General features: G+C 40.5%; 1 protein-coding gene across 1 annotated transcript; it reads left to right on the top strand.

The window, feature by feature from the left end:
• The first annotated feature begins 62,229 nt into the window (after positions 1-62,229).
• Gnai1 (G protein subunit alpha i1) lies at positions 62,230-138,808 on the top strand. Its single transcript, XM_050139818.1, has 8 exons — positions 62,230-62,620; positions 108,906-108,948; positions 109,037-109,178; positions 121,154-121,311; positions 122,708-122,836; positions 131,473-131,602; positions 134,229-134,382; positions 136,753-138,808. The coding sequence occupies exons 1-8, from the start codon at positions 62,503-62,505 to the stop codon at positions 136,941-136,943; spliced, it is 1,065 nt and encodes a 354-aa protein (XP_049995775.1). The 5' UTR covers positions 62,230-62,502; the 3' UTR covers positions 136,944-138,808.
• Positions 138,809-144,179: the final 5,371 nt, after the last annotated feature.

Below are 144,179 nucleotides of genomic sequence, written 5' to 3'. Positions count from 1 at the left end.
AAACCATCAGAGGAAACAGAAGAGAAGGAAACTTTCCTGCTCGGGACTAAAAAGTACTGTTGCCAGTGAGAGTGGCCAGTTTCCAAGACACCATTGTGGAGGAAAACACTCTTGGGGTGAAAGACCAGGAGACCGTAGTGTGGGCCACAGTCTTGAAGAAGGTGAACGTTTACAGTGGCCAGGGGGACAACTCTGCCAGCCTTCATTTCTAGGGGGATTTTATGAAACTGTTTCTTAAAGTCTCTAGAACAGATAGCTTTCTTGATGGTTATTTTCTTTCTGCCCAGGTGGTATTCAGGGCCATTTATACTGACTTGATGTGGAATTTCCCTCTGTATGCTGTTATTGCCATGAATCAATAAGGAAACTGCTTAGGACCTGTAGCGGGGCAGAACTTATCTAGGCTGGAAAACTAAACTGAATGCTGGGTGGAAGAAGGCAGAATCAGAGAGAAGCCATGGAGCCTGGCTGGAGACAGACATGCTGAAACCTTGCTGGTAAGGCCATGACCTCTTGGTGAGCACAGATGAATGGAGAGGGTTAAATTAATGTGTAAGAGCTAGCCAATAAGAAGCTAGAGCTAATGGGCCAAACCGTGAAATAATTAATACAGTTTCTGTGTTATTATTTTGGTTCTGGGTGGCTGGGAATCAACAAGCGGCCTCCTTACTGCACTGTCTCAAAACAACAACAAAAAAAAAAAGTGAAAAAAAGTAACATTATGAGTGTGCACTGCAACACAAGAAAGTATGAGAGCAGAAAAATTGACTCTAGGTTCCATTCAGAAGCAGAAGTTGGAGATGGCATGTCTTACATGTGAACAGTAAATGATTCTCTTTTCAAGTATCTCATCAAATAATAAGGCATGCAACACATCCCTGTATGTGGAGGAACCTGCAAGGGCTATCAGAATTTGTTTAGCATGCAGAGAAGAATTGTCTATAGCTCTCACTTATGAGGACCCTCTGCCTTACACTTCTGCACATGGTAGCTGGCTTAGAGCACCACACCGTGATTCCTAACCAGAGGTGTGCAAAGTGTGTTAAAGGAAGTTCCATTGAGCTCCTTCCTCTCTGATATAAAATGCCAACTTTGTCTCCATTTGCCCATTTATATATCTGCTTTTCCTATTTTATTAAGCCAGTTTTGATGTGTCCTTAGTAGTGTCATTCATAAATTAATAGAATAAGCAGATGTTCATCTTTATATGTCACCAGTTTGACATTAATAAAAGGACTATTATATATAACAATAAATAGCATAAACTTCATGATTTCCCATATTATTTCATTCTAAATATTAATATATCTAGTAGATTGTAGTACAGGTAATATTTATTTTATATTTTACCTATAAATGCTTTTATACTTTACCAAGGAGAACTAAAGAAGAGGTGGTTTCCAAGAAAATATCTTGATAACCACTAGGTGGCAAAAACAGCATTTGCAATATCAAATTTCAAGCAAGACCTAAGTTCTGCTGAAGGCTGCTGGGACAGAATTGTTCGGCGGATTGTAATCTAATAGCATTTCCCAAATGTCCCTTCAGTTAATGAACTCGTCTGCATTTGTTTTCCAAATGCTAGTACATCTCCACAGAAACATTTTAAAGCAGAGAAGCTATGCCTACTAAATTAGACTCACCTCTTGTGAAGCCAAAACAGAGCTTCAATTTCAATCTGTTCTACCTGATATAGCACAGTAGTTAAACATGAAGATCACATGACTTTGGTCAAGCTCCTGCTAATCCATGAGAGAAACAGGTCCTCAGAAGTCAACGTTGTCATACTGCTTCCTCCTTTAAAATTAGATAAAGAGGAAACAAGAACCTATTTGACCTCTATTTCCATGATCCAGAATTCTGTAAATATTAACCTTTGACCCATCTTTGAACAGCTCTATTTTGTACTAGAAAAAAAAATGCTTTCTTTGGAATGGAGATCTGGTTCATAAATGTGAGAAAAATGGGCCCATGAAGTTCCAGGGGAAGCAGTGTGATGGATGATTGTTGTAGACAGAGAGAAGAGCTTTACCAGACAAGAGGATACAGTCGCAAAGACTGACATAGTGCCAGTTCTCAGCTAAAAACAAACTAGAAAAAGAAAAAGTCCATAAACTATATTTTCAGTGGAATTATGTAATGTACAACTATAAAGACATTTAAAAGCAGGAGAAAAAGACAGGAATGATATCAAAAAAAGGACAGTAGTGATAGATCAAATAATTGCATCTAATTCTGCATAAGTATCTATCTTTTTTTTTTTTTTTTTTTTGATTTTTCGAGACAGGGTTTCTCCGTAGCTTTTTGGTTCCTGTTTTGGAACTAGCTCTTGTAGACCAGGCTGGCCTCAAACTCACAGTGATCCGCCTGCCTCTGCCTCCTGAGTGCTGGGATTAAAGGCGTGAGCCACCACCGCCCGGCCATAAGTATCTATCTTTATTTCTTTATTTGATACTATATCTTATATTTAATTATCATTATTATTCATTTTATTTTAATCCTGGAAAATATTTTTGTTTGTATTTCATTCATTTAACCTGACTCAATCTCAATCCAAATCCATTTTTCTCTTCCTTCCTTCCTTCCTTCATTTGTTTTTCATTTTCTGTTCTAGTTTAGTTTTATTTTTTGGTTATATTGAGTAAAGGATGAATACAGAGAATTAGAGATATTGGAAATTTAACAGGAGATTTCACAAAATCAGACTCTGTCCTGCCCCAAGTGTCTGTCTAACCTTTATGTTTTAGGTGCTGAGAGAAAAAGCAGGGCCTCATAAATCCCAGTCAGGAACCCCACCACAGTGCCAGGTCCTCAACCCAGTGCCCTGGTGCTGCATGCCTTCAGCCTCCCAAATACATCACTCTTTTTTTTAAAAAAAAAAAAAATTTTATTTTTGACTCACTGAATGTGTGTGCAGCACTGGCATTCCTGCTGCTGACGGAGGCCAGAAGAGGGCATCCCATCTCTTGGCTACAAACAGTTGTGAGTCACCATGTAGACAAAGGAAATCATAGCCCTGGTCCTCTGGAAGAACAGCCAGTGCTCTTGGTTGCTAAGCCATCTCCTCAGCTCGACGTGCATCATTCTTACTAGAGGAATCCTAGAACATTTCATTACATTCAGGAACAAATGGTACTCAATACCTGTCATAAAGAAGTAATACCCTTCTAGAACTTCGCAGCTTCAGACAAGCTGTGCTTCCATACAGCTTCGGAACCAGGAAGCCAGGTATGGCTGCATTAGATAGTGGGAGTCGGTTGAGGGGCTCACAGAGCTGCAATCAAGCTATCTTTCTATCAGGGCTTTTTATCTATGAAAGACTGACTTCTCAGAGGAAATCTGGCTCTTGTAGCTTTAGCATCTAGGACCTATACCTGCATATCTTTTCCTTTTGGTCACCCTGTTTCATCCCAGCCTCTCTAGCCATGAGTTTTTTTTTTTTTTTCTTTCTCCGAAGTCTCCAGTATAGACAAACTGCAATGCGACAGCTTCTATAAAGATAGTAGGGGACAGAGTGGTGCAGACCGTTCTGCAAGACCAGCGCTACACTGTTATGTGCCTGGTCGCTAACATTTCACATCTCTGCTGATTTTTTTTTTTGTTAGCCATAAGCAAACGTAATCAATTCCTGTGAGACATGAAAATGTCTGAGGCTCAAGAAGAAGGCCTCCTGGGGAGACAGCCTGAGGTCTCTTCCCACTACTTACATGATGTTAGATTTCAAACCTGGGAAAAATGACCAAGGTGCCTGTTTAACTGACATCAAAGTGCATGCTAGCTGCCAAGGATGCTTTTCTTCCATCTCTCAGTCCCTACCTGTTACAGGGCCCTCCTGCATGGCATGCCCTGCCCCTCGGCCTCCGTGCCCCCTGCCTCCCAGCACTCCTGCCCCCTTGCCCTTAACTTCTCAGGCTCGGTGCTGCTCTTCCATATGTAAACCAACAATTTTGGTTAACTGCCCTTTTTGTACTTTTGACCTCTGACTGCTGTACCTGGTCACCCTCTCATCCATCTCCTTTTCCCATCCTTCTCCCCTCATGGCACAGGGGTGTCCCTGTATCTGGTTCTGGCTATGCTCTCTCATATATCTGCAAGAAACTTCTTCCTCTACCATACCTAAGAGAAGTCATGTTCTTTTCTTCTTCTTCTTCTTCTTCTTCTTCTTCTTATTATTATTATTATTATTATTATTATTATTATTATTATTATTATTTAATTTGCTTGGTGCCCAATCCTAGGAATGGCATAAATGAGCTCCCTTCTGGAGAACTTGGCCATTTCAAACCAAGGTGGTGATCTCTCCTAAAATATTGTTCATTTGTTTATGCCGGCTTCTGCCACTCACAGAATGTGAGCCCACACCCTAGAGTCCAATCCTTTAGTTACAGCTTCTCTCCACCTGCTTTCGCTTGTCTCTCTGGTCTCTGGGCTGCTGCATCTCCCATAGTGACCCAAGAATATGTCAACACACCATAGCATCATGGATCATGTCTGGCCAGCTGCCTGGAATTGAAGGGTTTTTACAACAAAGACAGCCTTGCTCATTGACTTATGTCTTGATGTAGATATTTTTCGCTAACAATAGTATGATTCTGTAGTTGTTTAAAAAAGTCACATGCTTTTACTTATCCTTTGCTATTTAGTTATTATCTGCATTATAGAAACAGATTTCCTGTGCTTGCTACAGAACAGTATTTCTCTACCTGTGGGTCACCACCCGGATGGGTGTCAAGTGACTCTTTCATGAGGGATGTCTAAGACCACCAGAAAACACAGATATTTACATTATAATTATTAACAGTACCAAAAGTACAGTTATGAGGTAGCAACAAAAACAATTTTATGGTTGTGGGTCACAACAACATGAGGAAGTATATTCTAGGGTTCCAGAATCCAGGGGTAGAGAAGAATAACCAGGAAGCCGTGTATGCCTCCACGTGACAGAGTCACCCTGAGGGGTTGCAGCTTCTGCAACCGGCAACCGCATGCTCTGGTTCACACCACTTAAGAGCTGTACTTGCAAGGGAGATTTAAAAACGACTCAAAAAAGAGTAAACGACACAGGCAGAGACTACGCGGGCCTGTGGAGTTTAAATCCACGTGGGGAAGCAGATGATAGGGTGCGTGGGGTCAATCTGAGGTGTCTAAAAAAATATAAAGAACTGCAGCAAGAAAAGCCAGTGCGTGATAATTTATATTAAACTGCTGGCTCCACGCACAAGGCACAGGCTACAAGGCTGCCACAAGGCACAGGCCGCGGCTAAGGAAGGGAGGGCTCGTGCCAAGCCTAACTCGAGCGGGGGAAGGAGAGGTCCTAAAAGCCAAATGTTCGGGCGCCAGATGAAGGTGTAAGTCACAAACAAGGCCACACCAGTTTGGAGTTATGATTAATAGGGTGTTATTTATTTAAAGGGGAAAACTTACAGATCACCGTCCCAGACAACAGCCATCTGCACAACCAGGAAGGGAGTCTAGTCTCTGGCGGAGCAGGAAGTGAAGAGAGTGAACAGAGGAAATAGCCGCTTTTTTAAAGGGAGAGAGAGACCACGCCCCAATGGGCTGGTATCACAGCAGCTATTGGTTGGAGGGGCGGTAGGACCTCCCGCAACAACAAACATTAATTTTACACGTAAAACAATATTACAGAAAAGTAATGATTATTTTCAAAGGGAAAGTCTACTAAGTCTGTATTATTACTTAGCTGAGTAGTTTTGTCTAGAAGCAATAGAAGTAAAATCTAAATAGATGAATTATGGAAGCAGTCTCACCCTTGCAATGAATAAGGCTGTGCAGCTTCTCGAAGCTGTCTATGCATAGGAGCATCTAAGCAAGTGTTACCTCTTTCATCAGTGAAGATCAAGCCAATCATGACATTGAAAATTAACTTCACACACTTATTAGAAGTGATGAGCCACTTCAGATCTCATATTCCTGTGATCTCAATGAGCTTTTCAGCTTTTGATTATTTCTCTTGTTCTTGAGTGATTTTCTTGTTGTTCTTAAACTAGACATGCTGATTTTCATGACTCTTGACTCTTGTTCTCTCCAAACAGAACTGCCACCTGCAGCCCCATGGTTCTGAGCTGGTGACACTACCTCAGGCAGTAATGGGTGTGGTAAAGTCCTATGACTTTTTCTCAAGATGGACACTTAAGATTCATATCTATTGCTGTGAAAAAAAAATATTCGGACAAGAGCTACTGAGGAGAGAAAGGAATTAGCTCACTGACCTGTCCATAAGAACTCCGGTAGAGAGAAGGAAGAAATAAATGCATGCATCCTTCGTGTTCTGCTGACTTTCTCTACTCTCATACAATCAGGACCTCAAAACCAAAAATGGCACTGCCAATTTTCAGGTTGGGTCTTCCCACTGCAATGCTGTGGAATAATCCTTCTGGATACTGTGAATATTTTTTACTCACGTTGGTTAATAAAGACGCTGATTGGCCTATAGCAAGGCAGGATGAAGTTGGGCAGGACAATCAAACTGAGGATACTGAGATGAAGAGGGGAGGAGTTAAAGGAGTTTCCAGGAGATGCAGGGAAAAACAAGATGAGCATGCCATACTAAGAAAAGGTACCAACTCATGGCAAAACTTAGATAGCAAATATAGGTTAATTTAAGAGTAAGAGTTAGCTAGTAACAAGCCTGAGCTATCAGCATAGTATGTATAAATAATATTAAGCCTCTGAGTGATGATTAGGGAACTGGTGGGTGAGAGAGAAGTGTTCCACTACACATCGGTTAAGGTAGTCAGGATGTACCCCCACAGACATGCTCGCAGGTTGTTATTATTTCGAACCCCCTCCATTGAGACTCATCCCAGGTGATTGCAGGTTGTGTCAAGATGACAGTTAAAGCTCATCACTAGAGTAGCCAGCCTTACTCTTTCACAGAAGTGCACATGGGGCACAAGACAGGAGTAAAGGAAGAACTGAAGGCAAAGGGCTTCACTGTGTGGAAGGTAAATAGAGATTATGATTAGGAAAAAAAATTAAATAGAAAAGGTAGAAAAGGTAACTGAGATAAACAAGAGCTACAAGGTAGAGAAATGCAGACAGAATTCTCTTACAGTTATTTCTTTGAACATGCTTGAGGCTTACATTTAAATGTCAATAGTTAGTACAAAAGACCTTTAGGAAGGGATTGTAAAATGAGCTATAGATTGTGCATTTCTTTGTAACTTATATACTTAAAATTTTTCTCAACCAGGTGTAGTGGATCAATGCTGGGAGCCGATTTGAGTGGTCGCCATTACAAGATGGCATTTGGCCCCAGCCTCGCTTGATAAATAACTCCATATTAGGCAATGCAGTGGAACCGTGCCTCTCGCATATGTGCTTAGGGCCAATTCCGTGGCCAGGAGCATCGGCAGGTGCACATCGGCCAATCCATTTCCATAATAAAGGTTACAGTTCTTCCACCAGAAAACAGGGTGAGTTGTTGTGATCTAGCTGCCCACGCTCCCCCTGACTGGCAGGGAAACTTCCTTGTGGTCTGTAATTGCCAAGGATGTTTGTTTTCTTTCCGGCCGCTGGGTCTCCAGAGAAGCAGTTGAAGTATCAAAGGTTGCTAGGTAGACTCCCTATATAAGCAGCTGCAGCTCAGAGCTCGGGGCCCCTTGCTTTCTGCTCTCCCTTCAACCGAGAGGCTCCAATAAAGCGTGATTTGAGAAGAATCCTCGTCTGGTAGCTGTTCTTTCCTGCTGGTCAGGGAGTTCGTCGCAGATCAAGCCTTTGATCCCAACACTTGGGAGGCAGAAGTGGTTCTGAACTCACACCCAGACTGCCCTGTGTAGTGAGTTTCATGGCAGTCAGAGCTACATGCTGAGATCCTTTCAAAAAAAAAAAAAGTCTTTCTGAAGATTATTTTGACATTTGGTGTCTTTTTAACCATAATTAACATTTTATTTATTTCTATAAATGTGACAGCATTTTTAGATGTTATGTTTTTTAAGTAAAAAGAGCCTTCCCTTATAAAGCTGATATTTTTAAATGTCATTTGCAATCCCTGTTGCTGCCAACTCACTAGATAGTATTTATAAAGATCTTACTGTATGCCAGGCACATTATTACCTGTAGCTATATGGGGTGAAAACTGAAAACACCCACAGGAATACACTAATTGAAGGGAAAGTTTTCAAAGAATGAAGTCATTTATAATTAATTTAAGGCATCCACATACCAAAAGCAGAACGCATATAAAGGAAATCCCTATTTAAATGGCAATTCTTCAGGAAATTAAGGCCAACCATAAAAAAAACAATTTTTACATATAACTGAAGGAGAAGAATCTGAAAGCACGAAATCTCTGATAAGAAAAGTGTGAGGCCCTGGAGATGGAAGACCACCATGTGGTAAATCTGTGACCCACAGCCCAACTTCTTCCTCAACTTCTAGTCTCCTCCTAAAGCAATGAGGCAGGCAGTATGGTTCGTATGACTGCATAACCAACATAAGCTCCAGTGAACCTAGTTGAATTCCCCCAGTTACTTCCAGTATGGAAGAAAAAAATTTCCATTAAGAAAAGCACTAAAGGGAAGTACCCTACAACAGATGGGCACAGGCGATCGCTTCCTATGTATAACCCCAGCAGCACAGACATTAAGGGCAACATTGAATAAATGGGACCTACTGAAACTGAGAAGCTTCTGCAAAGCAAAGGACACTGTCACTAAGACAAAAAGGCAACCCACTGACTGGGAGAAGATCTTCACCACCCCCGCAACAGACAAAGGTCTGATCTCCAAAATATATAAAGAACTCAAGAAACTAGACGTTAAAATGCTAATTAACCCAATTAAAAAATGGGGCACTGAACTGAACAGAGAATTCTCAACAGATGAAATTCAAATGGCTAAAAGACACTTAAGGATATGCTCAACCTCCTTAGCGATCAGGGAAATGCAAATCAAAACAACTTTGAGATATCATCTTACACCTGTCAGAATGTCTAAAATCAAAAACACCAATGATATCCTTTGCTGGAGAGGTTGTGGAGAAAGGGGTACCCTCATCCATTGCTGGTGGGAATGCAAACTTGTGCAACCACTTTGGAAAGCAGTGTGGCGGTTTCTCAGGAAATTCGGGATCAACCTACCCCTGGACCCAGCAATGCCACTCTTGGGAATATACCCAAGAGAGGCCCGATCATATGACAGGGGCATTTGTTCAACTATGTTCATAGCAGCATTATTTGTAATAGCCAGAACCTGGAAACAACCTCGATGTCCTTCAATGGAAGAATGGATGAAGAAAGTGTGGAATATATACACATTAGAATACTACTCAGCGGTAAAAAACAATGACTTCTCGAATTTTGCATGCAAATGGATGGAAATAGAACACACTATCCTGAGTGAGGTAACCCAGACCCAAAAAGATGAACTTGGGATGTACTCACTCATAATTGGTTTCTAGAGATAAATAAAGAACCTTCATCTGGAGATGGATGGAGATAGAGACAGAGACCCACACTGGAGCACCGGACTGAGCTCCCAATGTCCCAAGGAGGAGCAGAAGGAGGGAAAATATGAGCAAAGAAGTCAGGACCACGAGGGGTGCACCCACACACGGAGACAGTGGGGCTGATCTATTGGGAGCTCACCAAGGCCAGCTGGACTACGACTGAAAAACCATGGGATAAAACCGGACTCTCTGAATATGGCGGACAATGAGGGCTGCTGAGAAGCCAAGGACAATGCCACTGGGTTTTGATCCTACTTCATGTTCTGGCTTTGTGGGAGCCTAGCCAGTTTGGATGTCCACCTTCCTAGACCAAGATGGAGCGGGGAGGACTTTGGACTTTCCACAGGGCAGGGAACCCTGACTGCCCCTCAGACTGGAGAGGGAGGGGGAGAGGAGTGGGGGGGAGGGGGAGAGGAGAGGGAGGTGGGGGGAAAAGGGAGACGGGGAGGGAAATGGGAGGCGGGGAGGAGGCGGAAATCTTTTTTTTTCAATAAAAAAATTATATTAAAAAAAAAGAAAAGCACTAAAAATTATTTATTATCAGTCATGAGGTAGAAGGCCATGTAATGACATGGAAAATGTTAATGGTACATTATAATAGTACAAAAATGAGAGTCTGCAGAATAAAAGTTTGTCTTTTTCTCTACAGTTCTGTCTAAAAGTTATGAGTTGAGTTTGGGCACTGCAGACTTCAGTTGTGGGGAGAGATTGTAGAACAACAGGGGAAGTGGTTCAGTATGAAAGATGATAAAACCTAAACACTGAGGAGGGCATCTAAGGAATTTTGTCAGAAAGTAGTTGATTTGTGGTAGAAGATTTGAAGAGAAGTCAAAAGAATTCCACGTGGAAATCAACTTAGCAAAATGAGAGTAGAGAAATGTCAAGTGTGCAAGGAACAATGGCAAGAGATAAAATGAGTGAACATTCATATCTATGATGAAGACTCATTGTCAGAGGAAGCAATTATGACAAGGAAGACAATAAAAACGAAACCGCTGGTGTTGGATGGCAATTTGAAAGTCATTGGAATGACTCAACCATCAAAAGCACTTACTATACAATTCAACTCACCTGAGTGTGATCCCCAGGAAACCTGTGAAAAGAAAGAACAGACTCTCAAAAGTTGACCTCGGACAACTGCACATGTGCTGTGCTTGCATTCTCTCACACACAACACACAGTGACACACAATAACAGATAGTTGATAGACAGACAATTAGATAGATTATATATAGATGGATGGATAGATGGATAGATAGATAGGAAATAAAAATGTGTTTGAAATATATTAATATTAACTCATGCCTGAGATATCAGATAATATATATATATATATACACACACACATATGGAAAGTGTCCCTACAGGGCTCTCGGCTCTCTCTCTCTCTCTCTCTTTCTCTCTCACTCGCCCTCTTGCTTGCTCTTGTTCTCACTCTTTTTCTCTCTCTCCAACGCCTCCTCATAGGTATAAAATGTATAACACTTTGCACTGTCCATCTCTCACAGTTCTCCTGCGGTCAGGGTCAGAACAGAGGTGCCTTATCTGCAGAGGAAGAGGTGGGTGTGGACGTGGAACTCTGCAGGTTTCCACTCCATGCTCAGCTCCAGCCCCTTCTGTGGACCAGCTGTTCAGAGCACAGTCAGACCACAGATACACACACATACACACACACACATACACACACACACATACACACCTTAATCAGTTTGGCATACTGTAACAAAACATTATTTAAAGGCTGGATTAAATGATGGAGGTCAACTTCTCATAGTTCAGTGAGCTCAATGAGACTGAAATGATCACACACTAAATGTCTGCCTAGGCTACAAACGGAGTTAAGGTCCAAACTAAAAAAAAACCTAGCAAGAACTTGTCACTGTAGAAATCTTAATTTTATATGGCTAGAGAAATAGCTCAGTTGTAAGGTGTTTTCTTAGCACAGGAAAAATTTAGTTGACTTTTAAGTTCATTGTGATGGAGCATATTAAAACCATAAAATTAAGAGAAGATATAATCAACCTATAATATCTAACTTCGGGCTGTAGTCAATGATCAGTGAATAAATCCATTGCTTTACAAAGTACAGATTACTGGAGTCCATATAAAAGGCATTGCATGCCAGCATATATCTGTAATCCCAGAGATGGCAAGAGAGTAAGCAGAGCCCTGGAAGCATGAAAGCCAGTAAACCTTCCTATTTGACTAAGTTCAAGACAAATAAAACAACATGTCTCTAACACAAAATAGAATGTTGATAAATATGAACAATTGTGGTTATTCTCGGAGCTCTACAATACCACAGCACCTGTGAATATGGAATCACACGCAGGAGTGCATCAAAGGCACAGGTGCGCACGCGCGCGCGCGCGCGCGCGCACACACACACACACACACACACACACACACACACACCAAACCCACAACACAGACCTACAGATGCATATTCACACATGAACACATACCTATATAAACTCATACCAACATCCAATTTAAAGGGGCCTCAGGTGATCTCTACTCAGATGCTTAATATATGATATACATATGTATTTTCCCCATCAAAAACCCTTGACTTTAAAAGACCAGGGCTATATTTTATTCATCTTTGATTCCACAATAATTTGGACACAGGAAGTAAATATTCATTTGGGTCTTTTTTTATTTCCTATTATGTGTGAGTGGCTGTTCAATGGATCAGTCTGGTGTCTTTGATGGAGTTGAAGACAGGTAGTTAAAGTTTTTCTTAGTTATGACAAAGATAAATTAGATACAAACCTTTAAACTCACAAAGATAGGATAGAAGACAGTTTTTTTTCTTTAACTTTGCCAAATACAAACACAAATATTATAACTGAAATCCTTGCTGGATAACTGCTTTGTTATATGCAATTTACAATGTTAAAGTTAAAACCTTCTGTTTTAATTAGACAGAAAGGTAGAGATGATGTGGGATGCCCTTCTATATGCAGTGACTATGTTTTATTACCATTGATTAATTAAAAACTACTTTGGCCTATGGCAGGACAGAATATAGCTAGGCAGGAAATCCAAGCAAAGTAAAGGGGAAAAAGAAGGTGGAATCTGCGAGATGCAGGCAGCAGCCAAGCCAGGTGTGAAATAACAAGCCTCAGCCCTTGTGGTAAAATATAAAATAATAGAAATGGGTTAATTAAAAGTAAGAGCTAATTAGTAATAACTCTGAGCCATCAGCCAAAATTTTTAATTAATTTATGCCTCTAAGGGTTTATTCAGAAGCTGGCTGTTAAAAGAGAAATCCCAGTTACTAGAAATGGCTTCAAAGGCAGCAACAGATTGGAAAAAATTGTCAAAATTTTAATGTATGCACATTGCTGCTAATAATATAGAATATATAAAAGATTGCAATTTCTGATGCAAGCTTACTTCTACTGATTAAACAACATGAAAAAGCACAATTTAAAACTTACTCTTCTCTTGTCCTTGCTAATACGCCACTTTCACAAAAGAGTAGAATCATGAGTCTCATGCCTGCTTAAAAATGAAGAGGTATTAAGAATGCTGTTTAGCTCAAAATCAATGAAAGAACTGGAGAGATGTTAAAAAAATGACTCAAACTAAGAATTCAAAATGCAGACCACGCATAAGTCAGGAATATTTATGCAAATGTGGAAATGAACACAGAGTTGCTTTTCTGCAAGTGGAGGAGGGGAGAGTGGAACGAAGAAAGAATTTCTCCATGTAGAAAACGAGTCTTGAAGAGATAATTTTTTGAGACTTACTATTAGTTATTAATAATTTATATGATTTTAAAATAGCTTCCATTGAACTTGGAGTTGTAGAACCCAAAGAGTTTGATTTAGTTTTTCTACTATGGCTCAAATTTTATTATATTAAAAAGAAGTGCGACTTGGTGGGTGAGAGCAGAAGGAACTGAATTCCGATCCCCAGCATCTGTATAGAGAGACAGGAAAGTGGAGACATTCATATCACCTGTGAAACACCTGCACACGTTGTGGGGGAACTAAGATCGGGAATCATTGAAACTTGCTGGCTGACATAAACTCAGTGAGAGACTCTGTCCTCGAGGGAATATACTGCAATGTATTAGAGCAGGATATTTAGTGGTTTCATTTGTCCTCTGTGCATGCAAATGATAATTAGGGTGTTTGGAGTGAAATGGCTCCCATAGGCTCACAGGGACTGGCACTATTGGGAGCTGTATCTTGTTGGAGTATGTGTGGCCTTGTTATAGGAAGCATATACTCAGAGCAGGCTTTAGTGTTACAGAAAACCCAATCAGACCCAGTGACACTCTGTCTTCCTACTGCCTCTGAGCTACATCTCCAGCACCATGTCTGCTGGTGTGCCACCAGGCTTCCCATCATGACAATAATAGACTAAACCTCTGAATCTGCAAGCCATCTCCAATTAAATTGTTTCCTTTATAAGAGTTGCTGTGGTCATAGTGTCTCTTCACAGCAGTAGAATATTAAGATAGGCATGTGCACCTGCACAACATGTTTAAATCACACACACACACACACACACACACACACACACATACACACACCAGTTGTTATGAGCGAGAATGCCAGCATTTAAGTCTGCTTTGGTTGTTTGAGTCTGTGTCAACAAAACATTATACAGAACTTTGGGGTATCTTTTAAAGACTGACTCCTCTAGTCCAGATAAGCATAGGCGGTTCCTAAGGTCCCTGGCTTAGCTCTAAAATAAAAAGGCTAAAATCCTGAGCTTTGTAAGGTTGGATTCAGTGGAGCACATGCTGAGAGCTGTGCTTGGAGCAAAGGACACAGTGGGTAGAACTCAGTTCTCTCTCTCTTCCTCTTCTACCTCACAACCCCCCCCCCCCAGTATCGAAGCCGTCAAAATAAGTGTGAGTCCACTACCTAACACAGTTGTGCTTTCAGTACAGTATTCCTTTAGCATCCAGCGATATGCTTTTTAATTTGTTTATAATACTTAGGACAAAATGTTTTGGTTCAGTCATTTTAGGTGTACAATCCAGTAGATCATTTGACAACCATTTTCTGTTTAAATCCCAGATATCTCTGATATGACAGATAAAGAGAAAGAAAATATTTTATAGACTGCATAAAGAAAGCTTCTTCTCAATAGATGTATTTTTTTAAAATTTTCACATATTACTAATATATTAGCCTTGAGATGTTTCAAATATTACTAAATTCAGTCCTGAAAACTTAATCTGAAATATTGTAAGTTTACCAAGGCTCAAAGACTTGCTTGCAACTTTTTAAAAAAATTAATTGTATATGACTTCCCTTCAGAGTATTCTCAACATCTCTTTGCTGAATAATACTGAAGAATGAATATATTATTAGACAGCAACATAAAATAAAAAGCCAACACTCTTAAGGAGAGTATCTGTGAGTATCTTCTTAATAACGGCAGCTCCAGCTCACCTTGGCTGAGTCATATTCAGAACTTGCCATCATTCTGTGAAGTTCTCTGCTCACCATTTCCTCAATATGATTGAGTCATTTTACTCACTCCCCAAAACGTTTTACACCATCACTGTCTTTTCCTATTGGCTGCTGTCATTTCTGAATACACTTCTACTCAGCCCCATCATTTTTATTAAAAATAACGTCGGCAACAACAGAGCCCGTATTTTGGACAAGAATTGATACTCACATCAACCCCCCAAAAAAGGGAGCTGATAATCCAGCCTATCTGCATCTTGGACTTGAAAGCCATCTACAGCAAAGATAAACTTGATTCATTTCTTTTTATGATTAAACCCATTTCTCAAGAATTGAGCTATAACCCCACCTGTAACCCTAACTACAAATGATTCTGTAGGTCCTTATCCAGGAAAAGACAACCGTGCCTTTGTTTCAAAGAGTTGTTATGACTACCTACCTATGACTACCTTTTTGTGACTACTTTGCAACTATGTCTTTGTTTTAGGAGGGTTTTTTTTTCCAATTTTAAATTGATTTATTCATCAGAAAATGTTATTAAGAGCCAGTTACTTATTCATACACATCGGCCTCCTTTTGCATAAATACTTCAACATTACCATAATTAATTCAGAGTCTATGTATGTTCTGCTTCTGTAACCCCACCTACTTCCCTGTCAAATTCCCTCTTTGGAAAGCCCCTACTCCTGAGCTATAAAATCCCCTTTCTTCCCCATGTCCAATGCTGATCTCATGAACCATACCTTAGGGAGAGATGGCTCATGTCAATGAATCAACAAGCTTGCTTTACTTAATTTGGCCATGGATTGAGCCGGTGGTCTTTCTCCTCAAAGATGTGGGGTCAACAGAGCAGCATATTACAAATTTATAATTGTGAGGGACTCTGTCATCTTTCCTTAAAGACAGGCTTCATGGCTGCCTATCTGTTTTATCTCATTCCCCCCTACTCATGAAGAGCCGTGTGTGTGTGTGTGTGTGTGTGTGTGTGTGTGTGTGTGTGTGAATGCTTTGCTAGTTAAACTTGTTTGACCAAGTGTAATCAGCTTCCTGGAATTCCTGAAATACTTAAACATCTCAATGTTGCTAATTCGTGTTGTTCTCTTTGTCCCCTTTTCTTATTGCTTTCTAAATTAGCCTGTGAGGTAGATGCCGAACATTAGCCATGGAATAACAACCAATCTTCCCCTTGTACTTTGGTAAAATACAGAGGCCACCTAGGAATTGCAGGCTGCCACTCACTAGCCTCATCTGGGGCATGTCCATTCTTCTTTTACAAAAAGAAACTGCCTTGCCAAGCCATTGCCCCATTGCCACAAGCCATTTGACACTTGGTTCCTGCATTCCTGTGAGTAACATTAAGACTTCTCTTTTGCAATATAAATGACAAAATTGAGCTTTCAAAGCTATTATGTGGATGAACTTTATCTTATAGACATTGGGTTTATTCCTTCATTCAGACCCTGTTGAAAAAATATTTATTTTTCAGTGTGTGTTTGTGTGTGTGTGTGTTGTGCAGGTGTGCTCCATGTCTCTGGATAGGTTAGAGAATCTTCATTCCTGCCACCTCATGGTATCTAGGGATCAATTTCATCAGGACCTTATGACACAGCCTCTACCCACTAAGACATTTGACCATCAAGTTCTTTACTAAAACTTGTATTATATACAGCAGCTAGGGACTACTAAGAAGGAACAAAGTGAATAAATTCAGGCCTCAAGTTTTGTAAACATGGCTAAGTCACTATCTTGGCAGATCTTGACTGGAAAAGTTCTATTTGAGGACTTAGAAGTGTTTTTTTTTTTCCTTTGAAGAAATGTCTGGGACAGTTTCTTACAGTATTCTTTAAACCGACCTTGATATACCATAGTCAGGAATGATAAAGAGAACCAGTCCAAATTACTTTTTATTAAAAGCTCTGATCATTGACAAGATGATCTAAAATCTGGTTCTTCAAGTCCAGGAATGCATGCTGGTCACCTGTGCCCTGGAATGCTCACTAAGATATGGATTTGGGTCAGCCTGCATCTGATGAATAATACTTGTCATTGAAATTGTTAGAACATAGACTGGAAAGTCACGCAGCTCTGTATTTATGATAACTGAATTTCCGCAAAAATCACAGTCTGACAGACTCCTTTGTACCAGGAAATAATGATAACAAATTACATTTGTGACAGTCCATTGAGGGCTCTACATTCCTGCCATGAGCCCCATGATGAGGACATCTGTCAGGGTGCAGTATCGACGGGTTTGTACATTCCAAGGTAGGGGAAAGTGTTGGGCAGAAAGAAAAAAGAGAGAGAGACACACACACAGAAGAAATAGACAGAAACACAGGATAGAGTTGGGAGGACAACCCTGTGAATATTGAATCTGCCTGTGTTTCTTTCTCATGAACATTAAATACCTGAATTCAAAAGGGAGGAAGAAGGCAAGACTTTTTTTTACCATGGTAGAAACAAGGAACAAAGTAATTACTATCTTAACACCCAAAGCACCAAGTAAGCACACCCTAGCTCAAGACATTCTGTTGGTAGCCAAATCTTAAGTCAAACCTCCCATCAATAACCTTGAAGGAGCTAGAATAGGCCTGAACTCTCTGACCTTTAATCAAGGTGGAACAGACCCACTTCTGTGGGCTCAAACACACTGATTTGTGACAGTGCATTAGGGGACTTCTCTACCCATTTCCAAAGACCCACATTGCTTCCTTAGAGGGTAAGACCCCTCCCTTCTTCTTATAACCCAGGAATCAGAGTTTTCCCACAGCACTCTTCAATCACTGCAGGGAGCAGATGAGGTCCTGAGTGAATGTGTACTGTAGACACATTCTACATATGTGCATGGCCATACCAAGGACCCCCATGCCTCAGACCCATGGGAGTTACAGTAAAGCCTTCCCCTGTCCATGGGCACATGTTAACAGTGTACGCAGAAGTTATGAACCACAGGATTCTCCATTCTGGTGACTACAAGCAGAAAGGGCTACATAAGAGACCTCCTATTAAGACTGGCTAAATCTGCTTCATGCATGTGCAATAAACCTCCTCCTTATTCACCTATATGCAAGAAATCTGCCTTTTCACTCAGGAGTGTATGATGAATGTACTGAGCTTTTGGGCTGCACTTGGCATCTCTTTACCAGAGTGCATAGCCTGCCCAATCAAAGCTTTTATATGACTGTGTCTGCATGCTTGTCATTTCTTTATTCTTTCGCTGCCCAGTGAGGTCAACCACAATGTAGTGCAGGCCACAGCAAAACATTTGTTGAGGAATCGTTCAGCCCTTCTTTTGAAGCTTATTTGGGACTCTCTCAGTCATTTGGGCATCAGCTCTCCTCAGGGCACTTTCCTCTATAGGTATATCAAAGTGTCTTTGAGAATAATGGATGCTTTCTCAATCTTGTTGAAGTGGATCAGGAGTGGGTGGGTGGGGGGCTGGGAAAGTTTAATGGGAGCAAAACTTCACCTAGCCAGTGGCTTCTTTTCTCATGAAGTCCACAGACAATATACGATAACTTTTAGAGAGAAATTTATCTTCATAGATTGATTGACTCTTCAAGTTTGAGAGAAAAGGGGTGGAGGGAAGGTTGGAGAGAGACGAAGCCATAGCTCCTATATGGCAGGGAGTTTTTAGGAATGTATGTTCATAAAGGAAATTGGTCAGTAATTCTATTTATTTGTAGAGTCTTTATGTGGTTTGTGTTCAGGGTAACTGTTACCTCATAAAATGAATCATATAATATTTCTTCTGTTTTTAAATTGAGGAGAACTGATGTTAGCTATTCTTTGAAAATCTGATAGAATTCTGTGCTAAAACCACCTGAACCCAGTATTCTTTTAATTGTTCATTTGTGAGGATTTTAATGACTATGTCTATTTCATTAGGGTTGTAGGTATGATTAAATTGCTTGTCTGATCTTGCTTTAGTATCTGTAACTGGTACCTTCTGAGAAAAATTTCCACTTCTTTTAGATTTTCCAATTTGGTGGAGTGCAGGTTTTTGAAATATGTCCTATTGATTCTTTGGATTTCCTCAGTGTCTATTATTTTGTTTCCATTTTCATTTATGATTTTGTTAACTTGAATATTCTTTTTGTGTTTCTTTTAGTTTGGATAAGGGTTTTCCTATCTTTTTGATTTTTTCAAACAACCGAATCTTTGTTTCATTGATTCTTTGTATGGTTCTATGCTTCAATTTTATTGATTTCAGCCCTGAGTTTTATTATTCCTTGCTGTCTTCTCCTCTTGTGTGTGATTAGACTTCTCAGATTGGGTTCATTATAGGTCTAGCTGTTAATTTCTGGATTTTTCTTTTTGGGTGGGTGGTTATTTCTTGTTTTTATGTGTTTGTTTGTTTGTTCTTGGTTTCTGTTTTCTCATTTGGAGAGTGTGATTGCTATGTGTTTGTTGCCTGCTAGGAAAGTTTTTTGGACCTGATAGTTGTGGCCACTGGGAGTTCCAGGTAGAACATGTTTCTGGGTATTGGGAGCTGGCAATTAGGAATGGAGCAAGACTAGGAGTTCTATGGGGTTCACAGAAGGGAAGAGAGCAGGGTTTAGCCATCATCTACTTATTTCATCTCCTTGGAATGGGGCAGACAATGAAGAGATTCGTCTGCTATAGCACTGGAGATGAGACTGGAGAGTTTCGATCTAGAGGAACAGGAGGAAAGGGAAATATCTACAAACAGTATACCTTCTTCCCTCGATCTATGGGTTAGCATGAAGTGTCTTCTGGAGTTGGGGACTGGGTTCAGCAACAAGTTGGGACATGGAGGCTATGAGGAGAAGGTCTGTGGGCTCCACAGGAGATGTAGGCAGAAGGAGAGGAAGGCAGCAACTGGTGTTGAGACTGGGGGTTGGTTTTGGAGGAGAGCAGAGGATAGTGAAAGTCTTCATTCGCTCAGCAGTTCCTCTGGCCTGCTCAGCTGCTGTGTTCCCAGGGAATGCCTGATGATCCTGGTGGCTGGGAACCTGGGATGAGCTGGGGAAAGGAAGGTTGGAAATGATCTCTGTAATCTGTCGTGGGTGGGGTCAGGGAGGAAAGAGAGACTGAAGCAGATGTTCTGCTACCAAGATGGGGATGACCCTGGGGTGACGGTTGAAATTGCAATAATAAAAATTTAAAAACTGGGTCCAGTGGGAAGCTTTGAACCAATTTTATTAGAGTTTGAGAAACTACAACAGGACAGGAAGTGTGAATATCAGCAGTCACCAGGACAGAACAGAAAGTGATTCTCAGCAGTCACCAGGAAGCAGGAGCATGCAGAAAAGGCAGAGGGGAGATTGAGGTGGGACTCAGAAAAGCAGACACAGTCAAAAGAGTTGCAGTGTAGCAGCTTCACAAAGGGTTTGGGGAAAGAAAATATGCTTAGTTTTTCCTTCCCATTACGTTATCCTTCCTGAGGGAGCATCCCTCAGCTGGCTCAGCGACTGACAAAATAAAGTGGAGTAACTCTGAAGGGAGAGACATGTTATATAATGTTCTGATCTTTAAAGCAGATCAGAATATCATGGTTCTGCCTGGAACCAGAGGAAGGTTCTACTAAGGAGAAGTCCTTCCTCTGTGGCCATTAGAGCTCCTGTAATACAAGGGAGAGTATGATTCTACTCAGTTAATGTATCATGGTGTTGGGAGGTCCAACAATAAACTTGTTTATAATTTCACTCAATGAAATGAGATAGCTCACTATGTTGGTGGAAAATGTATATATTCCCAAACCCAATATTTTTTTTAAATCCTCACCTATTAGTAGCACATCTCTTATTCCTCTTATTATATAATAATAATGGTAATTATTAAATAACATAAACTAGATGGCTTAAGATAATGGATATATTATTATTCTTAAAGAAAAATGTTGACTTCTCGGTAGGTCTTCTATCATGAGTATTAAATAAGAAATAAAATTCATTATCCCACTGATCTCAAGAAAGGATAGTAGCACAGTGGATCACTAGTTTAAAATAAATCATGAATACCTTAATCTTGAAAAAAATAGAAGGTTGTGAAGGTAAAATTCATTAGGTAAATTTAAATTAGCAATATTTCAGAATTCAGGGGTGACCTCCCCTGTTTTCTCTACTAAATATTAACAAAAATCTGACATTTAAAGCCAGAGCAAGAACGTGCCATAAGGCCCAAGTCATGGTCTCTCTAGAGCTGTGAATATAAATTCTAATATTGTTATTTAGCCATTGAAATTACTAATTAAAAGGATGCTAGCTTAATTCATATTGAGGATAATAATTGGTTTTGCCATATTTCTTTTATGTTTAATATTTCACAGTTTTTTTCTTTTGTCAGATTTCTTTTAAAATGCAACATTCTGGGTGTTTAACTTACAGACTCATCAGTATCTGAAAAATAGCAGAGAAAATTTCATTTTAAAATTACTAAAGCATGCTTATGAAGACCGTCTCTAACCTGTCTATCTTCAGGCAGTTTGAGAGAGAGCAGGTGTGACGGAGACAGAAAGAACAGGAAGGAAATTTGTTTCCTGAGTTTTTAATTCATCAGACTGGGAGGAGGTTGCCTTGTAAATTAGATTGAATAACTGGGTTTCTACTTATTCAAATCCTGACATGTTAAAGCACTTCTACAAATAGCATCGTATTAGCTTCATCTCCGCTGTTTTCTCCCTCCCTCCTCTCTCTCTCTCTCTCTCTCTCTCTCTCTCTCTCTCTCTCTCTCTCTCTCTCTTTCTGTCTCTGTCATTTCTGTCTCTCTCCCTTGCTCTCTCTCATTCTTTCTCCATCTCTGTCTTTCTCTCGTTCGCTCGCTCGCTCTCTCTCCCCCACTTTTTGCCGTGTGTTTGTTATCTCTCTGACAACTGGCTCTGCCTCCCTGTCCCATACACAAATTCATGAAATAAAATTTGGAGGATGACACAGAGGGATTGTTGTCTGTGGAGTGGGGGACAAGTTTGCCACCATCAACCCTCCAGTCTCTTACTAGACTGTTCAGAAAAAGCATCCACAGAAAAGCATTTCTCTCCCTTGGTTTAGTCTTAGAGTCCTGTGGAGATTCTTAGTAATAATTATCATATTCTGCTACAGGAGTTTGATTGCCTTTTGTACTCTGAGAAGAACAATGCGGCCTGTTTTCTCCCAGTGTTTGCTGAGAGCAATTCTCTATCTTTAGAAAAGGCTTCCAAATATCTCCATGAATACAAAGGGCTCTATTCTTCCATTCAATGTGAAAGAATTGCACAAATAACTGCCCATACACATCACTTGGTTGTGAGGAATAAATAATTCCCTGAAAATATCAAACACATCATTGAAAATTATACACATCAGTCTTTCAAATCTATTATCACAGCTCAGACATTTGAACTGGAAGGCCTTAAGCATTGGCATTACAAAATATGAATACAAAATTTGACATGAAAGATTATTTTCCACCTTTAAATTATTAATTTTAACCCAAGTCTGTGGCATATGCCTATAATGCCAGCATAGGGTCACATATTTGATGCCATATAAAGCTCCAGTCCAGAGATGCAAAGTGTCATTTTCTCAAATACACCAAAAATAAAATAAATAAAATTAATATTGTTTTTAAATTCAACTTTTGGTTTTAAGGTTTACAATTTTCCAGAAGGTCTTACATATTTCTTTTGTATATTAATTATGGCATACTTTATATTTTTGATAGCATTGCTTTTGCAGATTCGCAATGTTGTTAGCAGAAACAAGCTATGCCCTGGTAGATATCCAGTAGAATGTCTTGCTGGATCACTAACACATTGACCATATTATTGTATATTACCATATGTCTATCCATATTCTAAAATGCAGTTCAGCATAAATTTAAAATATACTGTATTCGATATAATATGACTCCCAATTAATAGCTTTAGTTTCAGGTGACTGTGAAGTATAGTCTACAATCCTATGGTCACTGTGACCCTTTGGCTATACCCAGAAATGTCCAGGCAAGTGTAAATTAGGAAGAGTGGGTAAAAGGGGGAGAACTTAACCACCTGCCAATGCCAGTTTCACGGAAACATGTTAACATGTGAAGAGCAGCATGTGTCCTTTGTGCAGTGTGAGAAGCAGTTACTTCACAGTGGCTCTAGGTCATACAAAACCACATATGCACATGGGCCAGGCCTTGGCTCATGGACTCTACCAATTCTATGCTCAAAATAGTTGGGAAAAGGGCACCGCTATCAAATAAACTCCTAATTCTTATTAAATTCCTATTAGTATTTCCTAAACAATGCAGTACAGCCACCATACATTACATATATACTATTGCATATCATACATGTATACATGCATAATTAACATTGTATTAGGTATTGTGAACAATCTAGACATAATCTAAGGAATATAAGAGAATTGTGCAGATCACAAGAAAATACTGCAATTTTATACAGGGGCTTTGTCTGCCCACAGTTTTGGTATCTGTAGGTGTTCAGGAATGATTCCACTGGTGTACTCAGGGACAGTGTACATGTCTGTTTGCAGTGTCCCTGGAGAGCAAGGAACAGTGTACATGTCTGTTTGCAGTGTCCCTAGAGAGCAAGGAACAGTGTGCATGTCTGTTTGCAGTGTCCCGAGAGAGCAAGGGACAGTGAGCATGTCTGTTTGCAGTGTCCATGGAGAGCAAGGGACAGTGTACATGTCTGTTTGCAGTGTCCCTAGAGAGCAAGGGACAGTGTACATGTCTGTTTGCAGTGTCCCTGGAGAGTAGACAAAGCAGGCTGACTGTTCTGGCTATAGGGATAAGAGAAGATGTATCAGCAACACAATGTTTCCTTTTTTTATTTTTAAAATAGACAATGGGGAGATTGGCCTAGTGGGGTGTTGTAAGGAGGCTTCTTGTTCTCCTATCTAAGTTCTGCCTTATCAACAGAACAAGGAAGTTTCTTTATTCATTAATGGTAATTACAGCAACAGAGGGGACTCCCCCATCAGTAGGGTGAGGTGGCTGACCAGTCTAAAAAGCAAAGAGAAGGTAATAGGTACAGAAAAAATATCAGAGTAAAATGTCTAGAGGGAGATGATCCTAGTCTTATTGTAACTTGATATGCCCTCCTGTTCCGCTGATATCCCTGGAAGGCCTCCCTTTTCTGATGAGAAAAGGAGGAGAAGTGGATCTGGAGGAGAGGGAAGGTGGGGAAGTTACTGGGAGGAAAGGAGGGATAAGAAACTGCAGTCGGGATGTAATAGGTATGAGAAAATAATAAATGATAAATAAAAAACCCTAGACGAGGCACTTATAATGACTGTAGCTTTCAAAAGTTTGGTTAGGTTAAACATGCTAACTTTGAATATTTATCTAATCTTAGCTATTTTCTGAGAAACAACTGTTTAGAAGGCAGGAGTGTAAATGTCTGAGAATAGACTCTATTCGATAGCTGCTTCCTCCACAATGTCTTCCTGAAGAACACTTGCTTTGCTTCCCAGCAGGACTGAAGCAAGCATTTGGGCTAGATCTTTATAAAGAAGACATGACTGGGTATCAGGAAGTTGCTTGAGAGCTGGCTTTAACATGCAGTGTATTTTTAATCCCTTTCCTAGGTGATCATTCTTTTTTATTCTTGCGTCTGCACTTTATCCCTTCACTCAGTCCTTCTGTTTGATACAACAAGTAAACATGCTGACTTCTGTTTTATACCCTCTGGACATTTTTGTGATGAAGAATTTTCTCTATGTCCATTCTATTTCCTGATGCAGCTTTGCCTTAGTCAAGATCCACTTATTATTCCTATTAAAAAATAACTATTTCAAGTATAAGAGAGAGAGAGAGAGAGAGAGAGAGAGAGAGAGAGAGAGAGGAGGGAAGGAATGAAAGAAGGAAAAAGGGAAGAAGAAGGAAGAGGAGGAGGAGGAGAAGGAGAAGGAGAAAAGGGAAGGGAAGGGAAGGGAAGGGAAGGGAAGGGAAGGGAAGGGAAGGGAAGGGAAGGGAAGGGCCAGCCCAAAGAGGATATTTTGATTTAATCCCTAAACCTAGGGTGGACATAGACCATATTATCTGATCTGGAAAACTTCAATGACATAATTAGAAACTTCATTATAGTATCAGGATCAGAGGCAGAAATTTGTCTGACATTCCCTTGTGCTGGGAATACAGCTTCCACTATTACTCCTGGTTTATGCAGGATTCAAGTCCAGGGCTTCCAGAATTCAGGCAAACAGCCTGTCAATTGAAAGACATCAGCAGTCACCTTCCTTTCAAGATATTGTTTCACTGTGATCTGAAAATTCACAATGCAGACAACTGCATTGACAGTCTAGAAGACTGGCTAACAACCTACACTGTTACTGTACAAAATGATTTTTACCAAAAGACAGCTATGGCTCTTCATTTATATATAAACTTGCTGCTCTTATTCTCAATTTTAAAATGGAGTGATTTTTAACAGAGAAAAACAGCTCTCAAGTCTGAAGAACTTACTACTATTTGAGTACATACAGAGAAATTTGCTAAGCTTAGTGCAGTTTTAAGGCTTGGGTTATGTAGACTTCATTTAATGGATGAACCAAAAGGCTAACCCCAACCATAGTCACTAACAGGGCATGTGATATCATAAATAGCCTGCTTAAGGAGAAAGAATCTTCCTAATAGTTTTCAGACTTTAGTATATATGAATACATTTTCAACACAACACAAAACCAAAAAAAAAAAAAAGTAGCCTTAAAACACATTAGGTCTGGGATGGTGACCCAGTGGGTAAACTGATTGCTGCACAGAGTGAGGACTGGAGTTCGGATCTCTAATATTCTCATAAAAATGTATGATCATTAGGAATTGTGGTCCACCTGAATTCAAGCTCTTGGGAGCAGAGACAGGAATATCCTAGGCAAGCTATACAGTAGACTAGCTAAGTAGATAAACTCTGGGTACTGTGAGAGACCCAGGCTCAGTAAATAAAGTGGGTGAAGTGGCTAAGGTACCAAATGCCAACAAAGGTCCTCCACACAATGCTCACACACAAAGTGCACCCCATGCATGTATGTCCTCACTCATGAAACCATGCATGCCCATATGTACAAATATGATGCATGCATACTCATGCAAAGTCATATGATTTAGGGAAGTTAATTGTTTAATTGGAGCTGGAGAGATGACACATAAATTAAAAGCACTTTTTATTCTTACAGAGAACCTCAGTTCTGTTCCCAGCACTCATATCTATATTATAACTGCATGTAATGCCAGTCAAGAGGAGCCAAGTCATTCTCAATCATCCTGAACCTTGTCTTGCAAATACACAGGTCATTAATTCATTTATTCACCTACATGTTTCTTCTCTACTATAATCTCAGCCCCTCTTCTGCAATTTATTTTCTATCTTTATGACCAGCTAATTCTTTTATTTTCTATTCAGTATCTTGAGCAAGGGGGATTACTGTGTCCTGGACTAGCCTGGACTTACAATTTAAGATTTTGCTTCCAAAAGAAAATAAAGAAGAGGAGGCAGAGGTTGGTGGGTCATGACTTTGATCCCAGCACTCAGGAAGCTGAGGCAGGGAGATCTCTGAGTTTGAGGCCAGCTGGTCTACAGAGTGAGCTCCAGGACAGCCAAAACTGTTACACCGAAGAACCTTGTCCAAAAGGAAGACAGAAAATAAAAGAAAAAGAAGTATTTCATTTCTAATTCTTAAGAAAACATCAGTCAGAAAATATTGGAAAGGGATTACAAAGTGTACGACCATCTGCATCTTTGTGTTCTCTCCTCTTGGGCGGCAGGCTGCCCGTTACACTACACAAGGAGCCTACTAAATGAACCCTAAAGAATATTTTTTCTGAAAATCATTGATGGAAATCCTCTCTATCACCTCATTGCTTCCTCCTGTTCCCAGTTTCATTCTTCTTCTCTCCACAAAATTCCGTGAATGATGTGTCTCTACACCCACTTTCCCTGCGCCTATTCTCCTCTGAACATTCTAATCCACTCTTCACCCTCTCCACTTCCCCAAATATATTCCTATTGAAGTAACGGCATTTCAGTGTTCATTCTGTACCCTGTATTCTAAGTCCTTTTGTCACTGCTTTCCTTTCCTCTCAAAGTCGGTGCACATACCAGTTGACACTTTTCCTGTAAAAAAGCAACTCTTTCATGCTTAAATATTTTTGGATACCAATTTGTCAGTCTCTTAACCTTGAAACTCAGAAATTGAGTGATTTGTCTTTTAGGAACATATCCTTATACCAACATCCCATTTTGGCAATGTTTTCTAACTTCCTGGCTTGGTATGTCTTCTTGATGCTGTGTCTCCATCTTGAAACCCCCTTGCAACATCTATACCAACTGCTCTCTTGATGTGGAATCCAAAAGTCACCTCAAGTTTAAATGTCCAAAACTGAACTCATGCTGTGTCCTCCGTTCTCAACAAGACAAAGTTCTTCTCACAGTTTTTCTCAGGCAGCACTAACTATATCAAGTCGTATTTTAAAAAGTAGTACCTGTGACAGATGTTGTTAAAAACTGAAGTTTTTATGGTGATCCCAGCGCTTAGGATGATGAGACAGGGGAATTATTGAGTCTTAGTCTAGCCTGTACGATATACATATCAAGACTCTGTCTCAAATTAAAAGCACTAAAACTTCTATTTTAAAATAAAAGATTTTGTGTTTTTAAATTACCGTGGTAATATAAAGTTTCCCATACACAAGTTGAGCTAAAAAAAAAAAATCCCTATCTTGTACTCTTTTGGGAGGTAAGAAAGGCCTTTTTGTCCATGTACTAAGTAAGAGACGGCACATGCTCATGGCACTAGTGAGAGAATGAGTACGGCAAAGAAGTTAGAAAGAAATTCAAAATGGTATCATTAGGTGGGGTGTCATTATTTTATCCTTAAAAACTGATGAAATAAAACAGTACCAAAGGAGGAAGAACACAGAGAAAACTGTCTGCTGGTCAATTTTGTCTTTCTTATCAGCTACTGGCAAAGTCTGCTCCATGAGAAGAGTTTCTGTGTGTCCCTGTTCTCTATGGGACCAATGGATGCCATCAACAATGGATGCAAGGCCAGGAGGCTCTGAGGACATAGATCCAGTGTTTGAGAAACTCTTGTGTTCTCTCCCCCAGATTTGATGGAGAATATCTTCTAGATATGGGTAGACATCATTTCTTCTTGAAGCTGCACTCCAGGAGTCTGGAAGCATATTTTAATTATAAAAAGAAAATAATCATCCAGAAATTCTTTTGTTCATTTGTAAATAAGTAGTATCTCAATGATATGCCTTATAATTTTGGAATAATCTGAAAGTATACAAGCATTCTGATCCACCAGATAATCATCTCATGAATATTTACAACTAGAGTTTCTGAGTCATTTTCTAAATTATTTCTGAAACTAGAAACTACATGATACGATTTTACTCCAATTGTACCTTTTAATTTGCTTGATGCTTGTAATGTTCACTAAACTAAATTATATGACTTTTAAATGTCTAATCACAAAGCAATATTTTTTCATATTTCCTATTTGAATTCTAGCATGAATCTTAACCTTTCCATTTCTATTTCTACTATTTTAGTAGCCATGAAATAAAATAATCTTTTGTTAATTAGTTTTGAGAGCTAAACAAATTTTAAAAATACTTTGACATTAAATTTTATTTCAGACTGAGGCTGTGTTATGATACTCCCTGCCTTAAAAGTACCTCAAGAATGAATTACTCTCACTGTGTTGGGGGTCAGTTTGCATATTTACAGCAACAGTGATTGTTTCTGTGAAATTGTATGCACCTGGATTTGGTAGGTGCATGTTTAGGATTATAATACCCAGTTGGTAGTTTTTTTTTTTCTTTTTTCCTGTAATGAGTAGTCAGTGTCCCTGCTCATCTCTTCTGATTAGTTTTGGTAGAAAGTCTTTTTTGTCAGATATTAAAATAGCTGACTCTGCATCTTAGTTCCATTTACTTATGTAGTGGCTTTAATGTGATATCCTCCATAAGTCTCTGGTATTTGCTCTCTGTTGGAAGCTACTAGGTGAGGATTGGCTAACACAGTCTTTCTGGAGGAAGTATATTACTGGGGCTGAGCTTTGAAGTTTCAAATAATTTATCTCACTTCAAGTTAGCTTTCTTCCACATGCGTGTTGTTTGAGATGTGAGTTCTCACCTATTCCTGCCTCTATGTCCTTGCTTCACCATCATGGGCTCTAACCCTATGAAACCATATGCTCCATTAAATGTTTTCTTGCTTAAGCTGCCTTGTTCATGGAGTTTCATCACAGCAATATAAAAGCAGCTAGTTGTAACAATAATTAATTTGTAGAGTTATTTTTGAATAATGTGTATAATTCCTGTCATTTTGTTGATTTTGTTGTGTTGTCTTGGCTTGTCCTAGTGTTGTTTCTTGAGACCTTTTGCGTGTATTTATCTTTCTCTAAGATTAAAGCATTTCTTTCAAAATTCTCTGTAGAAGTGACTTAATAGCCATAAGCTCCTTTAGTCTGAATTTATCACAGATGTCTTCATTTCACCTTTAATCTAAATAAATAGTTTTGATGAATATAATAGTTGGTGTTGAGAGTTCTGGTCTTTCAAGACTTGGAAAGCATCTTTCTAGGCCCTTCTGGGTTTAAAGTTTTCTGTCAGGTAATTTGATTTATTATCATTGTCCTGCATTTGTAAGTGATTTGATATTTCTCTCTTGCATTTTGCTATACTTTACTTTATTCTGTGTTTTTAATGTTTTTAAGTTTGGTATGTCATGGAGAATTTGTTTTCTGGTTTTGTCTGTTTGGTGTCTTAGAGGCCTCTTGTATCTGGATATAAATCTTTTTCTCAAGGTTTAAGAATTATTCCTCTGTGCTTTCACTGAAGATACCTTTTATGCTCTTACTATGGTGTTCTGTTCCTTCTAGGCCAATACTTTAGAGGACATGTGCTTTCATGATGTCCTAAAACTCCTCCATTCACTTTCATGTTTCTAAAACTTCTCTTTGACCTTCACTGGGTGATCGAATTATTTAAATGTGTCTCCAGTCCCCAACTTTGCTTTTAGCATGGTCCAGCCTGTTGCTGAGACTTTCCACTGAGAATTTAATTTGATTTATTAGGTTTTTCTTTTCCAGCATTGTTTCAGTTGAGGTTTCCTTACTGAATTAAAACTCTGCTTTTGTATCTTATTTCATTCATCTCTTTTTCTTACAGAGCAAGATGGAAGACCGGAGTTTGATTCTGAGAAATGCCAAAAAGGTTTAGGGGAAAAATTGTCTCCACAAATTGTCCTCTTACATCCCACATGTGTGCAATGGTACAATCACCCCTATATACATATATCATACACATGCACACATACTTATATACAAAAACACTCAAAATAAAAACATGTAAAGTTTCTTATTAAGGCTTGAATTTTTCCATTATTGGTTATAAAACCAAAACTTCTACAAAATTCTCAATTTTTGCATTCTCTAGTTGTTAATATAAATTTTAATTGCATATATCTGTTATATATAATATTCAGAGAGTAGGTGATTCAGAAGAGTATCAAATCCAGTGATATAAACTCATTCAAGATATAATCAGCCTCCAAATCATGTGACTATTACGAAATTTCCTTGTTTTGTGTAGCAAATGTGAAAGTAGGTGTGACTATGAATTTGTTTAAATTAATATTTTCTCTTCAACTCATTTCTGAGCAAACTTACATTATAATTATTTTAAATCACTTCTAGAAAATAATGATAATTAGATCTAAATTTCACTTTTAATACGTATGAGAGTGAACTTATTCTAAAACACAATTATATTCTGGTATTTGAAATCATTATCACTTTGTCTTTTGTTGATTACATCAGGTAGATAAATTAGGCAGATAAAAGTGTCCGTTTTGAAAGAAGGTTGTGTTTGATCATTGCATTCATTTCTTTCTATATAAAAATGTTTTATTCGTCTTTCTTGAACCTAGCTACTGATAATATATGAAACGGAAGATAATGTTAACCTTTTCTACAGACGATCAATGTTTAAGAAAGCTCAGAACTGGACGTATAGGTCATGTTTGTAATTCCAGCATTGTGGAGGCTGAAGCAGGGTGATCACTGCATGACTGAAGCCAGGCTAGGCTACAAGTGAGGCCCAGGCCATCACAGGCCACAGAGTAACACCCTATCACAAAGAAACAAAAAAAAAGTTCAAAACATGAATGCCCTGTGGTCATATTTACAGACTTTTAGTAAATATGTCTAAAGAACACTCAACTATATACTAATAAAGAATAATAACACAGCACATGACTTCCTGTTAGACAAGGACAAATTTTATTTTACCTATAAGTGAATTTCTTTTTCTTCTTTTTTTCGAGACAGGGTTTCTCTGTAGCTTTGGAGCCTGTCCTGGAACTAGCTCTTACAGACCAGGCTGGCCTTGAACTCACAGAGATCCGCCTGCCCCTCTGCCTCTCGAGTGCTGGGATTAAAGGTATATGCCCACCACCACCCAGCACACAGTTCTTTCTATAACCCTTTGTTCTAAGGCAGTCTCTTGTTTGGTGCTGTAAAAGTAATCTGTCTTCTTCCTAGTATACCTCATTAACACTAGCCATGAATGAGGCTCAACATTACCAACTGTGCACCAATAGTAAGTCATTACTCAAGGCACACAACTAAAAAATAGATCAGCTTCATATTACAAAAGCAACAGCAGAAATTTTACTGAAAGTAAAAGTAAATCTGCTTAAATCCAGTAATTGCCATAGATGCTAAATCGGCTGTAAGTGTGTCCAATCAACACTGAAGAGAATGAAATTACATTCAGAAGTGACCAATCTACGATAAACATATAGGCCAGAGCTTTTTATATAAATATGGTACCACATAAGGACATATTTTATATTTTATTTGCTCCCTAAAATAAACCTAAATAAATCAGCAAGAATACAATCACTCGGTGTCAAAAGGAACTGATGGCCATTTGGTCTAGCATAATGCCTCCCACAACTTCCTCCTCTACACATGGTCACTTATGGAAAACTATAAGGCATTCCTTTGAATAGAACAAAGGGTTTTCCAGTTCTAACTCAGATAACTAAAATAGTTAAACTACCATCTAATTAGACAAAGATACCTAACAAGCCTCCATCTGATTTCTTTTTTACATATTCAAGTTGATACGTTATTATATACAGGATCTTATGTTAGTTCTCTATTGCCACATAAATTTTTTTCTCAAAATTATCAGCAGAAAATTTTCAGAATTTTAAAAGATTTGACTTTAATATTTTTGTTTCTGCCTGTCTGTGTGCATGTACACACGTGTACATGTGACAACAGAGGCCAGAGGTGCTAACTGAAATGGTGCTGGCATTTCATCTGACCTGGGTCCTGGGAACTAGATTCAAGTCTTTGGCAAGAACAGTAACAGACAATGCTCTAAACCACTGAGCCAAACTTCCAACCCATTCACTTAATTTTAGACGACAGTTTCTGAAAGCCAGAACAGTTGACCTGTTCTGGTGCGAGATTTCTCACAGGGTTCTGGATAAGCTGTCAGCCCAGGACCTGCCTTTTCCAGTCCCGTCTGGAAGTGAAGGATCTGCCTCCAAGTTCTTCCACACATGGTTGGCAAGCTTCCCTTTCTCTTTGTTACAGGGTTCGCCTTCTCATTGGACAGGCTTCTCTACAGCTATTGCAATATGTATAAACATGTGTGATGAGAAACAGTGAGCACCCGAAGAAGCTGCAGACTTTATAACCTAATCAAAGACTACACAACATCAGGATTTCCTTTTCTCACTCCAGGTGTTTAGCGCAGCCAGGGGAAGGTGAGGGCACAGTTGCAGAAGTATCAGATGTGTGAATCACAGGAAAGTGCTTACCACAAGATCACCACAGTCTCTTATCTTTTGCATATCACGTAAAGCGACAAAAACAAAAGTTTCTAAAATGAAGTTGCCTCTGTCAGCTTTCGTCTGATTACTAGATAAGCAGTCTATTTTAAAATATTCCTGCCATCTTGGGAAAGCACAGGAACACTGGTGTGGCTGAGTAAAGAGGTGGGGAAGAGATTCTGCCCCTGAATCTCCGCATCAGCCAGGCAGTTTATCGGGCTAACAGAAGTCAGTGCTGTAATCAGGACACAGCAGCTTCCAGACATTGTTTCCTAAAATTATTCCCATTTCTAAATTATGGATTAGGACACAAAACATATGAACAGCATGACCCTCTATTGCAGATCTGTCTTTCATCTGAAACATTCCTACATTCCCTGATGAGTCTTCCGAAGACGTCTTCACTTTGTTTGTAGTGCAAACATGAAGGAGGTGGCTGCAATGTTTTTGCCCGTGATTAGTTCCACTGATTGAACTGGGTTGTTCCTTCTCTGTGCCAAGTATCTACCTCCTCAAGCTGTGACCTGAATGGTAGACGATGGTATTTGCAGACAGTGCCAATGAAAACTTTCATATTTTATTAGTCTCTAATGACTCAAGAGAACTAATTAATCCCCCAAGATCCTTGTAATTTTTGAATAACCTGGAAAGTGGCTTTGGCATGTAATACAAATAATAGATACATAAAAATGCATGAATGCGTAACCGTAAAACCTGACGGAAGGACGAATTTGAGCACATTTACTCCTTTATCTCCTTTGATTTACATGTCTGAGCAGGTATTTGCTTATTCTAACAGGCTCTGCCATGCATAGTAGTAGTATAGTTTCTGTGGCCTCCTGGGGGAAAATATGGGCATGAAAAGCTGGGCCACAACCTCTCTGGATGCTGTATGTACTGTGTGGTGGTTATAAATGTTCTAGAAACAATACTGGGCAAGCATGGGGAAAAACTAGTACTATTGCCTATTTCTCGCCTTCTGTACCTATGCTTGTCGTACTAAATTTGCATCCAAAGTCGGCAAAATTCAACCAGGTCCACTTTAGTACTGTGGTACAGTGGTTCTCAACCTCCCCAATGCTATGACCCTTTAAGACAGTTCCTCATGCTGTTGTGACCCCCAGCCATAGAATTAATCTGTTGCTACTTCATGACTGTAATGTTGCTACTCTTCTGATTGCAAATATCTGTGTTTTCTGATGATCTCAGGCAACCCCTCTGAAAGGGTCACTTAATCTTAAAGGAATCGTGACCCACAGATTGGGAATCACTTGCCTAGAGTTCAGGTAGCAGAAAGGAACTAGAGATGCGGGGCACAGAAGAGGAGAGAGAGGAAAGGGGAAGAGAGAAGCCTCTGTGGAGCTGTGCAGATTGTACGATATGGAAAAACACATAGATGGTGTCTTCCTGTGCTTCTGTGGCAAATTCCAGTCTGTGTCTTCTTTACAGTCACTTGGAGGCTTAAAAATCTCTACTTTAAAGGTGAAAATGCCAGAAAACAAAATCCTTCTGCTTATGCGCAATCTTCAGGTGGTAAACTGGCAATATAGTCTCCAACGGGGAAAATACAATCGAACCTGTTAACAGCTCTTGAGGCTACAAGAAAAAGTCATTTTTATTTCTAATCTACAAGTTATATAGGTAGGTATAAACAATTCTCAACCTTCAGTTTCATCTATGAAGGGCAAACACATAGAGTGAACTAAAGTGTGTTAGTATTTTCTGGGAAACTTCAACAACAGAGCCTGCTGGGCCATCAGAAGATAACCCTGATTTCTGTGGGCTAGTTCCTAAGTTTTAGAGCCTTGTAGGAAACTATTGGTAAGTCACTGTGCTGTGCCTGGCTATGACCGGCTTATATTCTTTTCTGTAGACAATTAGCTCTGTCTGCGTTTGAAGTTCCTATCAGTATTTCCTCATCCTGTGATGGTTTATGATTTCCTTATGGCTCCTTTGTACCAGTCATCCATCTCATATGTTCCTATGGTATCAGTAAATAAGCTCTTGATGTATGTATATTTGTATGTCTGTAGAAGTCATTTTTCATCTTTCTGAAAAATTGTCTTTTCACAGTGGATGTTGATGCTGAGCACAGAGTATGAAACTGTTGGGGAACAGAAACAGCTGGTCTCCACTCCTGCTTCAGTACACAGTTATAATACTTTGAGTCTTAAAGTTTTATCTAAGTCCGCAAAGATCGTCCATGGACATTGTGCAGACAGTAGCAGGTGTGCAGTTCATGCTGCCGATCGACGTCAACATTAGATCCTCATCCGGCTGGCCGTGACCCACATACGCAGCTCCTCCTCAATTTCCTGTCTTAGAAATAAATATACCTCCATTCCTACTTTACAACCTAAACATTTTCAAAGCTTGTTACACTGTGACCAGTTAGAATTTAGTACTTGCATAGCACGAGTGTTCATTTTTCTCAGCCTTCCCGACGTGTAGAGGTACCCTGACAATTAGTTAAATGATGCCAGTGTGTAGTCATATTATATGATTTGAAAGGCGCCCCCGAGGCTCTGCAGAGGAAGGCAGAAGATAAATAATTACGCTCATGTAAATATTCTGTCTTCCCTAACAAGTAGCGTACTGTGACCTGTACACCTTTCCTAATGCTGTGGTATTTGCCGTCTATTGCTGCTTAGCCAGTGACTCTCATACTTCCCTGCTCAGGCACATCAGCAAAGTCTCATTCTTTTACATTGTCTTTCATCATCTTGCACAATGTTCTGAAGAGGTAGTTGTGATGCTGGCCATGGGGGCAAACACGTAAGGTCTTCTGAGGGGCAACCAGATGAACTTCAGCCAGCCTTAGCCTAGAATACATGCCTGCTCGGAACCTGAAATCTAAGTCTTTGTAAATGCAGTTATCCTGGAATCCAGCATGCCCTAACCCCAAAGTGACTATTGCCTAAGAAAATAGTGGCATTTTTACCAGGAAGACACCCATGTAGCACAAAGGTATTTGAATACAGAGTCAGAACAGCAAATCCATATGCTGAGGAAGCAAAGTTTGGCAGAGACCACTTGCAGTGTATGGGAGAACAGCAAATTCCCCTCCCCCCCACCAGACTCCTTGACTACTCCTTGATTTCAGCTCCTATCCCCCAGAGCTGTAAGAGTATAAATGTGTGGGACAAGTCACAGCTATCTGACTCCTTGTCTAGACAGTTCTGAGACAGAGATTCACCATTCTGTCACGCTGAATGCAGAATGTTGCAAGAACAAACAGAGTTACTTGCTTCTTTAGAAAACTTATCTCATATTGGTATGTTGTAAGCCCAGCCCCATCTTTTTAGGAAACAAATACTGGACGCAGTTCCCAGTCTAGTACTTTTTCCTGGTGATCATGGGAGCATGGAGGCAGTTGCTGCACCTGCTCCCTGAAGGGCCACTTCTCCCAGCCAGGTCAGTTCAGGCAGGACACACATTGTCTTCTGCCCCATGATATGAGGGTAGAAGAAGACAGTTCTTCCTATCGTGACAACTGAAGATAAAATCATAGCTTTATGTATTTAAGCCAATTAGACATATAGGTGCACTTCTTATATATAATTTTAGGACCGGGGCAGTTTGTTGCCCCCTTTTCCTACAATAAAAAGGATATTAATTTTTCATTTATGCTTAGAGATTTGTTTCATCCACTAATAACCCACTAAAATATTTTTGTTTTAAGATGGGTGAGAGATAAAAAGGGATGTAGAAAACAAGACAATCCAGAGAGGGATGAGTTCTGGAAAGAATCTGTCAGTTCTGTCAAAACATTGTCCCCAAGGCAGTATAAGTGGGGTGAGCTCCTGATGCCTTCGCTTCCTTAAAAGGGACGCGAGAGGCCAAATTGCTACCGGCTCCTCACTGAACTAGACTTGAGCAAATGGGTAGGTGTGCCGAGTTCCGCTCTCTCAAGTCGTCTGGCTTTGAAGGGAAGGAAACACGAGGCCACTTATACTACAATATTTTTAGAACTGAAGACACGAGGATGTTTACATTCAGAAAGGAAAGAAAGATGCCTGGTAAAAAACCGGGCTTGGGTGCACAAGCTGTAAGAACAGGAGACAAGGAAAGAAATGGAAGGAGAGAGAAGGGGAGGGTGAAGGGAGAGAGAAAAAGCAACCGAGAGAGGAGGGAGGGAGGGAGGGAGGGAGGGAGGGAGGGAGGGAGGGAGGGGAGGAAGGGAGGGAGGGAGGGAAAGGTGGCGATACAGACTCTTTCTGAGTAGGCAGGAGACTTTGAGTCAGAGAGCAGCTTGTGTCATTGTGATTATCTTGGACACAGGCATAGCCTTAGAGCAGACAGAGGAATAGGAGCAGAAGTGACGTTGCTCTCCAGGACTCCAGGAAGAGAGAAAGGAATAAGCACCTTGGTTTTTTTGTAGCTGTAAAGTTTGAAATTATGTGTTGAGCATTTTCATACATCCATGCTAAACTTGCTAACCTTTTATTATTATTTTACTTCAACTTCAAAATAAGAAAACAAAAATGAGAATAAAATTGGCAAGCTTACTAAGAGCACCCTTTTAAACCACACGAATAACATGAAGTGAGTTCCGGTCCTAAGACATGATCGGATCCAATTACAGAAATTACGGTTTCCACACAACCCATCCAATTTGTATTCTTAGTTAGTTCACTTACAAAAGAATAAACGGCAGGTGCAGATGTGGAAGGAGACCTGCAGAACAGGTTCTGTTTTATCTGTTCAGGCTCTAAATCTCTTACCATGTTTCGATTGGGGGAAGAAAGGCTTCCTCTGAAAGATCTCTATTGAGGATGTGGCTTATGAGATATGGTTTCACTTTACATGCCTAAGTGCTTGCTGTTTAGAGTGTAATAAAAAGTTCCGGGGGAATTATATTTAACTCCTTGTAGTAACACTGTACTTATTTCGGGGGTGGGGGGGAGGGTGGGATGGTTAAAAAAAATGTAGTTCCTTGACAAAAATTTTAAATATCAATACAATAAAGAAATGTTACTTACCGAAGTGTTTTATATCAAACTCTCAACCCCCCTTTTTTTAAACAAGAAAAAGGTGCTTTCCTCAGTTAAGCATGTAGTTAATCAAATCCCTTTAATAAACTGAACACACACACAGAATAAGCCTGCTGTTCATAAACGAATAAAAACAGCCATAGAGACAAGGGTGAAACCCAGGGTTCTAGAAAGTGCCACGGAAGTGTTGTAACATTTCTGTTTTCCTTGTGAAATTTCTCATCTAACATTCATAGCAGGGTGTTGCAGTCAGAGAAGAATGCAGCTCCCACGTACACTTCGTGCTCAGGGCAGGCACCTGCGGACTTCCACACCCAGGTGAAATCCCATGGTGCTAAGTATCAGCCAATCAACCCCAGAGGAAGCTGCCCCTTCACAGCCAGGGGCTGCAAGCTGCCCTTGGGTTTGGGATGCTCTGCTTTCCCACAGCCGGTTAACAGAGACCGAGAAACGTTGCAAAGAAGGCTCTACCTGCCTTCCTAGTTAATCCCTTTGCTACCAAGAATTATTTCTGAATGGAGTTCAGCTTTGCAAATTCTAGTGCCATGTCAGGTTCTAGAATTCTAAGGAAAAACTGAAAATATAGAATTATGGAAATGATCCTAGCCACATTTAAAAAACCTTCTTTGTATTCATGCAAATGACGCTATTTTTAATTCAAAGTTCAGAGAGAAATTGAGGGTTCTGATTTCCACTGAAATAGAACTTTTTTTGTTTTGTTTTAAATGCCCATTTTCTTAATATAGCAGGTTAATATAAAAGCATTTCTAGAGTTTCTGCAGACTAGAAGAAACTGTGTGTAGTCTGAGAAACTATGTACACAGTTAGTGAATTAATTAATAACAAACACTGCATTAATGAAATTCCACCTTTACACTAGTCCTATTATTCTCTTCTACAACAGCAGATGCATGTTTAGCAAACATTTATCCTACCCAATAGGCTTTCTTTTACATAGAAATTCAAGGAAAATGGGCAGTAACAAATATTAGAGCAACGTGTTAAACAATATGCCCATACCTGCAAGAGCCCATACATACGAGAGATTCATATGCTCTTGTTGCCAGACTGAGTGGTGTGTACCTACAATCCCAGCACTGAGGAGGCAGACTCAAGGGTTTATGTCCTTAACATCAATGTGGACTGTGTAGGAGAAAACAGCTCTGTCTCAAATGTGAAGAATGAATACTTGAAGGCTTCCCAGATGCGGCTACCATCAGAGGGCAGCAGTCACATCCCTGCACTGCCCCATGGCTATGGGCCTCCACAAGGGACCTAACGTGACAACGAACGATCAGCAGGCCCAGGGACAACCGGCATCCCGGCCACTCACCACACACCGAGTATGTGTGGGACATGATCTACGACGTGTGTGGCTTCACGCCCTACACGCTTCTGTCATGGAGCTATTCAAAGTGTTCTAGGACATCAGTGCTAATGTTAGTCCACCGGAGATGACCACTCAAACATGGTTAATAGCCTTTATTCTAGTTGGCTGGGATTACACCCAAATCTTCGGGGACCTAGGTGTAGCCTGGAATGTCTAGGACAGGATTTTTGAACAAACTAAGTCCTGGCATCCTACTCAGCGGCTTGGGAAAGGGTGGAGTGGGGCTTTGCATAAGCAAGCAGTTTGATGGAAGCTAAGATAAGGGGTTAGTTAGCTGGAGGGGTTCCACACAAACAGGCAGTTTGGCAGAAAGGAAGATAAGTTAGCTTAGAACATCCTGACCTCAGGTTGCTAGAACAGTGTGGTAATTTTCCATGGGATTCTCAGTGAAGGAGATCAAATTCTACTTAAATCTGAAATGGCCTCAGCAAGAAAACAAGATGGAGGAACCTCTGCTCTGTTTTGCCCTATTATAGAAAAGGGTGGGGACCCTCACAGGTACCAAAAGCCATAAGGAAGCTGCTGCCAAGATGGGTGGATGGACTCGTCCCCTCGATAAAAATTTATTTTGCACAGAAAAAAAAAGGAAAAGAAAAAAAAGAAAAGGAAAATGCCATGCATGCAGTTTGCCAAACAAATTTTGTATTTTCGGTAAAACGCCTAGATAATCTTTACCTTTATTGCTTTTGTTGATTGACAGTTATACATCCCGGGATTAGATGATGCATAGAAGATCACACTAGAAATTTTTAAAGTCCAACTGTGAAAATGCACAGTTCATTTCTGCCATTCTACCGGTACTCTAAACTCTGGTGGATCCTGGTGAAGCTAACCGTGGTGGATCCTGGTGACCCCTAGTGTTGCAGAGCTCACCTCTTTGCCCCGGCAGCTACGGCAATGCTGTTATCAACTCTAGCACAGTGATTTGCCACGCTTCCTTTAATGACACCAGCAGATGATTAGCCTCTGGGACTGTCTTTCTGGGCCTTGTCCCTTGGATGCACCTGAATTAGCTCCCTCTGGGAAGCAGAGTGTCAGGCCTGGATCAGATCTGCGGGGTACTAACTTGCACGTTAACAAGATTACCAGTTATCAGACTGCACATTAGAGACCGCACAATTGCTCAAGGGGGAAAAAAAAAGTCTAACAGGTTGAGAAGTTTAGAAGTCTCAGGTACTGAAGGGAAGAAAATAAATTCCAAAGAAGTGTAATCCTATTTACGTTCAGGGTTACTTTTTCACATCTTGGCTTCTTATATTGCAATCTAAATATTGTCATTAGGCCACTGAATGCATCCAGTAAGCAAACAGGTATAATTCGGAATTTCAGAATCTAGTAGAAAAGGTTGTTTTATTTCTACTGAATTTTTTTATTAGAATAGCAAGAAAATAACAAGTGATTATAGTAATATGTTTTACTGGTCAATTTCTTCTTCAACATTTTAAATTAAAGTTTTAATAGTACTCAACATATCTGTGGTCCTGTTTGATGGTTTATTCCACCTGAGTGCACTAAGGTGTTGTGCCTGCATGTGCTAGGTCCTCTCTGTTAGATGGTTCTCTCCACATGTGTGCTTAGCGTGTTGTGCCTGCGTGTACTAGGTACTCTCTCTTTAATGGTTCTCTGCACGTGTGTGCACTAGGGTGCTGTGCCTGCATGTACTAGGTCCTGTTTGTTTGATGGTTCTCTCCACGTGAGTGCACTAGGATTCTGTGCCTGTGTGTGCTAGGTCATCTGTAAACATTGATTTCACAATGATCTTACAACCAGATGCAATGATATCTTTCTGAAATAAAGAAATGAAGAAAAAGATATAGGGAAACACTGAAAAGAAAGCTATAGATACTTTTATCTGTTTAGTTTTAACAGCCGAAAGCCAATTAATTGTAAATTAAAATTTTTATCATCAACATAAAAGATGTTTGCTGATACTCTCATTATCTTCCTAAAGAAAAACATCTCAAGCAATGTCCCAGAAAGAAAGTCATAACAACTGAAGACACCAGAAATGGCTATAATGACTAGAACAATCAAGTCCAAACATGGCCATGTTGCTTTATACCATAAAGTATACTAAGCCCATAGAATAGATGCTACATTCACTGTTCACAGTGCCTTGTCCTCTCATTGATACAGAGACATTTTTCAGCCACTTTTCTTTTTCCTTTGTAAGAAGAATGGAAGACAGACTAACAGAAGCCAGTTAGAAGTCTATTACTCTACTGGTGTGTGTGTGTGTGGATATCTTCAGTTTTTAGTTAGTCTATAGCACACCATACCTATTTGTTCATACTTATTTATCATTTGTCCAGAGTTTCTCAACTTTAATCAGAATACTAGTGCTAATTTTTCCCATTACAATCATCAATCCTGAGTTCAGTAGCTATAGCCTTTGTATTTCTGCCATCTGCTCTATGTCCAGTATGTAAATATTTACTAAGAACAGCGAACAATAACCATCGACTTTTTCTTGAGCCTCTCCAATTTCAGCATAACCAATGTTGATCTTCTGATGAACAAGCACACAGTAGGCTCGCTGACAAAATCAGCTACACTTAGATATAAGCAGCCTAGGCTACGTATTGCTAGGGTTTCAAGTGGTCTTCAGAGATGCTTTGGAAGCATGGCCGCTATCAGACACTTGGAAGAAGAGCCTGTTGTGAAAGGAAGGCAGAGAACATAAAATAAAAAGACAGATATACAAAATCTTGCTGCAGTATAATGTAGAAAATTCTTTGCCGTCTCTTGTCAGGATAGTTCTGTCATTTGCTAAATATGGCAAATCTATAAATATCCATTTTGTTGTTCATTGAAGCTTCTTATTTTCAAATAGACTCCCCTCGAGGTAATCGACTCAAAACATAAAAGTCACGTTTAAGGAAAGAAAATAGTTGCATCACTTTTCAAACAAGTAGAGAGCTAATGGGAACTGAACCAAAATGTGTCTGTGTTTGTTGCTCACCATAGAGACCGCAGTGCAGTTAATTATCACTAGAAGAATACACAAATCACCACTATTTCAAAATTAATAGTTAATTTTTCTCATTAAATTAGTCTTCTTGCCATTTTAAGCATGTTAGCTTCAGTTACTCTCAGAAGGATTTTTCAAAATCTGGGGACACAGTTCAGTGAAAATGCCCTTTTTGTGCAGCATGAAGGTCTAAGTTTGTAAGAAGTTAGCTGGTCAAAATAATAAAGAAACAAAAGTCAGACATAGCAGAATGACCTCTGTAACCTCAGCGTGTGTGTGTGTGTGTGTGTGTGTGTGTGTGTGTGTGTGTGTACAAGCAGATACAGGGCGCTTTCTAGTCAGCAAGTTTAACTAAAACTGTAGTGAGTTTCAGGTTCAGTCAATGACCCTGCCTTAAAAAATAGAGGGGAAGGTGATGGGAGGAAGACACCTTTGACTCCAACACACTTGCATGTGCACCCGTACCCCACAATCATCACACACACACACACACACACGCACACACAGGGATTTCCTCCACACACTTACATGTGCACCTCTATCTCACAAGCACACACAGGGATTTCCTCCACACACTTGCGTGTGCACCCATACCCCACAATCACACACACACACACACACACACACACTCACACACACACACAGGGATTTCCTCCACACACTTACATGTGCGGTGGCACTTTCACTTCTGCACTGCTGCCTTCTGTTTTTAAGAGTGAGCTTTCATTTACACCACAAGGATTCTTTAAAAATAATGTAACTTATTTCAGTCCTAAATTTCCTTTGCCGCCTAGAAACTGTAGAAAATAGCTCTGATGTCATTTTTATTTAAGTACTATTAGATGCTTCAAATAAGAAAACATAAAACCTTGATTCAAAGAACATTAAAGTTATTTTGCCATTATGTTTAGGGATCAAAATGATGCCAGAAGTGAAAATTTTGGGGGTGAAGCATCTGACTTTTAGAAAATTATATCAATGTTATGAATTCAGTTTGGAACTTCAGCACTTGGGCTCGATGTGAAAAGTCCCTTGTCCCTAAGCCTGCTGACCTCAGTTTGATATTCAGAACTACATGGTGTAAGGAGAGAATAGATTCATAGTTTTTCTCTAACTTCCACACATAAATACATGGTTTCAAAAAGTTAATAATGAAAGTTAATAATGGTGACACACTATTTTTTACGATGATACATGATTACAAATTTGGTAAGTCAAGGATTGTGTTTTTTTTAAATGTCTAATTTAAGAGGCCTATAATATCCATTGACCACTACTACATTAATGTTTGATAACAATCAACCCTAAATCTGGTGGTTAAAACAACGTTTTTATTTTCTGACAGATATGAGAGTATCTGTCACCAGAAGGACCAGCTAGTGAATGAGCGTGATACCTAAGTATAGGTGTGAGCGCTCAGTTGGGGTGGAAATGAGGACTTGGGGAGTAGAGAGGGAGATGAATGAGTACATGTTTTGTCTTTGCTTCAGACTGTTCATAGGCAGCTAAGTTGAGTTCCAGTCAGCTGGCATACTCCTTTATATGATCCTGATCCTTCCCAAGGGAACAGGAACCCGGATGAGGTGTTGACCCTCCTGTGGCGATGCAGCAGGCCTGGGATGGCAGGAAAAGCACTGAAGGCCTCTCAAACCTTGGCTGAGCCAGCGCACCTCCACACCGGTCCAAACGCCACTGGCCAAAGAAGCCAGGAAGTAAGGAAGGCCTCTCTTCTTGGAGTGAGGCTGGAGGCATCAAGGAGAATGCAAAGACTCAGAATAGGTCATTCAGTCTGCAAATCTTTTTGGTAAAATTGTGTTCAAAGCAGATGTAAGTACTCGGCACTGGCTTGCGACATTACATAGTCCGTTACATATTTACAGCATCACACATGATAGTAAGGACAGAGTTCAGAGATGTTAAAATTTAATTCATATATGCCCAAAGAATAGATGGATTACAAATAATACTTACAAAAAATGTCAGGTAAAACACACTCTAGCTTAGCAGTGCATCCTGTTTTCTTTGCTATTCAGGACTGACACAATTTTAATGAACACATACACACATAAATAAAAATAAAATTCTAACATTCTTTTTTTAAAAAAAGATTTATTTATTATGTATACAACATTCCTTCCATGTATGCTTGCATGCCAGAAGAGGGCACCAGATCTCATTATAGATGGCTGTGAGCCACCATGTGGTTGCTTGGAATTGAACTCAGGACCTCTGGAAGAACAGTCAGTGCTCTTAACCACTGAGCCATCTCCCCACCCCATCTAATATTCTTAAGAAGCAAAAAAAGTGATAAACAAAATATGAAATAGACACTGTCAGGTTTTATAGTCTGATTGGTCAAAGTACTTCAACAATGGACTAATTGGTCTAACAGATACTTGATTTAATGGAATTAAAAAAATAGTTGGAGTGTTTACAAGGATGAACACAGTTAAGACTCCTAGCAATAGTGGAGAGGGGCCCTAAACTGACCGTTCCCTGTAATCAAATTGACAAATACCCAACTATCACAAGAGCCTTCATCTAGCAACTGATGGAACCAGATGCAGAGATACACAAGCAAGCATCAAGCAAAGTTCTGGGAATTCAGCTGAAGAGAGGGAGAAGGAAATATATGAGCAAGGGAGGTCAAGGTCATGATGGAAAAATCTACAAAGACTGGTGAGTTCCTCTCATGGAAAGTCATGTTTTCTAGACCTACAGCTGTGGAGTCTCCATGGAACCAAACTAGGCTGTCCATATGTGGGAGTCAGTGGGGGAAGCTTGCACTATCTCTGAGGAACCTGGCAATAGGACCAGGATATATCCCTGGTACATGAGCTAGCTTATTGGAGCCCATTCTCTATAGTGGGGTGCCATGTTCAGCCTTAATGAAGGAACAAGGGGCTTAATCTTTACCCCAACTTAATGTGCCAGACTTTCTTGACTCCCCATGAGAGCCTTTATGCGGAGGGTGGAGTGGACGGGGAGTGGGCTGGTGTGGGGAGAAAGGAGGTAGGAGGAGAGGTGACGGGAGACTTGTTATTGGAATTTAAAATGAAATAAACAATTAAATAAAAACATAATAAAGAGCAGAAAGAGGCAGTTTGCCAAGAAGCCAGTTTTCAAGTGGAAGGAAGGTTCAAGATGTACCACTATGTAAGTCTGAAGCTGTTGCTATATGAAAGAGACATATCCCAAGTGACTGGACCTTTGGGACATCATTCTTGGCTAAGGCAAAGTTACAGTCATTTGAACTCTTCAGTATTGTCCTTTGGAGTGGATGGAGGAGACGTAAGCATTTTCTACATTTACTTTCATTTGATAGACTGGTACTGAGTAGTAAACAATAAAAAAAAACTTTAATTTTCTTTGATACTTGACTGATCAATGAGGAGTTCTGTAAGATTACATAAGGAGATGATGTTATAATAACATTTACCCAGTAATCATAATGTATTATTCAACTAAAAAATAAGCCTACTAGAATTAAGGGCAATGAAGGAATAGAAATAATATGTTCATATTACATGTCAATGGATTTGATTCCTCATGCACACACTAGCTTGTGGACAAGCATACATACAGAGAATATGCTGAGATCACAATGCAGATGATACTTAACTGGAAATGTAGTTTGAAGGGCTGGAAAACTGTCTCAGGAATTGGGAGCACTTGCCATTCTTTCAGAGGACCCCGGTTCAGTTCTCAGCACCCACATGGAGAAATACTACAGCTGGCAAGTCTAGTTTCAGGGGGCACTACAACCTCTTCTGACTTCCATGGACATTGCATAGATGTGGTGCACATACATACATGCAATCAAAACACACACATACATATATATATTTTTTTCTTTCATATATATACATATATATGAAAGAAAATATAGTTTGATATACATTATATAAAACTAGCTTTTGGTATGGAGGATTAAAAATTGGGTCTCACTTATAACAGGCAAAAGGTCCACACTGAACTGTATCTTCAAACTTCCCTCCATTTTCTTTGCATTTAAAGAAAAATTAAAGTAGGGTCTTATTAGGCTGCCTAGACTTGCCTGGAATGTGTATCCTCCTCCCTCAGTTTCCTAAGGATCTGTGCTACACAATTTGGCCAGTTTTGCACTTTAAAGGTTTAGAAAGTGGGCTATTCTAGAATTTTAATTTGGTTTGTGATATAGTGTCCTGACTTATTTAGCGGGACATTTACTAACTCCTCGGCACTCATTAGGTTTTCTGTCAGCATAACCATGCATGGTTATTACAACACATTTCTGTGTTTTCCTGTCTTTCAAGAGCTAATATTATGCTGTCGCTCAATTTATCTTAGTCATTCCTCGACTATCTTTAAATAAATTTTGCACATGAGTTTGTTTTTGTATTTTAGAAAAATCTTTTCGAGATGTGATGTAGGATTCTGCAGTGAGCCAGCACTCCCTAATCGATAGGCTATGGATAGGTGCATCTGCAATCTGAATTGCATCTCAACACCTCCTGTTTTGAGGACGTTTACATCTAAACAACTAAACTTCACCATAGTTTAGTTGGGTATCACTGCATATAGAAGGCAAGCTCTTCTCAGATAACTAAACACAGAACGGGCAATAAGGCAGTTAAGTAGAAAAGAGAGTCAGCTAGATCCTTAATTATCCGAGAACAGCTTCTAAAATTGACACGAAGGCTCACTTTTCTTTTCCTTCTCTTTTTCCTTTGAAAACACAAAAGTTGTACGGCATTCACTTTAAACTCTTCATGCCTTAAAAGTCACTCACTCCTTATGACATTAGAGGAAGGCAGACCAGCATCCTGTCTTTGCTCCTGGTGAGAATATATCTCACCCACCTCGACTCCGGTTACTCAGCTCTTTTTGATTTGTGAGTCTCCACGCAGCTCAGGCTCTATCTAATCGTCAGCTGATTTCCACGTGGCCCCACTGCTCCCTGGAAACTACTGCAGAGGTCCGTGCTTTCCTGCAGCAGCCCTACACGTGTGCACAGAAGAACTCACTCTCCCCTGTCAGATCAGTTCCCCTGGGCATACAGATAACGTGTACCGTTTCCAGTTTTAAAAAGCAATTTCCCCCATTCCCACTCCACCAGCTACCGTATGTCCTTTTTCTTCTTCTTCTCAGCAGTTTCCACTCACTCGATTTTCTTGTTCTAATTTCGTTTCTCTAATTAATCAATCAAACAACACACATTTGATTTCATTCTCTTTCCTCCTGACCAAGGTCAAAGTCAACGGTTCTAATGGGAATTTCTCCGTGTTGACCTGCCTGACCTTCCCATAGTAACCTTATGTCACCAACACTGTTCTGAAAACATGCATTTCTACATTCCTTGATCTGATAGTTGGGTTTTCCTCCAATCTCCCTGTCACCTCAAACTCATTCTTTGAGTTGAGCCCTGCTCTTATTTGTGACCCAGCAATTCACTTCACTTTTAATGACCCACATCTTCTTCCGATCCTTTTTTGACTTCAACATTAGGTAGCTTTACAGGGCTCGTATGCCTGGATTGTCTTTGGGGGCTCAGACTCCTGTTCTAAATTCTAGACTCATGGGTTCAACAGCCTCTCTGACACCTTCACTATTATTTAATTCACAGTACTTAATTGGACTGAAATGTTTAGGGGAATGGTGATTCTCTCTGCTAACCCATTCTGTCATTATTTTTCTAGCATATGAAATAGGCCTGCCAGCACTCACTCCCTACCCCCAAAACAAAGAGAAAACTCTGGAGAAGTCACACTTGGTTCTTGCCTGTTCCACCTTACTATCCCTAACATCCACTTGACCACACTTTCTACTAATCTGTGAATTGGGAATAGTCATGTCCTACTCGGAATATTTTTTTTCTGTCTTTCCTAAAGGGCCACAAGATCATATTAGCTCTCATTTTTACCGTCATTAGCCACTCAGCAGTTTTGCATGCTATTTTATTTCTTCTTTGTATGTTGTTTCTGGCACACCTTTCTGCAGTCATGACCCTGCTTCCATTTTCTTCTGCGGCGCTGGTAGGCCCTGCTGACTACCTACTTCCTAACTCTGCACTTGGCCCACCTGGCCTCATTCTGCCCTCCAGTACCTATGGTACCCAGGATTCTTCCTTCACACCTGCCTTCACTTGCCTCACCATCATACTTCATATTTCAGCTCAGATTTCCCCATTTTGAAGTCTTGTCCTCCTCCATAGTTTTCAAAATGGCTGTGCCTACTTATCTTTATCTTTTGATGATTCCGGTATGGCATTTCCTTTCTTATTGACCTCCTCTACTCGGTCTGACTGTCTACTCGAATGGTCATTGTTCATAAACAGAGATTTTTTTTTTCATGTCAAGGTTGTGTTACCTTAGGCCTAAAGGAATATCTGAACATACAACACTTGCTATACAGCAGGGTGATGAATATATGGTCAAACAAGTGCAGTATTTAGACAGACATCTGTCTTGTTACTCTCTACGTGATATAGATGAGGACAAATACCGTGAAACTGAATGACATCACAATGTAATCCAAAAGAAGTTTAGATTCAACAACCACAATTGCCTAGAAAATTCAAAAAAAAAAAACAACAAACACAAACAAAAGAGTTCTAGGAGACAGAAAACAACACAATAGCCTTAAAGAGAATTTAGTTTGGAGAAAAAAACTCTTAATTTTACCTAACAATTACTTAATTAAAAATATTCTATAAGTACCTAACTCCTTTTATCTAGTTGGAATCTAATTGCAATTATATTATACAATTCACAGGTTTTACTATGGAGATCTAAATATTCTGATTGAATACATGAAATATGGTTATACATATACGAGGAACTAACTTTAGGTTTTATTTTATTTTTAATTATTAAAAATGAAATTAAGGGCCAGGCAGTGGTGGCACAAGCCTTTAATCCCAGCACTCAGGAGGTAGAGGCAGGTGAGTTTGAGGCTAGCCTGATCTACAGAGCGAGTTCCAGGAGAGGCTCCAAAGCCTGTCTCGAAAAACAAAACAAAACAAAACCACAAGAAACCAAAAAAAAAAAAAAAAAAGAAATTAAGACTAAAGTAATTAATGTTTTTTCCTGCAAATATCACTTTNGATGCATGGATTATTTTGCAGAAAAGAAAAAAGAACATACAAGATAATGTTTTCATATTAAAATAGTAATATTTTGTATATTAAAAAGTGAAATATGATACAAAGATATATTCAAGAAATTAATTTTTAGTTTTCCTAATGTGGTAATGAGATTTTAAATTATGTAAATGATTTATAGCTTGTTTCTATTGGATGGTTATTCAATATGTATAGTTTCACACATTTAAAATGAAGATTTTTAATGGGCTTTTTATTCGACTGAGCATTTGACTAAATCATCCTTTGAAGGCAATAAATAAAGAAGATATATTTAGAATTTTCAAGCAATTTCTTAGTATCTAACTTTATGGAACAGTACATTATTTGTTAGTGAAAGTCAAACGGGAATTTTATTTTTTACTTTTGTATACGATGCTGGGGAAAAGAATTTAAAAGACACATTTGCTGTTAAAGAATGGTTGTAAGAACCACACGTCTTTTCATCTTTTGTGTGGTCAAGAAGTTGAGGGATCCAAGAGAAATTTTTGGAAGAACATTTTTATACATTATAAAATTTGTTATTTCCATAGAGCGACTGACCCATTGTATGGAGCACATAATAATGACTTCTAACAAGAGCACATTTTTTATAGTGCTAAGATTTATTTCTAACTTTGTGAATACATTACTATGATGATGCCTCCTTTTAAAGAAGACTTTAAAAAATAACCCTAGGCAAATGCAAGGCTATTCTTTAAAAGGAAAAATGAATGCAAGCCCATGAATATAAGTGGCTGCAATCTATGGCCATTTTCTGTCATTTGTTCCTGCCTCTGGAAAGATACTGTGTTCGGCTTTAGAAGACAAAGGCATATGGACAGGAACACGTCCTCTGACTTTATGAGACAGTGTGTGTCACTTTTAAGCTCATGTCACCCATCGAAGATCCCTCAGGAGTTTGCAAAGATCAGGAATGAAATATGTGCCAGGATAGTTCCAAAGGGCATTGAGCAGGTGGTCAGAATCCACAGCAGTGGTCCTACTGAAGCATAACACCCTCAAAGTGAAGGAAGCAAACTGGGCAGGACTACCTTTGCTCTGTGCTTTGATTGCGCCATATGGTCAACAATTCAGTATTGCATACCCAGCATATTGTCCAAATATTGACATTTTTGTGTCTCAGGCTACTGTTACATTTCTACACGGCAAACTTCATGATGAGTGTGAAGAAAATCACAGCTATAGAAAAGGAAATACTTTTGAAAGTTTACGTTTTAAGCTAGTATACCAAATAATAGGATTCACTGTGGCGTCTCCATACGCTCGTGTCACGGCATTTTGTTTTATTTTCTACTTGTGTTATTATTGAGAGAATATATATTTAAATTTGTCACAAAATATCTTTTGGATATTATATCCGTTATTATTTCTTACAAATCCAATCACAGTCTAGAATAACTGGGCCCAAAATTCCTGAGGCCCAGTAACAGTGTAGATAGACCTTAGGATACCAGAGAGTCTATTTCCAGGGACTTAATGGCCGAAACACAGTGTGAAATGTGTGGACTGTAGCTCCTTGAGGAAGGGGAAAGGACATCCTATGCTAAGCTGGAAAACTCATCTAAGGACTCTCTATTAATGTGCAGCATCATATAAGAGTCCAGTTGAGAGTGATTGGCACGCCACATTTACATTGGTATGACTATCACATTAGCTTTGCTTTCTCTAAGGAGCGTGGTCATATCCTGGGCAGAGCCATTACCTCAAGCTGGATGCTCTCAAGCTTTGTGCAATACTAGTGAAACAACAGGGCTGTTTCACTCGGGCACTAAGTGGGCACTCGTCTAGCAGTGGACTGTTAGAATAATTTCACCACTGTCTGTGACTAGTGAGAACCCACCGGTGCCCACACTCAGAGACAAGCTCTTTACATAAACACTCGGGAAAGCTCACTTAGAAGGCACTCTGAACTCTCTGGGGTGTCTCTTACAATCTCTGCCCTCTTCTAGGCTTCTGCCACCACTGATTATATAACCAAGATCATGCCAAATTAATTTTTCTGGAAGTCAATTTTCTCGTCTTGAATACGGGGGACAATAATACCACTTTATTTACTTCGCGGAAGTGCTGTGAGAAGCAAATGAGGCAGAATATATGCTTTATCTTGGGGTGCAGGTTGGGCAGGAGGGAAGCGGGGGACAGGAAGAGAGAGAGAAAGATTGATTTTTCTGAAAGCTCAGAACGATTTTAACAATAATAACTCTAACAAGCCCTCATTTTTGCTACTGTTTCTCATATTAGGAATCGCATGATTTCAAACAATAGAAATCAACTCAAATTAGCTGGAGGGGAGCAAAAGGTGGAGAGAGGATACAGTGGTAAGGACAGGGAACGGTTTCCTAGTATCTGAAACCAGGGACACATCAAGTTCTCAGGAAAGAACTGGAACCAATTGCTTCTCCTTTCATCTTTTCTGTTTGTTCTCTGTCAGAAGCATTAAAAGAAAAAAAAAGCCAGATTCTTTTGCCTGTTCATAAGTGAAATGACGCTGCTTCCCACGGAGCCACAGAATGCGTTTTGCAGACGCAGTCATATAAAGATTCTAGCTTTGTCTTTCGTGTTCAAACACAGATTCTAAGGGTATTTGTCCTGCGAAACTAGGAATGATCAAGGTTAAGAGAAGTGAAATAAGAGTGGGTGAAGACTGTTGTTTGCCCTGAAGAGAGCCCTTCCCCCCCCAAACTGGAGCGTTGGATAAGACTTCTTTATAGAGCCAATGCCTCTGTAACTTTCCACAGCTCCCTCCCATGAGAGTAAAAGAAAAAGAAAAGCCCTATACTAACAGATACAAACAGAATTTCTCTGAGGGACAGAGCTATTTTCTTTGAGAGAGGAAATAAGATGCCTCGACAAAGGACCTGAAAGAGAAGTACGATCTTGAGGGCATCTGTACCAGTGAAGTTACAAGAACAAAAGAGGCTCAGGATTCTCTGTTGCAGAAAGTTAAAGGCATTGCCCTTCTTCCTGAGGGGACTGGAGAGCAAAACCAAGGCATGGAGGGGGTTGGAAGGCAGAGCCCAAGAAGCACAGGCCGTGGAATCTGCTTGGAGTAGAGAGAAGAGACAGAGCTCTCCCCACAGTACAGAATCTTGTTCAACAACATCTCCTCCATGTTTTACTTATTTTAAATATTTTACTTTTAAGTGTGTGTCTGTGTGTGCGTGCATGAGCATGCTCACACATGTGCACATAACTTTAGGTTCCTAAGGAAATCATAGCCATCAGCTCCCCGTGGAGCTGGGGGTTTCAGGTTACTGTAAGCCACTCCATGTGGGTGCTGGGAACCGGACCTGGGTTTTCTTTAAGATCAGTGCACACAATTAGCTTGTGAGCCATCTCTTCTTCTAAACCCTACAGTTTTTAGAAAAGAATGTGTCTCTTATGGCATTTTTAATTTCTGTATAATTTGTTTTCTCTGTAGACATTATCTAAATGAGAAACCGTGTGTGAGTGTGTGTGTGTCTGTAAATTCCACGTGTAATGACCAAATCCCTTTGGGACGGAAGGAATGTGTATTAAAACAGAGGCCGAGGTGGAATCTATTCCACTCAGAATGCCCGAGGAAGGTAGGCATCCACTGACTTGGGATTACAAACATTTCATTTTATATTCCACCCAGGAGCTTAACTAATTACAGCCCATCCAGTTTACCTACTGACAGACAAGGAAAGTACAATCATTGACCCAAAGTCTTAGTGTGAATGAGCCTCAGAGCAGATAGCAAGCAAGGGCAAACAACAAATCCTGGGCTGTATTATGGTATTAAATTTGCTTGCTTTAAATAGTCTGATAGTGACAGAACACACTGAGGTAGCAAGTCTCGGCAGCAGGGTTCAAAAATACATTCCTATAATTAAAGGTTTTCAGGGCTTTTCATGAAACCACTAAAGTTATATTTAACATACCCTCACCTCCCCCCATTTTGTGTGGTTGAATATCTACTGTCTAGCAGCTACTACTGGGATAGGTGACTGTCCTTTGCTTCAGAGAAAGAATAATTTGACCAAGGGAATCCTAAAATTAAGAAAAACAAAAACTAAACAATAATGTATGACTTAATTCAACTCTCATTTAGAAGAAACCAAGTTAGAAATATGTGGGCCAGTGTGCTTGGGCTCACGACAAACACTGTAGCACGGGAAGGCTTGGAGCCTGTACAGCAACCCAGGTGCTGCTTCAAACAGAGGAGAAACTCACACAGATGTCGTGGTTGAGTCCGCCCACCCAGTGAAAGACAGAAGAGCTTATGTCTTATAGTTGTAATATAAAATATGTCTTCCCCTTTTATTCCATATGTAGCCTAAAAATGTTTCCTATGTAGCCTAATAAGGTGTTGATATTCAGCACAGGTTTCTAAGTTTCTTAATACCTGTGTGTGGAATAATGTTGCCACCAACAATGACAAGAATGGCAAAGCTCTGAGTGCCTCACAGAATCCTTTGGACTGTCCCCAGCGTCTGCCCTTTACCAGCCCCTCTGTCATTGTCCTGCTGAGAAGAACAAGAGGCACACAAGTCAGTCTCACAGCTTCCCCAGAGCCTTGCTGTGAAAGAAAAACAGCTGAGCTAGCAGGAAGCCCCAACAGAGGGGGCGGTGGCAACAGAACTGTTTTTAAATCTCATGTAGTAAACAAACAGACTCCAAGGAACCTGGAGCAGGTAGCTCTGAGAAGCTAGTCTTTGCAATGAGCTTGGCCAAAGGCTGGCTCAATTCTTTAACAGAACAACACTTTTGGCATTTTGATGAAGTGGAAAACAGGAACTGACGTTTGAAAATCACATATACACAAGAAAGAAAGAAAGAAAGAAAGAAAGAAAGAAAGAAAGAAAGAAAGAAAGAAAGAAAGAAAGAAAGAAAGAAAGAAGAAAGAAGAAAGAAAAAGAAAGAAAGAAAGGAGGGAGGGAGGGAGGGAAGGAAAAAGAAAGAAGAGAAAATGTGAATGACATACACACACATATAATCTTCTGTTAACAAATTACAAGTAAATAATTCACTCTGAATTTGGCTATCACACAATATGGCCTCTTTAGCTCTTACCCACACCCCTTAATCTTGGCCCTCAACGTCCTTTACTATTCCTTCCATCTTCGTGTCTTTCTCTAATTTTGCTTTAGTCTGAGCTCAGCAACTGCACTGTAATTATGAGCATACAACAGAACAATTTTACACATCATCTTATTGGAAGGATCACAATCCTTCCAAGATCGTCCATTGTAACGAAGAAACCGCCATAGTTATTAGAAAAAACGGGGAAAGTTGGACCTCTTAGAATGGCCTCCACAAGTCGTCATCTGGCCTCTGCTTGACTTGCAGCCTGTGTCCTTCTTACTTTTTACCTGTTGCATCTTCATTACTACACTCCAATCAATCTAACGTGGAGTCTCCTGGACCACGCCAGCCTCAGCTCCAGTCTATTGACTTTGCATTCTGCCATAGACTGGAATCTTTCCATTCAAATATTGTTTCTTCTTGTTGTCTAATCTTAGTTCTTATATATCACAATTCCCTGAATGTTTGGCGAAACAGTCTAAGTTCCCTCCTCGACTAACTGGTTCTTGAGGTTCATCACTCAGGTCAGCTTTCCGAAGAGTATGGTTGGCTGACAGCTCTACCTGACATATTTTAAATTCATGGTCTGGGCTCTCCCTAGCTAAAAAGTCTGCCTCAAACCAAGCCTGAGCATGGTGGTAACATCAAATGCTAGACAATTTTTTTTTAACTTCTGCCTAATACAGGATACCTTTAGTGAGCAATACCTACACAGAATATAGTCAGTAGAGGTCCCTTAGGCCTTTCTTGTCTTTTCTCTGTGCTTCTTAGCTGCTTCCCTTTGAGGCCTCTCGCAGTCTGTTCCTGAACACGTTTGTCTTTGATTTTCCTGGGCACTTATAATAAATCATGATCAAATCTATCTCAGTCCTCAAGTCTGAGGACTTATTTTATTTTATTTCATTTCATTTATCCATATACATATTTTTAAAACATCCTCCTCCTTCAACTGCCATTATTTCTATGGCTACCTGTCTTATTATCTACCTTATCTCAGTGCTACGAATGGTTCTGAGTTTATAGGGGTCTTTATGGACTATTTTTTAATGAATCAAGCAATGGGTTTTATTTCCTGATTTTAGCTTTTTTTCCACAGGTTTTTCTATTGAAGGCATTGAATGCCAAGCAGGAAATGAGAGAGACAAAGTTTCTGCCCTTTTGAATGCATCTTCAGAGAGAGAAGATGGGTGATAAGTAATCACAAAAATGTGCACTATATGATAAGCGTTATAGTGAAATTGTAGTGCATAGTAAGGAATAAAGAGCCATGGCTGGGTGGACAGGGACAGTGCCCCTTCTGACAAGGTGACATTTGAACAAAGATTGGAATGAAATAAGAGAGTGACTCAAGCAACTTTCTGGCGGAATGATGTTCTCCTTAGGTAGGTGGATGTGCAAAGGTTCAAGGAAGGGATGCACTGCAAAGTTCAAGCAACAGCCGAGCGGTCAGAGAGGCTCAGCTATGGCGAGAAACAGGGAAAAGGTAGGCAACAGCGTGGTTGAAAGGAGTGAACATGGTGCATCAAGCAAACCCTGGAAAGCATTTTAAGAAATGTAGATCGAATAGTCTCCAGGTTATAAAGTGACCGGGTAACACCGACATCTAAAGAGTCTGACTCTTGACAATGGGTGCAAAGGAGTAGAAGGTAAGAATGGACACAGAGGAGCCAGAGAACAGCTCCACAGATATTTTGAATTGGAGTGCACTGATGTAGATGCAATATTTTGGGAATACTTGAGAGTAGAGTTAATAAGATTTGTTTATTTTTGACAGTTTGAGCATTTAGATCTTGGAAAAAAAAACAAATCAAGTATTTACCTCGAGAAATGGAACGTAGAGTTGTTGATTAGTATTTTCCTGCAGTGGAACTTACTTTTAGCCGGTACAGACATAGACAGGCAAAGGCTAGAGTCAGCTGGAATTTGAGTTTTCCCTGTTGAACACAATGGAGGAGTTTTTAACTTTTTTTTTCTTTTTTTCTTTTTCTTTTTTTTTTTTTTTTTTGTGGAGAGGGGAAGGATGTTAGATATCTACAAAGAAATAATTGTCCTGGTATAAAGTAGAATTTAAATCAATTAAGGCAAGAAATTAACCCATGGCAAGGCAGAGAGGGTAGGAAAATAAAATACGGTCAGTTAATGGCTGGAAGATTTCTGCTGGATAGAAAAATTGATGGTGAATAGGTCCTAGAAGTGAGATCGGAGGTGCAATCAGCGAATAGGGAAGGCATGTTCTTTTCAGAGCACAATGAGCTCCAATACTCCCTGTGCAAGCTCTTAGGAAGGGTCTAGGTGGAAGGAAAGCCCAAGTCCTCAAGCCACGTCTCTATGTGCTACCCCAAATGCCTGCACCTCCTCATTCACCTGCCACCGTCGCCCATATTTCCTCACGACTTCATCCTGCATGGTAAGGCTTCTGTGCATAAGAGCATATCAAAAGTCGTCCTATTGAAACGACAGCTCGTGAAAATACACAATGATCAGAACCTCACAGAAGATCTAACTCACCATATTTGTGTTGACACACAAGAATTCTGCAATTAGAAGAGCCTGTAACTTTTTAAAACATGTATGTAACTGAACACAGACCTCTGAACTGTCTCAAGAAAAGCTGGTCACAGGCCTAGAACCCATTCCTTCTCCCCACTCTTGACAGCTCTTTTTCTTGATGTGTGTTTCAGGCAACAGTTAAAAATAGCAACTTAGGTTTCCTTTATTTATTTATTTATTTATTTATTTATTTAATTTCTAAAATCTCTTCCTCATTCACTTCTGCCTCCTGGCTTCACCGACAAGGACCTCAAGAATTACTAGCATCAGCAGGAAATTACACCTCCCAAATACAGTTTAATTTGGAAAAATTAAAATTGTCCCAATATTTCCGAGTGCTTCAAGATGTCTTCAACATCCATGTGCACTCATGAATTAGTCTGTTGCCTGATAATACTGTCTCAGATACTCCATAACCTACTCTTAAAGATTCCGTTGGTTGTGGCCACTGTCTGTGAAGCTTCTTGAGAGAGACTGAACATTGCAGTGGAAGAGGCCCATTATGGAACTGAAACTACCCACGCCCAAAGGGCTGCCGGTAGAGGATCTTAACTCCTCCCTGCCAGGGTGGTTATGTGTAGAGAAAAGCCAGCATCGGATTCTACTATCATGGTGCTGTAACTCTTATAATGAAAAGAGTAACATGAAAGGTGCCACCCACGGTGGGCAGATCTTCCCACCTTAGTTCACGTAATCCAGATAACTCCCCAGAGACGCGTCCAAAGGTCCTTAGGTGAGTCCAGGCTAGTGGTTTTCTATCTTTCTAATGGATGCGAACCTTTAATACAGTTCTTCATGTGGTGGTGACCACCAACAATGAAATTATTCTGTTGCTACCTCATACTGTAATTTTGCTACTGTTATGAATTATCGTATAAATATCTGATATGTGACCCTCAAAGGTGGTCAGACCCACAGGTTGAGAATCACTGGTCTAGGTTTTTGTCAAGCTGACCATTAGCTCTAATGATCGCATCCTGTGTCACCTCAATAGGGTTCCCCCGCGCACAAAGAATCTTTGCTTAGAAATCACATGACCTCTCATGAAATGATTTCATTTCAGGACCTGTAAATCTCTAACTGGAAGCAGATGCCAGGCTCTCCCACATATTCCTAATATCCTCAATGTTTGTACACACCAAACTCTTCTGATTTATTAAGTAGAAGCTCAATCAATGCAATCAAATGTGCAAAGCTCATTCGTCACCCCCGTTGACACTGTAGCATCCTTTAGACCTCTCTCACTCCTGGTTTACATCCTAACCTATAGGTATCCTGACTTTGTTTTCTCTGTGTTCCTCCTTCATATACTAATCCATTGAGCTCTCAAAGTAACACCTGAAGGAACTTTTGTTTATTTTTCTGAGATTATTATGAGTAGGAAAGTGTTAGTGCCAGAAATCGTTTCTGGGTTCTGGTAATTTCATTTTTGACTCAGGTCTCTTTGATGTTTGAAAAATACAAAATCTTAAAAATTCATATAGGTCTAGATTGCTCAGTCTAGATGTTTATGTCTTAGAGTCTAAGACTTAGAGAATGATGAATGAGCTTCTCAGATTGCCTTTTACAGGATTGTGCGCCCCTTCCTGTAAACGAAGACTGCTCGTACATTTCCCCGCCACCCAGACCCGAATAATCACAAAGAAACTATATTAATTACAGCACTGCTTGGCCTATTAGCTCAGGCTTCTTATTAACTAACTCTTACACTTTACGTTAACCTATTTCTAGCTATCTGTATATTGGCATAAGGCTGTGACATCTGTCTCCTTCGGCAGCTACATGGCATCTTCCTGACTCCATTTACTCTTCTCTATATTTCTTGTCCAGCCTGGTTTTATTCTGCCTTTCCATAGGCCAAAACAGCTTTATTCATTAACCAATAAAAGCAACCCATATACAGAAGGACATCCCCATCCCACATTACCTTCCTCCTACTTTTTCCACTGTTTTTTCTACTGTTGCATTCTTTCCATAATTCTAGATTTAAAGTCACAGTGCCTGTGATTTGTGACCTATCCTCTTTCATTTGTAAATAACAGTCAAGATGCATGTGCCTTAGCATTTCTACATTAAGTATACACATTTTTCTCCAAAGATAATGTATGTGATAATAATATGACACAGTTTAGTTATTTTAAACCGATGCTCTTAACTAAACCTGTTCCAAATTTTTCTCTTGACATATGCGTCCATCTCTCTTAGCATATGAAGCTCAGCGTCATTCGCAATAGGAAAAAGTAACAGAGGAAACCAGTGACAATATAGTGGTAAATAAAAGGAGTCAGTAATAAAAGGCTGAAGACTATATGGTTCCTGTTGCTTATGTAAATGTGTAGAAAAAGCAATAGAAGAAAACAGAAGGAAAATGAGATCAGTGATTTTCTTGGGCTTGGGGAATGGAATGGATTGGGGATGAAAGTTATAGGATGGGGGACTTCTTTTGGGGAGCTACAAAACGTCTTATAAATAGCATGGTTGTAGAAGTCTGTGTCTACACTAAAACCTACTGAACTGTGCACTTCAAATGGGCAGATGCTATGGGGTGTGATTTATGTCACTGTTAAAGACAACCATCATGTTCCAAAGGAAAGCAAGCATTCAGAAGCTGTTGTTTTAACCTATGTAATTCCAGTTTCACTCTTTGACTCTCTATAAATTGCACAGTTTAATAATGTCTGCTCCCCGTCCACGACAAGGTTGTTGAATCATATTTCACAGCATCTTACTTATGTAAATTATTAGCCTTAGCGTGGGCTACCATCTCATATCTGAATTACTAATGTCACCCACTTGTTGGTAGCTTGTTTGTTTTGCATATGATGCAAGGAGAATTTTTTCCTTTTATACATCTATTGCCTAACTCGGGAATGTAGGGACACAGAACTCACTGCATTACATCCAACTTTTCATCTTAATACTTACAGTTTTCTTAATTGTCTCATGGCCTTTCATTTATCACAGCAAACGTGATGTCAATCATAAAACAATTGTCATCTTCTATGCATTCTTTGCCTATTAATCTTTTAGTTGGATACTTCCTATTCTGGGCTGAATGTTTGTGTCTCCTCAAAGTTCTTAGCTTGAAGCCCTAACTCCTGGTGTGATGGTAGGGGGGTCAGAGCTTTTGGGGAGGACACAGGTACAGACGAAGTCCTGAAGGTGGGGTGTCAATGCCGGTATCAGAAGAGAAAGACCAGACAGAAATCTGCCCCCTCTCTCATTCCTCGTTATCCTTCCTCTACTTCTTCCTGCTTAGGAAAGTGGCCATGCACAAGCCAGGAGGAGACCCTTCACTGGAGAGCATTTGATCCACTGGCTTCTTAACGTTGGACTTCCCAGGCTTGGGAATGTGAGAAACACAACCCTTTGTTTAAGACATCTCAACACCACACATTGCTATGGCAGATGCTCCAGCACGTACCCTTAAAGTCCATGCCAGCACCCCGTTCACCCGCTCCATTGTTTTATGTCATCTTAGAAGATTGGCTTCACTTCTGTCCATTTGTTTTGTTTCCTCCCCTCCCTGACAAGCTTTTCAGAGGAAAGGCGCAATTCATGTCTTTCTTTACAACTTCATTTCAGCAAAACCCAAGTTGTTTCCACCAGCACTCGGTCCTCCCTAGTCCCCCTCCAGCTCACAATTCTCCCTAATCCCCTCCAGCACTGAGTCCTCCCTAATTCCCCTCCACCACTCTATCCTCCCTCATCCCTCTCCAGCTCTCAGTCCTCCCGAATTCCCCTCCAGCACTCAGTCCTCCCTAATCCCTCTCCAGCACTCAGTCCTCCCTAGTCCCCCTCCAGCTCACAATCCTCCCTAATCCCCTCCAGCACTGAGTCCTCCCTAATCCCCTCCAACACTGAGTCCTCTCTAATTCCCCTCCACCACTCTATCCTCCCTCATCCCTCTCCAGCTCTCAGTCCTCCCGAATTGCCCTCCAGCACTCAGTCCTCCCTAATTGCCCTCCAGCACTCGGTCCTAATCCTCCTTGGATAGAGCTGCTGGCCCTGCACTTCATCTGAGCCTCCAGCTCACAGGATAGACAGCTAATTTGCAGCTCCAATGGCTAGCTCAAACTGGGTTGACTGTTGGCTTCATTAACTCTGGAAATCCAGATGAACATTTAGCATGCCAGAAGATAGAGAGCTCGGTGACCCAGTGGCAAAAGTGTGTAGATTTTACTGTTTTATTTTGAGAAATCATAGAAAAGCTTGAGGCAGTTCTTACAATAGCGTATCTCGTGCCCAGCAGGGTTGACCCTTTTCACAAAATGGGAACCCACAAGCCCTGCCAGCTCCAAGGGATCCAACCGGCAGCTGTTGTCCCTGTGTTAGTTCAGGCACCCCTTCAAACTCAAGACCAGCTTTCCAAATGATTTTTAGAAAATATGAGTTTTAAGCGGGAGCCAAAGAACAATTTCTTAATTTTTACGTCATCAAAGAAAGTATTTACTTCGCTCCTGGCTCCGTTTTCTAATCAGTTATTGCTTCCTCTATAATCAGCAGAGCAACTGACAGGCAGAGCCCAGACCTTAAAACCTTTGCCTGTCTCTTTACACGGGAAAAAGCCTCCTAGGCCTAGGTCTGGGTCTAAAAGGATGGACTGCAGAGTGTTATCAACTGATTATTTAACAGCAAAGAAGCTAAGGCCTGCAAAACGGAATAACATGCCCACGGGCACAAGTTTCCACACGGTCATAAACATGGCCACACAGCTTGGCTAGGAACTTACTGTGCCCTAAAGGCGACCCATTACCACAGAGCCAGCCTTGTTTGTGTGTCTTGTTGCTCTTGTCGGTTTAAAACACATTCTTTGATTCTTTGTCAAACGTCATCTCAGGCTCGGAAGGAATTCTTCAAAATGCATTCCCTTATGAAAAGGAAGGTGAGCAATAGATTACAGGGAGATCTGGAAGAAAGAAAGTGGCAGGGAGGATGTGGACATTCGTAGCCCCAAGACTCCCTCCACAGTTCCCTCTCGGTTGCTTATGGTCCCCACCTCGGGTTTCCCAGCGCCCCGGGCTCATTTCACCCCCTTTCTCACAGTGCTTCACACAAGCCGACACATTTTGCAAACCCGTGCTTGGCTGCAAGCGCCGGGCATGATCAAATGCCCAGGCCTGCCTTTCTTTTCTTGCTGGCAACTTTGGCAACCGTCCCATCCGCACCCATAAGGGACAGGTACGCACTGATCCGGGTTGCGGATCTCAAGAGGTGGGGAATGGGAGCTGGGGGGCCCCCGGCTGTGGCGGGAGAGGGCTGCGAGCGCCAGGCACCTCGGGGGCACGCGCGGGAAGCGCCCGGGGCGGCGACCACGCGGGCACGCGGCCGTCGGAGGGGGCGCTGTCCGAGCGCACGTGCACGGGAGGGCGGGCGGGAGCGCGCTCTGGGAGTGGTCGCGGGGCGGGCAGGGGCGGGGCCGCGGCGGCGCGCGGACGCCGGGCTCGCGCGGGCTGTGAGCTGCGGCGGCTCGGCCCCCGGCAGCAGCAGCGGCGGCAGCAGCAGAAGCGGCGGCCGCAGCGGCGAGAGGTGCTGATCGCGGAGTGTCGCCGGCCGGCGGGGACGGCCGCCCGGGGCGGCGGCGTGCGAGCTCGCAGACCTTGCCTCCAGCTTGCCGGAGCTGCGGACGTAGCGGGGCCGCCTCCGGGCCAGCCTCTCCCCGCGCTGCCAGCCGGCCCCGGCGCCGAGGGCGCGGCGACGCTCGGCCACCATGGGCTGCACACTGAGCGCCGAGGACAAGGCGGCCGTGGAGCGCAGCAAGATGATCGACCGCAACCTCCGGGAGGACGGCGAGAAGGCGGCGCGGGAGGTCAAGCTGCTGCTGCTGGGTGAGCGGGGCCGTGGGGACGGGGCCCGGGGCCCGGGGCCCGGGGCCGGGGGACGGTGGGGGAGTGAGCGCGGCATCCCAGCCCCTGCACAGCGCAGGCGGCTTCTCGGCCGCGGTGGTGACTGTCGCGCGACCCCACGGGCAACGCACAGCGTGGCTGGGCGGCCGGACGCGTGGGAACCCCTATTTTGGAAGTTGAGCTCTGCCTTCCCTAGATGAGGGATAATTCGGAACCTAAAAGCCGAGCACCCCCTCTCCGCGGACACCCCGCGGTGAGAGGTGTCTTGCCGCGTTGTAATTGCCCACGCCGGGGAAAGTGTCACGTTGGGTGGCCTCGGGGCGCCTTTTGTGTGGCCTCTGTAGGGGGTCTCGGTTGTCTCGCCCGTCAACTTCCTATGGCGACTCAGTGAGTAGAAAAGAGCGCTGAATAGATTTTCCTGCTTAAGAACAAGAGCTGCGCTGGATGCTAGATTTTGCCTGGGTGGGGGATGGAAACTACCAAAGTTGGCTTAGGTTTGCTCGCATAGTAGGAGACGAAGATGCTTCGCGGTGCAGACAGCCCTGACAGGTGCGAGGGTCTCATCCTCCACGACAGGGTCGTCTCTCCGCTGCAGCGCTTGCTCCAGCGAGCCTTGACAGGTGCATCAGGCTTTTTAAAAATCCATTCTTAGCACTGTTTAGCTGAGAGCCGATGTGGAGGTCCTTCTTCCAGTTTTTTTTTTTTTTTATTTGAACCGGAGGTGGGAGAATAAATCGGATTTTGATTGAGCCATATATTAGGAAAGCATCCATAGGTTATGGCTTTCAGATTTGTGAGTCGGGGTTTCCTTTTGTTTGTTTTCCTCCCACGCTCTAGGTATTTAGGCAGATGACAGATTTCTTAGAATCTTCGTTTGCACTTCCAGCGATTGCTTGTCCTTTTTCTAACAGTTGTTATAAAAAGAGAAACAGTATTGCCCAGATCTGCTTTTTAGCAAGCCCCTGTTTCATTGGTTTAACGACTGCAGGAAGATGGTGGTTATTTCGTTCTTTCCCCATTACTAGTAGGCTTAGAAGAACCAAACTTGGCATGACAAAAAGTAATAACGATCTGAGTCATTTTGCAAGCAAACTGTGAAATAACTTTGCATTTTAAAGAGCTGGGTGGTATTTTTCACCCTCCACAGCCTCCCCCATAAATCTTTCTCTGTAAATAGGATTGTCCTGAGTTTTTGTATTTAAAAAGATACTGTGTGTTCATGGGGCCGGTGGGTTTTTAGAATACTGACCGAAGAAGGCACACAACTTGGTATTGAACCACGTAGAGGCCCGTTGGGTGACTTACAATAATTACGACATAAAAAAGACTATAAAATTATTTTCCTGTGGTTTTGGTGCACCTGCCTGGAATATCTTAATGGGTTTCAGTTCTCCGTTGGAGCTGCCTGCCACCATATTGAAAGCAGTTATAAAGGAGCTGCCCTTGGTGGCTTGTCTTTAGCTAGACAGCTATGAAAGGGTTGGTGAGCAGGGTTTTTGCTTCTGCAGGGTTCAGAGGGCACGGTATCCCCTTTTCGCACTGTTGACGTTTGGAATTTGATAAGTCTTTGTCGGTTCTGGCTGTCCTGTGTGCTGTAGGAGTCAAGCAATTCTGTTGATCTCCACCCATTAAATGCTAATGGATGCCCCAGGTTTGGCTCTAATCTCCCAACATGTTGCCAAATGCCCCCTGGAGGCAGAAATGTAGTCTGCTGAAGGCTACATTTTTAATCTTTTAGATTAAGAATAAATATGAAAAAAAAAAACAAGAAAAAAAGAATTAAATAGAATAACAGAGTTGAGTGTTCAACAGAGAACTAAAGTTGATCTCTAACCATCTACGGAGAGGCAATGAGACCCGGACCAGAGTCCTGGTTTTCAGAAATGATGCTGTTCTTATTCCTTCAAACAAGTGTTTTAGAAAAAAATCCCAAAATGATGAAAAGCAAACGAACAGAAGGAAAATGGGTTCCTTACATGTTGTTTCTAGCTTTGAGTTTTTGCTTTTCCCTACAGCTGACTCTTTGGTCTAGAATTCCAGTGCATTGCTGTCTTCCTACCCTCTACTGCTTTGTCTTACCCTGCTCTATCCTTTGGCCAGAGTTCTGATATACTAGTTCATATATATAGATATATATATACATCTTCTCAGGGTTTCCACTTCTCCCACTGAAGAGTTAACACAGATCAAGCATATTTGAGGTGGATGTCAAGTGTTTAGTCTTTCACCGCAGTCCAGCTGCTGTGACCACAGTAGGGGCAAAGTCCTTCTGGTTTCCTTGTGTTCTGCACTTTCTTCACTGTCCCTTTACTCTGCTGTGTGTAAATGTGTGCTAAATCATGTAGAGTTGTGCCGGGATGTATTCTTCACCAATTTCCAGTATCTGCAGCCCGTGTTGTTAAAGATAAAGGACTACCGAAAAATATGAAATGGCCAAAGTAAATGGATGGTATCCAAAAGCAGGTGCAATGCTGTAACATTTAATTCTCCGCACTTGTCATATTGTTTGATAAATCTAATAAATGCTAGAAAGTGACACTGGCAGTTTATTGCAGCAGAGTCTATTGCTCCAGTTGCCCTGGTGACCTAGGTGCATTTATTTTTAGTTTTTATTTTTTGGTAGAAGTAGATCTTCAGCTTCGGGGTTTCTTTGGGCTCCTTTCATTTAGAGCCTGAGACTTGTGAAATGTATCAAGAGCAGTAACTATGTTACAGGATTTAGTGACTGACTTAGGAAATAGAATTCTGTAAAGATTTTAGTAAAGCCTGAAAGCATTGATTGCAAGGTTTTAAACAAGAACTTGAGGACCCAGCCAGAATCTGAAATTTTATTTTGTTGTTTGTTCGCTTTTCCTGGGAACATTTAAGATCAACACACTCATGTGAGAGGAATGGGGTGTATTGGTCACATTCTTTGGTCACGCGTTCCTTGGCATGATTGACTGAGTCTGTGATTCCACAGGGTAAGGGCCTAGTGAGGTTCAGATCCCAGGTGGTGCTGGACCCTAGGAAGTAAGATTAAGAGAGCATCCATTATCTGCCAATGCCCAGGCCACCTTTGCCATAATTTGTTAAATGATGGTTAGACATCCTCCCTGCCTCTCCTCCCCAAGGTAGGGTTTCTCTGTAGCTTTGGAGCCTGTCCTGGAACTGGCTCTGTAGACCAGGCTGGCCTCAGTCTCATAGAGATACACCTGCCTCTGCCTCATGAGTACTAAGATTCAAGGTGTACGCTACCACCACCCCGGATGATAGTTAGAAATCTTAACACAAGTAGGAGGAAATAATTTTAAACTAAATGTTTATTAGTTTATATTAAATGGCTACCTAGATTTACTATGGGGTCCTGGAGGACTGAATTTCCAAATGGGTTTCCACTAGTTGAAGAAGAATGAAGGCAAGATGTTTCTTCTGGGGGTTCAGGAAACTGCTTTGTTTCCTCACTTTCCTTACCCAATCTAGAGGCAGCCACGCGTTTTCATTGGCTTAGAGAAGTCCTCTACTTCTTCAGAGCCCACAGGGACCAGTGGAGTTCTCCCCCCAGCTCTTTTTCACTTATTTCAATCTTATGATTATATCAAACTCACCTTCAGATTCCAGGCTAAAAGGCCCACCTTGGGATTTACAGGGATACCTGCAGCATTTATTTTATCAGATAAGGCAGCCTCCACAGGTTCTGAGGCTGGGGCTTGACGTTCACTGAAACTGCCACAGCCAAGTGTGTAGCTCTCAATGATTCAAGTCTATTCTGCATAGAAAATGTCTGCAGGGCCTCTGCCCTTCACAGCACCTGTGGAAATGCCTAAGCTTCTGATTGTGTGTGGGTGAGAGTCTGTGTACTGGCTAAACAAACAGACGAACAAGTTGTCAGCTCCAGAATGTAACGACGCAACAAGAAGAGGCCATGAGATCTAGACACGCCCCCACCACACCAATTGGGAGCAGGAGAAAAGAGTCCTTCTCTATCACTCCCAAGTGCCATCAGATCTCCCGTCCATGAAGATCTGCAGAGGGTCTGGACCATGAGATGCTGTGCTCTGCCCTGTGATCTTCTCTCCTTAAGGGATCTTCTCTGCAGCTGGTAGTGACGTCATTCAATTTCTTGTTTAAAGAGTTTGGATGGTCTTATAGCATGTTTTATTTTCTTCACAACATACCTGTGAGAAGTATGCTTTTCATTTGACCATACTCAGCAAGGAGGAAGAAGCTAACCCAAACAGAATACACCTACACTACTGTAATATCGATCTGTTACTATTATTATAATATGTAAAAACACGAAGTCTTTTCATTTGAATATTCAAGTTGGCTTCTCACAGGAGTCTCTAACTCTGTATAATAAACATTGTCTCTCCTCTTGTTCCTAACCAAGTGGCCTTCCTTTCCATGTTGCTATTCTGTGCTGCGTTCACAGTTCCTGTGTGTCCCAACAGGGTGTGCATGAGAACTTGAAAGCGGTCATGCTTCTGGCTTTCTTCTGAGCCCCTCGCTAGGAGAGAACTCAGGGTCGTGTGCATCCTGAGCATGCCAGGGCAATGCGACTGTATGCTGCCAGATGTGCAGCAGCTGCCTCCGCGGGCATCTCCCCTGGAAACTTATGTACAATACTATGAAGGTAGCTTTTCTCCCTCCCTCTCCTCGTTGGTGAGGTTTTTCTTGATCATCGAGTCTAAATTAATCTTTCTTCCTGATTGCACCATACTGAAATTGCAGACTTAAAAGAAAAATTGTTGGTTGCCCTGTTCTGTGGGATTGCCTTTCAGAGAATGAATCCCGTGGGACTCGACTTGTTTACCACCTGATGGGGTGGCCTGTAGCACCCTTCTCTTTATTGCTGGTGAACTGACTACATATGTGAGTCAACATTAAGACTGACTAGTAGGGTTTATGTGGAAAGAATTGACACATTTGTGTTGTATCTGGGGTGATTTGAATAAACTTTTACCCAGTATATTAGCATATCCCCATTTATCGTAAGTGTGTATATATCTATATCTATAGATAGATAAATAGATAGATATAGATAGATCTAATCTATACATAGATATCTATAGATAGATCTGTATCTATAGATAGATCTATATCTATACATAGATAGATCTATATCTATACATAGATAGATCTATATGTATAGATAAATAGATCTGTATCTAGAGAGAGAGAGACAGACAGACAGACAGACAGACAGACAGATAGTTTGCACAGGATTGTTACATGGCTTCTTCACTTTTGACTCCATAAAACTGGATGCAGTCACATAAAGGAGTCATGCACCATCACAGCTGTGTGTCACCTAGGATAATATGATCCCCAACAAGGTGTGCTGAGAATTCACCCACAATGTCTTTTTGAGTTGCTTGTCCTCAATCGGTAGGAATCATTATTGGTGGCATTTATAAAGTATGCCCTATGCTTTTGTTATCAGTCTTAGGCTTATCGATCATTTAGAGAAATAATATATTTATATTAAAAAATCAAAATTCCCGTAGGCAAAAGGGGAGTCAGAGAATAGAATTAGCAGTAGAGAATGCACTTCAGTTTGGGGGCTTTTAGTGCACAGAATGCCTGTGGTTATAAATTCACCAGTCTCTGTCATGTTTTTCTGGCATATTTGAGCCTCACTGGCTGTGAGCTCTGTGTGGTCCAGTGTCCCAGTGGGCCCTTTGCTATCTGTAAATAGTTTCTATCCTCTTAGGTTAACTGAGCTTTGTAAAGGTGGTCACCAGGATGAAGGCCAGGTGAATGAGAACTCTCTGGGCAATTGTTTTGCGTGAGGCCCTAAGTAGTTCACATTCTTTAAGATTCTATTTTTTAATATTATAAATGCTGAATAATAAATTTATCTGGCTCATGGGGCTAGGGATAGAATAAGTTAATGTACTGAAGTTCTCAGAAAATAGCACATGAGTTCTTTTTTTACTTTTTTCTTTTATTTTTTTTAAACATTTTTTTTTAAATTTTGTATACCAATCCCAGTTGCCGCTCCCTTTTCTTCTCCTGCACCCCCACCTTTCCACCACCCCATTCCCCATCCATTCCTCAAAGAGTGTGAGCCCTCCCATGGGGAGTCAACAAAGTCTGTCAAATCACTTGAGGCAGGACCAAGGCTCTTCCCCTGTATCTAGGTCGAGCAAGGTATCCCTCCATAGGGAATGGGTTCCAAAGAACCAGTTCATGCACTAGGGATAAATACGGGTTCCAGGGACAGTTGCTCCACAAAGGGCCCAAGCCACACACTCAACTGTCACCCACCATGAGGTCTAGTTGGGTCATATGCCAACTGTCACCCAGAGTCAGTGAGCTCCCACTAGCCTAGGTCAGCTGTTTCTGAGGGTTTACCCATCACCTAAGAGAGACATGTATGGATCCCCCTGGGAAGGGGACATAGACAAGATCTCCTGAGTAAAGTGGGAATGGAGGAGTAGGGAGAGGACAAAGAGTGGGCAGCGGAGAAGGGCAGAGGGAGGTGAACATGAGGGACTGGGAAGGTCAAGTTGGGTGAAGGACACAGAGGGAGATCAAGAAAAGAGATATCTTGATCTCTTTCTGAAGCCATTTGGGGGTTAACAAGAAACCCAGTACTAGGGAAATTTCCAGGAATCTACAAGGATGACCCCAGCTAAGAATCTAAGCAGCAATGAAGAGGGTGCCCGAACTGCCCTTCCCCTGCGATCAGATTGACGACTACCTTAATTGTCACCATAGAACTTTCATCCAGTAACTGATGGAAGCCTATGCAGTGATCCACAGCTAAACAGGGGGCCGAGCTCCTGGGGTCCAGCCATAGAGAGGGAGGAGCAATAATATGAGCGAAGGGGACACATGAGTTCTTAATAAACAGAAACGGTTATAGACACTGTAGTTTCAGCCCCGCCTTATGAGTTCAGCCATTTCCTGTATTAAACAATCGTTTTGTTGGCTTTTTTGCAAAGATGTGTGCATAGCAAAGACTTCTGGAGGTAAAAATCAATTTCAATTACTGTATTCTGCTCCTACCACAGATTCCTCATGGATTCAGGTTCTTTTACTGATGCTACACTAGGGAAATGTGTGTACATTGTTTAGAATTCTGAAGTCAGAAGACTTTTAAAATGATTTTACAGTATTTCTCTTCCATGGTATTACTCACTAATAAAATAAATGCTGTGGTTTTCTTACATATTTTCATTTTATATTTCTTTCTCTCTTTTTTTTTTTTAAATAAAACAAACCTGTAAGACTACATTCTGAAGCATCATTTGGACAGATTCAAAAAATGTACTTTTCCCTGGGGAATTTGATTATATTCCAGAACATTTTAAATAATTCCTAAAGTTACCATATTTTTGAATCTCAAGATTAAAAAAAAAAAAACTCCAGACCTACCCTAAATTTACTTTTTGGGAGAGGAGATACTATAATTGAAAAGTTATAGTAGGCTTTATTTTAAATTATGAGTTATTAAACTTGTTAGTGTTTGAGACAGGGTTTCTTGTAGCTTTGGAACCATCTTGAAACTTGCTCTATAGACCAGGTTGGCCTCGAACTCACAAGATACAAATGCTCCTGTCTCCAGAGTGCTGGAATTAAAGGCTTGTGCCACTACCACCCAGCTTCTTCTTTCTTTTTGAATTTTTAATTATTAAGATTATGTATAATGACTTTGAGTCTTCATGTGTCTTTATACCACATGTGTTCCTGGTGCCTTTATATCCCCTGGGACTGGAGTTGCAGATGTTTGTGAGCCAACACGTGGGTGCTGGGAATTGAACTTGGGTCCACTGGAAGAGCATCCAGTGCTCTTAACCACTGGGTCATCTCTCCAGGCCTGTGTTGGTGCCTTTTGTCAAACAGTAAAAAGAGTCCCTTAAGGTTCAGCCAGGAGTTATAAGGAATGCTTCTGGCTTGCATGGCCCTCCTAAGCTAGGGTCCTGAGCTTTTATTTTCAGAATTTATGTACCTAATCTTTGTTGTAATTCTCCTTGGAAAGCTGCCTTTTATTTGAGAGTGTAATACACACCGGTTCTCTGCTTCACCATGTTTTGCAGGCACGTGTCAGATCAGTAAAGCTGCAGTGAGATCATCACCGTAGAGTGGGATCCAGAGAAAACTCTTCTTTGACTCAGTGGTCCTGATGTTAAGCCAGTTTTAAGAATTGAAATTCATTTTTATATGTCATAAACATAACTAGCGGCCTGACTTTGCACAGGCCTTTGCAGTCACTTGGAGCAATTGTATCATGACTGGTTGGTAAATTTGCTCTGTGGATGGGGGACTGTACTCTGCTTCTGCCCCATCATTGATCCTCACTTACCCCAATGGCTGTACCTCTCGTCGCCATGGTTTCTGGCGTCCTCACACTTCTGTGCCCTGTTTTTTAGACAAGTTCAACTCATGCTGGCATTAAGGTAATATGAGACAAAGAAAGCCATTCATGTGTTTCTTAATAATTTTAAATCTTTTAAATAATGCTAGATTATTTCTAGTTTTGCTTTTATAAATCATAATTTGGTCATTAAAGATTTGTTTCTTTTTTTTTTTTACCTTTTGGTGGTACTGCACGTTGAACTGAAGTGTTCATGAATGCTAAGCAAGGTTTTGTACCAGTGTTATATTCTATCCCTATATAGACTTTTTTTTTCTCCCTCTCTTTTATTGGGTTGGGGTTTCCAGTAGCCCAGTTTGGCCTTGAACTCACTGTATATCCCTGATGGGTTTTGAATTTACCATCTTCCTATTTCAGCCTCCCTAAAATTAGCTGGTACTAGAGGCATGTACCACCATATCTCCCTACATTATGGATTTTTTTTTTTTTTTAGTGAAGTGACTTTAAATTAAAGACTTTTTCACAGATTTGGAATCCTTGAGGAAAATAAAAGACACTCATGTTACCGCACCTGTCAGTGTTTTTGTTGTTGTTGTTGTCTTTGTTTTTTAAAAAGAGATAGTGTCTTATGTTTCTTCTCACCTCTTGAATGAAATACTTTATATTTCAGTTGGACTTTTCCATATTTCTCTGCGCTGCTTCCAAATCCTCATTTAATAAGCTCCTTGACAAGCTATCCTGCTTTTTTTTAAAATTAATTATATTAGTGCTGACCTTTTAATGGTGCCATTGTCATTTCTAAACCATTTTCTGGAAACCATTTCTAAACTCTTAAGTTTGTTTTTTTGTCTCTTTTATTTTCCAGAGTTTTCATTATTGTCTACTGTGCATAGTTTGAAAAGTTGTGTGGTCTGCTGTTCAAAGTGTCTTGATGCTATCCCACCATAGAGTGTGTCTCCTTGAGGCTCCTTCCCATGAGTGCTCATGGGGCAATGTGTGAGTTTTCTGAATACTGGCGGGTTCCCACCCCCCAGTTGGCCCCATGGAATGCAAGGCAAGGGTAGGCTTTTCTACTTTCCCAACACTCTATGTCCAAGGTAGCATTTCTCATCCTTTGTTTAGACACTCTGGCCTCACCCCCTTTTTGTCCTTCCATAGTTGATGGTACCATCATTTCTTGATATGCGAAAATGTGGAAGTTTCTGGGTATCCTTACTGACTTTCATGTTGAGATTCCATCAACAGCAGCTAGTACCCTAAGATAGTTCTTATCTTTTGGCAAACCCCGTTCAATCGTCACTGCACCTGTTAGTCCACTGTTTTTTGTTTCTGTTTCGGCTGGCCCATCCTTTCTCTCTGCCTTGGCTGACTGTCTATGTGGATGCTGTGTTTCTCTCCAGTTACCGTTTTTCCTCAGGCATCCCGTTGCTGCAAGGTCTGTGTGGGGATCCAAGCTCTGAACTGTCTAGAATGCTCTGCATTTTCTGGTCATTGCAAGCCTCCGGAGAATCACACACTGTGTTCATTGCTCACAGGTCTGTGAGGTTGGAAGCTCCAAGTTCAGCTTTTCCTAGCCACTCTTCTCCACCAGACTGCCTGGAACCTCTTCCTGGGCTGCCAGTTACCCCGAGAACTTTGGTCCAGAGGAGAAACGAAGAGAGAGGTCCAACTCAGCTTGGCTTGTCCCCATCTGCCTTCTCCCTTTGCTACTGATTACCTCCCAAGCTTGTAGCCTTTGCCAAGAGGATTGCTTGGGAAAGTAGGCCACTTGGATATTCTTCAATGTCCATCTGGATGACACTCATGTCTGCTTCTTTCCCCATTATTCTTCTAAGTACAAAAAATAAAAAAATAAAAAAAAGAAACCACCAGCAGACCAGCATATTTCTATACATTACAAAGATCATCCTCTTTTAAAATTTACATATACTTTGTGTGTGTGTGTGTGTGTATGGTGGTATGTGCGTAGGAATGTAGGTTTCAGTGGATCCCTCTGGGGCTGGAGTTAAGGTTGTTGTTGGACACTTGATGTGGATTCTGGGAATAGAACTCAGTTTCCCCTCAACAGAGCCCTCTCTCTAGCCCTTGAAAATTACGTTCTCGGTTGCCTGCTCTGAGGTTATGTTTTTCTCTTTATTTTTTTAACAATCTTTTTCTCCTGAAATTCTTCCCCTTAGCCACCTCTGCTATATCAAGAGCGCCAGCTCAATTTTTCTAGGACTGCTTTTCTCAATTTATAGCATGCATGGATGTGCTTGAGCGCTGGGGTTCAGCCTGTGACTCAGGAGGTGTAGCATTCGGTCCAAGAGTCTGCATTGTTTCCTCAAACTCCCAGGGGATCTGGGTGCTACAGGCCCACAGCCAGTCCATATTATGAAGTGTGCAATCCTCAAGGAAAGGATTGTCACATTTATCCTCCTCATAAGTCTTTTCATGCTTGGTCTTCTCTCTCTCTCTCTGCCGCATTCATGAAACTTCATGTAATCTTTATCAATTGGGTTTAACGTGTATAACGTGAAGCCTTATTATGTTTTTTTTTTTTACATTCACATATGTACACTTACATATTTTTCAATATCTCTCATGCTTAAATATTGTTGTTACTCTATAAATTTCTGATATAAATCTGAAGACTAATTTGAGTAGGCTATTTTGAGGGAAAATAGTTTCCTATACGGAAACATGCACTTTCTGAAGACTGACCCCAAAATTATAATTAGTGACAATCAATCTTCTATTTCTGTGTGTGGAAGAGCTTTCAAGTGAAGTCCCTTTGATGATAAGATCATTCAGGTCTGGCTGGAAGTGCTCCTGTATTGTTTTTATGACTGTTTTCTTCTGTTGATGTTGGTGATGAAATGCCTTTGTTGATCGTAAATATAGGGCAGTCACTCTTTGGGTGAATTCTGTGTCCTCCCAGGGCTCTTGCTAAAATCTGGATTCCCTGTGTAATACTAAGCATGGAGCCTATCGGAGGTACCAAGGGCTGCAGTTCAGCAGGGACATCAGACCTTCATCACAGGGTGGAGGCAGACAGTGACGGCTTCTCCTCACAGCTTTGCAGCTTCCAGAACAGGGAGGAGCAGATGCTTCATTTTCAAAGCTGCCTCGTCTGTTTGCGTGTCAGAGCAGCCCAAACCAATTGAGACTTTTGCTAAGTGTGAGGATGCTGAGAATCAGGTGAACATGTTTATTATAGAGACTGGACTTGAAATGATTGATCATGTATGTCATTCATGAATTTTTTCATAACCTAATTTTTTCTAATCCAAAGTTGTGGCATGATTTTTGCATCTAGGAGGGAATTCTGAGCTTACAACTTAGCTTCTCATTAATAATTTTAAGTACTGATGACCAGATGTAGCCCATGGTCCTCAGCTTCTTTCATTCCTGAGTATCATTTGTGGACGGGGCTTCCTCGAAATTAGTCACCACATCTGGTTCTTAAACACGTGTAGTTCATTTAACAAATATTTATAGAATGCCAACTCTATGGCTTGCGGCTCCACATATCTTGGAATGGAACTGTCTTTGGGAAGCTAATAAAAGTTAGAGAAAACAGTGTTTAAACATTTGCCATCAAATCAAACAGTCTAGTTATTTTGGTCTGCTTTATTATCATCCATTCCACAGATCATGTGACCAGTCTCACGTTAGCGACTGTGGTCTCTTTCTGTTTTGTTGTAGCGTAGTCTGTTGCCTTGAGCATACTTTGTGCCTATGTTCCTGGGTTTGTCTTTGAATTCCTAGGTTATTGGTGTTGAGCTGTTACAAGGGTCATGCTCATAGGAAAATGAGAAGAGTTGCCATGGTGTTGTAAAATTTCAACTCTTACCTAGGGTGCCAGGTACTCAGATGCTTATCTTCTTGTTTTCTTGGCAAAATTATTTCACATATAAAAGTAGGCTTGGGTATCATAGGCCAAAACCTGCCAACTTGTGTATGTCTCTTCCTGTGCTTTTGCACTCTGCTGTCCCAGAGTCTTGCTACTCCTCTTTTGGAATGTGGTCTGCACCACCCCTCCACCGGTCTTTTCCATTTTTACCCAAGTCTATCTGCTGCAATTGTCTCCTCCCCAGTCTGCCTTCCTGCATGCCTTCAGCCTACAGGCCTTCTGACTGACAGCTTTGATCTTATCGGTAGTTTTTCAGAAGTCCCTGGTGGTTCCCATCTTTACAGAGCACTACCCTAATTGTTAGCCTGATAGGAAAGATTCCACCGGGCTTGGTTTCCACTCTGCCTCTGCGTGTTTCCCATGACTTGGCTTTGCCGTTCTCTAGCCCTTCCCATGTTTGAATATGACGTCAAGCATATCTGAAGGCTTGGATCTCTATCTCTGTCCTTGTCATATTCCTCTTCCCAGGGTGCCTTCCCTCTCACTTGCTCCAGTCTTGACTATGCAAATTCAAGAACAAAATCTGAGATTTTTTTTCCCAATATTGAATGTTGGATTCTTAATAAGTTACTATTTATTGATTCCTAATAACGATTTAAATATATTTCAATATCATTCGAATATGTGCAATTATGCAAACATATAATTAGACTGAAGATTTAGATAACTACGAAGCCGAACAACTGCATTCAAACTCCAAAGTGCTCTGCATACAAACAAATATGCTCTGTGACATCTAGGTGTGATGTCACACAGGCCTAGTCTCAATTGCCGGATGGTACTGTATTCTCCTCCTTTTCCTCAGATTGCAAAAATCCTCTTTGGAGAGTGGCTCCACCTTCTTCAGTAGAATGAATTCTTCCTTGAGGCACCATCTATGATTTAAAAAAAAAAAAAAAAAAGGCTCATTATTGCAACTCCAAGTATCACCTTTTGAGGAGGGATTATAAAAAATGCAAAAACCACAACAGTTCATCTGTATCTGAATTTAAATTGCCTGAATGCAAATTATCAGTTGATATCACTAAGTAAGTTACTGTCAGTCATGGGTTGCCATATGGATCCAAACCTGTGTCTAGAATGGATTCTGTCCTGGAGAAATGTAGTGTCAAAAAAAAAAAAAAAAAAAAAAACAAGATAGAAAGGATGTGAGCTGGAGAGTGGGACTGAATCTTGTGCAAGGCAAGATGACTCCGGTTTGGTTCCCAGCACCTAGGTTAGATAACTCACAATTCCTTTAACTCCATCCCCAGGGGGATCTTATGCCCTCTTCTGGCCGCTGTGGGCATCTGCACACATGGACACATACACAAACACACAGGCACGGAAACATCAAGTAAATCTTTGGTTTCAAATAAAGAGCATATTGTCTATATGTTTCCTTTTCATTGGTGTTTTTAAAAATGTGTATATGTTTTTCCGTTTATTTCTTGTTCTTTTCCGTGCTCTAACCTTCCTTCAGTTTTTTAGAGATGGTGTCATGCTACCAAGCAGGAAATAGAGACTGACAGCCAATTTATTTACCCACGTTATGAGCTGCCAGACTGGGTCTTACCTTTCTTCTGACTTCCGTGTTTTGATCTCTTGATGTTCCTCTAAGTCATTTTCTACATTGGAATCTGAGCAAAGTTTCCTTACATTCTTTTAAAATGCGGACATTTGCAGCTCTGAATGGAAGGGTCTCTTACTTATGGAAACAAGCATTGGCAGAATAAATACTAAGCACATATTTACTGAATCAGTTAATAATAATGATAGAAGAAAAAATAAACAAGCCATTTAACATGAATAAGAACGTATGCCTAATCTGTTTTTTTTAAAGGTGAGAATGAATCTTATATATATAAGATTATATGCATTAAAACGGTATGGGTTGCTTTTTAAAAACTAGAATATAAAAAACTAATTCCAGAATAAAGCTGGAGTTAATATATATGTATATTTACTCTCATGTCTTACATCTTCAGTATCTAGGGATGAAATATTTCAACTAAAAAGTTAAATTTATTTAAAAAAAAACCTGAGGCAATTTCATGTCCCGAGTCTTTGAAGGGAGAGTTAATTACATCTGATGCACTGTACTTACTGAAGATAGACTGTAGACTGTTCCATTACATTTCCTTTTAGATCTCAATGACTTTTCCATTAATCAAGCAAACAAGAATACTGAACTTGTAGGAACTTGGCACAATGTAGGAATATCCATATCCTAGCATTCTGGCTTCTACCAATTTTATGAGGGAGACTGGGAGAAGGAAGATTATATTAATGAAGTTTATGACTTTAGCCTTCAAAGGGATTGAAGGACACATTTTGACTTTGTTTCCCTTCCTTTTTGTGGCCATAATAAAGTTTTACATTCTAGGTTTAATGTTTTCCTTGTAAACTGTTTATCTTAAAATTAGCCAACTGAAATTAAGACATCCCTTTTCTAATTACGGTCTGAGTTTGCTTGAAAACTGACTTGTTTTTGACGACTTAATTGAAGTGAAAGACATTTCCAACTCCGATTTGGCTGGGAATGTACTGTAGTCTTGTGACTGTGGTGCTGTTGGAGAAATTAGTGGGGTTATTGTCAGTGAAGTCAGCAGAATGGCAGTATGTTCTTACCATCCCAAACACTAGTGTGATGGGGGTATAGAAAGAATATTTCTTTTGACTTTATTTTGAGAGGTCATATTTGTCAGTGACATTAGCATTCCAACCACAGTCGTAGATAGCTGCCCCCAAATGCCATTGTGAAGAGATAGATGTACACCCTCTGTTCTGTTGTCAAGGAGAGGGAAATTAAGAAACCCAAAACGATGAGACTGAGGGTGTTCAGGATCTTATGACTGTGAGATGAGGGCTTGTGCCTGGTCTTTTGTAACTTGTTATGCGTGTTTGCTTCAAATCCCTGGGATATCTGCTCCTTTCGGAAAGGGAGGTGGGATGGATGCTGGGAGGAGAGGAGGTGTGGGAGACTGAGGTTGGGATGAAATGTAAAATGTATGAGAAAAAGGATAAATAAAAATAAAAAACAACATCAGAAGATACTGTTTTTTTTTGTTTGTGTAGATTACTGGATTTTTGATCTCAGTATTGTCTTCTGTGACTTATATTTACCTTTGCATTATACGCAGACATATTTCAAGCATAAATTCCCATGGAAACCAGCTTTAGTTAGCCACTAAGTTAATCTTTGCAGGAAATAAATGGAAGAGATACTTGATTTCAGTTATTATTTTGTGCCCTTACTGTCTTGTGGCAGAGTGATGGGTTGTAAGCATTTTTCGGGGTGTATTTTTAAGTATCTGTGTGGATTTGATGAATTGTATGTGGTTGCACTGTGAGGACTAGGCTTGGCCTTGGTACCCAGGGTCTAGTGGCAGTTCTCCAAGCTGGTGGAAGAGACAGTTCTTCATATTCTTCATGAGCACCAATTTCCAGACTGAAGTAACTAGGCATTCCAGTATTCTAGTCTTTAGTTTGAGAATTTTCACACACACACACACACACACACACACACACACACACAACTATTTTGAGCTTGAGGAGAATTGTATTAGATGTTTATTTATAAAGAAAAACCCAAGGTCACACAAACTTTAAGTCTTGGCAGCTGTGTGTAGGAGGTAGGTACAGAGATGGAGGAGGGAATGCCATGCCATTTAAGTTAAGCTGTCATGGAGGTCGCCATATGGAAGACAACATTCTCATGCTGGGAAGGGAATTTGCTCCAGCACCTTTATATAGGCTCATGATGATAGATAATTCAATTACTACATTCTTCTTGAAGGCTTGCTTTTTTTCTTGTTTATATTAAAGGACATCATGAAAGATTCTATGTTTGAGATAGAACTATATGAGAATGGCATTATTCCCAAGTTGCAAGAACTTAGATGGTTTCAGTGGTTCTAACTGGAATTCCAGGATCAACAGTTCTGGGCTGTGTTCCAGAATGATGAGAGGAATATAATTGTTAAAGACTTGAATTTATGGGTTAGTAGGTTACAGGTGGAGTGTCTTTTAAAGTGGGTTATTTTCTATAGAGTATCTTTTTACCTTAGTGACACATACTCCGTACAAACAGCTATGACATACTACAGAAAATCTGGATTGATACATTGGGCATTGTTTTCTTTTATTCTGCTTTTGGACTCATCCTAAATGTCCTGTCCATCTTTTAGTTACAACTGTAACAAAAGCGCAGAGGATTTTCCACATTGATGACTGGGATTGTGTACATTTTTAACTTTTAGTGCTTTTGAAAGTAAGCGCTTGGTCCACTTCTTAGTCTCTTTACTTGAAGAAGGACAAGATATCCAAGTTCATTCTCATCAGCCCACTATTCAGACCAATGATGCTTGCAATCAAAATGACTTTGTTGTAGTATAAATAAGTAAATACAATTTTGTTTATTATACTTGTTTCAAGAGATGTTTAATTTTGCACTTTGAACAGACAGTATAATTATGCATAAAATGATCTTTTTACGGTGTGCAAGGCCTATGATAATTGACCATTTCAGAATTTAGTTATTAGAGATTTTTTTCTTATTCTGGAATAAGATGATTTCATCACAATTAAAGAAAATCTATGTGCTTACTTCTTTAAATACATCTCGTATAGTCTGGTTTTCAAGACTGCACGCGTAGTCATTAAGATGTCAAAGTTAGTGAGTAGGCTGGTGTCTTTATTATTAAAGATCAGTGATTATAATTGAGGTTTTGAAATTCTAAGTAGCAGTGGTATTCCAGGAGGAATGATAGCAGAGTTATGCAGTTGGGTGCTTAAGGGGGAAAAAGAAAAAAGCTCCGTGTCACTGAGCAGACAATTAGGGAGCTAATGTACCCACCAGCAAGCAAGGCTGCCTTTCCACTCTGTGACTCGAGGAAGGAAGAGCTGCTGCTGCTGCTGCAGGCCTTGCTTGTTTCAGGATGCTGCTTCATGTGTAGAACCGTCCCAAACGCTGCTCAACACACCGCACTGTGTTCACTAGGCATGTGCTGTGGGCTTGCTCTAAAGATGCAAAAGCCAACAGGGAGAGAGTATTTGTGGGGACGGGGGGTGGGGGGGAGACTGTCTTCTGTGGGGTGACAGAGCTCCAGAGTGTGTGCTCATCTCTTGGTGAATGGCTGGGAGGTTTGCAAACATTGTTGTCTAATTCTACCTCTTAAAAGTCATAGGCTTCTTACTGTAGCATCCTTGCCTTTGTAGCAACATTGAGCAGGAGACAGTGAGTTTCCCATGTCCAGATAAGCTATCCATGCTTGGCCTTCTGTGTTCTTAGTATCTGTCTCCAGAGTGGTACGAGTTTTACAGTTATGAGTAATGCTGCTGTAAGCATCGGTGTACAGGACTAACGTATAGACCTGTTTCCAGCTCCTTGTCAACAGAAAGGTGTGTTGGTTTCTGCAGTAGTGAAACAGTAACTGCCAGACTCTTCCACACTGGTTGTATCTGTTTCTTTTTCCACCAACAGTGTGTAGAGTCCTTCCTGTCCCATACTTCGCCATTCCAGGTTTGTGACTGGAACATTCTGGTGTGCGTGAAGTGTAAGAGTTCCACTCACTTGTGGGTTCCTGATGCTCTTAAATGGGAAGCAACTTTTCGCTTACTAATTTGCTACCAGTGTCTCTTATTAACGTCATTGGTCTAATTTTTTAATATGTTTTATTAAGACTTCTGTGCATATTTTATATTTTAGTTTTTTTTAATTTTTTTAAACTGACTAGACCATTTTATATTTTGCATAATATCCCTGTTTGCTATATGTTGGAAACAATTTCTGCCAGTATTATCTTGGCAGTACCTTCATCAAGCAGAAGTATGCAAATTTGTTAAGGTCCCACTTAACACACTCTGCTTGCGTGCTGAATCTAGTAAGTTGAGACTAGCTCAGATCACATAGACTTTCTTCAGGAGGGTTATTGTTTTCTCACTTTCAACAGTTGCCTGGATTCCTTTCATGCAGACATCTAGCTCAGCACTCTTGACATTTGAGGCGACTGTCTGCTTCCTTCCCATGGCTTTCCTGCCTCTGTCCAAGGTCAGCTGACGGTGTGTGGGTCTCCTGCTGGCCTTTCACTCTGGCCCACTGTTGGCTCTCCTCTGCTCTCTGACCAGGAGCAAATGGTTTTGATGAGCTGGGCTGCGCTGGAAACCTCGAGGACTTGTAATTAATGTAAGTGCTCCAGTCTTGTTTTCCTTCGGCATGGCAAAGGCGACTCAGGATCTCTTGTTTCTATATAAACTCTAGAATCCATTTGTTGACAGTGACAAACAGTCTCCTACCTAAACCTGTCTTGATTTACAGATTTCATTATCATGCTCTTGGTTTCTATGGACTGAATCATTTGCCCTCCCCCCTCTTACTGTGGCCTGGTTGCAGTTTCTTTCAAAGCTTTTGAGTTGACTTTAGTACAGCATCTGCACTACAGTTCGTAGCCCACTATTGACAAGGCTTGGGGCTGCTGTGTCTCCCCTGTGCCATGTTCTCAAGATGAAGCTGAGAGTTTTATCCTACCGCACATAAATAAGCGATATAGCAACTAGCAAAAGTTCTAGTGTCTTACCCGTCACATTAGCACCTAGATTTTTGTGAGTTACTTCTTTGGGGTTTTCTTAGTTTTGTATTGTAGTACCATTCAAGAATGAGTCCCAGTGTTCTGGACTGAGTGACACCATGCTCAGGCCTTGACTTCTTGCTTTTCAGCTATACTGTGTTGATTATACTCCCCTGTCTTTTGGGTAATCGAAGACATTGAGAAAGTGATAAGGAAGCAGAGCTGTCTGCACATGTGATCATGGAACAGTCAGCAGCATAGCTTAAATATTAGTGTTTCATAGTGTCAACTTGAGTTCTCTGGACCATACATTGGCAACTACAAATCAGATGAGTGAGTCAAATGATGCTGTAAGAATGTCTCTGTGTTAAAAAAAAATTTAGCCTACGAGAGAAGATCTACTTTGTTTGGTTTTGTCTTTCAGTCAGGTAGTTTGCATATAACAAGAGTCAGTTGTTTCCATCCTGAAATAAATATCCAGGGGAAATTCACATTGAGGTCAGGTAGAAATGGATCAGACAGTGTCTACTCACATTGACCTAACTTTCAAATATTTTAAAGAGTAATAACTGTGATATTCTTTTCAAATCAAAGCCAGAGTTTATTTTTTTATTTTTATTGAAAACAGATTCTTTTCATACAATACATCCTGACCACAGTTTCCACTCTCTCCCTTACTCCCCCTCAACCTCTCCTCTCTAACAGATCTGCTTACCTCTGTCTTCTTCAGAAGAGAGCAGGTCTCCAGGAATTGACCTTGTACATAAAGGACAATAAATAAGACCAGGCCAAAGCCCTCATGTGGAGAATGGACAAGGAAACCCAAAAGGAGGAGAAGAGTCCCAAGAATAGGCAAGAGAGTCAGAAACACACCTGCTTCCACTGTTAGGAGTCCCACAAAATACCAAGCTAACAACCATAACATACATGCAGAGGACTTAGAGCGACCCTAGGATTCTGTTGGCGGAGGCTGCCCAGACTCGATATAATCACACAGAAACTGTATTATTTGCAGTATTGTTTGAGCAAGAGCTTAAGTGTATTTTTAGCTAGCTCTTCTATCCTAAACTAATCTGTGCATTACCTTGAAGTCATAGCCTACTGGCAATGTTCCAGCAGGAATGTTTACCAGTGAGGCGTCTGTCTCCTGTGGCAGCTACATGACTTCTCACTGACTCTGTCTTCTGTCTCCCAGCATTCAGTTTAATCCCCCCTCCCCACCTAGCTCTACTCTGCCCTGGTGAAGGCCAAAGTAGCTTCTTTATTCATTAACCAATAAAAGCAACACATAGACAGAAGGACTTCCCAGACCATTTCTCTTTTCTGTCTAAATGAAAAGGAAGATTTTAACTTTAACATTACAAGATTACATACAAGAAAACAGTTATCAAGTATGAATTATAGTTACAATATTTATATGTATTTTATCTTTTATCATAACTAAGGAAAACTGTAATTATAACTCTCTATTCTTCAACTCCATTAAAGACTCCAGAAGGATATAATTGTACTAAGTAAACAGAAGTTCATTGTAAGCAACTTTAAAAGCTCTAGACATTACAGAGACATCTTGCTGCCTGGACAGTCACCCAAAGTACATCTGTAACATTGGGACACTGATCTTCAGCCTCCTGGACCATAGTATCTAGCAGATGTTCCCATGGAGCAGGAAATTTCAAAGACAGTTCTGCCTATATTGGCAGTTTTGTCCGTCACTTTCTTCTATGTCCTGCAGAATGTCTTGCAGACTCTTTCATGAAGCAGGAACCCTGAAGGACTGTCTCACTTTTAGGCAAGTTCAGCATTTTTCTGTGGGTCCTGCATATCCAGCTCATACAGCATAGCATCAAGCAGTCCAAGCAAGAGCATTTTCTTGCCTTAATGTCTAGCAAACACCATAAGGAGCCTCTTAGATGTCCATCCTCCTCTAGAAGTAGATTGGTGCTGCCAGGAGCAGATGTGTTTCATTGTCATGAAAAGTTCTAAGTTCTTAAAACATTTAAAATGCCGTATTCTTTAGTCTTTGAAAAGGTTTGGAGATATCTATCTAGCTGAAATATATCTCTGTGTATCTAGAAAACCTAATTAACTTGACTACGCGTTTGACTATTGTCAATGATTATCCATTAACTTGTATTTCTTAATTGTGCATTACATTTTTAAATGAGCTGGGCAAACACAGTACCTTAATCAAGAGCAGAAATGTACATATAACAAAACTGACCTTATGTTTGTATCAATCAACCAAGATTCATACCAATGCAAAGTATTCTTCTCTATAAATGTAAACATTTATAAAATGTAAAAATTCATCCCTTTAAATGTAAACAAACATTTCTAAACAATCATTTAGGGAATTTGTGTATAGTTCTTTCCAAACTGCTTCCTGCTTTTTGTTAGGCAAAATATTTTCTTTTAGGGGGTTTATGGAGACTTCTTGGGGAGGGTGTCTTGGTCTATCAAACCACATTAGTCTGAAAGGAATTGACAGGTTCTTATTCTATATAGAAAGAAAAGCAGAACCTCTTTTCCAAAGCAACATATCCTTAGACCCAAATTTTTAAGTCAAGATACCTTTAAAGTATATTTCTTCATTTAGCTTAGCAGCCAGTACAATGAAAATGCCTCTCTGTATTTAGTTCATTCACAGTCAAAAAATTCAAAGAAAACACATTAATATACATAACCCAGGCTCTCTGTGTATATTCCATCTTTACATGGCTTATTTTTCTTTACCCCTTTAATCTATGACTGTCTGTACTCTGTCTCTTTAATGATTTTGCTTTATTTTTTAAAACTATTTCTTTTTATAACTGTCTATACTCTTTTTCTTCTCTTTATTTAAAGCCTATGAATCTTTTAAAAACAAATTGTGACCCAATCAGATGTTTATTTCTGACCAGGAGAGTGTTTTTTTTTTTTTCTTTTGCTAAGTGAGTGTGGCTTGGAACAACTCCACCAAGTCAACAAGGCAGAGGCATGTTTGCTGCCTCTGAGAGCCTCATTTTGAGGCACACAGAGGATCTGTGTGGCCATAAAGCAAGTTGTAGAAGTCTGTTCACAAAGCTAATGTAAATGCTGTATAGCTGGACCTCCCGAAAGAGTCAGAGCCATTCATCCTGACAAACCAGGAAGCTGCCAGTTTTAAAGAAGCTGCACAATTTTTACTGCACCTCTCTTAAAGCAGCCATTGTGCCACCCTTGCTGCAAGCCAATCCATAAAAAAAAAAATGTGGCTACCAAGAAACTGTGCTAAATTCTGTTCTTTGGTGTCTAGAATTCCTATACAAGCTCTCAGGTTTTTATGTGGATCTAGTTACCCACATTGGTGCCAGCTCTGTTGGTGGAGGCTGCTTGTTCATTTCCCAGATGCCCAGACCTGAAATAATCACAAAGAAACTATATTATTTGCAATACTGTTTCACTAATAGCTTAAGCATATTTTTAGCTATCTCTTCTATCCTAAACTAACCCATCTCCATTTATCTGTGCATCACCACGATGTGGTGGCCTACCTTCAAAGTTCTGATGGGCTCCTGTGGGGGTGTCTGTCTCCTGCTGTAGCTACGTGGCTTCTCACTGACTCTATCTTTTTTTTTTCTCTCAGCATTCAGTTTAGTTTTTCTGGCTCAGCTCTATTCTGCCCTGCCGCTAGACCCTGTGATTGCTGCTTCAGTCTTTTTGAGCACATGTGAGCTCTGCTTAGCTGATTCAGTGACCTATGTTCTTCTGGTGTCCTCCTCCATCCCCTTTGACTCCTGCCATTCTTCCTCTCCTTCTTCCGTGGAGCTCCTGATCTCTGAGGAGAATGATTCAATAGAGATCTCCAAATTAGACATTCTCTCTGCTTAATGTCTGGCTGTGGGTCTCTACACCCACTCTCATCTGCTCCTGGAGGAAGCCTCTCTGATGACAACTGGACAAGGACAGGGCACCAATTTATGAGTATAGCAGAGTATCATTAAGTATCACAGAAAATCATTTGGGATTACTTTTTTGAATTTTTTCTTTGCCAGTTGTGTTTGGTTCTAACCTATATCTCTGGTCTATCCAGTCTCTGGTATCTGGCCATCCCAGGTAGTGTGGAGCATGGGCTTCCTCTTATGCAGGGACCTCAAAATAAACTACGTTTGGCTCTTCCCATATATTCTGAGCCACCATTGCCCCAGTACATCTTGCAGGCAGGACAGATTATAGGTCTAGGGTTTTGTGACTGGTTGCTCTCCAGGTTTCGTATTTGGTTGCTTTCAGAGTGCCTTCTCGTGCCAAAGAGACTAGAACAGCGAGGTAAAAGCTTCACTCAGGTACCAGCTCAACCTCCCTGTGTTCTATGAGCTGTATGGATATTGTCTTCATCAGTGGAGCCCCACTGCCAGGTTGTAGAGAGGAACCTGCTTTTCTAGCATCAGTATGGGTTGTTTAGGGATATCCATGGGAACTGTTGGGCCAGCAACTCAAATGCATGTAACCCAATCTCAGCATTGGAAGCTTTACCTGGCTATAAATAATGGCCTGTTCAGACTCTGTATCCTTCATGACTTGGAGTCCAAATTAAGTTAGTTTGCCCTCATAGATTCCAGGAAGTTTCCACTGCACCGTGTTTCTGCCACCAAAATGCTCCCCAATTCCAGCTCTTGTCCCCTCTACTCTTATCTACCATCCAATCTCCACTACTTCATCCTGCCCCATCCGGTCTCCACCCATCCCCAGTCTACTCAAAAGATTTATTCTGTCTCCCCTTCCAAAGGAGGTCAATGCATTCCTCCACAAGAGCCCCCCTCCCCTTATTATCCTGGCTTCCCTGGGTCTGGTCTGGATTGTAGCATCATTATCATTTATTTAACAACCAATATCCACCTATAAGTGAATATATACTGTATTTGTGGATCAGTGTTACTTAACTCTGGATGACTTTTTCCTAGTTACATTCATTTTGCCTGAAAAATTTCAAGATGTCATTGTTTCTAACAAGTGAATAACACTCGATTGCTGTAAATGTATCATATTTCCTTTATCCATTCTTCAGTTGAAGGACATCTAGGTTGTTTCCTGGTTCTGGTTATTATGAATAAACCCACAGTGAACACAGTTGAACAAGTGTTCTGGTAGTGCATGTCCTTTGGGAATATTCCCAAGAGTTGTATAACTTAGTTTTGATGTAGACAGATTCCCAGTTTTCTTAGAAACCACCATATTGATTTCCATAGTGGCTGTAAAAGTTTGCACTCGCAGAGTGAACAGAGTTTTATTTGCTTTTCTCTAATGACTAAGGATGTTGAACATTTCTTTTAACGTTCCTCAGCCATTTGTGATTCCTCTAGTGCAGCAGGTTTCAACCTTCCTAATGCTCAGACCATTTAGTACAGTTCTTCATGTTGTAGTGACCCCCAGCCATAAAATTATTTCATTGCTACTTCATAGCTGTAATTTTGCTACTGTTATGGATCATAATACAAATATCTGATAGGCAAGATAACTGATGTGTGACCCCCAAAGCAGTTATGACCCACAAGTTGAGAACTGCTGCTCTATTGAGGATTCTCTGTTTGGATCTGTACCCCATTTTTAAGTTGGGTTATTTGGGTTTTTGATATCTATTTTCATTTGTTCTTTATATATTTTGTATATTACACCTCTTTGGAATGTGGAGTTGGTGAAGATCTTTTACCATTCTGCAGACTGCCTCTTTGTCCAAATGATGGTGCTTTTTGCTTTATAGAAGCTTTTCAGTTTCATGAAGTGCCTTTTATTAATTGTTGATCTTAATGCCTGCACTATTGGTGTTCTGGTCAGGAAGTTGTCTCCCATGTCATTGCATTCAAGGCTATTCCCATGTTCTCTTTTATCAGGTTCAGTGTGCCTGGTTTTATGTTGAGGACTTTAATCTACTTAGACTTAAATTTTGTGCAAAGTGATAAATATTGATCTACTTGCCTTTTCACACATGCATATGTCTAGTTTGATCAGTACTATCTGTTGAAGTGTTGAATGTGCTTTCTTTCTTCCATTGTATAGTTTTGGCTTTTTTTCTCAAAAATTATGGATGTTTGTGTGGATTTATGTCTGGGTCTTCAGCTCAATTCCATTGACCAACCTATCTGTTTTTATGCCAATACCATGAAGTTTTTATTTCTATAGCTCTGTAGTAGAGCTTGAAATCTCTACTACAGTGGATACCTCGAGCAGTTCATTTTTCATTCAGGACTGTTTTACCTATTCTGAACTTTTGTTTTTACATATGAAGTTGTAAAAATACAATTTTATAATAAGTTTGTAAGTTATGACATTAAAGAAGTTATCGGGTTAGAAAGTTAAACGTTCTATTTTTTGTAAATAGTGTGTTGGACTGTATAAACACATATTATACTCCTTATAACAATTAGAAAATCTGTTAATGGGGAAGATATTTTGCTAACACAATGTATCTCCTAAGTAAATCGGGAGGTATATGCTTTATATTCTTTCTCTTGAGTCCACCATGCCAGAGAGCCTTCAAGACTACATCTAGCAAGTGTTGAATTAAAGGAAGCTGAAGCTTTAAACTTGTGGTCTTCTTTTGAATACAATTGGAGAACTTCTTATAAAAGGAAAGTATAATCTATACTTTATTCGACTTTATTAAATTACATTTACATATACACTATATTATTAAATTAAATTATCAAATTACATTTGCATGTATATTACATATTAAATTAAATTATTAAATTACATTTACATATATGTTAATGTACAGGATTATTGTTAATGTGAGGATAGGTTTGTTTCTGAGATGAGAGTTTCACAATCCAGAGTACCCCAAGTCACTGATTGGTGTCTTGTGCAAATATTTTCCATTGTCTCCCTATAAAATCTGTGTTAAATCTTTGAAAAAAATAATTTGCAAAGCCGGATTTTTTTTTTATAGGAAGTACTTTACTTTCTGTCGAGGAGGGTTTACGAGATTGCTGCCTGAGAGGCTGGCATCTCTTTCCTACTTGTCTCCCTGAACTTGGCATTTATCCCGCTGTGGCAATATGGTTTGTCATTTCTCCTTGATATGGCGTCTTTAAGAGTTTATTTACTAGAAAGTACAAGATGACCTTTATCAAGATTGTTTTATTGTTTTATCGATAAATTTATTTACCTTAATATTTTTATCCCTGTGGTCATCTTTATTACATTTTCTCCCCTATCTCAGGATCCTAGTCACCTGGCTGTGAGCATGCTCAGACCTCTTTGCAAAGTCCAGCTCTCATCTAAGTGTTGGCCCTGTACATATCTCCATAAACTCTGTTCATAGTGGGTTCTCTGTTACTGATCTCTTCACTGTTGACTTACTAATTGAACTAGCTTAGTATTTAGCTTGAACACATAGTACATATGTGAGTAACTGAACACTTCTAGCACATGTTTTATGTTTTATATCAAATTCTGTGTATGTGAAGAGTTTGTTGCAGTCCTTATTACTGAATTTCTGACAAGAAGAGACTAGCTGGCATTGCTTCTTTTAGCATATCCGGATGTTGGTTCTTTGGCATGGCTGTACCACTAGATACAAACTCTTCGAATGACTTGAGTTTGGCTTTGCATCCTTATATAGAGTGCGGTGGCATTATAGGGCACATTGTTAAGCTTCACTGAAATCAGGCAGGTCTCAGACACAGCCAGTTTCCTTTTTTCTCGTCAAATAATCATTTCTAAAAAGGGATTGGGTTGTTGTTGCTTGAGGTTTTTTTTTTTTTTTTTTTTTTTTTTTTTTTTTTTTTTTTTTTTTTTTTTGTGCTTTTATGCTACTTCTTGCGATTTCTTTTCTAACTAGTCACAATACTGTATTCAGAATCACTTGAAGTCAACTCTCGGCTTTGTCTAGCTTCTGTTTCCCTTTACATTTGGGGTGCTTTTCCACCTCAACTTTTTGTTAACGTAACTCGTGATTGTTTGTACCCGCTTGGATACACTTACAAAGGTACCTGTAATCAGAGAAGCCGGGAAGATGTCCAAGGAGGTTGGCACTGTGCATTAGAACATTTCTCACCTCTTGACTGGGCCTCTAAACAGGTAAGGTGAAGACAACATGCATGGAGAAGGCCTTTGAAAAGTGGAGAAAGTGAAGCCTTTGAGAGAAAACTGAGGACAGCTATCTGTCTCTGAAATGAGAAAGCCAAAGACTTTTCCTGTGAAGTTGGATTTTGATGGCCCAAAGTTGTATACATTCCTCAGAGACCAAACAAGGAAATGAATGTACACTGCGTCATTCAAGGATTTGTGTTGAGCACAAGTAGAATTTTATGATTCTAAATAGTTTTCTTCCCTGGAATCACTTTTTGAAAATGTTGTGACTTTTTCCCACTCCAAACTCTCTTAAAAATAACTGGATTTCATCCACAGTGAGGTAGGAGCCGCGCAGTGCCCCCGCAGGCAGACAGGGACTCGCTGACCTTCACACGTCCTTTCTTCCTAGGGCTCTTTTCGCAAGTCTGCTTTCCCGTCTAGAGCTCTGCTCCGCCATTCCGTCTTGTGCCTTCTCTGGGTGTCATTTAAAGTCCTGTTAGCATTCCTTCACGAATCTGCTAATGGAAAAGTGACCGCGAAGTCTGCTTGGGCTATTCTCAGAGTGAAATAAAGCTCCGCCTCACATCTTTAGCTAGGACCTAAATACTTCTGTGGTATGTCAGCAATTCGCAGAGCAATGGGATACTGGCCGCTCAGTTTTAAAGACGGCCTTTATTTTCTCTTTACCTCTAATGTTTTGACAGAACATTTATTTCTTTTTGCTGTGCTCTTGTTTTTATTTTGCCTTCAGGTCATTTCTCACTAGGTAGTGCTTTTGGCTAAATAATTCTGTAATTGGAGGTGTTTTTCACAGTAATGATAAAAAATATGTTGCTACTGAGCAGGGTCTATCAGCTACCTAAAAAGACAGATGCTCTCTGAAAAGCTCACTTCTGCAAGTTTCTGCCTTGGAGATGGGCTGCGTCAATTTTACCATTGAAAATGTCGCTTGGTGAGGACATGATTGTCAGGATGATTCCCACAGTGTTGGCCACACAGTGAGCACTCAGCGGTAATTGTGGTAGGTATTAGTGAAAACGTTCAGCTGGCTGCCGCTGCTCATTAGGAACAATGCTAAAGACAGAGTATACAAGAAGGAAGATGTTCACTACTTCCTCTGTGGAGACACATTCCTGCATGGCTAGGGTAGGCGGAAGAAATAAATTATGAGAAAAGAAGCTTCATAGAAATGCAATCTTTTCTCAGAGCCTGTTAAAATAAGGCTGCTGGCTTCTGGTGGTTCGTGTTTGTGATTCTGCGCTAGGACCTACCCAGGCATCTGGATTTAGAGCATTTGAGGTATGTCTTCATGGAGACAACTGTGTTCTCTGGATGCTGTTTCCACTTGGGGTTCCAACCAAGTGTGGAAACTCTGGGCTTCCTGAGTCTTACCCATGCAGGGGGACTGTGGGGTCCCTTGTAGAGAACTGTTCTGCAGGCCAGGTGAGGACTCACAAAGGAGTGAAGATGGGCTAGAAACAGTTGAAAGGGGTAGAGAAGAATAATTAAAGGGCCCTGGGTCTACACCAGAAGGCCGGGCCGAGTCCCAAAGGGATCAAACTACAGTGTTACGCAAAACACGTGTCATGAGTTGGATCACTGGGCCAAACAAATCTTTCAAACTCTTAAAAACATTTTCCTCCCAAAATAGAGGTACTATTTCCTTTTGAAAGGTAGATGGCTGTTGCTGGGAGAGGAACTGCTTGTTCGTTTCAGCTGCCCAGAACCAAAATAACCACACAGATACTGTATTAATTAAAACCCTGCTTGGCCCATTCCCTCTAGCTTTTTATTGGCTAACTCTTATATGAATTTAACCCATTTCTATTAATCTCGATATGTGTCAGTGACTTTAACGGCAAAGATTCGGCATGTCGACTCTATGGCATCCTTCAACTCTGCCTCCTTTCTCCCAGCATGCCATTTAGTTTTCCCTCCCTTCCTAAGTTCTGCACTATCAACAGGTCAATTAGGTAGGTGGAGTATACAGAAGAGAATTCTGGGAGAAAGAAGATTAGAGGAGGAGTCGCCATGATGCTCCCACTCCAGATAGACGCAGGTTAAGATCCTCTCTGGTAAGCCAGCTCATGGGCTACACAGAATATTAGAAATGGGTTAGAACAATATGTAAGAGCTAGCCAATAAGAAACTGGACCTAGCCGGGCCAGGCAGTGTTTGAAAGAATACAGTTTCCGTGTAATTATTTCGGGCATAAGCTAGCCATGCGGGCGGCCGGGTGCTGGGGACGCAGCCCTGCCGCTCCTATTTCAACAAGGTCTGTAGTACTTTTTATGTGACATATTTGTCTTTAGAGTGTGTTACCTGGGATGTTTCATTGCTCACAAAGATAGATAAGAGGCATACGGTGGCGCTGATAACAATGGCTAGTGGATGGCGGTTCCTAGGTCATGTATCATAACTGGAGCCATCCGAGAACAGTTGGTGATGTGGTACACTTAGACTAGGAAAGGAACTTGGAGTTGACCTTAGTGTAGCCTCCCAGCTGATATGAAATTGAACATTGTCCTCCTACAGCTCTGTATTAAGGGCCATCTGGCTTCTAAGTACTTGGGAGGATGGAAGGGAGAGAAGAAGATCATGGGCATCTTCCTTTGTAGAGCATCCTGTGGAAGGCAGACCTTAGCGATGTCTGTAGAGTCTGTAAGGCGGTGTCATTTGCCTGTGCATAAGATGGTCTATACCACGACCAGGAAAGCTCGGTTACTTATGCGTGGAGGGAAAAGAAGCAGAGATTTTGGACAGTTCATGGTTCTCATCCCCATCACAACCAGTGCTCCCTTTCTTAACAAATAGCTTTTGCCCTATATCATATTCCGAACCAAAATGTATACATAACCTGTCTGTCTTCGCATGTTTACTAAGTTTAGCCCATCCTAATTGCAGTGTATTAGGAAAAGAAGAAAGGGGAATTTGTGTTTCTCAGTATGTAACTGCTTTCAGCACTTTAACTACAGAAACCAATGGTGTTTCTTCTATAAAAAAAAATCACACGTGTGGCTTCCTGTACTGCAGTATGTGTACCACCAAGGATATGATTTGTGGGCGTGGTGCTCAAGTTCTCCAGAATTCCCAAGCGATAGTCTTCGTTTTTCTAGTAGGTGCATTGCTAAGAAAAACATATATTAAACATATTTTGTTTGTTTGTTTGTTCTTGTTTTTGCTTTTCGATACAGGGTTTCGCTGTAGCCTTGGAGCCTGTCCTGGAACTAGCTCTTGTAGATATTAAACATATTTTAAAGCCATACAAAAAGTCTGTGTTCATGGTGAAAATAGAGCTAACACAATTGCCATTTGTTCCCAAGTAGCATACTCAGGTAGTCCTCAAAAACATGTGCAGCAGGAAGATATTCAGTATACATTGAGAGGTTCTGTATATGGGGTAGTGTGCCCAACCATTCAGATAACTGAAGATACTCTTAAACTTCCCATTGTTCTGCCTTGTGCTGACTCAGTTAGAACTTCAGCCAGCAGTCTACACCCTGGTACTACCTAATGATAGAGAATATACATGAACCTGACCATCTGAAAGCTGTGCTCGAATCCCCACTGTGGATCTAATTCTCCTTTCAGTAATGTACTGGAGTATTTTTCTGAAATCACTGTAAAATTTGTTAGAAACAAGGATATATAGATAAAATGACCATACCTGCAGAAACAGGTTTATTTACTCATGATAAATAAAAGTCACCATTTAAGCTCTTTTTAATATACAATTCAGTGAAATTAAGTATAACCACCTTTTGTCTAAGCATCATCAATGTCTATTCTCTATAATTTTTAAAATCAGTCCATGCCAAAACTCAGTGATTAAGCAGTATCTCTCCATCAATGCTTCTTCCAGCTCCTGACACCCACCTTTCTGCTCTGTGTTTCTTTGAGTTTGACAGTGATATATGAAAGTCATAATGTCATAATAGTGGAATCATAAAGGTACAATACAAACACACACACACATATATGTTTTGTGTAATTGCATGTATGTGCATGTGGACATGCCCGTAGAGGCCAGAGAGGTTTGAGATGCTCTGGAGCTGGAGTTTTAGAGCTCTGAGTCACCTTACCTGGGTGCTTGGAATTTAACTCTAATTTTCAGAAAAAGCAGCAAATGTTCTGAAGAATTGATCCATCTCTTCAGTCCCTGTAAAAATATTTGCCTTTCCTATCTAGCTTTTTTTGCATCACACGCCTTCAAGGTTCATTTGTGTTGGTAGGTGCATCTGCATCATGTATATTTGAGTTGCTTCACTGTTTGGCTTTTGGAAATCCTACAGTGAGCTTTAGTGGGTAGATGTCTCTTTGAGACTATGGATTTGAGACTATGTGCATGTGTGTATGTATATATGTATATATGTATGTCTGTATGTCTGTATCCATAACCAAAATTGCTGGATCATATAGTAATTGTATTTTTAAATATATATGTTTCAAAAATAATTTCTTTTTATGATTTATTTATTTTTATTTTACGTACATTGGTGTTTTGCCAGTTTATCTATTTGAAGGTATTAGATTCCCTGCAGCTAAAGTTACAGACACTGGTGAGCAGCCATGTGGGTGCTGGACACTGAACCTGGGTCCTCTGGAAGAGGAGCCAGTGCTTTTGACCACTGAACCATCTTTCCACATCTTTCCAGTACATTTAAAAACATTTTTACTTTAGATTACTGTTCTTTTTTTTCTAGTATTTGCCCAACTTTACATTCCCACACTTAGTGTGAAAAACTCCCACTTTTCTAATGCCTTACCTGTATATATATATGTGTGTGTGTGTGTGTATGTATATGTGTACATGTGTGTATGTATGATGTGTGTATGTATGTATATGTGTATGTATGAGGTGTGTGTGTCTGTGTGTGTATGTATATGTGTACATATGTGTATGTATGACGTGTGTGTATGTGTATGTATGTATATGTGTATATTGTATGAGGTGTGTGTGTGTGTGTGTGTGTGTGTGTGTGTGTGTGTGAAATGGCGACCATCCTAGGAGGTGTCAGTTGGCATCTCATGTTAGTTTGATTTGCGGGGAATATAAAAACCAGCACTACGCCCAGCCTTATGCTTGTCCTTTTAGAAAGTGATGGCATTTTCTGTACACTTTTTGTGTTGACTATCCAACCCTCACATGTAATGCATTTAAAAATGCATCGCATATATAGATCTTTATATAATCCCTAGTCACGAATATCTCGGCTGGCTGTTTTTATTTCTTTTAATCCAGAGTTAAAACGTATGAATGTGTTAGGACCAATTGCTAAAAGGGATGCTTGAGTTTGTATTTAGGATGGAAAGTCTACAGTAACTGTGCTCTCAGGAAGCAAGCAGACTCCTTGCACACATTCCAGCAATCTGGCTCACTGGTCTCACTGAAGTATTTTTTGAGGAATGTTTTTGACAGTGCATGAGTTTAGCTAGCTGGCATTTCATGGGCACGGAGCCCGTGTGTGCCTCAGTCGTCAGCTCCTGTGCTTCTGTCTCGATTCTTGTATTCTCCTTATTCTGTATTGATGTGTTGATTTCATCTCAGCCTGTTTTACATGTACATGATATTTTCTCACTATCTTCTTCCTGTGTGGTTAGAAAGGCTGCTGGGGGAGGGGAGCTGGGGAGTGAGGGTTGTGTGTAGGAGAGGCTCAGTCTTTATTCTTGAAGTCCTAGCGCTGTCTTTCTGTCATTTGGATATTGGTTTCTCCCGTCACGCGTGGTACTGAATATCTTTTAAAGCCTATTGATTTCATTACTCTTAAAAGTTAACTATACTTTAGAATCTCCAATGGAAGCATTAGCCTCCTGTTAACATCTATTAATGGGAATAGATCAAGGGGATTCAGAGCATATTTCATTAGCTCTCTCTCTCTCTCACACACACACACGTTTTTACACTTTAGGGCACCTTCATATCTCACAGTAAATGAAATATCACTACGGAAAAGGCATTTTGTAAATAATAACACATTTAATAGTTAAGAAGTCTATTGTTTTGGGTTCTCTAGTCTCTATAGTAACTTGTAAAATCTGATACTCTCAGAATTAAGACTAATTCTGTCTCTTATTACCAGGTTAAGATTTAAAATAACTTATGCTGTACCGTCTCAACTTATTTGTTTGAATGAGTGACTAGTAGCTCCTACTTTACTCTACCATGTTGGGGCCATTCTTAAAGAATTTGATATAATATTCTCATTCTAAAAGAAAAAAAAGAGAAAGTAGGGAGAGAAAAGAAAAGGAAAAAAGCCAAAAGAATCCATAAAATCCATATTGCCTTATAAAGAGAAACGTATTCAGTTATTGAGTGCCAAGAATTCTTGTTTATGATTTTATATTGACCTTAGTTCACTATGTCTATGGTATGAGGAGGTGTAGGGGCTTAGTTAAAGCCACATTGTCATTTATCATCCTTAGTTTCCCTCTAGTCAGGGAAGAGAGATGATGAGGAAAGGCAGTCTGTCTAATCATTTATTGATTTCCATGTGCTTTGATTTTCTGTAGACTTGGCTATGTCTAGGATGTGAGAACTATATGGTGGTTTCACTGATGTTTATATGCAACTTAAAAATTTCAAATCTCTGCCTGAATCAAGGTAGACAAAGTCCGTACTTCCCAGGCATGCCAGCGTGTGAGTAGTGTTTCCTATTTCCGTCAAAGTCACACTCTGATGGCACCCAGTGAAACGTTTAACAGTAAAGGACCGGTGTGGAGGGCGGCAAGTCTATGACAAATGACAGAGTAGGCTATGTTCTGCCATCTGATAATTAACAGATTACTGTCTCTCCAGCCCCAGTTCCAGATCGGTGACTGCTGTTTCCGTTGTTAGTTCTGGTCTCTTGTGTGTCACATGGTGTAATGTATTCTGTGTGAGGGATCTTCAGCTCTTCATGAGATATCTTACTTACCTCTAGCGTTTCTCCCTTCTGAACATTTCCTACCTCATCACCCTTCAATTTGGTCTTTTCTTACACCATCTTCTGGTTGTAATCTCCCCCCCCACACACCCTCCAGGATCCTTTCAAGTAGGGTGGTTTTGTAGCATTGTGTTTGAAATGGCAGGGGACTAATAGAACTCGAAATAGGGCAGCAGACAGACCTTGAACTTGGCTGTTTTCTCTGTGTTTGCAAGCTTTATACTGAGGGTTTTTTTTTTATAATCTTCTATTGTCACTTCTTGCTTTTTCTTCATTTAAATTCTCACGATGAGTTCCTATGTATGTTTTTGATTCATATTAATAGCAGGTGTTAGTAATTTAAGTCTAGGCTCCATGTATGCTAATCACTTCCTTTCTTTATCACTCATTGTGAAGCATTTCCTGCCACCTGTGCTCCTCCCCCTTCAATGAGCAGGAAACACACGTCTGATTCTCGTGGTCTCTTTCCTTGGCGTCTCACGGTGTGCCTATCAAATGGTATCTACATAATCCACAATGTTGAATGAATGCAGAGGTGCTCTAAGGGTTCTGTTTCCTTGCAGTCTGGACTGAAGATCAGAGAGTTTGGAAATTCTTACCCTTCATTCTTCTGCTTGAGTTTTAAAAGTATAGTTATTGATAAAAGAGGCCGCAGTGTTTGGACTGTGTGGACTAGGTAATTTTAGAGGTATATGTGGCCTTGGGTAGTTAGATGTATGTAAAGAGAAGAGTCTAGAAGGCTTTTGGATCCAGTTGTGGAATACATATGCACTGTGCTTGGAAGGCTGCAGAAAAAAATATGGTACAGTTGTTCCTATTCCCATGGGAAATGGATGCAATTGAGTTTTGAATTAACAAGCAGGGGATGTATCAGAATTTGACAGCCACCAACAACTTCTCTTGAGGAGAAATTTTAAAATTAAAACAAAAGTTATCTTACTTGAAAAGTTGTGAAAATTCTCTCACCCAGCTATGTTCTCCATGGGCTCATGACTTTGTTTTGTTATGATTCATTGCTGATAGTTTCTATTTTCCTTTAGTTCTAAACTCAAGATAGATCCTTTATTTCTTTGACATGGTTCAAAATTAAGTGGCAGAAAGCAATCTGAATGAAGAGTATTTCCAAACTGTGTAGTTAAGTTCTGTGCTTAACCATTGCCTTACCCTTATTGAATTCATGGCTTTTAAAAAAGTTATTTTTCTTATTTCTCATTTCTTCAAGGCATTCGACTTAAATTACAGGACAAAGATTATAATGAAGGAAAAAAAAAAACCTAGATTCTAGTGTCTTTGGTAGAGGAAGGTACTCTTCACGCTACTAAAAGAGAAATGTAAACACCAATGCAGCCGCAAACCCTTGGATTGGCAGTGGCATCCTGCCTGCAAGATATACTGGAGCACTGGTGGCACAGACTTATGGGAGTAACCAACCAATGTCTGATTTGACTGTAGGCCCACTCCGTGAGATAGAACCCATACTGGACACTGTTTCAACTTTTTAATTCTACGTATATTGAATCACATAATACTCCCTTCAGCAAGCAATGGGACAGAGGGAAAGTAAGGGGAGAATAGGATTCTACATGCTGCAAAGTTCTTGGTTATCTGCTAAGCAGCCCTTAGTAACTATTCTAGGATACATCTCCCCATACCTAGTGAGTGTAGTTCAGAGTCTTAGTTTAAACCCAGGGCAGTTGGAACAGTTTGCTGTAGCCATGGAAATGTGACTCGAAGCAATAGGAACTTTTCGGTTTATGCTTTTATTAGGAAAGAACTTTTTTTTTTTATTTTTCCATTTTCTCTCTGTGCTTCTTCCCACTCATTGCAAAGCTCATATAAAGATGGAGTCAGCTTACATTTGAGATGAAAGTCAAAATCTAATATCCAGTTCCCTTTCTGAATATGTTTCAAGATATGTTACTTATAAGTGAATAGTGAGCATTGCAGGGGCTAATTCATACGATTGCTTTCATGCAGAAAGAAATACCATCTGAATTTATTTTGTAATCAGATCATCGCCTGCTGGTTAGTAGAGAGAACTACAATGCGTTTAAAAGATAAAACGACTCATGGGAGCCTTAATAAAGCCCAGACATTTGAACAGTCAGTACATGTGATGTTGCAGGAAAATGTTCCTTCATATATTGTCCCCTTCTTTGTGTCACTAGTGTGGAGGAGAGAAGGTGAGTTTGAGGGGGGAAAGAGTAAGCACCTGAGCTCCTTTTGGCAAGCACCTGATAGGGCGATGCGCTCTGCTCCCTTTGGTCTGAGGGTGACGAAGGGTGTTGCTCCACAACTTTGCTTTGAGCCTGCCTGTCATAGCTCCCTCTAAGTGTGGCCCTGAACTCTCCCCTGAGTCTCAGTTGCACTGTGTAGCTTTGATGTTGTTGTCCCTTCTACTTCCATGGTGGTCCATATACCAGCCAGCATCTGTTAACTCACGCCTTTGCGAGTGAGAATGGCCTTGGGTGGGAACACTGAACCCCCAGTGGCTCCGGTGCTAACCACGTCCTTTACCTTTTTAGGACCCAGTTTGGTACAGTGCTCAGTTCTGGAATGAGGCCAGGGGATAAAGCAGGCAAGAAGGCTCATGAAATTCTGAGAATAAAAGTAAATTTCTACAACTGGAGTGTGAGATTTATGTGCATGGCTGATGAGATGGGAAGGTGGGTAGATGCAAATGAGCCTAAAGAGGATGATTTTATTCAGTTTTAAACATGGGAGAAATGTGACTGAATTTTTCTAAATAAATTACATAATTTTGATTCAGTTTTATGTACAATATAAAAAGTGGGAAAGCGCAGACATGTTTGATGATATAACTCAGATATAAATACCATTATGCTATATTCCATTATAATTTTCTCTTATATATTTATATTCCCTTATATATTTATAAATATATGACACATATATAAATATATGATACATATAAATATATAGTACATATATTTATAAATAGTTTTAATTTTTGTTTATGTCTTTTTCTAAATGAATTCTTACATTTTTTTATATTTTTCCTGTTTAAACCAGTGCCTGGGACACAGCATATTGAATAAGTGTATCATTTGGAGTCCTGAACTATTTCTGGGAAGTAGATGATAATCCACACTGCAAAGATTCTTCTTTTAAAAAAAATAGGATTTATTTTGTGTGACTAAGTGTCTGTGTGTGTGTATGTATACCACATACTGTGCCTGGTACCACAGGCCGGAAGAGAACATCTGAACTGGGATTACCGACAGATGTGTGCCAACCTTTGGGTCCTGGGAACTGAACCAAGCACCCTGAAAATGTTACGAGTGCTTTTAACCATTGATCCATTGCTCTGCCCCCAACTCCCACCCCAGAATTCCTTATCAGCTACTGTACTTTGTTAATGTTGGGATTTTTTTTTTATTATCAACTGATATTTCATGACTTAGTAAAAAACCATTTTTTTAAAAAAATCGTTATTCTTTATGAACATTTCCCTATTATGTAGTTGTGTTACTCTTTTAACATACTTAGGTTCTGACCAAAAGTCTTCCTGGAAGTCAAGTTCTTATATCTAAGAAACTTAACCAAAGAAGATGCTTATGGTATCCCAGAGTCATGTGGTAGCCTTCCGGTCATTCAGAGACCAGGTCCTGGCATCTTACTGCTCCTTTATCTCCTGCGCATTGCCTTAATCCACACTGTAGAACAAGTCCATAGGAATAGGTCTCCTCATATATAATGGTAAGAATTAGAAGCCCCATGGCCACTTTTGCTTTGTGTGGGTGTGACTTGGGCTTTGGTGACAAATCTGGTGACACGACTTCCTTTTAGCAGCAGGAGAGCAGGAGGACACAGCTGTCCAATCACAGACATGTTCCCGACTTCATATTTTGCATTGCTAGGACCGAACTCAGGCCCTTGAGCTTGCAAAGGAAGCATTGTTCCGGGCTGCCCTTCAACACTGCCCAGCTACTGCCTGAATAGAAGGGAGAGGGAACCTCTTCCCCTGGGCAGCCAGACTCGGGCTGCCACCATGATCTTCATTTTTCTCCCACAAATATTTGTCTCCTCCCACAATCCACGTATCTGCTCTGTTTTCTTATATTTCATGGGATGTTTCTTCTCTCCCTCTGGACCGGTTCATCATAATCTATTGGGTTGCTGTTGCGTGTTAAATACAGCACCGTGCAGTGGGATCTCACAGTGGTGAAAAACATGGGTTCTCTTTATTTTGGGAGTGTAGTGAGTTAGGCAAAGATGACATTACATCACTGGAGTGATACTGGGTATGGGACATTGTAGGATACTATTTCATAAGATGTTCATAGGACCGTTGTTCCTTCATGCTGTGCTCTTCCTGGTACTAACAGTACCCCAGCAATAATGGGTCAGAATGTTGGTCAGCAGAGGGAATTAAGTCAGTGACATCAGATTGTGCTAGTAATTACTGTATTCCGCAGCCTGCACCTTCTGATTAAAAGAGATAAATGAGGGTTAAGAGTCATTCTCTGTTAACTATTTACTCTTAACTGCACACATCTCTACAACTATTGGGTTGGTATTGTTTTGTCCAGGATCCTGCTCTGTATCCCAGGTTGTCCTTGAACTCCTTACTCTCTTGCCTGGACTGCTGGAATTACTAGTGCAGGTCCCCGGGCTCACTTCATTAATGTTCTACAGAACTAGATCAGAAGCACCCCCAAAGTGCCTCTGCAGTGTCCCTACGTGTAATGATGCTCCTGGGAAAGCAGACGTGTAAGTGAATCGTGAAAGGGACTCACCTTGCTTTTGTTGGAAACCATTTTTTACTTGCCAGGCTGCAAAATCATAGTCCTTCTGACTTGGGGCTCTGACCTCAGTGTTTCAGTCCAGGGAAAACACTCAACAGTACAGTGAGGAATAACATTTAACCTTTCAAGAAAGAAAACTACTTGTCTCCGGCATGGGACTTGTAGCCCCCCCAACACATTTTCTGATGAAATTATGTATAATAAAATAGGATTAAAATTTTTCATAGTGAAATACATCAGCCTCCAATTCTGTGTAAATCAGTGAACCAGTTTCTAGAACAGACATACATAAAAACACCCACTTGAAAGACTACAAGTTAACCTGATGGGTTTTACTGAGCAAAAAATATAAAGAGTTCATAGAAATGGCTTAGGATTCTGTGTTCTAACCAACTTTAAGACATTATCAGAGTAAATATGATCTACGTGTATTGTACTTGTACAAGAAATTACCAGTGGGTAAGTACAGAGAAGCCTCTCATCATAAAATTTTGATACCGAATCAAAGACCACCAGTTATCAAGAAATGATATACAAATGCCCTCCCCTTTCTAACTACATTACTTGTGAAACGGAGTTTTCCTTGTGCATTTCTTCAACCAAAGAAATATATTAAATGCACAAATAATTATGAAAATCCAGATATCTTTTGTTAAGAAATTTGCCAATGGGTAAATTTCTATATCTACTTTATAGACTATATTCATTTTCAATAGCAAGTGTGGATACCAAGTTAGATTTATCCTTGGTGACACACTAGAGTGATAGGTTTCCTGAATTATCTGATAAGTCGTGATGGTGATGAATTAACTCCAGTTTAAAAGCATATGCAGAGCCAGATGTGGAAGCACACCTGTGTTTCCAGCCCATGCTAAGCCAAGGCAGGAACATCAAGAGTTCAAGGCTAGCCATAACTCTATAGCTAGGGAGCATGAGACTGGTCTAGGCTTTAGGTGACCCCCCAAAGCATCAACAGATCAGATAAGTGAATCTTTTCATTCTCACAACTTCTCGGAACTCTTTTGGCTCTGTTTTTTTATGCTGATTCCTGCCACCATTTGATCATACAAAGTGATTTTAGTGTGTTCAATTTTGTATCACTCTTTTAGTACCTTGATATTTGGAGCTATTCTTAATGTCAAGGCAATGGGAGGAACCTGATTTGCACCTGTATCCTGGGAAGGGAGATAGTCCTGTATCCAGAGAGATTTCTTTTTGGTTGCGTAGTCATTAGTTTGTCTACTTCGTCTAAGACCTGCAAATCCTTGAGCTTCAGTTCTAGTAGTACTCGAAATACTTAATTCCGTCTTTGGTAATTGACAGCTAAAACAACTACAGTGCATACATAGTATTTAATGCTTGCTAAGAAAGCATAAAGGCTGGAGAGATGGCTCAGTGGTTAAGAGCACTGCCCGTTCTTCCCAAGGTCCTGAGTTCAATTCCCAGCAGCCACATGGTGGCTCACAACCATCTGTAATGAGATCTGGTTCCCCCAAATAGGAAGAGACCTGGTCAGTCGTCCTCATCAACGTAGACCATGAAACCCAACATTGACAAGTTCAACAGAACCGCCATATACGGGCTGCCCGTGCATGCCTCAGCATCGCCAGTGCATGCTTCAAATTCGAATTCAAGAAGATATAACCGCAAACTGTGATAGAGACTTTGGTATTGTTTGTCTCTCATGGAGCCATGAAAGTGACTCAGGATGGGATAGAATAAGCTGTTATTATTGCTGTCCAAAAAGAACCGCTGGATTAAAACTCTCTGCAGACACTTGCAGAAGGATGCCTGTAGCATCTAGTCCTCCATTCTTCTTCAACATAGTTTGGCCCGCCTGTGGTGTGTTTCCCAGCAATGCCCGGAATGGGCAGAGTGCAGCACAGTTCTCCTTAATGCTCTCCTCTCTCTCTGGGGTTCCCTAGCCAGCACATCGTCTTTTTCTCTTTCTGTCCATACACTATTCTTTCACAGTTCTCGAGGCTGGAGCTCCAAGGTTGAGGTGTTGGTAGGATCACTTTCTCCCTCTTTTTGACATGCAATATACATGTATATTTGAAATAGATCTGAAGGTGTATGCTTACAGCGTATAATGCTTTGTTTAGTACATATGCGTATGTGTGCTTAAATCAATCTAATTGTCATATCCATCACGATATACCTACCGTTATTTTTTTGTGCTGAAGATTTAAAATCTGCTGCCAAAAGATTTCAAGTACACACATAAGCACATGAAGCGCGAGCGCACATGGGCACACATGCACACAAACACACACACATACGGGCATGCACATCATCATCATGTGTTCTCGATCCACTTCCGTTAGATTCATAGGCTATCTGAACTGTGGGACTAGGGCCGTAGTGAGCATGAGGATAACTCAGGGCCAGGCTGATTTTGCTTCCTGTATACTCGTTCTTCATGGTGAATAATTTTATATTAATTGAAGAAAATGGATTCCTTTTGAGGTCTTAAGTTTTTGAGGTTACAGTCATCAAATTGTCCTTTATCCTAGATTATCAGGCGCATTGTAAATATAAGTTAAATACATTTGGAGCTCTTAGAGCAAAGTAGAAAAGATTATAGATTATTTCAACTGTTGAGAAATTATAATTAATAACAAAATCACACAGCCCAGAAACCTTCCCTACGTAGTAGAGTATGTTTATTATTGAATAACCATTAAAGTGATAGCCAAGGTGTATTATAGAGTCTGCTAAGAGACTGTATAGTCGAACTGAGGATGCGTGTTTGAGTTGAGCAGTAACCGAGTCTTCAGGCAGGAGAACTAGACCTTCCTCCACTAGCACACAATCCCTCCTAACTGTGCTCATGTTCAAGGAATTTGGGTCACGTAGTTATTGACTACGGACTTCCTACATTTGCTTAGGTTTTCCCATTCACTGCCCTTCCTCACCCTAGCTGTCCTCAGTGTATTCTCAGTGGCCCCACTGATGGGCTGCCATGTTGGTGGGACCTCCTACTGCAAGGCCTTCCCTCTGTGTCCTGGGGCTCCTACACTGTCGCTGTTGCTCTTCTAGCATCTGTTTCTGCAGTCGTTTTCCGCTAAGCTCCACTTCACACACATGCTGCGCCCAGCATGGGCTCTCAGAGATGCAATGTTCTGTCAGTCATTTCCTCCTAAAAGGAGGCCCAGGGGAAAGGGAGGGTTCCCCTCAATGCCTCCACTTTTAGCTCTGCGGGCCCATCATGACCTATGCACGTCTGTACATATCCTCAGTCCTCTAGGAGTCACTGCCCCTTCTCTGTCTCCTCTCAAGTCTCACATCACTGTGACCAGAGAGTCACCTTGAGCTTCTGGGCCTATGACCCCAATGCCTTCACACCTGAGACTTTTCTGTCCGATGTGTTGAACGTGAGCCTTTCATGTTCTCTTTGAAGCTGCACTTGGTGGGGTCTGCGCAACTGTTTTTTTCTTGTCTCACTCTGGATGTAAGTGGAAAGTAATAGCCTCCTGGCGGAGTACTTCTGGGGACAGCAGGCTTTTCCTTTTGTCACTTTACAGGTTTTGATGTTTGATTTTTAACGTTGCTTCCTGTTGCCCTCTTAAACACGACTGTTCTGACTGAGATTTGCAGAGAACAACCTTTAAACTGTTTCTTTCATGATGTTAGGAGGCAAGATATCACGATTTGGAATGCTGAAATTGCAACAGGAAGGATTTATAATTTTCATGCTAATATTTTCTTAGCATGGAAGCAAGAATTGAAAACCAACTACACACATTGCTAAGTGTTAAAACATTTTTCAGTGTTTATGCCTCTAGATACCTATTGTCCAGAGATTTGTCACCAGTGGAAAGAGGAGATGCCTGGTTAATAAGATGGCCGCTTCTCCTCTTCAACCCTATGCAGGTGTCAACAGGAGCAATAGGTTGAGTGCTCCTCACAGAATAAGCCAAGTACCCCATGTCACCAATTATTTTCAGAGAGTGAAAAAATGGTTTAGACTTTCAAGATAATCTTAGCATTAAAATAATTCCCTCCACTGTAAGGTTTGAAAGTTATAGCCAGGTGGTGGTGGCACATACTTGGTAGGTAGAGGCAGGTGGATCTCTGAGTTGAGCCCAGCCTGGTCTACAGAATGAGTTCCAGGACAGCCAAGGCTACACAGAGAACCCTATCTTGAAAGACAAAACAAAAAGTGAGCAAAAGTAAATCCTAATCTTTGTATAAATAGTCAGCTGAGAACAGTCTCATTTAGTCCCCTGACTTTCTCCTCAGCAAGGATGTCAGACCTCACTGACTTCTCTAGCTCGGAATGGTCTCACTAACAGCACAGGCGAGGGGACCTGTGGGCTTGCCCTGTGTCCTAATGGATCCTGTGTTTTGACATGTTCTACCACGGCATGACACACTGCGCTCAGCGCCTGCACTATTCTAAATGCAGAATTAGAGACTGCCCTCCTGGGGACTGCCTACCCTGTACCACTTAGGGGGCCCAGCCCTGGTTTAGAGAAATGTGTGCGCCACAATGCCTGCAATTGTGCCTTTCACAGAGCCAAGCCACTGTCACCGAGAGCAAATGATGGGTTGTTTATCTTGGAATTGTTTTTTATGGGCAGATGCCACGAAAGATTCAAAGACTGTCTGTAGAGAAAGAATAGCCCTATTGTTTATTCAATGCCCGCCTTTCTATTTGACGTGAGGGTTCCTTGAATATCAAACACTTAGTAAACTTAGTTTCTTCTTGAGCTGTTTCAAACAGGTCATTTAACTGCAGCTCGTTTTCAGATGCCCCCTGTGTGAGTGTGTGTGTACGTGTATGTGTGTGTGTGTTCTATGTCTGCCAGTCACTACAGGAGGAAAAGACGAAGGCAGTGCTGAAGTTTAGCATCTCTGAGCTCAAAAATCTTCAACATAACAGCTTTCTTGCCTTCCAGTTGGCTGCCTGTGTGGTGACAGGTGCCGAGAATCCCAGCAGAACCAGATGCAGGAGAACAGCGAGTATCACCTGTGGAATCTGGTGGGGCCGGCAGAGGAGATGAGTGTGGTTGATAGAAGATCACCGATGGCCAGAGGAAACAGGACAGGGTTGGTGGGTGTGGGGCCGGGGAGATAGTGTTTGAAGAATTGTAATGGGATTAGCCCTGGGCATTGGCCTGTCTATGCTCTTCAGTAATGCTGAGCAGAAAACACCATGGGGACAACCCTAGGAAAACAGGAGAATGAGGTTCATAAAAGCATATGACCCAGGCTCTTTCTCAAACAGGAACTAAGTCTTCTGTACACATGGTTATGCCAAAGAGGGCACACATGTGTGCAGTTGTCAGCTATCCCTGTGTGCGGTGCTCAGATGTTCTCAACACGTAGAAAGTGTAATTGGTCTCGTGTGAGATAGTAAGAGCAGCTCCTGCTGAGTGGGATGAGAGTGAAGGGGGAACCCCGTTTCCTTGCTAATATTTATGCTGTAGTACCACATAAAGCTAGGGTTTGGCTCCTAAGGAAACCTTTTTGCAGGTAGCAAGTGGTCAGGGAGACAGGTTGGAGAATGGCTCCTGGGTTTGTGACCTCTGAGAAAGGAAGACGGAAAAAGCACTGTCTGGCATAACCTTGCTGCCTAGCGATTGGTAGGTAGTGCAGAGCCCTTGCTATTGACATTTACTCTTATTAAAAATTTCCTCATGTAGCTCCTTTAATTTTTTTCTGGATTTTTAAATTCTGTTTTATGCACATGAATGTTTTTCCTGCATATATGTATATGCACTATGTGTGTGCCTGATACCCACAGAGGTCTGAAGACTGTGTCAAATCTCCTGTAACTGTGGTTATGGATGGCTGTAAAGTCACCATGTGGATGCTAAGATCCAGGGTCTTCAGCAAGAGCAGCAAGTTCTCTTAATTGCTGAACCATCTCTACAGTTCCTGGAGACGGTGGCTATCATGGATATGGATGCCCCTTCCTCCATCCCCTTCCTGATCCTCCATCCCTTCCCTCATCTTCTAGCTCTCCTCCTCCCTCCCCTTCCTCACTCTCTATTCCCATCATCTATTATCCCCTTTCCCCTCCCTTTCCCCTCTTCTTCCTTATTCTAGACTTATTTATTTTGTATACATTAATGTTCTGCCTGTATGTATGTGTACCATGTATATGCTTGTCACTTGTGTGTATCAGAAAAAGGGCATCAAATCTCCTGGCACTGGAGTTAGGATTGTTGTGATCTGCCATGTGTGTACTGCAAATCAAACCTGGAAGTGCTCCTAATTGCCAATCCATCTCCATGGCTCTCTGGATTTTTTTTACTATCTATTTTTATTTTGTGTGTATGAGTCTTTTGCCTACTGTGTGAATGTGTACCACACACATGCCTTGTGCCTGCAGAGACAAGAAGAGAATGTTGAATACCCTGGAAGTGGAATTACAGGTGGTTGTGAAATCTCTAATGTAACGGGAACAAAACCTGGGTCTCTGTAAGATCAGCAAGTACTTCTAACTACTGAGCCATCACTCCAGTCCCTCAAGTGGCTTCTTATACCAGTGTCCTTCTACTTCAAAGTAGCCAAAAGTTACTGTTAAGATATTTGTCCAACAGTTGAAATACCTACCAATGTGGAAAACCATGATCAAAATAATTTATAATACTTCAATTTTCAGTCAAAGCTGATTTATTTTTATTTTCATAGTTCTGTTTTTTGTGATATAGAGGCTCACTAGCTATCTTGAAACTCAGTAGGTAGCCAAGGGTCACTTTAAACTGTGTCATTCTTCTGACTCAGCCTCAGAAATGTTGGGTTATAGCTGTGAGCTACCATGCCCAGCCAAAGACTGATGTGAGATTCCATTCTGTATACCATTGGTTAATAAAGAATCTGCTTTTGGCCTATCAAAGGACAGAATAGACTAAGGTAGGAATTCCAAGCCAAGATAGGGAAGAAAGTGGGTGGAGTCAGTGAGAAGCCATGTAGCTGCTGAAGGAGACAAATGCCTAGGACTTTACTCTATATGCCATAGCCACATGGTGATGTCCAGATTAATAGAAGTGGGTTAATTTAAGATGTAAGAGCTAGCTAGCATGATGCCTAATTATTGCCCAAGCAGTGTTTTAATTAATACAGTCTTTGTGATTATTTTGGGTCTGGGCAGCTGGGAATGAATGATCAGTCTCTGCCTACAAAAGACTGAATACTTCTAATGTTTTGGAGAATATATAACACCAGAAATATTTTTTTTTCAGCTGAGTGTATTGGCATTGAAAGGCTTATTATGAAGTAATAGAAAATAGACTTAAATTTGAAAATTCTTATGCTGGGAGGCAAAGTTAATTTTAAATTGTATTGTTTTATAATGTATTAAGATGTGCAACATACTGTTAAGAGATCTCTCTATAGTAAAGTGGTTACTGTCATAAAAAGTTAACACTAACCATTTCACACAATTACCCATTTTTCCTCCAGTGGTAAGAATGGCTGAATCTATTTACTTAGCAAAATCCTGAATACAAGGCTGAGTATTGTTTAGTGGTAGGGCATTTACTTGCTTTGAATATGTGAGGCCCAGGGATTGATCTCTAGCACCACAAGAAAGAATGGGAAGAGGTCAGGAAAGAAGGAAGTTGGTTCTGAGATCACTTCCTACTGACTGTGTGATGCACCTTATACCTTTGGTCTTTGTACTTCTTCATCCTCCATAGTTTGTATTTTGCTGTAATATAATACAACATTCAATGTAAGTGACACAGAGGGTGTTGCACACGCATGTGTGTGTGTGCCCTGGGAGCTGGAGATACTTAAGTGATGATACTGAATGAGAAAATCCTTATTTTATTTTCCAGGTGCTGGCGAATCCGGGAAAAGTACGATTGTGAAGCAAATGAAGTAAGTAGATGGAGGCGTTAGACATGTTTGTACATCTCTGAGTGACTTCTGTACAGGAAGTAAGCCTGTTTTCCTCTGCTCTCCTCAGAATCATCCACGAAGCTGGTTACTCAGAAGAAGAGTGTAAACAGTACAAGGCGGTGGTCTACAGTAACACCATCCAGTCCATCATTGCCATCATAAGGGCCATGGGGAGGTTGAAGATAGACTTCGGAGATTCTGCTCGAGCAGTAAGTCAGTGGCTTTGTTGGAGCTTGTCTGAGGACTATCTTGTCGGTAAAGCATGAGACTCTGAGTCTCATGGTGGTGGGTTTGGGCACCACGTTGTGCGCCATTATGTCTGGGGCCAGCCTGGACATGAACCATTTCTTCTACCAGAGTGGAGATGTGGGAATGAAAATACAACTCACTCAACTATTTTGGGAGGAAATTTTTGGTGATCCTTGAAGAAATCCTGAGTTCACATCCTAAAAATCACCCACATTTATTATCCAAACAACTTGTATTTCAAAATGTAAATTGAGGGGGGAAAATTCATTAGCATTCTGTTTCCTAGGCAGCAAGGGGAAAGACTTAGGTCATGTCTGTAGCTGTGCTTGTTTTGTCACGGCCATACCTACGCCCATTTCGTCACACAGAAAAGCACCTCTTCCCCAGGCGACCTCCTAAATTACAATAGAAGGAGCAGAACGACATTAGCATATCCTGACCACTTGCTTTCGATGGCATCAGGTTGTTTCAGTATCAAAAGGCCAGGCGACCACCTTCTGTGTGGCAGGTGCAAACTGTGCCTTGTGGCTCTCTCGGTATTCTCTGGCCGCCAGACAATGTAGGAATATTAGCCTATATGATGTAATTCAGCCCCTACAGGGATAGTTCTGTAGCCGCACAACTGAGGCCAGACAGCTACTGGGGAGGCTTTACACAAGAAGTCGAGAGAACAGGTGCAAGTCAGGAGCCTTGGAAGTCAGCACAAGAAGAAGAACACAGATGCGTACTCTCCAGCCTGGCTGCTGTTTCTCCTGGCTTATCCAGACTGTCCAGGAATCACTGAAGTATTTTCTACATGGTAGGTACATTAGAGTCTTAGGAACTTTTGTCAGTCCTACAAAACACCCGAGCAAACCCCACGTAAAGTGGGGAAAACTTGCTTTTGGCTCACGTCGTCAAAGGTTTCCGTCCATGGCTGGCTGGTTCCATGGCTGTGGTCTTCAGCCAGGCTGAAACAGCATGGTGGGGCGTGTGTGATGGAACCGTGGGTCACGTCATGGTAGACAGGAAGTAGGCAGAGACAGGAAGGGGCCAGGGACACATGTGACCTGAATCCACCAGCCAGGCCCCAGTTCTAATTGCCCGTTGACCTCTGAAATTGCCAGTGGTTTAATTTAGTGATGATGTTGTAACTCACCCCACCGCGGATCCAGACATCTGTCAATCGCCCGTGAGCCAGGGGCCACACATTTAGCAAATGGACATTAGCAAACCTGTTATTTCTAGACCATGACATGTAGATGCCTCTGTGTCCAGTACTCATCTGCCGTCACCACAATGAAAATCTCAAAGATAATTAGCTTAAAAAGACGGAAGATTTATTTTGACCCACGAGTTTAGATAGTTTAGTCTAGCATGGGAGAGGCTGAGGCAGGAGGATTGCTGCAATGACCCCCAAGCTGGACCACTTGGGTTAGCCTGGGCTACACAGCAAGAAAACAAGACATTTGAGCACTGAAATGATTTAGCGATTTGTTCGTGGGCCTAGACTAAAACAATGTTAACTGAACTTTGAATAATGGGATCGCTCTGAGATTGCTTATCTTTGGAACAGGAAAATACTGGCTGCTTAAAGATATGAATCAGAGTTTCAGAGCTCAAGGGACTTCAGCAGACAAGCCAGTGCCTGGTAGAGCAGCTGGGAGGCAGGAGGTTACATGGCAGGGCTGCCACAGGCTCTGAGGGCAGCAGGCTCAGTGTTGGTCCAGGTGCTGGGCTGGACTCCCTCCTTTGAACCCCAATGTGCTTTCGGTTTGGTGGAAAAGAGCCTGGGCTTTTTCTCTCCATTTGAGGCTTCATCTGTCTGTTTCAGGGTTGTTGCTTGTCTTTTTGTCCATGTACCACTGACTGGAAAGTCTGCCATTTTTGCCCCATGGATGTACCTCAACAATATTATGAAAGATGAAAAAGTACTATCTGGTTTTACATATATGATAATCAAAACTAAATATGGAAGTCAAGTATCAAAGAGAAAAGCAAGCAATTGTTAGTAAGGGTTTAGGGTAGAGTGGAAGGAAATGGAGGTGTGTGGTTGGAAGTCTGCAAAGTAGCAGACATATAAGGCAAAGAAATCTAGAGAGAAAAGGTCCAATTTGGGGGCTTTGGTCATGATCATTTTAAATAACGTATTTTTCATTTATTCAATACATTCAGGACATTTGTTAGTGGAATAAATGATAAATGCATTTATTACAGAGTGAATGATTAGTAGACGAGATAAGATATTCTAGATATTATCAAATCTTACTTCAGGAAAGAAAATTTAGAAGAATATTATGAATTATTAAAAATTATTTTGAGATGTTCTTGGAAATATCAGCAACAGTAACTTTTTAATCTCCATTTAAAAGAATGGCACAGATGGAATCCACACTGAGATTAAGGAGAAAAAGTAAACAGAAATCATACTTTATGCCAATTCCAATTATGGCAGTTGAAAACTTAGCAAATTCATTTATATAAGTGAGTTCTAGAGTCTCATGCTTTTTATCCTAACACTTGGGAAAACTGAGACAGGACGATTGTCATGGGTTTGAGCTCAGAACCTACATGGTAAATTCCAGACTAATCTGGGTTGCAAAGAGAAACCTCATCTTTGAAAACCAAACCAAACTCAGCAACAACCCACACTCACCACACTGTGAAGCAGATCTTCCCATGGTTGCAAGAAAAGATGCTTCAAACCTATGCTGGGAGAGCATGCAGGGACAATGCAGGCAACTTCATGAGAAGGCATTTGATTCTCATGTGTTTCTCTGCAGGAATTCTTTTCTTTTTTTTCAAACTCTTTTTAATACACTTTTTTGCTTAGCCTTAGCTCTGGCTTATGGCTGTCTCCCGCGGCTGTGGGACCAGTGTGTGCATCCGCTTTGCTCAGCTCCCTGCTGCACCCAGCAGCTGTTCCTTTCTGCTCTCCGTCCATTATCTCTGATGCTCACAGCCTTTCTCAGTTACCACTTCACACACAGGGTGTGTTCTCCCAGGGCCTATTGCCGTTCCAGCTGTCCTGTATTTCGGGCTGCCTTGCGTCTGCATAGAATTTAAACCACTGCAAGGTCCTTGTAACTGCTCTCAGGGATATAAAGATGAATTAAATAGAGCCACCCATGAGGACGACACACCTGAGCTGAATGTTGTACCCTGAGTCAGACATTGATAGAGAAAAATGAAGAAGAGACAGTCTACAACCAAGGAATATGTATTCAAAGGCACTGTGAAAATTCCCTTTTCAGAAGTAGCCATTCCTGTGAATGTTATAAGGTAAAAGAAAAACAGATGTTAATTCTGCTAAGGACCACAGATCTGCTTCACACGTGAAGGCAGAATGGATAATCTTTGGTAGCAAGACCTTCGTCTCTGTCTGTTTTCTGAGGGCCACACTGACTTAAGTTTTACCAGTGTTCTGATTTTGAACAGCTTACAAATGGGGAAGATTATCGGGGTCACCTTTTCATTTTTCTCTGGCATTGATCAAAGATGAGAATACTTTATATTATATTATCTGTGTTTCCACCATGGATTCCTCTAAATGTTCTCATTTTTTGTTAAATTGGTTGTTTTTGCAGCGGGTTTCTTTTAATATTAGAGACATTCACCCTTCATCTGTTGTAAATATTTTCTTCTTACAAAAGATTTTTGTTTGCTTGCTTGGTTTTTTGTTTGTTTGTTTGTTGGCAATTAATTCTAACACTTCTGTCTTGCTCTTTGATATAAAGACAATATTCCCAATTACTCTGATTACTGCTGTTCTCATGTATCCTAGAATGACATCAAATTCAATGTAGATCCAACGATGGTCTTAAACTTGAGAGTGTGTGTTTGTGCATGTGTGTGTGGTGTGTGTTCCCGTGTGTGTGTGTGTGTGTGTGTGCAACTATATGTGTTCCTGTGCATTTTGTGTCCAAAAAGAAGTCCACGTCCTCTTTTGTCTCCTCAATTGTTCTCACTTTATTTTTCAGTACAGAAGCTCCCACTGAACCTGGAGTTTATTAATTCAGTCTGGTTGGCTATCCAGGGAGTTCCAGGACTCCTCCCATCTCAGTCTTCCCCAAACTAAGATTATAAATGCCATGCCTGGCTTCTTACCTGGGTGACGGAGACCCGAGTTAGGTACACATGCTTGCGTATAGGCACTTCCTGACTGACCCATCCTCTCAACCTGAAAATTACAAGTTCTATAATGCCATGGTTTTTCTGTGCTACATGTTTGTATCCACCTACTTGTGGGTGTTTCCTATTAAATAAGATCTAAAAAGGTCATATGATTTGACTCCTGCCTGACTACCATTCATTGAGTAACCATTCCATTCACCAGTGACTTGGGAATACCACCTTTAACAGTCAGTTGGTTGTGAGCATAGACCCTTCTTTCCCTCTGCTGATGTAACTTTGGTTCTTGCCCAGACAAGCCAGCAATTATGTCACTCGGTGCCTCTAATCTTCTTTTATTATATTGGAATGGGATAAAATAAGAACATCTACCTCATAGAATTTTAAGAAGGATAAAATCAGTACTGACTGTTTATAACATGCCTTGGACATAGCGGATCTCAATGAATTGTTGATTTTGATATCTATAGTTGTACTGATATTGTTGACAGATTCACAGTTTTCTTTGCTTCACAGATGAACTGGCACCTAGTAGGTTTTATCACTCTGCCCCATTCATTTCTCAAACATTAAGACCAGTATGCATTTCTGTTTCAAATGGACTTGAGAATTAACTTTCTCAAATTCTATTGAAATGAAACAAATACTAAAAAAAGCCTGCTTGTTTTTGTTGGGAGTATATCTTTTTAATTAAATAATCAATTAGAATATAATTACATAATTTCCCTTTCCCTCTCTGCCCTCCCTCATTCCCTAATCCAGGACTCCTTTTTTTAACCATGTTGTTACATATACACATAAATGGATAAACATATATTTATTATATAAATAATATGTATTCGTATATAACATGGGGTAAGAGGGCTATCCTTGTGGGAGATGATCTCAGCCGCTCTCAGCCATTGTTCATTGCTTATCACTCCTCATCCAGGAGTGGGGCCCCGTGAGATTTCCCCCATCTGCATTGAGATTATATCTTAATATGCAGTTTGCTTCTTGAGAAGTGAGGGGAAAAGGAATAGACTTTTCAGAAGTTATGACCAATGTATGGTAATTTCTACAATTAGCAGGTTTGTACACAGTATATACATTGGCTATTTTAGGCAAGGTCAGGCATGTTCAGACTGATATGGCCACAGCTCACATTATATATTTTAATTGTGAAAAGCAAAAATAATTGTTGGTGGATGTTTCTTTCCCACCAACAGCTCCCAAATAAATACATAGAGGCTTAATATTAATTATAAATGCTCTGCCAATAGCTCGGGCTTGTTCTAACTAACTATTATATTTTAACATAGCCCATATTTATCTATGCTTTTTCCCATGGCTTGGAACCTTTCCTCAGTATGGCATGTCCATTCCATTTTGCTTTTCTTTGTGTATCCTCGCTACTCCAGACTCTGCCTTTCTTCTTCCCAGCATCCTTTTAATCTGGGTCTCCCGCCCAATCTCTTCCTGCCCAGCTATAGGCCAGTCAGTTCTTTATTAACCCTTGAAAGTAATACATATTCACAGTGTTCAGAAGGATTATTCCACAGCAAATAATTCTCAAGATTGACATAGTACAGTTAAATTGATGGCTGCTGTCTCTTCAAATCTTTCTCAAAGTGAGGGTGGTCCATCTATGCATACTGAAGTATTGATAATTTAGATTATTATGTGGTAGGAAGCTTTATGTAGAACTGTTAACATATGATAGGCCATTGTTCCTCTAGTTAGAACAGTGGGCTAGCCTACAGTAAAATACACAGAATGAGGACAGCTGGAAAGCATGTTTATATGGGTTCATAGTGATTGGCAGAGAATGTTTGCTAAGATAGCTTTGAAGATAGGAAGTTTTATTTATATATCATTGGACTTTATTTTTATAGTAGTATTAGATCTGGAATAAATTGGAAATGAATCTAAACTATTATTACAGCTTTATTATTATATAGGATTTTATTATTATTTATATTACATTATTATGTATGTATTCTAGGATGTTTATTATTATAAAGGATTATTACAAGGTAATAATTTCACTCATACCTTACGCTATGAGGAACTCTGAGCCTGCCCAAGGTCCACTAAGCATCTTCCTGACCAGCCTGTTTGCCCTTAGAAGATGGTCACGTTTCTCCTTGAATACTTGTGTGGTTTGTTTTCATCAGCTTGTTGGTTACTCTTTGTCTGTCTGCCTGATTTGCAAGATGGCTGTTGAGGAATATTTAGCAGTTCACCTTGACAGCAATCTGTGAATACATTTTCTTCTTACTCTAGGCAGCCAAAGTTAAGGGAATTGCCTGATTTGTGGTTAGTGAGTCCTAGCTCAGTGTAATGCGAATTCATTCAGGTGTGTGGTTTTCCACACCCTTACTTGCTATATATTATTTTCGGTTGTGGCTTGTGCCCTGTTTGCTTACCCATGGTTTGCTGAGTCCCATTTTCATTAGCCTTCTGTTCCCCAATGGTAATTAGTAACTAGTTTCTCATATTTTGTTTATTATCCTTCATCTCATTGTTGGGTAGTTTTCATTATTAAAACTCCCTGCAGTATTGTTTCTGCTATGTTTTATCTAGAACATCTTCAGTTGATCAAGGATTTACCAAATATTTGTACCCACTTTAAAAGTTCTGCAAGGCAGTGAATTTTGGTATCTTTGTTTGTTCTTTGGTCCCTCTGAAAACTTCTGTTGGATGAACACAATATGTCATATCTATGCTTCTGTATTAATAACTTATTAGCTTCGAGTATGAATAGTATAAGGTGTGTGTACTTTCCTATTTATAGCTTGTTATCTATCAGTGTTTGTAGAGAAGCACTCCTTTCACGATGACTCATTCTATCATACAAGCTTATGCTGGTATTTTTATCTTCCTGGCTTGTATTAAATTCAGACTGTTCCACATACTGTAGGTTTTTAATAGCCAGTAATTTCTACTCTTTCTGAATCTCATTTCTTCAAAATGTCCCTGAGGCATTTTTCCTCGCTGGACCTGCTAGGTGAGCACCGGAGGCATTCACAGTAGTGTTCCACTTTGTGTTAGAGCAGAGAGGTGAGGAGCTCGTGGTCTTATGTGTTTCCATCCTGAGGGTGACAGGAAAACTTGAAGTGTGATGTGTTCTTCCAGCATAGGCTATTTCCTTGTCTCAGTTTACTTTTAATTATCATGCCTTTCTGGGTTTCTGTTGACTTCTGAACATCCACATGAAAAACAAAAATGACAGTACGTTTTATTTTTATGAATTTGAACATATATTTATTGTCATAAACATGCATAAAATTATTTTTGATAATATCAGTAATTTCCTTTCTTAATACAATGAAGCTTATGATCCCTCATAAATTCACTGAAATTTAGCAAAAAAATTGCAATCTTAAATGGAATTAAAATTAACTTATTTTTTATTTTTTTTTAAAATTTACCCTTTTAAATACTGTGGCGAAAGAAAATGACTGACGATTTTTTTGTCATTTTTTACTTGTGATTGTAGAGAAAATATATTTAGTTTCATGCTCCTTAAAGCATCATCTGAGGTTGCCACTGAGCCACAGAGTGTCAAACACACCAAATCCTTTGTTTGCCCAATTAAGGTTCTTCAGAACTTTTTATTTATTATTTATTTATTATTCTTTGTGTGTATGTATATTGTTTTATATATATTTATATGTGTATTGTTTATATATTTTATTTGTATATATGTGTGTATACATGTAGTATATATACATATATATATAGCAATACATATTTATGTAGGTTAAACATAAGCTGTCATTGTGTGATTTCCAGTATCACTGACAAATATTATGAATGATGTAAGCTCTGGGACAAGGGATGTCCATTCATATGTCAGACCTGATGGCCCAAAGTTATTCTTACAAGCCTCAGTTCAGAGCTATTACTGCTTTTCATCTAGCTTATCATATTGTTCACCTTGTATTTCAGACGGGACTTTTGATGCTCCGTGTGCAAGGATTACTGGTATTTTGTCTTCTCTATCATGATTACTCTTCTAGCCGTTGCTTTAAAAGCCTACCCCGGGGATTTCATATTTCAGATTGCTTTGACTGCTGAAGAGTGTTTGAGCTTCTGAACGAATCCCGATGTGTTTGGTCCTGAAAATGCATTGTTTCTGCTCTGTACCCAATAGGAAATAAACTCTTTTTGTGCCTTTTGTGACCCTTAGCATGTCAAAAGTCAACCATCCTGGTCCTTCAGAGTCTGCCCCATCCTGGATAGACTATGAGATAATTTCAGGTAAAATGCACAGCCCAGCCCAGTGTCTAGCTACCCCTGGGAAAGCCTGTGTCATCTCCCTAGTACAGTACTGAAGTGGCTTCTTTAGGAACTCCAAAGCTCAGTTATGAGCTAGGATTTACACTCTCAGATCACATGTTAACTGGCTTACTTCCATGTTCATGTCCATTCTGACTTTAAAAAGAATAATTAATTTTTTTATATTATTTCTAAGTGTGTGTGCATTATATACATAATCGGTGCCCCACATGCTGCTTGCCATGTTGTCTAGTATGTGGAGTGTGGTCTGGTCTGGAGATGATAGGGAGGCTGGAAATCAAACTAAGTCTAGCTCTGAGCTGTGCCCTCCAGCCCTTCTTTGCTTTCAGCACCATTTCAGGCTCCTGTAAACTGCTTCAGGCTTACCTCACTCCAGTCCTCTCTTCTGTGGTCGCTGTGCCTTTTATCTCTTACCGTGTGTTTTCCTGTTGATGTCTCCAAATGATTTTGAGTTTTGTTTTATGTATATTTTGCAAATACCTTGTTCCAGAGTGGAGTATAAACACTGTCATTGTCCTACAGTTTTGTTTTCTTGCTTTAGAGAAGAAAAAGGACTTATTTTATTAGACAAATATTTTATATTTCTAGGCAATTATTTCAGACAATAAGGACTTACTAATTGTTTATGTACTGATTTATGTGATTACCGGGCTGTGGTAATTGAGGCAAATCGCTTGGGTTGTGCAACACAGAAGGTGAGGTAGACATCTTCCTATAGTGCATTCTGCTCAAATCCCATTAGCTTTTTCTGTGACAGCGTTGCACTGTCATTTAGACTGACTTTGCACTCACTATGCAACCCAGGCTAGCCTAGTACTGAAGATGCTCCTGTGTCAGCATCCAGAGTCCTGAGCATCCAGGACTACAGCTGTCCACCATCACACCATGCCAGGCTTCCAGTTACTTTAGGGGAAGAAGCTCCTTGACATTTTGTGAAGAAGAGAGTTTTCTTCTTCTTTTTTTTTTTAATGCTAGTTTTACTGTGCAGTTTGGGAGTTTGCAATTCGATGTTGTGGAATCCACAGGATAATAACGGAGTTACTACAGGAAAGCGAATCAACATGTCCATCATCTCACATTTAGGGGAGTGGCTAACATGAGCTTAATTAACATAATTGTAATAGAATGCAACTTATATGTTTAGTTTAGGTGCTGTGCAGTTGCTCCTCGTACTACCTAATCTCAAACTGCTTTTTGCTGCTTACCCTTTGAAGAACACTTCCTGTTGCTTCACCCACTTCCTTTCCTCTGGTGGGGGGGGGGGCACATTTTAGTTTTCTACCTCTGCATTTTCTTCTGACTTGGAGGATTCTGTCTTAAGTCCAATAAGGCAGACATGGAAAGAAAGGGACCGCGTGGTCTCACTGACGTGTGCAGTCTAAAAACGGAAGAGACATTTGAGTGCCTCGGGAGAGAAGTGCAGTTTATAAATACAGCGTCCAAAGTTCCTTACGTGTTTTCTTTAGGGCCTCTTCCTAGAAAGTACGCAAGAAAGGGCTCCAACCTGATGATCTAGCCTGGAGGGTCTTGTTCTCTTCTGCCAAAAGTTCACAATCATTGATGAGAGATTGCATAATGGAGTACAGTTTTAAAAACTACTTAGGTATTTTTCTAAACAAAATTGCGTTTTCCGTGGTTCAGTAAACAAAAATAGCAGGTTGTTTGTGCATAGGTTATTACGTGGAAGGTGGGGTGGCCTTATTGCTCCTGGAGCTAGGTCAAAGGTACCAAGCATGGCTGCAGTCTGAGGGACCGCTTTACTAAGGACGTGTGCGTGTTGCTGGCTTGCACGCAGTTCTCTTGTGGTTTACTAAGGAAGAAAACATATGCTTGAATAATGTGTTCCCATGCTGAGAAACTTAATTAGTTTCTATGATGAGTTCCAGCTGAAAAGAAAATGTTTCAGGAATTAGCGGTAGGATGAGTTTGTATCGTCAGCTTGTCTGTTCCACAAGCCTGCCTTGAGACACTTTTCTTCCTCATACTTCGTCATCTATCTGTAAGACTCAACTGCAATGCTTTTGTCCCCCAGTAGCGGTGGGCGATTAGTTCACGGAATCCCAGCAAATACCAACATCTGACGGTGATCAAGTTTATTTATGATTTGGCTTGCAGATGTGGTGGTCCCCTTCTGTAATATCAGCACTTGGCAGTGAGGCAGGAGCATCACCAGTTCAAGGCTAGTCAGGACTTTGTAGTAAACACTTACTTTAGAAAAGCCAAAAGTGTATTTATATGTAATCTACAGAAATCCTACCTGTGTATGTTAAATCATTTCTAGGTTGCTGTTAATAATAACCTGATCATATAGGCTAATAGATTTTATACAGCATTTTGCATAGAATAATGATAAGAATAACAAAATATTAAAGCCTCTATACCTCCCCAGTAGGTGCTTTTCAAATACCTTCAACCTGAAGATTGGAGAGCCAGATGTAGCTCGGAAGAATGGCACTTGGGAATAGCAGTGTTTTTTTTTCCCCCACTAAACAAAACCACACATCTCAAGCTAAAAATAACCCGAGTAAAGTAGTAACTTGTGACACCAAGGTTTCCTTTTTAGACGGTTTCTCCCCTAAAGCCTCCACTCTGCCACCAGGGATGGTAATTACTACCCACACTCGGAGCTCAGAACTTGAATATGTGTCTGGTCTTAGTAAAGACATGCTACACGACAGCCCAGATGTGGAAGACTCCTTGGAGCGGGAGCTCATTCCACCTGGCGCATGGCTGTGTAAGGCAGCCTGGATCACACCCAGAGGCTCCTCGCCTGTTTCTCTTTGGCCACAGGGACTACGAGTGGTTGGTTATTTGTGGTTCAGTAACTGTTAGCAGCTTCATCTCCAACGCAGAACCAGGCCCCCTTTATATCCAGTCTTCTTTCCCTTAGAGCTTGGTGTGTGTTGTCCTCACGTGGATTGTGGGTGTATCTACGCCAAAGCCTCCAGATGTCTGTCCTTATGCCTGGGTTAACAGACCCTGCTCCTAGCTTCTTTCTCCCTGATTATCAGTATGTGTACATAGTGAGAATCCACAGACTATTCTGTGAAACCATTGTTGCTTTCGCCATATTGATTTCTCTCTTCCCTGACAATATTTTGCATCTGTAAACTGTATCAAAATGCTAACACTTAATTAGATTGTGCTTTAGGTAGTCTTTAATGATGCTGTGCTTCTTTGATTAAAAGTCTCTGGAGAAGAATGACTTTCTGAATCATCCATCTTTTTTGTTTTAAATGAGCTTCCGTCGACAACATTCTGTCAGTGGATAGCGGAGGTCTCTTCACATGCCGTGATTAGTTATTCTTATTGCCCCCAGGTGCTTTAATAGCTGCCACGTGTACCACAAAGCAGAGGCTTGTGACATCTGTTTATCGTTTTGTTTTGCATAAGCCAACTTTGCAAGTGGTGCTTTAGATGGAGAAAAGTTGTGGCCCTTTATAAAAACCACGAAGGAAACTCACAATTGCGTTTTTCTTCTTGCTCATCTCTCCATCTGGATCTTTTAACTCTAACACCTCTGGTTCCGTCGAATGTGCAGGATGACGCTCGCCAACTCTTCGTGCTTGCTGGGGCTGCAGAAGAAGGCTTCATGACGGCAGAGCTTGCTGGCGTCATAAAGAGATTGTGGAAAGACAGCGGAGTGCAAGCCTGCTTCAACAGATCCCGGGAGTACCAGCTGAATGACTCTGCAGCATAGTAAGTAGCCATAGCTTAAACTCAAAACCCAGCTTTAATGAATTATCTTGTGCTAACAAATCCATCTCCAGGTCATTTGTTCTGGAGAACTGCCTGGCACGTTCTTATACTCATGATTTCTGAGTGACAATATTTGAATGCTTTCTCTGTCATGTGTGTGTGTATATGTTTGTGGTAGCAATGCTGCTATTACCCATGTTTCCGAAAAGCATCTTTCATGTTTAATCTCTAATTAGAACTGTATAGAACAGGGTTTACCTCCAAGAATGTCACTGAAACTTCAAAAACTCACTCTGCTTTTCTCAGAGGACTGATCTGGCTCTTATACACCCTCCTCCTCTTCCTAAGTTCTCCGTGCCTTAGAGAGGGTGGTGTCCGTGTCTTGTTTAGGTTGGAGACCTCAGACATCATTTCCTCTCTTCCTCTTAGACATCCTCGAGTCTCAATGTTCACCATCAGTTACTGTAGAAAGAGGCTTCTCTGGTCAAGACTGAGAGTAGCTTTTGTCTGTGAGCATAAACATAGATATTTAGAAAGTAGCTTTATGTTATATCAATTTAGTAACTATAGTTGGGCCTACGACTTCCCCAGACAAAGGTTTTTAATGGGATTCTCAGCTGTGGAGCAGGTCTCAAATAAAACCAGACAGCAGGTGATTACCTCTGTGAGAGTGGTGCCACTGTTGAAAGATGGGAACGTTTTGCTTGGCAGCTTGGATGATTGATTCATAGGGTTCACCAGCCCTGTGGGGTCTTCTCTCCTTCAGCAGCTGCATAGCACCTTTGGGACACTTGCCTTCAGGGAAGAAATTGTTCTAACTTGCTTTTTTCTATATCTTAAGCTGGAGTATGTGGCACCTTTAACAGTAGTGTCTTATTCTTTAATTGTGATGGGCAACCAAGGCCACTGACAAGAGCCTATGTTGTTTTGCGGGACTCGATGTTTGTAGAGCTGTTGAATCAGAGAACAGAACAGTGAAATAGAGGGCTAGAATGAAAGAACATCCCACCCAGTGTTTGCTGAGCTTGCTTACCACCGCCTCCACAATTAAGACCTATGAAGTCTTCAACAGAGAGCAAAGTATAGACCCAAGCATGGCATTATACAAAAAGTGTAAGTAAGAGTTTTAAGAAACAGCTCATGATAGTTTTCAGTTCAGGCATTTTTAAGCCACTCTCCTTTGAATTTCTATAACCGGGAAACAAATTTGAACAGGCACTAAAAGATTTGTGAGTAACTATGTGACATGGAGGCTTAAGCTGGTTGTTTTCTATGCTCATGAAGACCCTTGAAGACTTGAGAGCACTGCATAACTAAAGTATGCTGTGGTTTTTGTTTTGAGCACTCTTACTTGGCTCTCGTCCCTTTTGACAATGTGGTTGTTATTTGTTTTCAGTTATTTGAATGACTTGGACAGAATAGCACAGCCAAATTACATCCCAACTCAGCAGGACGTCCTGAGAACCAGGGTGAAAACAACAGGAATCGTGGAGACCCATTTTACTTTTAAAGATCTTCATTTTAAGTGAGTAACTTCCAAATATATTGTTCAAAGGCTTGGTTATAAAATGCATTGCTTTAGAAACAAAAGGCAAAGTAATAAATGTTTATGACATTTTTACTGTTGGGAATTTGTTTTCAGAAGATTAGACAAGATAATTGTATGGAAATGAATGAGAACAACATTTTCAAAAGAATATTTTAACTTTTATTTAAGGCAAAATAACCAGTCAAGTGCCCTTTGCCTGCTATTTTTCTGGTGCTCAAACCATAATAGTGTCTGGCTGTTTTGACTAAACAGAAGATGTGTCTTTAATATATAAGCATATGTCTAACGAGGGCATCACTGTGTGTCTTTACGTAAAATGGGAAGCTTTAGTTATAGAATGTGCTTTCTTAGAAAACTGTTTCAAGAAAGGTGCTGTGTGAGTTCTAATTTGCCTTATTACTTAAAACTTTTGAATCAGATATTAGGGGATCCATGCTGAAAGATTAGAAAAGTAAAGGAGCCAGATACTAGAGAGACCTTTTACCTTTACCAAATCTAGACCCTAGATCTAGGGTGGACAAGATCCTGTCTCCATGAAATCCTCAAACTGAGTTCTTAGACTGAGTGCACTGAGCTCCTGTCTCCTCCCACCTTACATTCCCTCTCCAGCAAGTCATATCCCTTCTCATCTCCACCTTCCCAGGGCTGGGATTAAAGGTGTGAGCCACCACTGCCTGGCCTCTATGGCTAACGAGTGGCTCCCTCCTCACTCTGATCTTCAGGCAAGCTTTATTTGTTAGATCAGAAACAAAATATCACCGCACAAAGGTGCCTTTTAATTTTTTTCTTGAAAAATTTCATGAAGCAAACTGATATTTGAAGTCTGGTGGGGGGCAATGTTTGCTTCAGGCGTGTCCAGTGTGAACCTACTGCGTGTGAATAGTGGCACATAATGGAGCATTAGGAATGAAAGGGAATGGACGACGTTCTTTCCACCTCCTTCCTTGGCATGAGCCAGTTTCAGAGGAAGGCAAGGAATCATCAGACAGACATTCATAAAACTGTATCTCTCTTCTTCTAATAAATAATACTTTTCAAAAACATGAGAAAGACAGGGATTGAATCACAGCCAAACCCAAATTTTAATTTGCCAGTCCACCTCCAGCCCTAAAGCCTCCTTGGTAGTTTCTTTCATCCAGTGTTCCCTTGTCGATACCTGCTACTGGAGTTTTATGTTTATTTTTTACCCCTATTTCTTTGCTGTATTGCTCGACTTGCTAAACCAATGCCTTCCCAGTCAGAACTGCTGAACATGTACCCTGCTGCTCCTCATTTTGTCCACCTTACTCTCCTTTAAGTAATGAATCAAGGAAAACAAGGCTACTTATTTTACGTAAATATGTATGTCTGAAAACAATAACTTGGCTACAGAATATTTTACTGAAACAAACTGCCTGTGTTTACATAGAAATCTAAGACCACTGTGCTGTTACTTGATGTTTAAAATAATTATATACTTGTTTATGATTTTCATTATTAATCTTCCCTCCTTCATATCATGTTTCTCTATTTTGAAGCACTATACAGGAACTGGAGGAAATTGTTTTCCAGTACCGCATGCCTTATGATTAATTGCATTTAAACTGGCACATCCCCTAAGTGTCAGTTCTGTGTCCAGAGGCAAGGATCCTGATGTAAAGCTTTGGATAGCTTGCTGGCCCCCCTGTCACATAAACCTGATGGTAGATTACTCAGACTATATTAAATACCACGCTCCCTAGACCATATACATAACAGCTAATTAGTAGCCCCAGAGAAAGGATACAAGGCTGGAATTAAATGTGTTGCGTGGGTTTTGCATCATTTTCCTTGGTTCAGCAGGCGGGGGTTTCCTTTGGTTGTTTCCTTAAACCAGTGTGAGTAAGACAGGTTTAGGGACACTGCAGCTATGTTCATGTGTAAGTCCACGCAGGTGCCTTCATGTTCCCATGGCTCAGACTGAGCAGACCCCACTTGTCACTATGGAAGTTATTAGAAATGAAATTTATGATAAGTCCTCCCTATGAAAACTGTCATGATATTCATACCCTTTGTTTTGCATTACACATTTTCTTTTCCAGGTTATTTTTAGTGCTTTATGTTTGCTTTCTCTAAATTCAAACTATATATGATAATATATAATATATATACTCCTGGTGTCCAGATATAGGGAAGAATGATATTATGAGCAATGGGGCCAAGACCATGATAGGGAAACCTACAGAAACAACTGACCTGAGCTACTGGGAACTTACTGACTCTGTACTGACAGCTGGGGAACCTGCATAGGACTCAACTGGGCCCTCTGAATGTGTGTGGCAGTTGTGTGGCTTGGGCAGTTTGTGGGGCCACTAGCATTGGAACCAGTATTTATCCCATGTGTATGAACTGGCTCTTTAAAGCTCATCCCTATGGAGGGATACCTTGCTCAGCCTAGTTACAGGAGGGAGGGCCTTGGTCCTGCCTCAAGTGATGTGACAGACTGTTGAATCCCCATACAGGCTTCAGCCTCTCTAAGGAGTGGATGGGGGAGGGGTGAGAGAACTGGAATTGGTATGGAAAATAAGATTGTTTTAAAAAGACTATATATGTATACATACACACAAATATATATATTCCCTTAGCTTTTCTTCTACACCATCATCACGGTATCTGAAAAGCTGAAGGCACAAAGGAACAAAAGGCAAAGCTAGCAGCAACTGCTGCATCATCTGTTCAGCAGCCCTTGTCCACATCAGCTTGCAATGGACTAGTTTATGTTGTCATTGAAATTATCTTCTGTTTTGTTTTGCTTTGCCTGTAAAATGCTCTGGTTCAAGATTGTCATTCAAAAGAAAGCTTTACTATGAATCATGGGTTAGACTGCTTCAGGTAGCTTCAGCTCTCTCAAATGATAAGGACAAAGGAACAGATTTTTTTTTTTTTAAAGAAATTTTGTCAAGGAGATTGTCAGTTGGAGATTTGTTAGCAAAACAAACCATTGTCAGTTCACTTGCTAATGAAGGCTCAGTGCTCCAAGCTGGGAATTTGGAGCATGGAGCATCTCAGCTTCTCTCTCTCTCTCTCTCTCTCTCTCTCTCTCTCTCTCTCTCTCTCTCTCTCTCTCCTTGTGCGTGTGTGCTTTAGGTGAAGCATACCTGCTGATGTCAATGTCACTGTGTTATCAGTAATTCCCAAAGAACATCAGTTTATTTCTAATTTCCCATAATCTCCTTTACCTCAAAAAAGGGTCTGTTTCCCTACTGTCTTAAGTGAAGGTGTAGACTGTTTATCTTCAATACAGATTTTATTTAGTAGGAATGATTTTGAATTCACTCGTATTGTTTTCACTTCCATTCCTTTTTTTTGCACCTCATAGTGGGTATATTTTTCCTTCTTACTGAATCTCTTGCCATGTAACCCTCCTGATAAATGTGTAGGTTATTCAGTAGTCATATGCAGTGTCTGGTCAGGGGACATATGTTGCAGGGGATCCGCTTGTTGGTTCCCGGCCACCTGGCTAGCTTTGACCCAAAATAATCACATAGAAACTTAATCACTTATTACTTAAATCACTGCTTGGCTCATTAGCTCTAACTTCTTATTGGCTAACTCTTACATCTTAATTTAGTCCATTTCTATTCATCTGTGTATCACCACGAGGTTGTGGCCTATCAGCAAAGTTCAGCAGGTCTATATCCAGCAGCGGCAGCTCCATTGCATCTCTCTCTTCGCCTTCCTTCTCCCAGCATTCAGTCCAGTTTTCCCCACCTACCTAAGTTCTGCCCTATCAACAGGCCAACACAGTTTCTTCATTCACTAGTTGTAATCACAGCATACAGAGGGGATTCCCACAACAGACCTATCCATTTGTGTTAAAACTATGCAATGATATTTAATCATAAAATGTTTATTGTTTGAAGACTTAAAATGTATTTGCCTAACTACAAAACATCTTCAAGTCTGATTTTTCAAAAATTTTGTCTACTTAGGTTTTGTTTGTTCATTTTTTTTTTCTGCTTTGTTTTAGAGACATGGTCTCAATTTGTAGCCCTGGCTGGCTAGAACTCACTGTGGCTAGTCTCAAATTCATAGTGATCTGCCTGCATCTCTGCCTTTTGGAGTTCTGGATTTACAAGGGTGTCCTGCCACATCCACTAGTTTTTCTAGTTTGAGTGACCATGGACTAAGAAAATGTGTTTTGGTTAAGAAATAGCTGATTGTGAGGTGGGGTGGTCTAAGGAGGAATTGGAAAGCATTTCAGTTAAAACAGAAGGAATTTGGACAGTGATTACTCCACTAAGTAGCTTGGTAAACCCCACTGAGATGCTTGAATATTAGCATGTTGCCTTTAATCAGGACTGCAATAACAAAATGAGTCTGTTTTTCTTTTGAAAATAATAATGTAAAGATAAAACTCCATCAATGTGACAGGTGATGGTGGCACATGTCATTGTATTATTCAGTCATAAGACAGTCTGGCAGTATGAAATCACTTTAACTTTGTTCAGGATAGTCTTACGTGTTTGCTACCAGAGCATATGTTTCCTAGCTTTGTCAAAGTTGTCATTTCAACAACAATAGACCCTAGGATTTGCTGAAGTTGGCTGTCACTGTGATCCTCTCAGAAAGCCATTTTTACTCCATGGGCGAGGACCATTGAGGGACTGTGTTACAGCATGTTCTGAGTTTCACTTTTAATATAGTGACGTAGAGATAAACACAGGTCACTCTAACACTAGGTAAACGCTCTTCTTTTGGATTTGGGGCTGTAAATCACAATGATTGCTTATATATGCTTTTATAACTTTTCTTTTTCTGTGTTAAATGGGCCTGAAATGGACTAGGGCAGAAATGTACTTAGAATAAATCTACTACGAACCATTGACTGTGGTAATCTCTCAGTAATGCTCTGTATATTATTTCCTGTTACAATTCTTTGTCTGACTTTAACTGGTAAATGAAATAGATTTTGTATTTTTATACGATTGGCTTAGCAAAGAGAAGATGAATTATGAGAGAATAATTTAAGTATTATTTTAATTTAGTTTAAATTAAAATAATTTAATTTTAACTATTTTATTATTTAATAATAAATATTATTATTTAATTAATAATAATAATAATAGAGTTTAAGTATCTATCGATATGACTGTGCTTTTATGGTCAGGGTCTTTATCTAATGAAAGAATTGGGCAGCTCTGGTTATTTATTTCCAGATATAGATTTCATGTATCCTTTCTGTCGTAAAATTGACCTGACTTAAGAAAACCTGCCATTTCCTTTCTATAATATAAATGTATAATTGATTTTGGAACACGCTGTTCTCTTAATGAGCTTGATAGTCATATAGAGTTAGCTGATTCTGCACTGGTCAGTCCTGGCCACTTGGTCCTAGATGATTTCAAAGGCTAAGGTAGTGCATCTCAGGAAACATTTCCTTCGACTTCACATCACAAAAATGCCTAAGAAATTCAACCTGATTCTCTAGTTGTTAACAGCCTTTTCATATGAAGGAGAACAGATTTTATGAGGAATTTGTATTGTTTAAATAGATACTCAGAATTTGAGAAACAATATATCAAAGAATTACATTAATAACATTTTATGAATAAATAATTATGACATTTCTGAGTACTCTGTGATTTATATGGAATCTGAAAAGAGTAGTAAAAATATTCAATCTGGTTATTATCTTCATTTAGCTCTTTAAATAGTTATAAATTTAAACAAAATCTGGTCACAACTATTGTTGCTCCTTGGATTTCAGGTTCTTTCTCAAAACACAGTCTCTGACCAGTGACGTCAGCATCTCCCGATGTTCTTTCTGATTGATGCTACTTGGGAACCACTGGTGTAGAATGAATTTTCAATTTTATGACCAATATATGAAGGACCATCATTCATTTATAATTCATAAGTTAAATAAATTGGGGGGGTTTTTTTCTCTTCTCAAATTTATCTGACTGTCACATTATAATGAAATCTCTTTGGTTTTAACATTCCCCTGATATAGAAAGCATTTCCAAATCTTAAACACAACGTTAGTCTATTATTTCTTGAAAATGTTGAAAAGTATTCAGTAGGCATGGTTGATTTATTTAGTAGTAAGTTCTTTGTGTATCAAATGTGGGGGACATAAACAAGAAAAGAGAGACAGTCTTTGCTTTTAAACTGTTTAAGGCAAAGGGCAGATAAATAAGCAGGTATTTAATTTTTAGGAGATGGTAATTGCTAAGACAGAAAATAGAGCTTACGAGTAAAGAATATTCTTTGCAAATAATATTTTCACTCCTGAGGGTTGCCATGCAAATTGCCCAAAAATGGGTTCATGAACAAGTAAACATCATCCTCCTCCTTTTCTTCAGGTTAGAACTGAAATCAGTGTGTTGGGAGACAGTGCTCCCCTTCAAGGCTCCAGGGAAGAATATTCTTGAACTGATTTTAGTGTCTGGTAGCTGCTGGCAATTCATGGCACACCTTGGCGTATACCTCTGCCAACTGTGCGGTCATATGTCGCTCTTTCCTGTGTGGGGGAGGAGGACACCCTTTTGGCGTGGAGTTCATTCCTCAAGTTTGCTTTTCTGCTGTTATATTTCTATAAGAAGGCAAATCCATTACTTACAGACTGATGCAGATAAGCTACGCAACCACTTCCCCGTCTGTTACAGCATCACCTTTGTCACAGTGGGCATTTTCCCTTTCCTCTGAGAACTCATTAAAACTGTTTCTAAGCATGCTGTTCATCATAGTCTATGCATTCCCTAAGACTGCAGAAACTCCGGGGGTTTTGCTTTCATCTGAATTCGAAATAAAATTAACTTTGTTGTCTATATTTCAAGAAAATCTGGTTGTTTCTTTTTATGTGAAGTAATTCAGGAGAGTTCAAGATGCTACTCTTGTATCCAGTTCCAAGCCCCTTTTCATTTTCACACCTGTAGATCTTTGTTACTGTATCCCCCTTTATTGGTACTTCCTTTTGTACCACTCAGTATTCCCCAGAGAGCAGGAATGATTAAGTTGTTCGAAGGCACAGGCAGACCTGAGTTTTCAGAGCAGACTGTCAGGCTCAAATAAAAGCTGTGGAGGCATCATGAGGATATTTTCATCTCTTGTCTGAGAAACCCTAGCTTTGGTTCTAGCCCTCCTGGCTGAGTGCAGGGAGCCTGGCTACCCCATTAAGGAGAGTCTGCTTTGCTTAAAGTCAGGCATCTCTAGACGTCGACCACATCAGTAACACAGAAGCACTAGTAAGTGACTGAGTCACGGAGTGAGCAGAGCAGACAGAGAAAGTGGAGGAAGGGATGGGTTGTTCCAGATGGATGGGCGAGGCGTGCTGTGTGAAAAAACTCTCTAAGCTTATGGTAAAATTGTTTACAAATTGTATTCTTGTATTAATGTTAATGGAATTAAATCGGTTCTCCCTTTGTTCTCCTTTACACTGGGTTGCATCTTACCCCTTTGCCGTCTGTTCTTCTCCTAGCCTGTCCACTCTGATGTCTGCTGTGGTAGGATCATTCTGCTATAGCAAACGTTAACGAGCAGGTTAACATCCAGCTAAATCAAGACGACAAAAGTGACGGATTCGGATTTGGTTTTAGGCCACCGCTGCTCTGCAGGGAATTAACCAGGAGTGGCTTTAATTAGTGCGCCATTGAGATAAATGGGGCCTTTAAAATGTGCCTGTTTACGCAGTGTTTCCATTATATAAGTGGCTATTTCTAGGCAGTATAATGTAGTCTATGCAAATTTAAACTTTGGCTTAACTTCGTATCCTTGCCAGGAACAGGAAGAAAAGGTCATTGGCATTATATTGTTTGATTGTGCCAGAACCATGCACACTAACCTCCCGTTGTCCATGGTTATATATTATATAATTATTGAGGAATTCTTATTTTATTGGTCTGTCACCTCTTCCCCCCGCCTCTCTCATTTTAGTCCATAATTTACACAAACCTCTTGGTCATTTTCTAAAATTACTTTGTCTCATAACCCTCTTCTTACTGAGATGGTTTCCCTGACGTTCCAACAGCCTGCCCGAACTCTTTTCTCAGTACGAACAGGGAGCCCTGGCCTGTGGCGCTATTGCTTGGAACTGGCAAGTCGAGTGTGTTTCCTTTGGTCTCTGGTTTCCTCCATTGCTTTATGTGGCTGCTGGTGTTTACAAGCAGTGAGGTCCTTTAATCTGTTGCTGGCTTGATATCCTAAGTGCTTTCATGATTGTTAATGGATGTCTATGCTGTTTAAAAAATGAATTTTAATTTTCCCTCACTTGTGTGTGGGTATGTGTGTGTGCACATGAACTCACACATACACACATGCCACAGAGTGCGTGTGGAAGGGACCGAAGGATTGAACTCAGGCTTCTGAGCCACATCAAGGGCCCATATGTGTTGTTAGTTAAGAATATTTTTCATTTGGTTTAGAGTTACTCTTGCTGCAATCAAAGAATTTATTTAAAAAAAAAATAACTTCACCCCCCACCCTGGGCCTTTGAGAAAACAAATTGGTAACATTTTTCCCCTCCCACTCTGTCCCGTTCTTCCTGTCCCACAGTCCCCAAGCTATGCGGAGCATTTCTGTTGGCGTTGCAGAACTCGTCGGGGCTTTTGAACATTGAATGTGGTGTCAAGTCATAAATCTTGCTCTTACAGAATGTTCGACGTGGGGGGACAGAGGTCAGAACGGAAGAAGTGGATCCACTGCTTCGAGGGCGTGACCGCCATCATCTTCTGTGTGGCCCTGAGTGACTACGACCTGGTCCTAGCTGAGGATGAAGAAATGGCAAGTAGAAGCACTTCTGGGGTGCAACGTGAAACGCCGGCAGCGGCAGATGTTGCCAAGAACTTTTCTGAGAAATCCTGGCTTTACGAAGGAAGTGTTTGAAAGTTCAGGCTGTTCGCTGTGGCTTCTCTGCTGCAGCCTGGAGGGTAGAGGTGCTGGGAGGAGTAGGTGCCTACACACACACACACACACACCTGTACATTTCCTGCATCCGCTTCAGGCTCACACTTTCTCACGAGTTACTCTGATAGCTTGTTGTTTTGATATATGCTACCCTTAATTATGTATAGAAAATTAATTTTCAAATAGCGTTTTACAAATGCATTGTTCTCCCGGGGAAGCATTTTTGGATCCAGATTTAAAGTTCTGGCCCTTAAATACAAAGAAAATTTCAAGGGGGAAGATTTCAGGCTTTTCTATCAAGTACAAACAGCTGTTGGCCAGAAGGGAAAATACAGCATCACATATATATTTCTTTCATTCCTACACTGTAAAATACGGCAGTGCCCTCTTTGAATTCGGCCCCTCAAAGGGTAGCGGATAAAACTGGAAGTCGTCTTTGCTCATATCCACAGTGTTGACCTACTTGGATTTCAGTTTGCTCAATTTAATAATTACTCTCCAAAGCGGCCACCTGCCTCTTCAGCCGAGGTGATCTGCACGACAGTGACATTTCTTTGATGGGCTCAGACATGAACACCCCTTGGTTGTAACATGCTGCAACACCAGGACCTCAGGCGTGAGACATTACACAATGGGCACTGAGCCAGCAGTGATTAGGTGATGCTGAGACACTCAGCTTATCTAACATCCAAGTTGTGCTTGTGTAGAGATGACAAAAATGTATTGCTGTGGAATGCTTAAGAGGTCTTGATCAGGACACCTGACTGGATAGACGTCTCAGTCAACTAGACCTGGCCACCGCTCACCTCAGTAGTCTAATTAGAAGGAGACTGGCTAGGAATAAGTGGAAGATACTCCTTCAGTACAGCCTCACGGGAAGAACAGGGTCTCAGCATCCTAGATGCTTGTTGGATAGTGAGAAAAGCTCTTGGATTCTAAATAAGGAAGAAGCCGGAAGTCAAGGGGTGGGGGTATACATCATTCCACTGTCGGGGTCAAACCCTGGTCTGCATTATCATTGTCACAGGCCTGGCTGTGCTTGGTCTTCTGCTGGCTTCTAGAAAATTGTTGTTACTTGTAGGAAAGAAGAGAGGTTCGTTTCCCATGAGGAGGTAATAGCTTTCACCCGGGGCCAACCTCCATCTCGGCACAGGGAATAAACCGGCTAAGGCTTTCTTTGCTTGAGTTTGAAGTCAGCCCAAGTGACTCAGACAGAGCAGGTTAAGACAAAATTGGAGTGGAGATAACAGCTGGGACGTCCTTCGGGGTGTTGAACGGTTTTCAGCTGCAAAGATCTGGTCTGGTGCAGTGTTTGTTCTTTTTGAAACCGTTCCCCAGTGCTTGACTGCGCATCTCTGCATCTGCTTCCATCGGTTACTGAGTGATGGCTCTGTGGTTACAATTAGGACAGTCACCAATCTGATTACAGGGGAAGGCCAGTTCAGGCACCCTCTCCACTATCGCTAGAGGTCTTAGCTGAGTCCTTGTGGATTCCTTGGAGCCTCCCTGGCACCAGGTTTCTCCCTAACCCCGAAATGCCCTGCCCTATCAAGATGTCTATTTCATTACTCTCCCCCTCTCCAGCCCCCAATCCACCTCACACACAGCCCACATAACCTGCTTCCTCAAGTTCCCATCCCCTGCCCTCCCACCCCCGATTACCTAGGAGGTCTCTTCTATTTCTGCTTCCCAGTGAAATCCATGCAACCTGTAGCTAACCTCTCATGTTATCTAGCCTCTCTGGGGCTGTGGGTTGTAGGCTGGTTATCCTATACCTTACTCCTAATATGTACTTATGAGTGAGTACACAACATGTTTGTCTTTCCGAGTCTGGGTTACCTCACTCAGAATGATTTTTTTCTAGTTCCATACATATGCCTGCAAATTTCATGAAGTCATTGATGTTTACCACTGAGTAATACTCCGTTGTGTAATGTACCACATTTTCCTTATCTGTTCTTCAATAGAGAGGCATCTAGATTGTTTCCAGGTTCTGACTATGACAAATAATGCTGGACTGAGCTCTACTGAAGAAAGGGAGGAGGGATTGTAGGAGCCAGGAGGGTCAAAGTCATGTCAGAGGAGCCTACAGAGCCAGCTGACCTGAACTCCTGGAAGCACATTGACTTTGGACCAACAATTAGGGAGCCTGCATGGGACCGACCTAGGCCCTATGCATGTGTGTGACAGTTGTGTAGCTTGGTCTGTTAGTGGGGCTCCTAGCAGGGAGATGAGAACCCATGCCTGGCACTTCGCTGTGTTATCCTTTCTGTGTTCAAGCCCTTGGGAGGTCTGCCCCTTTCTGAGTGGAGAAGGAGGAGGAGGTGGTGGATGGAGAGGGGGCTAGTTGGAGTGTAGGGGCGGGGGGAAACAGGAGAAGATGGACTAGAACAAGGGAAACTATGGTCAGTATGAAAACTAAAAGAAAAAAATGTTAATTAAATAAAAACAATCTTCCTGAAAGCCTTCACTGCTCATGAAAATGATTTTTTTTATGTTCCAGAATCGAATGCATGAAAGCATGAAGTTGTTTGACAGTATATGTAACAACAAGTGGTTTACAGACACATCCATTATCCTTTTCCTAAACAAGAAGGACCTCTTTGAAGAAAAAATCAAAAAGAGCCCCCTCACAATCTGCTACCCGGAATATGCAGGTATTGGACTCTTAGATTAACTTAGCAAATCATGTGTATCTAAGCGAAACTTCCCCGAAAGCATGATTTTCAGTTGTTGGCTTGAGTTTATTGTCTTACTAATTCTTGCACTGGAGGACATAGTATTTTCCAAACCGAACACAAATACGTCTTGAAGATGTGGATGAGTTTTCTCTTGTCTGTTTTCTGGAAAAGCTTTCTGGCAATTTCCTAAGGTGACTCCATGTCTCTAATGAATCTAAAAACTGACTTGCTCATACAATAAGCTAATGACAGATTGAATGAGTAAAGATATGATCTGTATCTGTTCGCTATCTCGTGGAAAACACACACACACATGCTACTAAACCCATGACGAACAATAGTAGTCACTCAGCCTAATGGACAAAGGGTGACTTAAGCAGAGCAGGGAAGAGGACCCAGTAGGGCAGCTCGTCCCAGTGTTGATGCTCTGGCCAATGTGCTCCAAGAGCACAGCAGATTTGAAGGAAAGACCCAGCTTTTACAGAATTAAATCCAGAATCTTGAACAAGGCCGATGCCTTTTCTAGGTTCCAGTGCCTCGTCTGTAAAATCGGGAATTGGGATAAAGCGTTGGTTGAAATTTGGTTTAGTTCCATGGAGCACATCCCGAGCCGCTATTGAACATGAGTCTGGTGTTCACACTTGTAAGCTCCAGACCTGTAAGGTGAAGCAGGAAGATCAGTACTTCAAGGCCATCTTGGGCTACATAGTAAGTCCAAAGACAGACCAAGATATCTGAGAACCTGTTTCCAAAACAAAAATTGAGTGCCAAGAAGAGAAATCCCTACCCACTCCTGCTCTTCCAGGCTTCACATACAAGCAAAGTAAATCAGTTTTCATATACATTGTATGTATATATTACATATATGTTAATATGACATAATTATATATGTATTATATATTTAAGCCCTTTCCCTTCAAAAACCAAAACTGCCATTAGTTTGTATGAACTCTAAATATAAGTATTTTAACCTTTGCCTCAGTCTATTTGAAAGAACAAAAAAATTCTCAAGAACTTCTTAACGTCTAAATAAAATCTGAGTTAGCATTGCAGTGGGTGGGTTGCTGGTGAGTGTTGAGTGAGTGTCTTCACGCAGCTGACATTGGATAGCCCATTGGTGTTTGTACTTGGCCAACCCTGTTCTGACAAGAACAAGAGCTCGGTGCAGCCACGGAGTCCAACTTCAGAACCCAGTGCATCATGCAATGTCTGCAGATCTGCCCCAGTCAAGCTGCTTTTAATTAGAGTCTCGTCGGATGCAGAAAGGAAGTGTCGTTGATAAACACTGAATATCACATAATTATTTGATATCCCAAAGGCTAAGATTATAATTTCAAATCTGCACTACTTACTTGCTCTGTGAATGGCTCAGTTGTTTCTGGCATAGCATCAAAATCTTATGGCTATGGCTTTGTATGGATAAAGCCTAGGTGGCCGTGCCAGCCACTTGGGTGTGTCCTGCCTCTGCTGCCTTGCAATGCACTTCCTCTCCTATCACTGAGAGCTGCCATTTCACCAAAGTCCATCTGCAGCCCTGTATTCCTTTTGCAAACTATCCTTTCATAGTAGTATTTATTCTTAACTGGGCAAAATTACGTTGTCAGCCCAAATTTCTCTCTGCAGGCCCTATTTCCTCTAGAAGAAGGCCGTGCTCTGCTAGCATTTGTTTTGTGAACTTTCTTTGACCAGAACAAAGCTCTACCGAACCTCTACCTAACAATTGAAATTTCTGGGTCAGAGGCTGTGTGTGCTTATCCCCAGATTCTGCCAGGCCCTTTCTAAATTGTTTTTGCTCAGAGCCCGTCTCAAGCCCCTCCCCTAAAAGCACAAGTAGGACATCATTTTTTTTTCTTTTTTGGTAACTTCATAACATTTACCGTATTAGAGACACGGTATCGATTTTGAATAAAAATGATGACAAAAAGATGACTAATGAGAAAATATGAAGGGGGAGAGAAACGAATTCAGCTGGCATTGCTGATTCACCGCGGGGTTATCTCAATAATACTAAGCCACCATTAGGGTTCGGTGGCTTGAATTCTCCAGCGTGGGGATGTAGATGATAGACAGTGATAGAAAGGGGTCTGGCTCTTGGAAACTTGAGCAGAAACAGAGCAAACATAGACTACCATGGAAAGGAGTTCTTAAGGTTAAAGATGAGTTGTGAAGAGAAGTTTACCCAGGTATTTTTTAACTGGAAAAAAAAATCATTTTGTTCTAGAGGGTTAAGTGGAGTTATGGAGCCCCTGTAGTTTACATGCAGAAAACTGGCCTGTGTTTAAAGGCGCATTTTACTTAACCCTATACCACTATAACTTTTTGCATACTTCTTTTTCTACATCTCAGGATCAAACACCTATGAAGAGGCAGCTGCGTATATCCAGTGTCAGTTTGAAGACCTCAATAAACGGAAGGACACAAAGGAAATCTACACCCACTTCACCTGTGCCACGGATACTAAGAACGTGCAGTTTGTGTTTGACGCTGTCACCGATGTCATCATAAAAAATAACCTAAAAGATTGCGGTCTCTTCTAAGTTTCGCAGTTGGTAGTAACAAGCATTTTCAAACCAAATGAGTACTTCTATATGGATCTCTCTAGACTAGAGTCTCCCAGCCACACAGAATGTAGTGTACTGCAAATGCATCCTCGACATGACCAAAGTTGTTCTGTTTTGTGTCTTTCTCTGGAAGGACTAGGACCTTTCTCAAAGGGGAAAGAGGGTCTTGCAATGTCAAAGGGAGGTGTGATGTTGAAGCTGGGCTCTAGTATAACTGATGACTTCTGTGTAAGTGTAAATATGCAAATGTAAGATGTATTTATATCTTTTGATTTCCCATATTATGTTTAGGTTGTAAGAGTGGCAACTTACGATTCCAGTGTGATGGCTTTGGAAATAACATAACTATTAAGTACCTTGTACTGAATGACAGAATAGCTCTGTGTTTGCCAGTTTCAAACAGCTGTATTTATGTTCATGTCCTATGAATTTTAGGTACCGTAATTAATATTAGGAAATGTCACGGCCCTTTCCTTGATTATATGTATACTTGTATTCATAAAATGTTATTTGTACAAACATTGCACAGACTATTTTAATACCACGAGTGTCCTCTAAAGGTTCCGTGTGTCACGGGGGATGTTCTTACCGAGGTTAGCACACTGCCTTTGTGTGAGTTAAGCAAGCATCGTGTGCATTGACATTTTCTTTACAGGATGCATGATGTTACGTTTCTACCTTAAATTTGTCTGAAGAAGCTAAAGTGTTCAGAATTTTGAAAATACAGGATCTTAGACTTAAAAACACTTCGCTTTTAGTCCACCACTTTGTTTCAATTGAACCTTAGTACCCGGATGGCATTTCTGCATTGCTTTTGGGTGATGCCAGATTAATTTTACATTCTTAAAAACATAGTTCATTTATGGCAAAGTTTAGGTGAGTGGTGAAAACATTTTTGTGGGTAAAAATTTTTAGTATGTGAATTTTGAGACATTCATGTATGTATTTTCTTTAGCAAATCCCTCATATTTAAGCATACATGATAGTTCCTTGTTTGGAAGCTAACCAGAAAATCCTCTATTACTGATAGCATACAAGCTTTGTAATTCACTAGTTTCAAGTTTATCACTTTATGTCAAAAAATTGCTTCTTTCCCCTTCGATTTCAAAATTCCTTCCACTCGCTGGAATTCATATTCGTTTAAAGCTCTACTGTGGTTTCTGACATTAAGCGGACAATTATACTTAGAAATTGAATAGTAGTATTTAACAAGATCAGTGAGTGTGTCTGCGTGTGCTTACATATGTGTTACATAAGAGCTGCATACTGAACTTTGTTAGTGCCGTTTTTCTTTTGATCGTTTACAGTGTGTCTATGTGCCCTTATGTTGGCAAAATGAGTAACATTGCCCAGCTCATTCCCCTCTTTGATTCATCCTGTAAAGTCAAGTCTTTCTATAGACTGTGCCCGCGTGCGGTTCCTCACTAGCCTCAGATGTTACCATTTCCTTAGTCTTCTTGTTGACATGTGTACACACGTAAGTGTGTGGAGAATCATGAATTGCATTCACGTGGTTTACTTTGGGGGAAATGGTTTTCTTGTTTGCAATGTCAAGAAATTCAAGGTGATCGAAATTCCTCCCGTGTTAGTTTAGATTATTTTATGTGCCTTTCATGAAATGTACGTTTCCATTCATTTTTACTAATGGAAGATCTGTCAGACCCAGATTGTGAAGCTCTGTATGAAATTCAACCATTATCTGAATAAATTTGAATGATGGAAAATAGGGTTTAAAAACCACGAAGAAGCACATATTGGTGACCATCATTGGTGAATCCCTGAAGTCTACTCTGTGTAACTGTGCTACTACTACATCCTAATAAATTTAAATTTTTAAAATTTTACAACCCTGTTGACTGAACTCATTTTGCGTTAGAACCTAGGTATCCGTGTACGGGAGCTTCCTTCCTATTTCCAGTGTTCTGTCTTGTTGGCTTTACTTGTCTGAGAAGTTTGAGTTTGCCCTATCTACATATTCTTCTAAAATTTGATATAAAAAATCGCCTGCATGCAAGCCCCTTATGGGAATTCAACTCCCTAGATCACCTTGCCCAAATCAAATGCTTCATCATTTTCTCTTCAACCAATCATTACCCTTTAGCTACTGCTATAGTTTTGCTGCTGAATTCCTCCAAAGACTCATGTATAAATTTCTTTGTCGAAGGGTAACTAGAAGGCAGGTGGTAGAATCTTGGAGAAGCTGGGGTCCTTAGGTCATAAGGGTGTCCTTTAGAAGAGGCTTGTGTGGATCTGGCCCCTTTTTGTTTTCTTTAATGCATGGCATAAGTGGTGAGTGGATTCGTTTTCACATGTGCTTCCAGCATGACGCCTTGCCTCAGAGTTAAAACAGTGGGATCAATCTCTCCAAACCCATAAGCCAAGATAAGCCCTCTCCCTTCATAAGTTTGTTATCACAGATGTGTTTTGTAGTTACAGAAGCTGCATAACATACGTGCTGAGTAACAACTTCATCCAGATGCATATAATTCCGAGGTCATATGTGATTCAAGACATTTAGAAACGCAGTCAAACACATAACCATTAACTCACTTAAAGCTTCATAAGAGAGAGAAAGACAGAGAAAGAGGACATTACTGAATCTTTAAGTTGAACTTGGCCGTCTGGAACTCTGCATATTCTCTGTCTGCATCTCTAGTTGGGGAGTTCTTTTTCTCTGAATCATTACTAGTTCATCGTTGAAAGGGTGTTTTATCTCTTCCCCCCCTGTATTCTTGCCTTTGTTGACCTTCCCCTTAAAATTGTTGATGAAAGTCAGTCAACCCCTTGAAATCTAGATTGGCATGCTTAATAATAGAATTGGGACTATGTTGCCCTCTATTTTAAACCACACTGGCTCTGACTTAATATAATTGAGTATTATTGAAAGCCTCCTTGTCAAAGCCTTTCTTTCTTTGAGCTCATATCAACGTTCCAGCTTCTTTTTTATACTACATGCGAACAGTGCCTTGTGTTTGACTGAGGCTTTCTCTAAGTGGCATGTGCATAGGCTTTAAAATGCTGCCTAGGTAGTTTCTCAGAAAGATGTGGGTCTATCTCCCTCAAGATCAACTATACTTCTCTGGAGCATATGCCCAAAGGAACTTTATCCTGCCACAGGGACATATGCTGAACCCTGTTCATTGCTGCTCTATTCATAACGGCCAGAAATTGAGAGTAACCTAGATGTCCCTCAACAGAAGAATGAATAAAGAAAACGTGGTACATTTGCACAGTGGACTATTAATCAGCTGTTTATAAAATGACATCATATAATTTTCAGACAAATGGATGGAAGTAGAATAAATCATTCTGAGTAATTCAGATGCAGAAAGATTAATATGCTATATATTCACTGATATCTGGATACTAACCATTAAATAAATATTAATCAAGCTACAATACATAGACCCAGAAGGTTACACATAAAGGAAGGAAGGGACTGGCAGTCGGAGAGCACATGGATCTCCCTGTGAGGGCAAAATAGAATAGATTTTGTGGATGGACTGGAATAGGGGAGGGAGGGTATGATAAAGTAGAAAGGCAGAGCAGAAGTGGGATGGAGGGATGGAGGGAGGAGACAGACAGCAAAAACTAAAGAACATCTGAGGGTTTATATAAAAACTTAGTGAAATGTAAACTTCCTATGGAATATAAAGGCAACCCTAATGAAGTTTCCAAATAATGATGGCGACAGAACACCAATTGGCCATCCTTTCTTATCAAATGAAGCTTCCAGTATCCAGACTTGATTTCAGCTAATTGAGATGTTGGTCAAAAGGATCCCATAGAAATTCACAAACAACCTAGACTGTTTGGTAAAAAAAAAATAAGTTGTCCCCCACAAATTGACAGCAAGGCCCCATTGCTGAGGACAACACCCACACAACTCGCTGAACGTGGAGAAGTTGAGCTGGTGCCTACATAAAACCTTTACTCCTACATTCTAGTACTGTTGGTGTGGGAACACTCTGCAGGCTACCAAAAGAGATACATAGAAACAAACCAAGCCACAAAACCTTTCAGCTAAATTCTGTTTTGCCTATAAAATATGCTGGGGTAATGGTGGCACAGAGCATAGGGGAGTAACCAACCAATGTCTGATTTGACTCCATGACAATGATTGCTTGGGTGTCCAAGAACAAGGGACAAGATAATAACCAAACACTGTATATGTGTGTGTATGTATGTATGTTTGTGTGTATGTGTGCATGTATGTATATATACATACATTTATATTTATAAAAACATGCATATTTATACATATAAATAAAATTACTCCTAATGATATTCTTCTATACTCATTAAAATTAGTATCATATTCAGCCGTCATCAGAGTAGCTTCCTCCTGAAGCAGATGGGAAGAGTTGCAGAAACCCACAGCCAGATATTACACAGACAAAGAAAGAGTTCTTGAAACACACAGCTATGTCTCCGTCAGATTCCTTCTGTAAGGGTTCAGGAAATCCTGTGGAAGAGGAGGTGGAAATTGTGTTAGACCCAGAGGAGATGGATGGAGGACATCAGGAGAACAGGCCACTGGGAATCAACTAAGCAAGGATCTTAAGAGCTCACAGAGACCAAAGCAGCAAGCACAGGGCCTACGGGGGCTGCACCACGTACTCTACATATACATCATAGCTTTCAGCTTAATATTTTTATGGGACCTCTGAGTGTTGTGAACCAGTGGGTCTCTCTGGCAAGCTTTCTTTCGGGTCACCAACCAGCTCCAAAATCATGGCATGTAGACTTATTGTTAGTTATGAATGCTCAGACTCAGGTTTTTTTTTTTTGCGTATTTCATTCTAGCTATCATGACTTATTTTAACCTGTTTCTCTGCGTCTATATTTTGCCTTGGGACTTTCTACCTTAATTTTGATCTGTATGTCCTCCTTTCACTGCTTCCTCTATATTTGGCTGCCTAATGACTGCCTGGCTGGCTGGGCCCAATGTGTCCATCCTCCCCCTTACTCCTCTCTCTCTCCCCTCTTTCTCTATCTCTCTCTCTCTCTTTCTACTTATTCTTTCTGTCAGATAACCCCTCCAACCTCTCTTCTGTCCCTCTACTTCCTAGCTATTGGTCATTTAGCTTTTTATTAGGCCAGTCAAGTGCCTTAGGCAGGCAAGGTGAAAGAGCATAACATCTTTATATAATTAAACAAATGCAGCATAGACAAATGTAGCACACTTTTATATGGTTAAAGCAATTCTCCTCAACAGTTCTCTTAAGCCTGCTCTTGGAGCCCATTTCCTTCTGTTGGGCTGTTTTTCCCAGCCTCACTGTGGTGGTTTTTGTTTAATCCTCTTAATTCTTATTTTTGTCATGCTTGGGTTGTTATCTCTTAGAAGCCCATTCTTTTCTCATGAGAGAAAGAGAGTGGATCTGTAGGGGAAAAAGTTGTTGAGGAACTGGGAAGAAAAGAGTAAGGGAAATTGTAATCAAGATATATTTATGAGAAAAAAAACCTATTTTCAATTAAAGAAAAATAGATATATAACAATTATTTTAAAAGCCTGCCTAGGGCATAGAATGGCTTTTTTTTGTTGTTGTTGTTATACTTTAGATTCTGCCAACTGTCCTCTGTCTGCTATGGAGAGTTGTGATGTAGGATGTCCTGTTTATGTGTTTCTTTTATTGGTTAATGAAAAAAGTTGTTTTGGCCTATAGCAAGGCAGAATATAGCTACGCTGGAAAATACATAGAAAGAGAGTAGGCGGAGTAGGGAGATGCCATGTAGTTACCAAAAGAGAAGGACACAGTGGAATGTTAAGAACCTTACCTGTAGGCCACAGCCTTGTGGCAGTACATAGTTTGATAGAAATGGATTAATTTAAGATATAAGAGCTAGCTAGAGATCCACTAGAGTCATTGGCCAAACAGCATTGTAATTATTATAGTTGGTTGTGATTATTTGGGTCTGGGTGGCCAGAAAACAAATGAGCTATCTCCTTCTACAAAATGGCACCCATTACGTTTGGGGCTAACCAGCATGACCTGCCACATACTTCTGGTCTGGGCTTGTATGCCCACACACTTCTGGTTTGGGTGCTTGTATGCCCTCTAGGGGTTAGGGGAAAAGTAAGTGAAAGAATACCTGTTGCTCAGCATCCCTACCTGAGCAAGTAGCTGGATTAGGCCTTCTAGGCATACAAGAGGGATTCCTGCTGCCATGTACACAGATATCTCCAAGCTGTACAGCATGCTACACGACAGATTCAGCTTTTACTCAGACAAAAAGGGTTTAAGTGTTGCATGGTGATTCCCAGAGTTGAGGTGGTGAGCATGGCTCCCACCCAGAGCTGGCAGAAAATGTACCTCTGCCAAACTGAAAGGCCAAGAGAGGTGGGACCAGCACCCAGGGCTGCCTCAACCATACTGCTTATCATTTTAAAATGCTCTTTGCCAGAAAAGGATTTCAGATGCACAATAGGACAGATTCAGACATAAAGGACCTCAAAATGAGACACAGTGTGTTCAAAAATGTGCATAGGCTTGGGAGAGAGGGGGAAAAGATTATAGACAGTTATAAAATGAAGTAAAGTCCTTAAAGAGACAGTAAAAGTAAAATAACAGTACAGACAGTCATAGATAAAAGGAGTAAACATAAAATAAATATTAAAAAAGTTATAGAATAAAAAAATAAGCCATGTAAAGATGGAAAATTCAGTCTGGATTATGCATATTATTTTGTTTCCTTTGAATTTCGTGACTACAGAGAGAAATTTGATTCAGGGGCCTGCTAAGCTAAACCAACATAAATATTTTAAAGTCATCTTGACCTCAAAATTTGGGTCTAAGGATATCTTGCTTTGGAAAAGAGGTTCTTCTTTTGTTTCCATGGGAGATGAGAACCTGTTGATTCTATCCAGGTTTATGTGGTTTGATGGAACAAGACCCCTCAAAAGGTCTGCATGACCCTAAAAATAATTTGCACAACAAACAGCAGGAAGCAGTTTGGAGAAAACTATGTCCAAATTCCCAAAATGATTATTTATAAATGTTTGTTTTCATTTAAAGGGGGTTGATTATAAATGGTTAAATGGTCACAGTCAAACTCTTTCTTTAAAAAAAAGGGTAGGGGAGATATAATATAAAGATGAATACTTTGCATTGGTATGATTTTGCTTTGATTTATTGAACAAATTTGCTGTCAGTTTTGTTATAAATATATTTCTATTCTTATTTAAGGTTATATGTTTATAGAGATTATTTA

This window comes from Alexandromys fortis, unplaced genomic scaffold (assembly GCF_014885135.2).
Source record: "Alexandromys fortis isolate MF-2015 unplaced genomic scaffold, M_Fortis_MF-2015_v1.1 scaffold_38, whole genome shotgun sequence".
In the NCBI taxonomy this organism is placed as follows: domain Eukaryota; kingdom Metazoa; phylum Chordata; class Mammalia; order Rodentia; family Cricetidae; genus Alexandromys; species Alexandromys fortis.
The sequence above is the reverse complement of the archived record's forward strand: the minus strand, read 5'-3'. Positions and strand labels throughout refer to the sequence as shown.

Excerpts from the sequence above, each read along its gene's own strand:
- Gnai1 (XM_050139818.1), top strand. The coding sequence starts at position 62,503 with ATGGGCTGCACACTGAGCGCCGAGGACAAGGCGGCCGTGGAGCGCAGC. Across the intron at positions 108,949-109,036 it reads ACGATTGTGAAGCAAATGAA|AATCATCCACGAAGCTGGTT; the intron begins GTAAGTAGATGG and ends TGCTCTCCTCAG. Across the intron at positions 131,603-134,228 it reads TAGCTGAGGATGAAGAAATG|AATCGAATGCATGAAAGCAT; the intron begins GCAAGTAGAAGC and ends TTTATGTTCCAG.